Source organism: Peromyscus eremicus, chromosome 5, assembly GCF_949786415.1.
Source record: "Peromyscus eremicus chromosome 5, PerEre_H2_v1, whole genome shotgun sequence".
Lineage (NCBI taxonomy): Eukaryota > Metazoa > Chordata > Mammalia > Rodentia > Cricetidae > Peromyscus > Peromyscus eremicus.
In genome coordinates, this window is record NC_081420.1 from 123,652,013 (window position 1) to 123,793,703 (window position 141,691).

General features: G+C 44.0%; 6 protein-coding genes, 1 long non-coding RNA gene, 1 other non-coding gene and 1 pseudogene across 13 annotated transcripts; 6 read left to right on the forward strand and 3 right to left on the reverse strand.

The window, feature by feature from the left end:
- Nucleotides 1-14,212: 14,212 nt before the first annotated feature.
- On the reverse strand, nt 14,213-16,300 carry LOC131910772 (uncharacterized). The gene is made up of 2 exons (XR_009379219.1): nt 16,198-16,300; nt 14,213-14,379 (listed from the first exon to the last, which is right to left on the reverse strand). It is a non-coding gene; the product is annotated as an uncharacterized LOC131910772 (long non-coding RNA).
- Nucleotides 16,301-22,392: 6,092 nt separating this feature from the next.
- LOC131911924 (deoxyhypusine synthase-like) lies at nt 22,393-42,708 on the forward strand. 3 transcript variants are annotated; one of them, XM_059264344.1, is made up of 11 exons: nt 24,659-24,685; nt 25,664-25,775; nt 28,905-29,007; nt 38,981-39,145; nt 39,613-39,734; nt 39,814-39,910; nt 39,997-40,083; nt 40,550-40,655; nt 40,733-40,836; nt 42,285-42,410; nt 42,484-42,708. In XM_059264344.1, the coding sequence occupies exons 4-11, from the start codon at nt 39,143-39,145 to the stop codon at nt 42,577-42,579; spliced, it is 741 nt and encodes a 246-aa protein (XP_059120327.1). In that variant the 5' UTR covers nt 24,659-24,685; nt 25,664-25,775; nt 28,905-29,007; nt 38,981-39,142; the 3' UTR covers nt 42,580-42,708. The 3 variants fall into 3 exon arrangements, with proteins under 3 accessions (XP_059120326.1, XP_059120327.1, XP_059120328.1); XM_059264343.1 differs by lacking the exons at nt 25,664-25,775; nt 28,905-29,007 and adding an exon at nt 22,393-22,430; XM_059264345.1 differs by lacking the exons at nt 25,664-25,775; nt 28,905-29,007 and adding an exon at nt 30,899-30,973 and having other exon boundaries at nt 24,671-24,685.
- On the reverse strand, nt 30,574-38,716 carry LOC131911146 (pre-mRNA-splicing regulator WTAP-like; annotated as a pseudogene).
- On the reverse strand, nt 42,662-50,366 carry LOC131911923 (WD repeat domain-containing protein 83). The gene is made up of 9 exons (XM_059264342.1): nt 49,585-50,366; nt 49,385-49,505; nt 49,196-49,301; nt 48,868-48,916; nt 48,659-48,785; nt 44,940-45,007; nt 44,740-44,848; nt 44,535-44,649; nt 42,662-42,905 (listed from the first exon to the last, which is right to left on the reverse strand). The coding sequence occupies exons 1-9, from the start codon at nt 49,685-49,687 to the stop codon at nt 42,756-42,758; spliced, it is 948 nt and encodes a 315-aa protein (XP_059120325.1). The 5' UTR covers nt 49,688-50,366; the 3' UTR covers nt 42,662-42,755.
- LOC131911925 (PAT complex subunit Asterix-like) lies at nt 49,739-51,354 on the forward strand. Its single transcript, XM_059264346.1, has 4 exons — nt 49,739-50,124; nt 50,236-50,341; nt 50,811-50,908; nt 50,980-51,354. Exons 1-4 carry the CDS (start codon nt 50,075-50,077, stop codon nt 51,044-51,046), a joined length of 321 nt encoding a protein of 106 aa, XP_059120329.1. The 5' UTR covers nt 49,739-50,074; the 3' UTR covers nt 51,047-51,354.
- A 1,016-nt stretch (nt 51,355-52,370) lies between these two features.
- On the forward strand, nt 52,371-70,893 carry LOC131911926 (lysosomal alpha-mannosidase-like). 4 transcript variants are annotated; one of them, XM_059264350.1, is made up of 24 exons: nt 52,371-52,563; nt 53,505-53,607; nt 53,744-53,917; nt 54,398-54,591; nt 55,587-55,719; nt 55,950-56,095; nt 57,524-57,640; nt 60,123-60,205; nt 60,289-60,409; nt 60,478-60,556; nt 61,076-61,185; nt 61,428-61,535; nt 61,773-61,889; nt 62,572-62,757; nt 65,842-65,939; nt 66,037-66,154; nt 68,314-68,432; nt 68,515-68,616; nt 68,750-68,837; nt 68,942-69,022; nt 69,463-69,690; nt 69,947-70,102; nt 70,197-70,299; nt 70,707-70,893. In XM_059264350.1, exons 1-24 carry the CDS (start codon nt 52,405-52,407, stop codon nt 70,832-70,834), a joined length of 3,051 nt encoding a protein of 1,016 aa, XP_059120333.1. In that variant the 5' UTR covers nt 52,371-52,404; the 3' UTR covers nt 70,835-70,893. The 4 variants fall into 4 exon arrangements, with proteins under 4 accessions (XP_059120333.1, XP_059120331.1, XP_059120330.1 ...); XM_059264348.1 differs by lacking the exon at nt 70,707-70,893 and having other exon boundaries at nt 52,491-52,563; nt 53,039-53,607; nt 70,197-70,399; XM_059264347.1 differs by lacking the exons at nt 52,371-52,563; nt 70,707-70,893 and having other exon boundaries at nt 52,677-53,607; nt 70,197-70,399.
- A 3,373-nt stretch (nt 70,894-74,266) lies between these two features.
- LOC131912191 (U6 spliceosomal RNA) lies at nt 74,267-74,373 on the forward strand. The gene has a single exon (XR_009379587.1). It is a non-coding gene; the product is annotated as a U6 spliceosomal RNA (small nuclear RNA).
- Nucleotides 74,374-78,757: 4,384 nt separating this feature from the next.
- On the forward strand, nt 78,758-97,318 carry LOC131911147 (transmembrane protein 184C-like). The gene is given in 9 exon segments (XM_059263086.1): nt 78,758-78,871; nt 78,958-79,155; nt 87,803-87,933; nt 88,022-88,058; nt 89,850-90,055; nt 91,123-91,197; nt 91,940-92,033; nt 94,307-94,419; nt 97,069-97,318. Coding segments are annotated over 9 exon segments (1,164 nt in total). The 3' UTR covers nt 97,265-97,318.
- Nucleotides 97,319-97,591: 273 nt separating this feature from the next.
- On the forward strand, nt 97,592-99,388 carry LOC131911930 (transmembrane protein 184C-like). The gene is made up of 3 exons (XM_059264354.1): nt 97,592-97,757; nt 98,238-98,357; nt 98,743-99,388. The coding sequence occupies exons 1-3, from the start codon at nt 97,607-97,609 to the stop codon at nt 99,051-99,053; spliced, it is 582 nt and encodes a 193-aa protein (XP_059120337.1). The 5' UTR covers nt 97,592-97,606; the 3' UTR covers nt 99,054-99,388.
- The last annotated feature ends 42,303 nt before the right edge of the window (nt 99,389-141,691 follow it).

Consider the following 141,691-nt stretch of genomic DNA (forward strand, 5'->3'; position numbering starts at 1 on the left):
GCTTTTTCAGATCATGGGTTTCATGTGACTGATGTGTTTTCTTTATTCTGGATGGTTTGTTGGACAGGATTTGATTATGTGGGACTGATGGGTAAGATTGTGTGGCTAGCACATCTGAAGATTGCAGAATACCTAGCCAAGGTGGTATGACTTGCTTCTCTGAATTGGATGAACTGATTTGACTAGCTAACTTACAGGCATGGGTGATTTTATGTGTTTTTTTAAGGTTGTGTTTCTTATACGACTCTTCTAAGTAAGGTGATTTATGTAATCTTTGGGGACTTGATGACTTGGTTGGCCTTTTCAAATCTAATTGCCCTTTTGACTTTTTTTACAGTGCATGGTATGGATGACTTATCTGTACTTGAGTATCTCATTGGTCTTTGTGCATTGGATGGTATGACTGATTTTTCTAGACTTGAAGGCTGAATTTATTTTATTGCACTGCTTGTTATACATAGTTTTCCTTGGCATGAGGGCCCGTGTAACTAGAGTTTTCCTGCCTGGCCCACAGTCAGGACAAATCTCTTTCACCTGCCAGTCCCCCAGCCACTCAGACCCAACCAAGTAAACACAGAGACTTACATTACTTTCAAACTTATGGCCGTGGCAGGCTTCTTGCTAACTGTTCTTACAGCTTAAATTAATCCATTTCCATTAATCTATGCCTTGCCACATGGCTCATGGCTTACCAGCATCTTCATATGCTGTTTGTCATCGTGGCGGCTGGCAGTGTCTCTCTAACTCAGCCTTCCACTTCCCAGCTTTATTCTCCTCCTTGCCTCGCCTATACTTCCTGCCTAGCCAACGGCCAATCAGTGTTTTATTGATTAATCAGCAACACATTTGCCATACATCCCACAGCACTTCCCCCCCCCTTTTTTTTTTTCAAAAAGGAAGGTTTTAACCTTAACAAAGTAAAATTACATATAATTTGGGAATTTGGGCGTAGCTTCTCTTACTACTTCCTGCTGGAGGGGGGCGCTGTATCTTATGGGGACACAAAGAAAATTTTAGGATTATGAAATAGTCCATGAGGCTGTATTGTCTGAGCCAGTTGCCTTCAAACCATTCTGGATGTTGGATCATCTGGGCCATGATGTCATCAGAGACCTTTCAGGGGGTCTTGGCTGGTCAAACCTGATGTATCTTAATCTTGAACAAATCCATAGCCTTTGGCTTTCTGTGGGAACAAAAGCAGAGTCTCCTTTCCAAAGTAACATATCCTTACATCCAAATTTTGAAGTCAAGGTATCTTTAAAATATACATTTTGGCATAACTCAACAGCTTTTACAATCAAATGTTTTTCTGCAGTTAAAAATTCCAAAGACAACACAATCCAGATTCTCTGTGTAATATTCCTCTTCATGTGGCTTATTTTTTATATTAATTTTACTGTCTCTTTAAAGACTTTATTTTTTAAAACTATGTATTTGTTTCTATAACTCTATATATCACCTTTTTTTGTCTCTTTCAAGCCTACGTATCTTTTACACACATTTTAAACTATTACATCTGAATCTGTCTTATTGTGAATCTATTGCCTTAAACTGCAGCAGCTGTGGCTGCTGGCTCCGCCCACCTCAGCTTCCCAACATGGCCGTGGTACTTTACCACGGGCTCTGGGAGCTATCGTGGGTCTATGCTTTTATCCAAGCAGCGTGCAGCCCAGAAACCTCTTTTTTTGTTTTGTACTAGCAAAGGCTAAATCCACCATGCAGCTTAATGTGCCACTTGCAGTGGCCTCATTCCCGCCAAACTGCAGTTTTCAAGCAGGCTAGGAACCCACCAATAGCTCAAACCGGCAGCTGCCGCTCATTTGAGAGAGATAATTAGGAAGCTGTTTTTAGCTCCGTTTTAGAATCTTTTTTTTTTTCCTCAGTTTTTAGGTGGAAACTCTTGCCACCACGTTGGACGCCATTTGTAGCTTGAGTTTTCCTATCTGGCCCACAGTCAGGACAAATCTCTCTCACCTGCCAGTCCCATAGCTCTCAGACCCAACCAAGTAAACACAGAGACTTATATTGGTTACAAACTGTATGGCCGTGGCAGGCTTCTTGCTAACTGTTCTTACAGCTTAAATTAATCCATTTCTATTAATCTATACCTTGCCACATGGCTCGTGGCTTACTGGCATCTTCACATGCTGTTTCTCATCATGGCGGCTGGCAGTGTCTCTCTAACTCAGCCTTCCACTTCCCAGCTTTATTCTCCTCCTTGCCTCGCCTATACTTCCTGCCTAGCCAACGGCCAATCAGTGTTTTATTGATTAATCAGCAACACATTTGCCATACATCCCACAGCAGGCCTGGATGCTAATTTACATTTAACGGTAAAAGCTGGGTTTCTAGATGATCTTCAGTTGTTATATCGAGTTGACAAGCTGATACATTGGATGATATAGCTGCCATATTTTCTTTGTTGAGCCTGAAATGCAGAAAACTTGGGGTGTCATAATTTAAAACAAAAGCACTATTGCTATCATCAGAAAATACAATGCTAGCTTAGAGTATGGATATTTTTTCCACAGCAAAGGTAAACACAGTAACTATTAGAGTATGCTGACACCTGTAACTTGTGTTACACATATGAATTCATGAATAATTTTCCTTCAAGAATATGTTTACTATTTCAAAGGCATCAGATAACTTATAGTCCATGTATGGGATGACACAAAGTTGTGAATAATAATAATAATGTAGTACACATGTATAACAGAATATTACCTAGACATAAAAAACGAAATTTGCAGGGGAAATGGATGGAGTTGTACATGAGTAACCCAATATAAAAAGGACAAATTCCGCTAGTTCTCTCTCATGTGAGGATCCTAGCTTTAGTACATTACATCTAGTGGAGTACCTATGCAGACCAGGAAACAAAAAAGCAAATGTGATGTGTGCAGGGAGTTTGTGTGCCTTAGGGAGGGAGGGGAGTAGAACAGAGATATAAAGAAAGAGGGACTCTGAATGGAAATGTTTCGATAGAGAGAGGGGGAATTGGGGAGATGAAAGTGTAGGATGGAGGAGGATTAACTGGTGTAAAGGGAGTATAAAGAACCTGGAAAGCTAGATATACCCACCTATGCAATAACAGCTTGACCGTTAGAGTAGCAGGGGCTAACTAACTGCTCTATGAATGGGTTCTAGATTCTCTGTATGGGGAATAGGAAGGGGACCAGTAAGCTGGGCTAACCATTCAAGTAGAGGAGGTAGTAAGCCCACAGGAGGAATGTACTTCTGATGGTTAACTAAACTGATAGAGCAGCAAACTGCTTTCCAAACACCTATGTGTTTATACTCACAGACAAAAGCAGCTTCAGACTTAATCAAAGAAGCCTCTCCTTGCAATGAACAGTGAAGAATGTAGAAAATAAGTCATGAATGTGAATCTAGCCCCAGACAAGTCACTTACACCACCACTTCTTAGAATCAGGGAACCTTGTGGAAGAGGTGGCCAGAAGTATTTAAGAGCTGGAAGGTAAGGTGAAGGGCTAAGATGAAAGGCCATTCCCTACACTCGATGATGCAACTACTGTAATTCTTAACTCACGTAACTATAGTTACCTGCACTAAGACCATGCCAAACACCACCGTCTCATTGTCCATCCACACTCAGGTGATTCTGCAACAATCTATCTCCATCGATATATCTGGGCCCTCTTGATTGATCTCCAGTGCATGAAATTCAGTAAGAGTGGGGACCCTCAACCCTTATGTACCCTTAATTTCATCCAAAAGTGCACAGAGTGACTTGATGTCTGTCTTCTAAATGAGTTTAGGGTCTCAACTCTTAAGGGGAAAATGTTAGGTAGTTAAACAGATACTAGTTTTGGAGGCCATTGAAAAGGACCCTTCCCTTCCATCATCCTCCTCTTCCAAAGTTTACTATACTGAAGACTTCCCCATGTCCCCCCTGAGGAGGATACAGATCCTGTCCAACAAAAGATACAAAAATGACAACTATTCCCTGTTTTCCCCCTGTATAATCAAAACAAAAGTCAGGAAATATTATTCATAGTCATGACATGCTTCTCTAGATTCCTGCCTTCCTTTCTCTATCAACCTCCAGTAAGGGAGCAGCCATGAAAAGATGTTTATTAATCACCTAAGATCCTTTAACTAGCTCACTAGCTACCCTGGGCAAGGACCAACTGTAAGCCATAAAAGGAATTTATTTGTTGATTTTTTGTTGTTGTTGTTGTTTTGAGACAAGTTTCTATGTGTGTATCTCTAACTGTCCTGGATCTCACAGAGATCTGCCTGCCTCTGCCTCCCAAGTACTGGGATTAAAGGTGTGCACCACTATCACCCTGCTGATTTCTTTTTTTCTTTTTTCTTTTTAGACAAGGTCACATTTTTTAGCCTTGGCTGGCCTGGAGCTCACTATGTAGATCAGGCCACCACCCTCCCAATTTTCTGTCCCATAACTACCCCAGATTGTAATCAGACAGTGAGCTCTTACTCCTTTAATTAAAAAAATTAATTTTATGTATATGGGTATTTTGCTTGCATGTATGTCTTTGTACCATGTAAGTGCTTGGTGCCTGTAGGGACCAGATGACAGTGGGTCCCCTAGACCTGGAGTTACACATGGTTGTGAGCTGCTGTGTAGGTGCTGAGAATCAAACAAACAGCCAGTGCTCTTAACTGCTAAGCCGTCTCTCCTTACAACAGAGACTTCTTCTGAAGAACTTCCTTTCCCCCAAATAAAAGCCTGTACTATTGAGGCTGGAGACATGGCTTAGAGATTAAGAGTACTTGCTGTTCTTGCATAGAACCTGGTTTTAGTTAACAGCACCCACACTGTGGCTCACAACAAGCCTTAACTCCATTTCCAAGGTATTTGATGCCTTCTTTTGGCCCTTGTGGGTCCTGCATGCACATGATGCACATTTGCATATATAGACAAATACCCACACATATAGAAGTAAATAGTTTTGAAAAGCTTGGATTAATTTTGAGTTGCTTGTCCCCTTGTATGTCTTTCTTTCTCATGGATCTTTACTTAAAACCCATGTAAAAAGCTGTGTATATTAGCACATGTCTGTGTCCCACGTGTGAGGGAGAGGTAGAGACAGGAAGATTGCTGGGACTTCCTGCCTGTGAACCTACATTTAGGTTTAGTGATACACCCTGTATCAGTGCTATAAGGCAGAAAATGATAGAGCAGGACACACCTGACATCCTCTTTTTGTTTCTGCATGGGTACACACACCTGTGTACAAATACCTCATGCACACACACACCCACATACATACGCACACACTTTTCATTCTTTAATGTGTGAAACTTACCCTCTTGGTGACAGGTCCTTCTTACAAATAGCGTGAAAAACCATAATGCAAAAAACAATTAAATTCGGTACTCCAACCAAAACTCTAAATATGATATCAAATGGGTGCTTCTTAATGTCATCCAGTTTTGATTGTGCCGAAGCACTACTGTCTTCTGCAAAAAGATTATACCATCAGGAAATGTTAGGTAACCCAATTTTCTCCTACTTTGAGAGTTGTTTGCACTGTACATTGAAGTCAAATGTCTTTCTCAATGATTTTTTGAAAAATGTATTTATTTTATGTCTGTGAATTTGCCTATTTGTTTGAGTGTTTGCTTGGATGCATTTGTGTACCCCATATGCATGCACGCCTGGAACCTGGCAGAGGTTAGAAGAGAGTGTCAGATAATCTGAAACTGTTGTTGCAAATGCTTGTAAACCACCATATGAGTGCCAGGAACTGAAATGAATCCTCCGTGAGAGAAGCAAGTGCTCTTAACAAGATGGCAAGAGCCATCTCCCTATCCTTCAGTGAGTTTTTTTTTTGAAGTTTAAGAAAGTTTCCATTATAATTTTCATGTGTGTGTGTGTGTGTGTGTGTGTGTGTGTGTGTGTGTGTGCAATTGTGTATAAATGGTTTTGTCTGTGTATGGAGAAGTGTATATTTCTTTCTTTTTTTTTTTTTTTTTTTTTTTTGGTTTTTCGAGACAAGGTTTCCCTGTGTAGCTTTGCGCCTTTCCTGGGACTCACTTGGTAGCCCAGGCTGGCCTCGAACTCACAAAGATCCGCCTGGCTCTGCCTCCCAAGTGCTGGGATTAAAGGCGTGCGCCACCACCGCCCGGCTGAAGTGTATATTTCAATGCACATGTGGAGGTCAGAGGACAATCTTGAGTGTCATCCCCTGTCTTCCACCTTGCTTGAGACAGGGTCTCTTCTGTTGTTTATTACTGCACTGAAAGCCAGGCTAGCTGATTAATAAGTCTGTGAGGATTCTCCTGTATGCCTCCTATCTCACTGTAAGGAACACTGGGATTATAGATAACTTGTCATTTTGCTCAGCTTTATGTGGGTTCTGGAGCTCTGAATTTAAGTCATTACACTTGTCCAGCAATTGCCTTACCCACTGAGCCCTCTAATGTAATTTTCTTTCCTTGAGCATATCCTGGCTATGAATGTCAAATGTGAGTAGTATCTCTAGTTAATCTGTGTCATTATCAGCATTACCTCTGAATCACAGGTGGTTATTGCGGTAACTAAGATTTCAAGTGTATGCTGCGCATTTGAGTGTTACTGTGTGAATGGATGTGATAGGAAACAGGACAGGATAACAACACATCATGGTCATACTCAATGGTATATTAGGAACAGCCACTTCAGAGGCTAAGAATGAAGGGTCATTTCAGGCCAGGTACTTGAAATGAGCCTGAACAATACAGGAAGAACCTGACTCCAACAACCAAACCCGAATCAAAACAAACCCCTGATACTTAAGTCCCAAGGTAAATTTACTCACATGAGGTTGTCTAGTTTGGTTGGCAGACTGGGTGTTAAAGGGAAGTCAGAGAGAACTGTATTCTTTAGATTTAGAATTTTTACATAGATCTTAAAATATCAGCTATTGTACTCAGAATTCTTAAAGACCTCATAATAGTAACACCATTATAACAGCATATTTATTAATCTAGCATTCCTAATAACACAATAAATAATATAATAGATAGTACATTTTAAACATTAAGCTTAGGCACATACCTATAGTAGTGTTGGTAGATGAGTTATTAATTAGATTTCTATTTAGACAATTGATTGTCCAAATGGACAAGAAAAGGATGTAAATAAAAAACTCCATGGCCATAGTGTGGCCAGAATGTTTCTTTGGCTAAGGTTACTGCTGTATCTTATTTGGTTCAGGCGGGCCTTGGGGTTTGGACATCACTGTCATTTTGCATCAGGCTCTGACAACATAATCTCACTGTGGAAAAGCAGCAAATGTTGTGTTCAGATCTTATCAAGTGACTTTTAAAAGTTTATATTTGTATTTTATGTCCATGAATGTTTTGTTCTACGTGTGTCTGTGCACCATATTTGCATAGTACACACAGGACAAGAAGACAGTGCTCAATCCCCTGGAACTGGAGTGACATCAGATCTCCCAGAACTTGAGTGACAGTTGTTAGCTGCAATGTTGGTACTGCAAATTGAATACAGATCCCCTCCAAAAGCAGCCAGTGCTTTTAACCTTTGGAGTCATCGCTCCAGCCCCTCAACTGACTTTTAGTCATTTTTCAATCAAATCTAATTGAAACAAGATTAAAGGATTTCTTTTTTTTGAGACAGGGTTTCCCTGTGTAGCCCTGGCTGCCCTGGAACTCAGAGATCCACCTGCCTCTGCCTCCTGAATGCTGGGATTAAAGGCATGTGTCACCACAGTCCAGCAGATTAAAGGATTGTTAATCACAGATACTGTTAGGGTTTGAATGAGAATGACTACCATCGGCTTATATATTTAAATACTTGGGCTCCAGCTGGTGGAACTGTTTGGGAATGATTAAGAGCTAGGCCTTGTTGGAGGAGTTGTGTAGCTGGGTGGGCTTTGCGATTTCACTCATTCCCAGTGAGTTAACTTGCTCTCTCTGTCTGCCTTGGCTTGTGGATCCATTGTGAGCTCTCAGCCACTGCCTGTTTGTTATGCCTGCTGGCCTGTGCCTTGCCCTCTGCCATGGTAGTCATGGACTCTAACCTTTTGGAACTATGAGCCCCAAACTGAATGCTTTCTTTTCTTGTTGCCTTGGTCATGGTGTTTTGTCATGGTAATAGAAAAGTAACTAAGACAGGTGTTGTGATGATTAGTGTTAATTGTCAACAAGTTCTAGAATCATCTGGGAGATGGGCATGTCCATGAGAGGTAATACCTTGGTTATGTAAATTGATGTTGGAAGATACATTAATTGTGGTCAAGGCATTCCTTGGGCAAACGATCCTGGACTATATAAAGAGGAAGTGTACAGAGTACTAACATGCATGCATTTATCACTGTTTCCTGCCTGTAGATGTGGTGTGATCTCCTGCTTCAGATTCCTGCTGCTTTGACTTCCCTGCCATGATGGACTGTAACCTTGAACTGTGAGCCAAAATGAGCTCTTTCTCCCTTCTATTGATTTTGTTAGAACATTTTATCACAGTAACAGGCAAAAGAAACTAAGACATTTATAAGTAAACTGCAAAAACTCTGGGTTTGGTGTCCCAAATTTTTAGCACCAAATGTTAGCAAACTTCAAAAACTCTGGGTTTGGTGTCCCGGGTTTTGGCACCAAAATGTTAGTAAACTGCAAAAACTCTGGGTTTGGTGTCCTGGGTTTTGGCACCAAATGTAAGTAAATTGATGGCTGAAACTGCGAGGAGACAGTTCAGCCCTAGAGGGCGAGGTATCCCGGACACCTCAGAGCTACTCAGGACAAGAGCTCTGCCCTGAAGGTGTCCCGGACACCTGGAGCTGTTTAGCACAGCTGTGATGGCTGAACTGGAGACAGTTCAGCCCTAGAGGACGAGGTATCCCGGACACCTCAGAGCTGCTTAGGACAACAGCTTTGCCCCGAAGGTGTCCCGGACACCTGGAGCTGTTTAGCACAGCTGTGATGGCTGAACTGGAGACAGTTCAGCCCTAGAGGACGAGGTATCCCGGACACCTCAGAGCTACTTAGGACAAGAGCTCTGCCCCGAAGGTGTCCCGGACACCTGGAGCTGTTTATTTAGCACAGCTCTGATGGCTGAGACTGCAAAGAAACAGCCCAAACTTGGAAAGGAATGTTTTCTGACTTCTTGGGAGAGTCAGGCCTGGAACTGCTTCAGCAAGGAAGGGTATCCTGACTCTTTGGGAAGGTCAGGATATACCTGGTATGATGGTATGATGGAGGATGCTTTCCCCACAGGACACAGCAATCCTGCTCCTTTCCTGGAGAGCCACAATCTCTGGCTCAGTGTTACGAGCTCTTTCTCGCTCAGTTCTGTTCAGCTCCCCCTTGCTCAGTCCACTATGGGACATCCCAGCAAGGTTCTTCTGTTCAGCTCCCCCTTGCTCAGTCCACTATGGGACGTCCCAGCAAAGTTCTTCTGTTCAGCTGTCAATGAAGGTCTTCACCCAATACTCTTTTGAGAAAGAGGTTTATTTGGGAAGGAGGAGTCCAGGAGAGTAGCTGCCTCTACCAGGGTGGAGAGAACAGCTCACAACTGACCGGGCAGGGTGGTTTATATAGGATGTCTAGGGGGTGGAGTCAACTGTGATTGGTTAGTTTATTTCCTGCCCAGGGACTGACCAGTTTTGTGAGCAAGGGGCAGAGATGGCCCTGATTTCAGGGCCAAACTGTGTTTCTTTCACTGGCCTTTATTGGCTTTCTGTCACTACCTCTAAGGCCAGTGAAAGAATTAAACATGAGAAAGAGGAACGAGTACCAGCCTCAGGCCCCCAAACCAGGTCCCCAAACCATTATCCTCAGCAGAAATATTCTTGTCATATTTCTTGTGGCATCAGCAGAATAACCTTGTGACAGTGTCTGGGTCTAGCAGAAGATCCTGTGGCTATTCTAGGAAGAAAAGCAGCCCCCATGGAAAGTCCCCATAGCTGTACTACCCCTCCCCGGTGCTGATTTTTAAACTAGCCAATTATGTATTTCCCCAAATGCTATGCTAATATTATGGTTTTCACCTTTAAAAGATGCCTGCCATTATTGTTCGGGGCTCCTCTCACTGAATTGTGTAGTGGGGTCCGTTTGCACAAACGATTAAAATAAAGCCTCATGTGATTGCATCAACTGGTCTGTAATCCGGGTTTCTGGGGCGCCCACCTGAGAGGATAGTGCCCTGAGTCTGGGGTCTATCAGTCAGGGCACATTTCTTTCACTGACTCTGATTCTAGGGGCCAAGACGGTTATTTTGGTACTAGTCTCAGAGTCAGGGCATATTTCTTGGGTTCTGGGTTTGGGGATAAAGTGTTCACTTCTCTGGCTCAGGTCCCAAACACAGGCTGTGTTTCTTTCCCTGGTCCTGGGCCTGAGGGCCAGGATTCTACTGTCCTGCTCTGTGACTGGTTGATTTCACAAGTCAGTTGGACAGGGGCAGAGATGGCTCTGATCTGAGCTTAACTGTGTTTCTCTCACTGGCCTTACTTAGCTTTCTGTCACTACCTCTAAGGCCAGGGCACATTTCATTCACTGACTCTGATTCTAGGGGCCAAGAGTGTTTCTTTGGTACTGGTTTCAGAGTCAGGGCATGTTTCCTTGATTCATTTCTCTGGCCCAGATCCCAAACACAGGCTGTGTTTCTTTCCCTGGTTCTGAGCCCTAGGGCCAGGATTCTGCTGTCCTGCTCTGTGATTGGTTGGTTTCACAAGTCAGTTGGCCAGGGGCAGAGATGGCTCTGATCTGAGCTAAACTGTGTTTCTCCCACTGGCCTTATCTGAGCCATCCTTCCCTATTTCTGGACTCCAGGGTCATGGTGGGTTTCTCTAGCCAGCCCCTTTTCCCTACTACATTTGTGAAACAGAATTTTGTTTGTTTGTTTGAGACAAGGTCTGTAGCTAGAAGTTTTCCTGTGTGCCGCCTGGTCCCACAGCTGCTTGGTCCCAAGTAAACACACAGAGGCTTATATTAATTATAAACTGTATGGCCTATGGCTCAGGCTCATTATTTACTAGCTCTTATAACTTAATTCAACCCATTTCTATTAATCTATGTTTTGCCGTGTGGCTTCATGTTCTCTCACATCTTGCTTCTCCTGGTGCTGGCTCACAGCTTCTGCTGTGACTCCACTCTTCTTCACCCCCATCTTCAGTTTGAATGTACCGCCTAACTTTAATCTGTCTTGCCATTGGCCAAACAGCTTTATTTATCAACCAATGAGAGCAACACATATTCATAGTGTACAGAAAGAAAAATGGATGAATTTGAGAAATGTTGAAGACTCTTGTTTTCCCTCTGACTACTATGGATGATGTAAAGGAGGAGTTGGAAGAGCTCAGGATTTGGATGTAGATAATTAGGTGATTATTAACCCCTCTTATGAAATAGAAGACACAGGAGAATGAGATTTGGAAGAAGCGCTAAGCTCAATCTAGAGTTTTGTTGGAGATTCCCATGAGATACCAAATACAGAAGTCCATGAGTCAGGTCATCAGCCTTTGGAAAAGGACTTCCCAATACTCTTTATACTATTGGAAGGGTGGGAAGCCTATGGCCTTTTCTCAGCTTAGTATTTTTAAATGGATCAAGTGAAATGTGAAATGAATCAGATTACAAAGAAAAGAAATTATACTGAGATACAATTATCAAATAGAGATATTATGATGTAAGAATATATGTAATTACTAATTTATTAAATGATCTGATGGTAAATCTAATAATGCCTATAAGCTGAAATAATGATAATTATCAATAATATTTTGATGTATCAGCAACAACCATGATACATGAAAATATTTGTGATTTCTATCAATGACAAAGTCATATATATTGGCTTGTTATCTATATTAATAATTGGAAGAAATATTAAATGTGCAATAGAGATTACTAAATATGTAAAGTTAACATTTTCAGCCTGGAGAGAGATGTCTCAATAAAGGGCTTGCAGCATAAGCATGAAGACCTCCCTTAGATCCCTAGCACCCCAGTAAGCAAAACCTGGAAATGGTGGATTTACAATCCCAATGTTGAAGAAGTGGGGACAAGTGGATCTCAGAGACTCACCGTCTAGCCAGTCTAGCCTAATTGGTGAGCTACAGGCCAATGAGAGACCCTGTTTCAACAAGCCAGGTAGATAGCACTTGAAGAAAGACAGCCGAGGTTTACCTATGGTCTCCACATAAATGCTTATAATGTGCTCCTACCAACATGTACCTGTATACATACAAACACAGTCACAAAAATTATGGGTTTTGTTTGTTTGTTTTGGGTATTTCAAAATAGGGTTTCTATGTGTAGCCATGGCCATCCTGGAACTTGCTCTGTAGACCAGGGTGGCTTTGAACTCAGAGATCCAACTGCCTCTGCCTCTTGAGTGCTGGGATTAGAGGCATGCACCACCACTGACTAGCCAAAATTTATGTTTTTATCTACTTTTTGTTTGTTTGTTTTATTTTTTGTTTTTTGAGACAAGGTTTCTCTGTGTAGCCCTGGCTGTCCTTGAACCTGCTCTATAGATCGGGCTGACCTCTAACTCACAGAGATCCACTTGCCTCTGCTTCTTGAGTGATAGGATTAAAGGCGTGCACCACCACCTTTTTTAAAAAATCTACTTTTATTTACATCCAAATTCTATTCATGGTTCTGTTTCAAAAACCCAATCTAAATGTTAATTCTAGTTAGTAGAAGCAGATATGAACAACCTAGGGAGAGAAGGTTAAGAAGAATGCCCAAGTATAGTAGAATATTATTTTAAGGTGTGTTACTTTTGTTTATGTTGCATTTGTTTAATTCTGTGAAGCTGTGTTATTGTGCCTGTGTAAAACACCTGATGGTTTAATAAAGAACTGGCCAATAGCAAGGCAGGAGAAAGGATAGGCGGGGCTGGCAGGCAGAGAGTATATGTAGAAGGAGAAAACTGGGAGGAGAGATCCAAATCTAGAAGGGGAAGCCAGAGAAAGAAGAGGACATCAGGGGCCAGCCACCCAGCTACACAGCAAGCCATGGAGTAAGAGTAAAATTTATAGAAGTAAGAGAACAGGAAAAGCCCAGAGGCAAAAGATAGGATAAGTTAAGAAAAGCTTGCAAGAAACAAGCTAAGCTAAGGCTGGGTATTCATAATAAGAATAAGCCTCCATGTGTGATTTATTTGGGAGCTGGGTGGTGGGCCCACAAAAAACAGCAAAAACCTCCAACAATACCCAAGACCAAGTTCAGAGGGATTCATATGTTTAGAATTTGGGTAAAAGTGGCTGATCCAGCAAAGCAAATGAAAGATGTTCAGTGGAACAATGGAGGCAGAAATCAGATCTCAATGGGTTGTGGAGTAATCAAGAGCTGATAAAGAGATATTAGCTTGTTTGTTACTTTTCTATCGCTGTGACAAAATGCCACAGCCAAAAGCAACTTATAGATGAATTTATTTTCAGTTCCAGTTCCAGAAGGAGAGGCCATAATGGCAGGGGGAAGCATGGAAGTAGGCAGCCGAAACAGGAATCTGAGAGACACATTTTAACTGCAAACATAAAGCAAAGAGAACAAACTGGAAGTAGGGCATGGTTATAAACTCTCGAACCCCACCTCTAACTGATGTACTTCCTCCAGAAAAACTTCACCCCATAAGGGTTCTGTAATATCATCCAAAAGGCACCATCCACTGGGGACCAAATGCTCTAATACCTTAGCCTGTGGAAGACATTTCTCATTTAAATCACTGTTGGTATGCACCTATGTTTCCTAGTGGCTTTACCCAGCAGGACTGCATAAGAGGATGATTGAACCATGAGCCCGAGTACCAGGTGTTTGTAAGGGTCTACACTTGGCTGTATCTAGCAAGGGGGAGGTCCTTTTCCCCTCCCCTTGGCATTGCTATAAAAAGCCCTTTGAAATAAAGTTCTGGGCTGGTGGATAAGGATCCATGCCCACCCGAGGCTATCCTGCATTTCTGTTTCTCTCCCCTCTTTACTTCTACCTAAGTCTCTTATCCCTCATTCCTCAAGAGTCCCTGGGGTAAGTAAATGTGGGAGCTGGTCGCCCACAAATCATCACAGCTGATATGTATCATTGCTTTCAAGTTTGACTGTAATCAGTGGCAAGATCAAATTGCTAGTTTGGACAGGGGCTGTCTTGATTGGTTTGAAATGCTGTGCCAAGGGGAAAGCACAGTCGGGCTTCCTAACTAGCAGAAGTTTAGTGCTCAGCTATGGAGATTGGTTTCTAGTTTGCTTCTCTATTGCTGTGATAAAATACTGATCAGAAGAAATTCAGGGGAGGAAACGGTTTATTTGAGCTTAACAAGTTACACTCCGACAAAGCCAAGGCAGGAACTCAAGGTGGGAAACTAGAGGCAGGAACTGAAGCAAAGACCATGGAGGAATACTGCTTACTTGCTTGCTATCCATGGCTCATGAGCTTGCTCTTTCATATGACCTAAGACAGCAAGTGCAAGAAAGGCCATTATCATGTAAGCAGATAATGTACTCAGAAGATATAACCCTCCCACCCCCTAGCTATACTACTGCTAGATATTTACTTGAAGGATCCCAAAGTCAACATATTGCAGAGATATTTTCACAAAAATGTTTATTGCAGCACTCTTCACAGTAACTGTGTAATGGAACCAACCTTGGGATCCAACAACAGAGAAATGGACAAAGAAAATGTTATATATGCACACAGTGGAATTGTGCAATGGAAAAAGTACAAATCATTTTTAAAGGAGGTAGGGCAGAGATCTGAGGACAGTGAGGAAGGCTGGGAACAGATGCTGTAGGGAATGGATAGACTAAAGAATCTATCAGATGTGATAGCAGTTGGGAATTGTGCCTTTATCTGGATAATGAGAAAAATTATTTTCTTTAATGATAAAGCTATTTTATGGTAGGCAATAAGTTCATTAAGTTAAGAAATTAATCATCATAATTAATCCTACTTGGGAAATAGATGTTAATTAGAATTGCTATATAAAAGAGCATTCAATTTACTGAGGAGTTTTTCCTGACAACCACATTCGGTCAGTATATATGGACCAGCATATACTATTCAAAGAGTTGACTCATCTCAGGGCTCTGAGCCTAGGCTCCTAAAACAGAGACACCAGGAGATGCCTTGTTTAAGCACATGTCCTGGTCTCTCTTTGTTTAGTCTATTTTTGCCTGTCCTGGCTTCTTTATCAGCATTCAGACAAGGGAGGTCTATATGTAAGACATTTCTCCTGGAGAGGTGTATATGCATTACAGACATGTGACAATGGGAAAAGCATACTACATTCCTGTAAACGAATTTGCTCTTGTAGTTTTGTGTTGTATCACCAAGAATTGGCAGAATTCAATTCGAAAGTGGGGCGGCTTCTGTGTTATGGAGGCTTCAATGGTAGAAAGAATTGTGTGTGTGTGTGTGTGTGTGTGTGTGTGTGTGTGAAACATTAAAGAAAAGTACTTGTGTGCAAGTAGAACTGAGAATAACAGATTTGATTTCATTAAGGAGGTCTAGGGCCAGTTACATTGTAGGAACTGTACTGGAGCTGAGTTCTGGAAAACAAATAGACTCTGAAGAAGTGAAAGAGAAGTGTGTCTTAGTGAAGGAGGCAAGCACATGCGCACAAGCGTGTGGTGGAGGAGGCAGTGGCACATTGGAAGAACCAAAGAATACATGTGCTTAAAAGAGAGAATGTGAGCTGCTTCTTCCTACTTCATAGGCCTGGCTCTTTCCTTCTTCATGCTGCCAAATAGACCTTATCCCGCCTTACCTCATAGGTAGCTGGAGTCCTCTGAGACTTCCCTTCCCTACCCATCAGGTAGCCTATGCTCCTTTACTTTCCACGCCATAGGCCATCTGGTGTTTTTTTTGTTTTTCTTGTCTTCTGTGACCTCACTTCCCTGAGATACTAGGTGGACATTCCTCTGTCTCACTCTGTAGGCCTCCCAGCTTCTCTGGGATTTTGCTTCCACGTGTGGCCAAGCTGCTAGGCTCCTCTGGGATCTTTCATCTCTATACCTTAGACTAGATCTACTCCTTTCTATCCTACAAACTGCTTACTCCTCTGGTTTCTTACTTCCTAGTGTTCCCAGGTAGGCCTTGACCCTCCCAACACATTAGGCCTCCCTACTACACACCCATCTTCCCAAGATATATCCCTAATGACTAATTGGCTAGAACTTGCTAAGTACATTATTGTTTGTCTATCGCTGTGATAAAACACCATGGATCAAGGTAACATATAGAAGGAAAAGTTTAGTTAGAGCTTACATTTCCAGAGGGTAGGAATCTATCACCATCATTTGTGGGGAACCTGGCAGCAGGCAGGCAGTGCACTTAAGCAGAATCTTCTGAGAGCTCACATCCTGATCCACAAAGAGAAAACAGAGAGTTCACTGGGGATGGCAGGAAGCATTTGAAGCATTTAAAGACCACCTCTGTGACATACGTCCTCCAACAGGCCATACCTTCTAATTTTTTCCCAAACAGTTCCACCAACTGATGACCAAGTATTTGAACATAAGAGAGCCATTCTCTTCAGTCCACCACATCAAAGTAGGACAACCAAATGTGGAGAGCCACACCAGAAATCAGCTTAGGAGAGGAACGGCAAGAGGTATGCTGATTTTGGACAGTGTCTCTTCCCATGAACCATAGCAGACTCCTAAAGACGACAAGGGATATAACCTGCAACTCTCATTACCAGTTCCACAAAGGAAAACAATATCTCAGCCATCTTAGAACTTAATCTCTCATGAACATTGTACATAACTACACTTAAGAAAAGTGATTTACAGTCAGGTGTAGTGGCTCATGCCTTTACTCCCAATGAGAATTATCTAGAAGATCTTCTAAACAAAGAATTCAAAAGAACAATTATACCTGTATTCAGATAATTCAAAGAAGATACAAACAAAAACGAAGAGGTGAGTAAAATGGGGACATAAATGCAAAGTATTAGATATAATTTAACAAAAAGAATTGATGAAGAAAATCCAAATTGAAATGATGCTGGAAATGAAAAACTTGATGAACCAGATAAAAAAGCAATGAAAATCATCTCAACAGAATGGATCATGGAGAAGACCGAGTGTGAGGGACAGAAGAGTAGATGGACCGGATCACTCAGCAAAAGTCGTCACTGTTTCTTGTGACTTTTCTTGGGCCCTTTCCCTTCTGTTTATTTGTTTTGCCCTACTCTAATATGATACTTTTTGTTTAATCTTACTATACATTTTGTTTTATTATTATCCCTTAGATGCCTGTGTGTTTTCTAATGAAAAATAGAAAGGGGGTGGATTCAGATGGGAGATAAGCTGGCAACGAACTAGGAAGAGTAGAGGGAGGGAAAACCATAATCAGGATATATTATGTGAGGAAAAAAATCTATTTTCAATAAAAGGAAAAAAAGATTGAAGGAGAAATAGAAACTTTCTATTAAAAGACCATCTAAGATTTGAACAACAACTTTCCGTAATAAAAGAAGATTAAAGGAATTCACGATTGCTAAGCCAGCTTTGGCTGGACTGGGATTAGATATGTAGACCAGGCTGGCTTTGAACTCACAGAGATTCCCCTGCCTCTGCCTCCCAAGTGGTGGGATTAAAGGCATGTGTCACCATGACCAAATGTGTGTGTGTGTGTGTGTGTGTGTGTGTGTGTGTGTGTGTGTGTGTGTGTTATTGGCCAGAGAGGCCCTAGAGGTGCCCAGTACAATACAGGCTATTGGCATTGCTTTAGATTGTTCATCAGAAGAACTAGATGGTAAGACCCCACTGATGAAGACACCATACATTTTGGTTGAAGAACACAGAAAAATCTTAAATTGATCAGGAAACTCCCTGGTGATTAGCTTTCATTGTGTTTGAACATACTTTGCAGGCTGCTGGGGAAAAAACAGTATCAGTAGTCTTATTCAATGCTGGACCCTGTGTGCTACGATATTGACCTTCTAGGCATGATGTGCCTACTGGTGCAATAGTGGCAAGACTTTATTGGGGTATCCTATAACTCTCTTAATTTGATTTCAGGTCTGTTCTATAGGAGGGATTCATGCTTGGTACTATAAACATGGTCAAAATACATGGCTAAGGAAGTCATAGGCCCTAGGCGAGAGCCTGTTGATGGTTTCCTAAATGGTCATATTATTAAACTGCCTTTTAGATATTTATGTTGATACCTATACATTAGGCTGCTCCAAACTTTAATCATAGGAGATTGCTATTGCAGTGGTGTTGTGTAGCAGTTTCCTTGGAGATTAAAACAGTCTATCCTGCAGGGATGCTCCTAGGAGGTGGTCAACTCAAAATAGCTCAGGAAGTCCCTAAAACTGACCAGAATTACTAGGCCCTGCCCTTTCAAGAGTAAACAATTAAGAGGGCTAAGAATTACTTTTAGATAAGCCAAGCTACAAAGACCCCAAGACCAGACCAGCTAGCTGCCTGGAAGAGGTTTAGACTATCTGAGTCACTTGGAAAGGACACTCTCCAACGTGTTGAGCTGCCTGCAGCCTGTGCTGTGTGCTCCAGGTTCCCAGCTTTGTGCTGGGGTGGATTTTGGTGATGCAACTGTCTTTGATTCATTTCTGTTCTTGTATGTAACTCCTCTTCCATATTCCTGTCAGTAACCCAAGTAAAATTCATTGGTTCACCAAATTGGACTTTGGTGGTATCTGTACTTTGGTCTTTGTGTGATCCCCATCTGGGATGAGTACACATGTATGTTGCATCTCCTCAGGAAATTTTTGTCACACAAGTGTGTACTAGTTAATGCAGAGACAATACTATTCAAAGTGCTGAGAATAAGTGGCTTTGAGTGCTCAGTCATAGATAACACTAACTCCCCTTCAATACCTAGGGAACATTGCAGAAGAAGAGATGGAAAAAAATGTAAGAGCCCCAAGATGAGGAGGAGTGCTGTGAAATCCTGACCTTTGGACATTACATGGCTGTTGTGCACATTAACTCAGAGCATCATTAGTTATCAGTGCAAGAGATAGCTAGTTAAAAATTCCACCATGTTGCAAAAAGACACTTTCAAGGCCCACCCCTAGCTGAATGTGGCTGCTTAGGGAAGTGAGAGTCATTTTTGGGGGGAGGGGGTTGGCCACTGGAAGTTTGTTCATGCCCCGATGGATGACCCCACACTTATGTAGATTAGCAGTACTAATTGGATTCAGTGGGCTAAAATAAATGAATAAGTAATGAAGGACATGAAGTTGAGAAAGAGATGGTTTGGAGGTCATGGGGCAATTGGAGAGGGTATTAAGATATGGATATGATCAAGATACATTGTATATGTATATAAAATTTTCAAATTAATAAAAATTTTTAAAAATAATTAGGAAATGATGAATGAGCATGTCAAATGAATATAGGATACAAGTGGTATCCTATATTATCCACTTAGGGCCATTAGAACACAACAAAACTAAATATCCAGTGAAAATTGGACCCACTTTTATCTTGAAGCTTCAAACAATCCTTTTCCACAAATAACTTGTAAGTAAAAGTAGTAATTTTATTTTTGAATAAATTTGTCTTTTTTACAATTATTTTATTGTGTGTGTGTGTGTGTGTGTGTTGGGGGAGGTATGCATGCCATGAAGTATGGGTCAGAAATTGGTTCTCATCTTCTATCATATAGATTCAGGGATTAAGTTCTCAGGCTTGGCAGTTAGTACCTTGCTGAACCATCTTGCTGGCTTTCTAACCTACTTTTTCAACTTTACTGGTGACTGTAGAATGAAAGAATGTACCTGTTACCTGTTAATTAATTAATTCATATATTGAGACAGAGTCTCACTGTGTAGCCCTGGCTGATCTGGAACTGACTATGTAGACCAGGCTGACCTTGAAATCATAAAGATCTGCTTGCTTCTACTTTCTGAGTGCTGGGTTTAAAGCTGTGTACCACCATGCTCAGTTCTTTTTTTTTTTTAATATTAAAGACAGTCTTTCAGAAATAACTTGGAATCTGGGCAGTGGTGGCACATGCTTTAATCCCAGCACTCAGGGAGGCAGAGGCAGGCGGATCTCTGTGAGTTCCAGGACAGCCAAAGCTACACAGAGAAACCCTGTCTCAAAAAAAGAAAGGAAGTAAGTAAGGAAGTAAGTAAGGAAGGAAGGAAGAAAGGAAGGAAGGAAGGAAGGAAGGAAGGAAGGAAGGAAGGAAGGAAGGAAGGAAGGAAGAAAACTTCTAAATTAATTGGTACCCAAATATTTCACATTCACAAGGGATACAGAAACCATTTACTTTTTTACTTTAACATAGATTTATATTTCATCTGCAGGTTCACATAACTAGTTTTTAAAAATCACTCATTTCATACTCAGAAATTCTGGGATAAAGTTAAAAATTTTGATTAAACTTATGTATAAGTTTTTTTACATGCATAAGATGTATTTTATCTATGTTTTAGGGTTCTTTCCATTCTTTTTGAGAGATGTTATGATTCTGCAGCACAAGCTGGCCTGGAAATCACTTTGTAGTCCAGGCTGGCCTCAAATTCATGGTGATCCTCCTGTTTCAACCTCTTGAATGCTGGGATTACTTGCATGAGCCACCACATCTGTTAACAGATATATTTTATAACTCCAGGTTTTGCTTTATATTGTCTGTTGTTATTTTATTATTAACAGGGTTAGGGTTAGGCTCAGTGAGATGCTTTACTATAGCACAAAATTTAAGGAGTGGCCTACAAACTGGTTTATCAAGACAAATGATGTTTTAATACAACGCTGTAAAATGAAAATTAGTGCAAAAATTCCAGGAATATCAAAAAGTAAATAATAAATGCGTGCGTGTGTGTGTGTGTGTGTGTGTGTGTGTGTGTGTGTGTGTGTGCGTGAGGCCAGAAGAGGGCATAGGACCCCCTGGGGTTTGAGTTACAGGCAATTGTGAGCCACCGTATTGGTGCTGGGAACCAGACTTTGATTCTCTGGAAGAGCAGCAAGCACTCTTAACTGCTGAGCCATTTCTCCAGCACCATATCACACATTTTAAAGATGGACCCAAACTTGCACTTACCCTATCCCAGCCATACATCTTCAGTCTGCAGGGTATTTTTACTATAACAAGTAAAGGGACAGAGTTCAATGACCCAGCTGGGTGTTTCTGAAAAGGCCCATGGCCCCCAGACACCTAGGAATCTTTCAAGGTCATCTGGCCCAGAGCACTGCTCTTGGGTCACCGTTGTATGAATTTCAGCAAGGAATGCTGGCACAGATTTCTCTCCCTTGGCTCTTCAGAGTTGAGCATTTGCTGATATTCTGATTTCCTCTGTTATATCTGATGGTCTTGTTCTCAGTGTCTTGCCAGTACCTTTAGCCTGAAAATAATAGTACCTCTACCCTGAAAATTGATAATAATAATAATGTTAGTTTAAAAAGAGTTTTGATGAAAAAAATAAAACAAGGAAGTGTCACATAGCTAGAACACATGAGTTTCTATTAAGGAGCCTTAATAGAAATAGACTGTGGCTTAGGATAATGATTAAGAAAAACAATTGAGTCCAAGTAGCTCAGCTAGTTTAAATTCTTTTAATCTTAGTGTTGGGAGATGTGTTCACACGTTTCTGGATACATCATGTCTGAAACAAGCTTTGAAAATAACCAAAGTTAGACTAAGATGTTTTGTCAAATAGCTTTGAGGTGAAAAACTCAAGAAGACAATCTAAAGTTTGAGAAAGGTGCAGAGCTGAGTGAGGAACTCCTTCAGATAAGGGAACAAACAGAAAGCAGCCCAATTATTACCAGCTGATGCAATTTTCTTGCTAGGATTGGTTGGTGACCAAAGGTGGTGATTAATTCCTTATACTCATTTCTACCCTCAATCTCCTGATATGGAAAACCATTGATGAGTGGGTATGCACCCTAAAGGTTTAAAGTAGAGCTGGCTGATTCTGTTTCATCCATAAAAGTTTAGGTTTATGATTACTTTAAGATTCTTTATAAGATTACCTTTCAAGATAAGTAATAAAGTAATTGGCCCTTTCTTTGTAACTGCAAAATGCAGCCTGCCAGTAAAAGTCCTGACTGAGAAGAATATCTTGCTTGCCCACATGGCTAGTCTATAACAGGTTGCTTGGGTATGAATGTATGTGGATTCTTGGGATAATTTGTTTTTCACCTGTAATACGTAAAATGTTTAATCATATAAGGGATATGGAAAACTTGCTACTTTTTACTTGTATTCATTGTAATCACTCACTTGAGAAACAGAATGTAACCACTGTGTAATTTTTATATTGCCTGAAAGATTTTGCTGGGGTATATAAGCTGTAAGGGAAAGAATACAGATAGAGTTAAAATGGGTTAGAAGGAAAACATCAAGAATGAGAGAGAAGGAAAATATCAGAGAGTCAGGAGAACATCCAGAGAGTAGAAGGAGAAGGAAAATATTCAGAGAGACAAAACAGCCATTTCTGCATAGTGATAAGAAAAGAGAATATAGAACACAGAAGGAAGAACACAGAAGAATAAAGGAAACCATCAAGAGAGAGTGTGAGTGTCTTTTTCCCTAACCCCCTCAGATAGAAAACTCTACCACTCACTGACTGTGGATTTCCCTTTGAGCCCTGTGTTGCTGGAGGCTGGTCCCCCAAGGCAGTGATGCCTATGTAGCCCAGGGTAGTCTCTTTCAATTTGCTTCCTACAGATTCCTTAGTATTGTGATTACAGGCATGAGTCACATAGTCATTTCCAATTTCCTGTGTCCCCTGTGTTCTTCTGACATTTTGAAAATTTCTTTAAGTATGTTTTACTCTCAGTCTACCAGATGCCAGAAGTCTTCATTATTATTTTTCATTGCATTTGAAAATTATGTAAGATATATATCAATCTATTCTTTTTCTGGAAAAATACAATAGTGTAGTAATAACAAAATTTATAGACTCATTTCTACCACACTCTATTCTCATTCTAGAGATAACTTAAATGTTTGATGTACATCTCTTAGGTCACCTTTTAAAGATATTTATTTTGAATTATATGTATGAGTGTGTGGGGGTATGTGCATGTGAGTGCAGGTGCCTGTGGAGGTCAGAGATATCAGATCCCTTGGAGCTGGAGTTACAAGTGGTTGTGAGCCACCCAGTACAGCTGCTGGGAAACAAACTCAGGACATTTGGAAGAGAAGCATGTGCTCTTAACATCTGTGCCAGTCCCCTCAAATCACTTTTGGCACTCTAACTAGCACATCTATGTACATGATGAGCACACACGTGCTACACATAAATGGGTTATCTGTGCAGTATTATTTTCAGTATAGTTTTTACTGACAACTACTCATACTCTGATGGTCATAGCAGTATTTCTCATAACAGCCAAAAGGTTCAAAAACTCAAGTAAGTGTTCATCAGTGGTGAGATGAATAAATGAAATAGGTTACATTCATTCAATAGAACATTATCCAACCTTCAAGAGGAATGGAATTTCAATATACTTTATTTATGTTAATGAACCTTAAAGACATTATGCTAACAGAAAAGTAATATGCTGTAATTTCACTTATATCATATTCTTACAGTGGTTAAATTCACAGGGGCAGAAAGCAGAATGCTAGTAGCTAGGGACTTGGTAGTGTGAAGAACAGGAAATTATTTTTGAATGAGGACAGCATTTTACTTTGAGATCATAGAAATTTTCTGAAGATGGATATTGTGATGACATATGACAACATTTATGAGCTAGGTGACTTTTGGGGAAGTTGATGTTTCTGTATTTTATGTTGTCATATTTAAAGGTGGAAAAATAATAGAAGCTTCTACATGAAAACATAAGACTAAATTAAATAATTCATGTATGGCATTTAGCAAGATGCCATCACATAAGAAATGATGAAGAAACATTAGCTTTGGGGCTGGGGATGTGGGTTAGACAGAGCATTTGGCTAGTACGCACAAGACCATATAGATCACAAAAATAACTATTGTTGTTGGGTGTAGTGCTCATCTTAGAAAATCAGTGACATACTCCAGACTTTCTGGAGCTATCACATTAGAAAGGACAACAGGATGATGGGATGATTAAGTAGGCCTTCAGGTATCTATTTATGATCTTTATATAAGGAAATATAGCCACCAAACACCATCTATGACAACAAAAGCAGGAATCAGGGACTGAAAAGAACTTGAGGATGGGAGCCAGAAAAGATGACAAAAGAACCCAAGAAATAAAGTCAATGGTGGCCAATCAATTCTAGTATTAACCTTTATGAAACAAAAAGTTGAGCAATAGGAACCTAGAGATGCACAGCTGTAGGGAGCGAGTGAAGCCCTGAGTGAATGTATGTTGTTGACATGGGCATGGCCCATGTGATTTTTCCTTTCCATGGAACCATGTCTGTTGGTGTCCTACGACTAACATTATACAAACTAAGCAGATTGTATTGATATATATTTATATAATATGTGTACACACACACACACACACACACACACACACACACACACACACATAACAACAAGTAAAGACAAAGACCATGAATTTGAGAGAGACAAACATGGGTTGTACATGGATTGGAGGGAGGAAAGGGAAAGGGGAAATGATAGAATTATACTTAATTTCCAAAAGTATTTCAAAAGGTGTACAAAACAAGCTAAGTGATACAGTAAGTAGTATAAACACAGATGTTTACTATATGTCACACACTAAGGGCTTCATATGTATTAACTCAGTGCCCCTATGAGGTGTAAAGATTTTTCTTACTCCTATTTCCTTTTCTTGTACAGAGGTGTTCAAGCAACCTGGCCACATAGGTATGTAATGGCAAAACTTGGATTTTCATCCAGGTGTCCTGGCTCTGAGAACTCTATGTACTAACCACTCTCATATATTGACTCCAAAGTCATAATTTCTGAAAAAAAAATACATGCCAGAACATGACTGCTAAATTAATACAAGATTTTAGCAGTGAACATTTATTTTGAAAGTATAATGTTTAAAACAGTGACACCTAAAGCAGACTACGTAAGAATAATCTGTTTTTGCCTATCATGGTTCTAGCAAGAAAGGTCTCTGAAAAAGTGACTATGGAGGATGATGCTAAGGCATTGGTATAGAAATGGATGAACATTTAAGTTGACTTTTGTATAGTCTGTTTGATTTAGCCAAATGTTCTGAATTAGAATGACAAAGGGCATTATAGTCTACACTTGAAAAGTTTTAAAAATATGTATTTTATTATTTTTAATTATGTGTGTGTTTGTGAGTACAGGTACCTGAGGAGGCCAGCAGAGAGCATGAGGTCACCTAGGCTTGAATTACAAGCAGTTTTGAACTGCTTGATGTATGTTCTGTGAACCTAGCTTGGGTCCTCTGCTCCTTTGCAAAAGTAGTATGTGATCTTAACCACTGAGGTTGAAAACAGAATCAAATAAAGAAACATGGTTAGACATGGTGGCACACACCTTTAATCCCAGCTCTTGGGCAGCAGAGGCAGGCAGATCTCTGTGAGTTTGAGGCCAGCCTGGTCTACAACAGAGAGAATTTCAGTCCTGCCAGGACTACATAGTGAGACCCTGTCTCATAAAAACAAAACCAAAAGAAAGAAAAAAATCAGTTTAGACCTGGAAAATTGTATATTATTTCCACATTAGTATGCTACACATTTTTACTGTAAGTTAAAACATACTTAGAACAAGAAAAAATCAGTCAGCAGAAAAACCTATTTATTTATTTATTTATTTATTTAGTTAGTTAGTTAGTTAGTTAGTTAGTTAGTTAGTTAGTTATAGGCAGGGTTTCACTGTGTAACTCTGGCAGGCATGGAACTTGCTATGCAGATCAGACTGTTCCTGAACTTAACAGAAATCTGTATATTTCTACCCTCCAATGCTGGGATGAAAGGTGAGCACAAAAACTCTGGGCAAACGTGTTTCTAATTTTAGAATTCTGTACGATTGGGACTCCTGGGTATCAGATAACAATGGCAGTCATGTGGGTCTACAAAATCTTCCAATATTCCCTCCAAAACTAATGCAGAGCAACCAGAAGAGAAAAATAAAACTACAGAAAGTCATGCCCTTACAATAATTTGAAGAGAGAGAATAGCCCAACTTCAAAATAAATCTGAGTAAAAGGAGAAATAAATACCAAATTTAACGTGTTATTGCTCATATTCCTCCATTCCTCTCACTTGCCTTTTTACAAGGCTTTGTGGGGAAGGGAAAACAGAAGAGAAATAATAAACATCTAATGGACCCATTACTAGAAAGTTATAAAGCTCATCCTAATTTTAAAAAATCTAAATGGGGTTGGGGATTTAGCTCAGTGGTAGAGCGCTTGCCTAGCAAGTGCAAGGCCCTGGGTTTGGTCCTCAGCTCTGGAAAAAAAAAATCTAAATGGATCTGTGCGTGCGTGCGTGCGTGCGTGCGTGCGTGCGTGCGTGCGTGTGTGTGTGTGTGTGTGTGTGTGTGTGTGTGTATGTAGATGGACTTTCTTTTCTGCCACTAGCCCCAAATAATGACACAGAGACTTCTTATTAATTATGAAAGCTCAGCCTATAGTTCAAGCTTGTTCCTAACTAGCTCTTATAGCTTAAATTAACCCATTTCTATTAATCTACATTCTATCACATGGTGTTACCTCTCTTCTATCTTGCAGCTCCTCTTTCTCTCTTTCTACTGACATTTCCTGTGTGCCTAGATTCTCCTCCTCTTCCTTTCTCTCTCTGGAAATCCTGCATATACCTCCTGTCTAGCTATTGGCTGCTTTTTATTACACCATTCATAGCAAATACATCTTCACACAGTGTATAGATATCCCACATTTTTTGTGTGTGTGTATGAAAGAGATTTAAAAGCACATGTAATTTGAAGGTGCAATGTTTGAAATAGATAGTTTATGAGAAAGAAAAAGTAAAATCAATGGAGAAGCTGTTTTGGCAAATCAGTGTTGGTTGTGGGGAGCCAAAATTTGTGTCCAAATCGAGAAAAGAGATATGGACACATGGTTTGGGGATCTGGCTCAGTGACAGAGCAGTTCCCTAGTGTGTGTGAATCTGGATTAAACCCTCAGTGCTTTGGGGAGAGAGGAAAGGAAAGAGGAACACAATACAAAAGAACACACAGACTTAAGAAAAGCAAAAAATAAGACAAACAGGAAGAGAAAGAAGTAATTAAGAGCCAAAAAAACTTACATTTTTGGTTGTGAGCCTTTAATGGTTGAGCCATCCCTCATCAGGGAGATGCAAATCAAAACGACTCTGAGATACTATCTTACAGATACTGATACATCTGTCAGAATGGCTAAGATCAAAAACACTGAAGACAGCTTATGCTGGAGAACATGTGGAGCACAGGAACACTCCTCCACTGTTGGTGGGAGTGTAAACTTGTACAGTCACTTTGGAAATCAATATGGCGCTTTCTTAGAAAATTGGGAATCAACCTTCCTCAAGACCCAGCTATACCACTCTTGGGCATATACCCAAGGAATGCTCAATCATACCACAGGGACACATGCTCAACTATGTTCATAGCAGCATTATTTGTAATAGCCAGAACATGGAAACAACCTAGATGCCCTTCAACTGAAGAATGGATAAAGAAAATGTGGTACATATACACAATGGAGTACTACTCAGCAGAGAAAAACAATGACATCATGAGGTTTGCAGGCAAATGGATGGAACTAGAAAATATCATCCTGAGTGAGATAACCAAGACTCAGAAAGACAAACATGGTACGTACCCACTTATAAGTGGACACTAGATGTAAAGCAAAGGATAACCAGACTACAACTCACAACTGCAGGGAGGCTACCTAGTAAAGAGGATCCTAAGAAAGACACACAGATTGCCCAGCGACAGAGAAATGGATGAGATCTACATGAGCAAACTGGGGGTAAGGGGGCGGGTAATGGAGGGCAAGGGTCGGGGGAAAGAAAGCCTAGGGGAGCGGGAGATCCCAGCTGGATCAGGAACAGAGTGGGAGAACAAGGAAAGAGATACCATGATGAATGAAGACCCCATGGGAATAGGAAGAAGCAGAGTGCTAGGGAGGTCCCCAGAAATCTACAAAGATACCTCCACAATAGACTACTGGCAATGGTCGAGAGAGTGTCTGAGCTGACCTACTCTAGTGATCAGATGGCTGAACACCCTAACTGTCATGATAGAACTCTCATTCAGTGACTGATGGAAGCAGATGCAGAGATCCATGGCCAAGCCCCAGGTGGAGCTCCAGGAGTGCAATCGGCGAGAGAGAGGAGGGATTATATGAGCAAGAGATACTGAGACCATGATGGAAAAAGCACAGGGACAAATAGCCAAACTAGTGGAAACACATGAACTGTGAACCAGTAGCTGAGGAGCTCCCATGGAACTGGGCTAGGTCCTCTGGATAAGTGAGACAGTTGATAACTTGAACTGTTTCGGAGGACCCCAGGGACCTGTCCTTGGTGTATGAGCTGGCTTTTTGGAACCTAGGGCCTATGCTGAGACACTTTGTTCAGCCTTGGTGTAGGGAGGAGGGGACTGGACCTGCCTCAACTGAATCTACCAGGCTGGGCTGACTCCCCAGGGGAGACCTTGCCATGGAGGAGGTGGGAATGGGGGTGGTTTAGAGGGGAAAGCTGGGGGGTGGGAGGAGGGAGGACAGGGGAATCTGTGGCTGATATATAAAATTAAATTAATTATAAAATAAAAATATTTTAAAAAGAGCCGAAGAACAATTGATAAAATGAAACAAAAATTAGTATGTATGTTGAAAATATTAATAAAACTTATTAACTTCTGGCTAAAAAACAGAGGAGACTAGGTATCTGGACTTGACTGTACTGACAGAGGAGGGAGCCATTAAAGTAGGAATCTTGAAGAGTAACATTACCACAAAATGAACAACAAAAATGACTATCAGACTCATATAGAATATTGCTGAGAGGGAACTGTTGTAGCACCAGATACTTAAAATAGAAAAGAGGAAAGAACTCAATGGTTTGATTGGCTCAGAAAATGAAACACTGTCCTTTAACAGATAGGAACGAAGCAACAAAGTGATATTCTGCTCTACTCATAGCTCAGCCATCGCTGGAGAAGCCTCCTCCTACAACAGATGGGGATGAATACAGCTGGACAAGGTGCAGGGTGTGAGAGACTTTGTAACAGCTGGTCCTAAATGGAATGCCTCTATCAATTTCTTCCCCGCAAGGCTCAGGGAACCCTATGGAAGAAGAGGCAGAAAAATTGTAAGAGCCAGAGGGGATGGAGGACACCAAGGAAACAAGGCAGGATTGATGCGTGTGTGAACTCAGAGTGTGTGGCAGAAGGCACAGGATCTGCTCAGGTCTTCACCTGGTGGGTCGCAACTCTGAGAGGGGAAATAGGCACAAGCCCCCATCCCTAACCCAGACTCTATCTCCAACCAATAACTGCTCACAAATCAAAATTTAGTTTTCTCCAAGGGAGTCTCACTGGGGAAACAAACCACTCTTAAGGGGAGGTCCCATGTCCAACACAAAACAAACTTAATTGTATTTTTTCTTACCCTACAGGTCTTTTGCTTATATATTATTGTTTCTGATTTTGTGTTTTTAGGGGATTTCTGTGTGTGCCAATGTGTGTGTATCTGTGTTTCTTGTACTTTTTCTTTGGCTCTTTGTTTTTCTGTTCATTTATTTGTTTTGTCCTGTTCAGGTTTATTTGTTTTTATTTAATCTTATTTTATTTCCTCCCTCCCTCCCTCTCTCCCTCTCCTCTTTCTTTCTTTCTTTCTTTCTTTCTTTCTTTCTTTCTTTCTTTCTTTCTTTCTTTCTTTCTTTCAGATGCTTGTTTGTTTTCTAATGAGGGAGAGCAAGAAAGAATGTAGATTTGGAGAGGTGGGGAGGATCTGGAAAGAGTTGGAAGAGGGCGACCATAATCAGAATATATTGTATGAAAGAAAATCTGCTTTCAATAAAAAAAAAAAAGTTAAAAAACCCCAACTATTTCAAGGCACATTTAATTTAATTTCAATAGATCAATATGAAAGCTACTCCCCATGGAACACCAAAGACAATGCTGTTTACCATGTGCCTACTGAATGAGATGGTTTATTGAATAATGGAATGAGTCTCATCACAACCAATACCTTACGCAATCTAGTTGTTAAATGGATGCTTAAAATGCTCTAAACAGTTTAAACCTGAAGTTTAAGACCACACCTTCACATTATCACATTCCTCAGTTACAGTTATTTACAGTTTCCACAAGCATTCAAAGAACAAAATGATTTATATGAACCCCATGGATTTAAGGCTCCATTATGTAATATAGAGCTCAGAGCTAATTGCAGAAATAGATCTGCTACTTGTACTACTGGTAGCTATAACTTGATTGTCTCATGACTATTAGAAGCTGGTTGTAAATGTACATGTAAACCCTTTAAAAGCAAAATTCACCTCATTTGAGTTTTGACCCAGTAGTCAACAGTCAGTCCACAGTCTTATTGGCATAACTGATGTGCACTATCTCCAAGTCACTATGCTCAAGGTTAAGAGCAGTGAATTTTCCATTTTTACGTTTTACTGGAATTTTACATGCTTAATTCATGATTTAACATCTCTAGATTTTCAATCCTCCAAACTGAAGACACAGTGTGCCATACATGTAAGAATTCTGTTTCTCCCTCTGTTATCTTCAGAAACATTTCTCAAGGAGGGATTTTTTCAAAGGTGGACTCTTCTCCATCTGAAACAGGGGGAAGAGAAAGAAGCTGAAATGTAAGGTTAATCTGGGAAGTTTTACATTAGCCAATATAATCTGGCAGTATAAGAATGTGGCTTTTTTAGCTCTAAAAGTCTGAGTCTTGGTGTTGAAATGAGTCTTTGGCTGTCCCACCACAGCTTTCTCCATGTGGGATTTTCAGGGCAGCCAAGGCTGGGAGTATGATTCGCTTACCTATCAGGTAGAAACAAACTTTCAGGCACTCAGGTCATTTTAGGCTTCTTCGAGTTTGTCTTTAGCCTGTTGCACTTGACCTTTTATTTTTAGGAAAAACAAGCTGATCACTGGGCATACCATCTGTGATTTCGGTGGGGCCACACTTGGCTGCTGGATTTGCTTGAGGTACTAGATTTGAGAGGTACACTCCTATGCCTCCCCTTCCTTGGTTGCTAGTCACACAATAAGAATGTTTTCCCTGTGTAAGACTCCTGCTGTTGCTGTTTTGGTTTTTCTTCAGATTCCTTTAAGCCAGTCACATCATTTGAGTGGACATCATTTCATGATGTTTCCATCTTAGAATTAACTCATCTCATGCCATAACTTTGAACTCTGTTTCACTTAGATGGACCTTTTTGGGAAGTTCTTCATTGGTCACCTTGAATTCTTTCCAGCCCAGGATTGCTTGGGGACTGTCAGTCACATAGGTGGAGGACACTCAGCCACTGGCCCTCCCTCTCTCCTGCCACAGCGGCCATGGTGCTGGTCTCTACTTGCAGGTCTTACAGACATACCTAGAGCCACACAATTTTAAGGATGAGGTTTTTGAATTTGTTTGATTTCTTCAATTGGCTCTCTAGCCTCAGTAGATCTAAAGATGCTGGGACTGGAGGAAGGACTTAGTGATAAAATGCCAGCTTAGTAGATATGAGACTCTTCATTTTATCTTGTAATATCATCACCAAAAAAAACAAACAACAAAGCTAAACAAAAACACCAAAAAAAGGCCAGGCGGTGGTGGCACACGCCTTTAATCCCAGCACTTGGGAGGCAGAGGCAGGCGGATCTCTGTGAGTTCGAGGCCAGCCTGGGCTACCAAGTGAGTTCCAGGAAAGGCGCAAAGCTACACAGAGAAATCCTGTCTCAAAAAAATAAACAAACAAAAATGCACAAAATGACAGAACTATTAGCCGGGCGGTGGTGGCGCACGCCTTTAATCCCAGCACTCGGGAGGCAGAGCCAGGCGGATCTCTGTGAGTTCAAGGCCAGCCTGGGCTACCAAGTGAGTTCCAGGAAAGGCGCAAAGCTACACAGAGAAACCCTGTCTCAAAAAACCAAAAAAAAAACAAAAAACAAAAAACCACCAAAAAAATCCATTTATTAAAAAGCAAAGATATCTTCACATGGTGGTGCACACCTGTAGTCCTAGTACTCAGGAAACTGAGGCAGGAAGGATAGGGTTTAGCTAAAGCCCAGCATCGACTACATGGTAAGTTCCAGGCCACACAGGTCTACATAGAGGGATCTCATCTCAAAAAAGCCAACAATCAATAGGAAAGGAAGAAAGAAGTTAATCAGGTATGAAGACGTTTTTTGAACATTTTTGGAAATTTAATGATTATATCGATTATATATTATAATGATTATATTATATATTTAAATTTTCCTAGACAAAATGGTGAAAAGTAACAAAACCTCAGGGGCTTGGGTTCTTAGCTGAAGTATCAATAATAACCTAAAAGCTTCTGTGTGCCCTGAAGAAGAGCCTTATACCCAATAGTCCCTCAATGACTCAACTTTTTCCCAATAGACTCCCCCTCTTAAAGGTTCTGTGAACTCCAAATAGTGTCATAGCCTGAAGATCAAACCTTCTGAACAAGGTTCTTTAGAGCACATTCCAGATCAAAGCCATAATGCTCCCTAAAAGAAGAAAAAGTCAGTTTTCCTCCCAGGATCCCAAGTGACCTATTCTCTTCCATAGCCATCAGACCTATGCACTAACCGTTTCTAGTTCTCCACCTGCAGACACATGTCAAGGTAGAGTCCCCTCCCCCTCTTTTAAAAAAATTTTTCTGGGATCACGTGACTATGTCTGATCAATGAGCTTTCAGTGGAAATGAATTCTATGATGTAATGGCCAGTGCAGATGTCTCTAATGCCGCACTGCCCAGACAGTGACCACTGGCTATATGAGGTTATTAGTCTTACATGTATTTTAACACTTGGGCTCTAGAGATAAGTCAGTTGGTAAAGTAACTTGTCTTGTGAGTACAAGGACCTGAGTTCAATTCCCACAGCAGCGCTCACCTGTAATCCCAGCTGAGAGTTGTGGTGGGGGAGGGGAGTTGGGGGGTGGGGGCCCATGTTTGCAGACAGGCAGGTTCCCAGGGCTCAATGACCACTCAGTCTTGTCTACTCAGGGAGTTCCAGGCCAGTGAGAGACTATGTCTCAAAGAAATGAAGTAAATGGTAACTGAGGAACAGCACCCAAGGCTGCCCTCCACATGCATGCTTACACATGTGGATATACTCATGTGAACACACATGTCTTAGTTAGGGTGACTGTTGCAGTGAGGAAACACCATGACTAAAGCAACTTGGGGGAGGAAAGGGCTTATTTGGCTTATGCTTCCACATCACTGTTCATCATCAAAGGAAGTCAGGACCGGAACTCAAACAGGGCAGGAACCTGGAGGCAGGAGCTGATGCAGAGGCCATGGAGGGGTACTGCTTACTGGTTTGTTCATCATGGCTTACTCAGCCTGTTTTCTTATAGAACCCAGGACTACCAGCCCAGGGATGGCGCCACCCACGATGGACTGGGCCCTCCCCCATCAATCACTAATTAAGAAAATGTTCTACAGGCTTGTGTGTGGTCTGATCTTAAGGAGACATTTCCTTAACTGAGGTTCCCTCCTCTCAGATGACTTTAGCTTATGTCAATTTGACATAAAATTTAGCCAGGACACTCACATATGCATTCACATGCATACAAACAAAAATAAACCAAATTTAAAATGTGAGTTTTATTGTTTTATTTTGTTTTGGCTTTTGTTTGTTTGTTTATATTTGCGGCAGGATCTCACTATGTAACCCTGATGAGCCTGAAACTCACTGTGTAGACCAGGCCAGCCTAGAACTCACAGAGGTCTGCCTGCATCTGCCTCCCAAGTGCTGGGGTTAAAGGCATGTACCACCATGCCTGGCTTAAAATGTGTTGTTAGTTTAAAAAAAAATACATTTGTCCGGGCAACACCAATAGCCATGTTGGTGTGGAAGGGGAAGTTCATGAGGCCTTAACCCTAGACAAAGAACTACAGACTGCTTAGGAATACTGAGAGCAGGAAAAACAGTCTCCCCAAGGGAAGAGAACACAATTTGTTATCCATTCCCAAGTGGTCAGCCCTGAAACTTATACATACAAGAGATATTACACAGACTGAACAGGTTGTGTTTACATATGTAGATATATTTAGGAACACATATGTATATATACACACATATATATGTAACAACAATTAAAGAAAAAGAGGCCATCTATTTGAAAGAGAGTAAAGAGGGGTACATGGGAAGATTTGAATGGAGGAAAGGGAAGGGAGAAATGATGTAATTATAGTATAATCTCAAAAAATGTTTAAGAAAAGAAAAAGCAAAATGACTGACATTTATTTTTTATCTTTTTTTACTTTTTTAATTAAGAAAATATTTTTATTCATTTTATACACCAATCAAAGATTACCCTCTTCCCTCCTCCTGCTCTCCCAGGCTCCCCCTCCCAATCCACCCCTTACTCCCCCCCAACTCACCTACTCCCCCCTCACAAGAAGGCAAGGCCTCCCATGGGGAGGCACATCCAGTAGAGGCAAGTCCAAGCCCCTCCCCCTGCCTCAAGGCTGCAGGAGTTGTCCCATCATAGGTAGTAGGCTCCAAAAAGTCCACTCATGCACCAGAGATGGATCCTGATCCTACCGGTGGGGGGGGGGGGGGAAGCAAATCAAGCTACACAGTTGTCTCGCCATGCAGAGGGCCTAGTCTAGTTCCGTGCAGGCTCCACAGCCATTGATCCAACTTTCATGAGTTTCCACTAGTTTGGTTTAGTCGTCTCTGCAGGTTTCCCCATCATAATCCTGATGCACTTGCTCATAGAATCCCTCCTCTCTCTATTTGACTGGACTCCTGGAGCTCTGCCTGGTGATTGGCTGTGGATCTATGCATCTGCTTCCATCAGTCACTGGAGAAAAGTTCTGTGATGACAGTTAGGGTATTCACTGATCTGATCACTGGGGTAAGCCAGTTCAGTTCAGGCACCCTCTCCACTATTGCTAGTAGTCCAAGCTGGTGGGTCATCCTTGGGGATTCCTGGCAACTTACCTAGCAACGGGTTTCTCTCTATCCCCATGATGCCTCCCACTATCATGGTATCTCTTTCATTGTTTTCCCACTCCACCCCTGTTCCAGCTTGACCATCCCATTCCCTTACCTACCCTTACCCCTATCCCCTACCCTCTATTGCCCACCCAACCTACAGAATGGGAAAAGATCTTCACCAACCCCACATCTGACAAAGGCCTGATCTCCAAAATATATAAAGAACTCAAGAAACTAGACATCAAAATAATGAACAATCCAATTAAAAAAAATGGGCTACAGAGATAAACAGAGAATTCTCAAAGGAAGAATTTAAAATGGCCAAAAGACATTTAAGGAATGTCTTAGCATCCTTAGTCATCAGGGAGATGCAAATCAAATGACTTTGAGATACCATCTTATACCTGTCAGAATGGCTAAGATCAAAAACACTGAAGACAGCTTATGTTGGAGAGAATGTGGAACAAGGGGAACACTCCTACACTGTTGGTGGGAGTGCAAACTTGTACAGTCACTTTGGAAATCATTGTGGCAGTTTCTCAGAAAATTGGGACTCAATCTTCCTCAAGACCCAGCTATACCATTCTTGGTCACATACCAAAGGAATACTCAATCATACCACAGGGACACATGTTCAACTATGTTCATAGCAGCACTATTTGTAATAGCCAGAACATGGAAACAACCTAGATGCCCTTCAACTGAAGAGTGGATAAAGAAAATGTGGTACATATACACAGTAGGATCAGGTCCCTGGCAAATGAGACAGCTTTTGGAACCTATTCCCTATGCTGAGATGCCTTGCCCAACCCTGGTACAGGGCCAGGAGCTTGATCCTGCCTCAACTTGATGTGCCATACTTTGTTGACTCCCATGGGAGGCCTGCCACTTTCTGAACAGAGGAGGAATGGATTGGGGGTGTTGACAGGAGGTGGTGGAGGGAACAAGAAGAGAGGAGAGAGAGGAAACTGTGGTTGGCATGTAAAACAAATGAAAAATTTTAATAAAAAAAAGAAGAAAAGGAGTTGTCATGGTCATAGTGTCTCTTCACAATAATATAAACTCTAACTAAGACCTGTCTATCAGAGAAAGTAGGGTATTGAAATCACTAATGGTTTGGTGCTAATCTGTGTCTTCAATTCCAGTAGTGCAATTTTTATGAAATTCAATGTGTTAGGTCCAAAGTGGGCCCACTCCAAACCCCCCAAATGACAGTGCTGGTGGCAATGTCATCAGTTGCAGTCTGGGCTCAGCTCAGGCTGGATTTTGACAGGTAAACAGAAGGACTGATATTAAAATCAGAATTCCTCAGAAACCTTATAAAGTGGGTTTCTGTTTACCAGGAAAAGCCATTCCTTTATTTGCCTCATGCAGCCTCCTACCCCCAGAAAGGTCATCTACCTCTCTATTAACTCAAACAACTCACCAACAGATCAAAGCCCCACATTAGTTCCCAGACTGTTCCACCTAACCTGACTACCTCCTGCCACAACACAACCCCTTATAACTGGCAAGATTCTTCCGCCATTTTTGCCATCCTCTCTGACCCCCAAGAGAAAGCCTTGACAATTTGAGTAAACTTTTCTCTTTCACCCATGGAGTGTCCTAATTCAGTGGTGCCCTCCCTTACAGGGTGCTCTAGAGTTTGGTGTAGATATGTTTAGCGAGTAATGTCTTCTGATTGAATTGTTTTTGTTTTTTTATTAGAATGAGGTGTCTCTCTTTATCTCTTCTAATTAGTTTCATTTGAATCAGTTTTGCCAGGTATTAGGATAAGAATAAACAATGCTTGCTTCTTGGTCCCCTTTGACTGCAGTAGTTTTTCCATCCTTTCCCTGTAAGATGTGCTTCTTGTAGACAACAGAATGATGGATTTTGTGTCTTAATTCATTCAGCTCTCCTGTGCCTTTTGATTAGAGGATTGAGGTTTGTGTGGATTGCAGTCGTTGCATTGTTTATTTTGGGGGTTGTGTTCTCAGAGTTACTTGATGTTCAGCAATGATAGCTTTTACTTTCTATAGTTTCTTGTCTCTGCTCATTCCTCTCTCCAGCCCCAAACACTGCTTCCTGTGTTATCTTTAGGGCTAGTCTGTGGGTTATAAATGTTTAAGCTGTTTACATCATGTAAAGTTTCTTTCTCCTTTAACAATGACAGTTTGTCTGGGTACATTAGTCTAGGTTGGCTGTTGTGGTCTTTTGGGACCTGGAGTGCATTGCTCTAGGCAATTCTGGCTTTCAAAGTTTCCACTGAGAAGTCAATTTATTCTGGTAGGTTTTTCTTTATGTGTTACTTGTGTTTTTTCTAGTGCAGCTTTCCATACTCTTTTTGTGTTCTGTTTATTTAGTGTCTTAAAGGTATGCTGAAGGAGGTTTCTCTTCTGATCTTGTAAGGGTATGTCTGTCATTGACCTCATCCCTTCCTATAAATCCAAAGTTTGGTATTTTCATGGTGTTCCACATTTTCTACACGTGCCTTTCCCGAGAGTTTTTTTTCATATTATTTTTTCTTATTTCTTCTATCCTCTATCTTCAAATCCTAATAGTCTAGCTTCAGCTTGGTTCATTCTACTTATAAGACTTTCCCTTGAGTTTTCTCTTTGGGTTATTGAGTTTTCAATATTGTCTTCATTTCAGCTTAAGTTCTCTTTATTGAATTTGATTTTCAAATCCTGAGTTGTCTTCATCAGTTCATTCATCCTTATGTTTGTGTTTTCATGGACATCACTGCAGCATTTTAAGCTCACTGGGCTGTTGCTTTTGTCTGCTTTAAATTCCTTTAATTCTTTGATGAAGCTTATGATTGTTCTTTTAAATTATGTGTCCCGGGTTTCAACTAGGTAATTGTCATTGGTGAACACTTCTATAGGACTGGTGAATGGGGGAAGGGGAGCATGCTATTCTGTGACTTTTCATCTTATTTGCGTTTTTGCAAAGAGAACTGGGCATGTGTATTTGTTTTGTTGAGTCGTGACTGAGGAGTCTATCTCAGCCTATCTATCCTCCAGGTCCATCCTAGACCACACATCCTATGTTCTGGCATTACCTGGTGAGTTTGATCCCTTATCTCTCTCCTACCTGTGTCTCTATGAGTCACAACACGGGTGTGTGGGTTCACGAGGGTCCCGTGGAAAAAAGACTCAGAAGCATCTTAAGAATGAATGTAGTCTTTCATGCCTGCAGGGGGGTCTAGCCTCGAAGGACTGAAGCACTACCCCTTCACCTAGGGCATTTTTATTTCTCTCTAATCACAGTTTAGCCAGTTAATTTCCATACTTTCAAAGCAACTTAAATGAGCTCCCAGAGATAAAATAACAAGTGCCAATTACTTGATTTCTCAGGTACCACCATTTTCCAGGTTTCCTGATCCAAGTTTTACATAGGCCTTTGATCCTTGGGAGAATCTCTGATCCTTGACTCTCAGACAAGATTCACATAGGTCGATAAGAGAAAGGAAGGCAAGAGAAAGAAAAGATGTGGTTAAACAAAAGAAGGATTAGGACTAGGTGCTACTCTCTGAAACCAGGCCATGAGCTCAGCAGGAATGTACTACAAACCTCTATACACCTCAAGCATCAGGTGGAGCCAGGCCCCACATCCAGTCTGAGAAGCCACACCTGTACCACCCCCTACGTCCAGGTTTTGACCAGGAGAGAACAAGGTCTGAAAGACAGAGGAAGCAAAGCAGGAACAGGATATATGTCCCTAAGAAAGAGAAAAGAGGAGGCCATGATGGTACCCTGAGATCCTGGGTTCACTCCTGGCTTCAATGTCTCTGGCCATTTTCCGGAAAGAAACAAACTTGGGTTCACTTTTCCCAGTGGAAGGAGACTTGAAGACGCTATGTGGTTGGTTCCTAAAAGGGAACAAATCCTAAGTGACAGACCTGAACCGGGAAAGGGAGGCTAGGACCTGAACAGGGGTTGTGCTTTGTTTTTGAAGTAGACCTGTATCCCTGAGTACAATCAGACTCTGGAATCCAATCCGTCTGGGGTTCCTCGACTGAGGTTTGGAGTCAGTGTGACTTTCCTGTGCCCTCATGCGCAGATTGAGAAGAAGCTGGAGCCGCTAGCACCAGATGAAGACCATCATGAAGACCTGACGCAGAGCCGCCGCCCACTCACAGGCTGCACCATTTTCTTAGGCTACACATCCAACCTAATCAGTTCGGGCATCCGTGAGACCATTCGCTATCTCGTGCAGCACAACATGGTGGGTCCACATTACGTCTGGCTTCCACCCCCTTGGGCTAGTGGATGGTAAAGCCACTCTTCATTTAAGAGAAATGAAGAGGGGTCTGAAGAGGCTTAGAGGTTAAGAGTATTTGTTGCTCTTGTGGAAGACCTGGGTTTGGTTCCCAGCACCCATGTGGTGCCTTACAAATGTCTGTAACTCCATTTCCAGGGATGTAGGCAAAACACCGGTACACATTAAAAAAAAAAAAGTAATTTTAGAAAAGGATGTGAGGAGATGGATTTTTGTTTTTGGACATGCCTTATGCCTTAGCCTCCTGAATGCTGAGATCACAGGAGTGTGCACTTTTTCTGGCTACGGGTCTGCTTTAAGCAGAGGAACAGGCTTGAGTTAGTTTTGTTGCATGCTTTGGGTCTAAATGAGCTCAGGCTGATGTTAGGAGTGCTGCTTAGAATGAGGGTTAGTGTTGCTGCCTGTGATTACAGGTGGATGTACTGGTGACTACTGCTGGAGGCGTGGAAGAAGACCTCATCAAGTGTCTGGCACCCACATATCTTGGCGAGTTCAGCCTCAGTGGGAAGGAGCTCCGAGAGAATGGGATCAACAGGTGGGGCCCTGAGCAGTGGGGGCAGGGGAGCTGGGCTGAGAGTCTTGGTGACTGATGCCCAGGAGCCTCCCATCTCCAGGATTGGGAACCTGCTGGTTCCGAACGATAATTACTGCAAGTTTGAGGACTGGCTCATGCCCATTTTGGACCAGATGGTGCTGGAGCAGAACACAGAGGTAGGGCTGGAAGGGTTCTGGAGGACCTGCACAGTGGCTGGAGTCAGAAGACATACAGGCTAATGCTGATGTTCTCTTCCTTGTAGGGTGTGAAGTGGACACCTTCCAAGATGATCTCCCGGCTCGGCAAGGAGATTAACAACCCAGAGTCTGTGTATTATTGGGCCCATAAGGTGGGTTGGTGGGGACGACGTTCTTAGGCTTTGGCATGTGCTGACTTGTTTTGTCTTTGCAGCCACCTGGGAGTCTCTATAATTATTCTTAGTCTTCCTAGACTTAGATGAGGAGTGTCAAACACAGAGAGGGTAGGCAATCTATCTGTTGAATGAAGGGCTCTAATATCCTAGCTATGCCCCTACACTATTGGGACCACTTAGGTATAGTGCTTAAGAACCCCTTGGGGCCTGACCCAGGGTATCATGCTCCCAGAGACAGTGGAGTGTGAGTCTGGGAAATAATGAGCTCAGTGTGCCAGACACCTTCTTAGAGGTGTGTATGGTTCTCCTCTCATCAGCTTCATGTCCACAAGAGAAATAAGCAGCCTGTTCAGGTAGAGAGGGAGGGATATCACTGGGTTGGGAATCAGAGTTTTTCTGGGCTATGAGCTGTAGCTGCTAACTGGTCCTGTCTCCACACCAGAACCACATTCCTGTGCTGAGCCCTGCACTCACAGATGGCTCACTGGGTGACATGATCTTCTTCCATTCCTACAAAAACCCAGGCTTAGTTCTGGACATTGTTGAAGGTGAGGTGCTAAGACCTTGGGAGAAGAGGGAGAAGGGCCCACTGAGACCAGTGCCTGACCTCAGCCCTCTCTCTCAGACCTGAGACTCATCAACATGCAGGCCATTTTTGCCAAGCGCTCTGGCATGATCATCCTGGGTGGAAGTATGGTCAAGCACCACATCGCCAACGCTAACCTTATGGTGAGTGGGGTGGCCCCTGGCAAGTGTCTCCATTGCAGACATGGCATGCTAGGCATGGACTACAGCAGTGGACTAGATGGGCCAGAATCTGTCCTCTTTGGAGTGACGTTGGTGTGAGGCGGTCAGCCAGCAGTGACATGCACGCTGTGTGGCAGTGACTCTAAGGACATAAGTAAGTCATGTCAGTCAGGCAGGGGACTATAGTCCCAGCTACTTGGGAGACTGAGGCAGGAGGATGGCTTGTACATAGCTCAAGGCCAATCTGGAATGCTATAATGTGAAAGGAATGCTGTTGAATAAAGGGAGTGTTGGAAAAAGCTTCTGAGAAATGTGACCTTGCACAGACATTTTCAAGAGGTTCCTCCCACAGGCCTTATGGTTATGTTATGGGAAGAGCCTTCCCAGTGAGTGAACAGCCAGTACAGAGGCCCCGAGGCACCTGAAGTAGCCAAGGAACAGTGTGGAGTGGAGTGAAGTCCCAGAGGTTAGGCTGCAGAGCTAGCTGGGCCTGTGGAACAGAAGAAAGTGAGGACAGGACTCTGAGGGCTTGCAGAGGCCTCTGCTGGCTGTGGGTGCGAGTGACGGGGCCCTGGGAACAGGAGGTTTGCTCTGCAGATGGTTGGTTGCAGCCACTGTTGAGCACAGGGTGTTGACTATAGCTCAGCTACCCTTTTTCATGTGAGACTGGCCTCTTTGTTGCGCAGGCTGGTCTTGACTCCCTTGGATCAAGGATCTTCTTGCCTTGCCGTGCCCAGTAGCTGGAACCACAAGCCTGTGTCAGCACAGCTGGCTCAAATGTCCCTTAACCAAAATGCTTGGTAACATCAGTGTATTGGATTGGTGTTTTGTTGTTTTATATTTAAAATTTTAGATTTACATACACATTTTGGGTCAGAAACCTAGAAGGAAAAACATGTCCAGGATTTAAATGTGAATGGCATATGGCTTGAAGGTAATTTCATACACTTTTTTAAAATTTTATTTTTAATTATGAGTATATCTGTGTGCCTGTGTGCACTTGTGAGTGAAGTACAGGTGTCCATGAGAGTCCAAAAGAGGACATTGGATCATCTGGAGCTGGAGTTACACATGATTGTGAGCCACTTGACGTGAATGTGGGAATTGAATTCAGGTCCTCTGTCAGAGCATGAAATACTCCAACAGGAGAGCCGTCTCTTCAGCCCTATATACACTATTCTCACTTTGCCTGTGGTTTAACTGACTTGTCACACGGGTGCTTAGAAGGTGGTACACTTTGGCTTATGGAGGGATAATTTGTACCCAGAGGTGGTTGTGTTGGAAACATGGACCATCTCACCTGCCCACTAACTTCAGGCACTGATGGGCCCTTCCTAGAAGCTCTCACGGCCTTCCACTGTGTCATACCCCAGGTTCCTTGGCTCTGGTATCTGTCTATGGCTTCTGACCAGGCTCTCCTCTGTCCACAGCGGAATGGGGCTGACTACGCTGTCTATATCAACACAGCCCAGGAGTTTGATGGTTCAGACTCAGGAGCCCGGCCAGATGAGGCTGTCTCTTGGGGCAAGATCCAGATGGATGCACAGCCAGTAAAGGTAGAAGCTGCTGCCTAGGGTGAGTCCATGGGCTGTGGCCGTGGGTCCCATCGCTCACCCAGGTTCTCTACAGGTCTATGCTGATGCTTCTCTGGTCTTCCCCCTGCTGGTGGCTAAGACATTCGCCCAAAAGGCAGATGCCTTCACAGTTGAGAAGAATGAGGACTAGACTAGAAGATTGGTAAAGACTGGGGTTCTTGCCATGCCTTTATTTATTAACTTTACACACCAGCCCCTCCTTGGGCCCGCCCACTCCTTAGTCAGCAGTGTCTCTAGAATAAACGGTCTTTGTTGGGTCTTCTGAGTTGGTCTGGGTCCTTTAGCTTGGTGTCAGATCCCTAAGCCTCAGCTTGCCCCACCCTCTGCCTCATAGGTCTCTTCTCGCCAGTACTGGATGCTGCCCCCCATGGCTGTCAGCAGGCAGGGTTCCGTGGGATGGTAAGCCAGTGACTGTACCACACTAGAACCCACGGGCAGGGCCAGTGCCAGGGCACCCTAAGGAATGAATAGTGGGGAGCAATTACTAGTGATCAGGCTGTCTCCTTGAGATCCAGCCTGAAGTCCTCAGTCACCTCTTTTCTGACTTCTTTTGGTGGTGCTGAGAATGTTAGGCAAATCTTGCCACTGAGCCACACCCTCAGCCCAAAGACTCCCAGCGTTGGACATAGAAAGGCCCTGGCCAAGCCAGGCAGTGGTGGCAAACATCCTTAATCCCAGCACTCCGGAGGCAGAGCCAGATGGATCTCTGTGAGTTCAAGGCCAGCCTGGTCTATAGAGTGAGCTCTAGGACAGGCACCAAAACTACACAGAGAAACCCTGTCTCGAAAACGAAAACAAAAAAAGAGAAAAAAGGCCCTGGCCCAGTCTTCCTTGTGACCCCACCTGAATGTTTCCTTTTTGGGGGTACTAGGGATGGAACTCCAGGCTCTTACATGCTAGGCAAGTGTTTAACACTGTTCCATTACTGGCCCGTAATGGCTTCTAAGACACTACAGATATCACCTGGCCAGACTGCACCCCTCTGGAGCTCTACTTCCAGGCGCTAAGAATCTTGGGAGTTTCTTATACCTCCCTCTTTTTTACAAAGGGCTCTGTAGTCCAGGCTGGCCTTGAACTCACAGAGATCATCTGCCTCTGCTTCCCAAGTGCTGGGATTAAAGGTGTGCGCCACCACTGCCTGGCTCAGCAAATCCTTCTTTATTTGCAATATAGTGTTGGGATTACAGGCTGGCTTGGAATTAGTGTCTTCCTCCATAGCCTCCCCAGTTGCCGGGACTACATGCATGTACTACATGCCTAACCTTCACTGCTCTCGGGACCCCGACACTGTCTTTAGACTCTAGAGGCACCTGCTCCAGACACGTCTCATTCCAAGTTTCACTGTTCCTGACATTCTGAGCACTACTTGTCAGCCCACAGTTACGACACTATAGTTCCTAACCTAGTTCTTTGTACTCAGCAATATCCTTTCGTGTGCTCTTCAAGGTGAATTTAGTCAGGAGCCTCAGAAGTTGACAGACCATTCCTGCTACCTTAGTTCCCAAAGCAAGAGCTGGTCTCCAGGGTCCCCTAGTTTCCCCAATCCTCTTACCAAGCTTAATTCTGCTGACTAGGCTCCAGCACTGATGTCTCCTTCCTGGAGGCCCTAGAACCCTGACCTCACTAAGCCAGTGGTCTGTCTCTCACCTGGGGCATGTCAGGATCTGGGGGTTAAAGCCATATGAAACCTACATGCAGATCAGATTTCCTCAGTGATGCAGGCTTGGTAGCTGGCACTGGCTCCTCTCACTCGGGTTTGTTTCAGTAGCTCAGTCTGGCATTTACAGCCCTGTCTGACTCGGAACCAGCTTCAGCCACCACCTTCTCCAAGTCCTTTAGCATATGCTGTGTCCTTTCTTGAAATACCCTTCCCGCTTTCCTTCCTTCCTTCCTCCTTCAGCTTTCGAGGCTGAGGCAGGAGGAATTCACCCCTACCCCTACCCTTACACCCCCCACCCCCACCCCCCACCCCCCGCCAGAGGTCCCAGCTCAAATACCCAACACCACTGCTCTTTTCAGACCTAGGAGTGGCTGAGGTGAACACATAGCTGATGCCCTGGCAAGGAGTGAAAGGTGAAGACTCACCTCTACCAGGTCCCAGAAGAACACCTTCCCATCCTCAGAGCAGCTGACCACGTGTGTGTCACGCTCACTCAGGCAGCAGTCCAGCTTGTACTTCTGGTTCTTATGGCCAACATACCTAGCAGTGGGGGTGGGTAGAATCAGGGGGGCTTGTTCCTCCTAGCCTCAGAAGTGGGGTGAGGGGGAAAGGCCAACTATGGAGACTCACTCGCCCAGCAGCTCCCCTGTGTCTTTATCTAGAAGCCTCAGAGTTGAGTCCAGGCTGGATATCAGCGTGCACTGCCCATCCCGGCTGAAGCAGGTGCAGGTGATGGGGCCTGGGAGAGAGCACAGCAGGCAGGCAGGTGAATCTCTTGCCTGCCTCATCACCTGCCTTGACTGTCTCGCTGGGCCTGGGGCCACACTCACTGCCCACGTAGTCGGAGAAGACCTGCCCCATCCTTAGGTCATAGCGCCTCACGCGGCCGTCCACAGAGCTGCAAGAAAGAGGAGATCCAGCCTAAAGCATTGCAACCTTTTGCTCCAGGGACAGCCTGTGTCCCTATGCAATCCTGGTCATCTAGAAAAGTGAGCAAGGAAAAGATGCTCTTCTGCTTTGTGACTCAGGTCCAGGGGACACCTTGGTCCCACTCAAAGACCATGCCCTCTTTTCCAAACCCCCAGAGCTCTTTACATCCTGACTGGCACAATAGTCAACCCTGTCTCTGGGTTCTGTATCTGCACATTTGACCAACTCCAGCTCATGAATATATTTTAAGGTTATTATTATCTGTATCTATGTATGTATGTATGTATGTATGTATGTATCTATCTATCTATCTATTTATTTATTTATTTATCTTTCAAGACAGGGTTCTCTGTACAGTCCTGGGTGTCCTGGAACTCGCTCTGTAGACCATGCTGGCCTGTTAGCATACCCAAGGCCCTGAGTTCTATCCTTAGCACAGCAAGCAAACCAAAACCATGTATCAGAATAGTACAGGTTCTATGCAAGCTATTTTATAGAGGACTGGAGCAGCCTAAAATGTGCTCTCCCTGGTCGGCCCTGAAAGCAGCCTACTACAGATACCAAAGCAGCGGTGTTCTCGGGCTGTGACTCCTTCCCCACCCCCAGCACCACTACCATCTTATATCTGTGAGGGTTTTGCCTGTGACCTCCAATCCTTAACGCCCAAGCCCACCAACAGCTTCCACCCTTTTTTGAGACAGGATCTCCTGGAGTCCTGGCTGGTCTCCTTTTACTATGTGACTCCTCTCATGTGCTGGGATTACCAGTGTACTCTCACACCTGACTCACCAGGAAACTTTCAGAGCACAACCACTCCATGCCAGTCTTTCCCTCAAAGAAATGCAGCTTTTCACTGCTCTCCGAAAAAGACATGTTCAAATGCCTCCTGCAGCCCTTTGGACGCTGTTCCTGCCATCCCTTCAGCCTCTCTCCCCTGGTCTGCTCGCTCTCCAGCTCGCCAGTGGGTGGCTCTTCTCCACCAAGGTTGTTACCTCACCTGGCCTCTCACTGCCAACAACCCTATCGTGTCTGCCACCTAAAGCTATTGTCTTGTTCCTGCTGCCATCAGATGAGTTACACTTCTACTTTCATTGACTTGTTTGTTTAAGAGGGCACCAGATCTCATTACAGATGGTTGTGAGCCACCATGTGGTTGCTGGGATTGAACTCAGGACCTCTGGAAGAGCAGTCAGTGCTCTTAACCGCTGAGCCATCTCTCCAGCCCCTATTTATTTAGTTTTTTAAGACAGGGTTTCTCTGTGCAGCCCTGGCTGTCCTGGAATTTGCTCTGTAGACCAGGCTGGTGTCAGAGGTCAGCCTGCCTCTTCCACCTGAGTGCTGAAGTCAGAGGTGTGTACCACCACTGCCCAGCTCTAGACAGGCTGGCCTTTAACTCTTGGTCCCCTGCCCTGCTTTCTCGATGCTGGGGAGGTGTGTGTTACCACGCTTACCATAGTTGGCACTTAGTAATTTTTTGAGACAGGGTCTCTCTATGAAGCCCTGGCTGGTATGTAGAACAGACTGGCCTGGAACTCAAGAGATCTCCATCTCTGCCTCCCAAGCACTGGGGTTAAAGGCGTGTGCCACCATGTCTGGCTCATGGTTGCATTTATTTATATAAAGTTTTATTAATTTTTTGGATTTATTTTTATCTCATATATGACTATTTTGTCTGCGTTATGTATGTATGTGCACCATGTGTGTGTCTGGTTCCCTGGGGAGGCTGGGGACCTCCAAAAGAGGATGTTGGATTCCTTAGAACTGGAGTTAGAGATGATTGTGAGCCACTATGTAGATACTGGGAATTAACCCCCCCCCCCCCCACGTTCTCTGCAAGAGCAACAAGTGCTCTAAACCACTGAACAATGTTTCCAGCCCTGTGGTACATTTAGTACTGTCCTGTGAGACAGGACTGGGAACTGCAGCTCTTTCCGTGGAAGAGCCTGCACAGCTACCATTGAGGGAGGAGCCTGTGCTGAGCAAGGGAGATCCAGAGAGGTCCAAGTAGGCAACATCAGAAGAGGGACCTGAAGATGAGAGAAGGCAACCAGGTGTAGGCCAAGGAGAGGTGTAAAGTGTGGACTGGCACAGGAGGCCATTTCTTTGCCTAAGTTCTTGAGCTGGGCCACAACATGGAGTCAACCACAATAAAGGTCCCTATCACCAAACTGAAATTAAGTGCTATCTTTAGGTCAGAGAGACGGCTCATCAGGGGACAGAGCAAGACTGATGATCCAGGTTTGACCTCTGGAGCCCACATAATAACTGTATGAAGGAGCAGGCATCTAAAATTCCAGCACTCCTATTGGGGAAATGGGGGGTGGAGACAAGAATTTCTTGGAAAGTTAAGGGCCGGCTAGGCTGGAGTATATAGCATGGAGAAACAGCAAGAAAGACCTGCCTCAACATACTAAAGGAGAGAACTGACTCTGTCCTTTGATCTCTACACATATGCCTGCACACACACAATATTAAGTAAAATTAAAAAACAAAACAGGCAGTAGTGGTACACGCCTTTAATCCCAGTACTTGGGAGGCAAGAGGTCAGCTTGGTTTACCGAGTGAATTCCAGGGCAGCCAGGGCTACACAGAAACCCTGTCTTGAAAGATCAAAAACCAAACCAAACCAACAACAGCAACAAAAGAAACCCCCCAAAAGCTGGGCACATCAGGTAGCTCACAACTACCTGTAACTCCAGCTCTAGGGGACCCTTGACCTCTGTTGATATTCCGCCCACCCCCATGCAGATACACATACCCTATTTATTTTTCAAATGTCTTCTGTGTACTTGTGTTTTGCCTGCATGTATGTTTGCGTACCATGTGCATGCCTGGTGCCTACAGAGGCTAGGAATGGGTCATCAGATCTCTGGAACTGAACTTACAGACAACTTAAGTCATCATATAGGTGCTGGGAATTGAACCTTGGTTTCTTTGGAAGAGCAGCCAGTACTTTTAACCACTGACCAATTTCTCCATCCCCCATAGTTAACAAAAATAAATCTTAAAAAGCAAAACAAAACTAACCTCTGTGCTCGGCTTTTTGGGATATTTATTTTGACTTTCAGAATGAAATGTTGCCTAATTATCTGAGCTGGGCCAGGCTTTGAGGTGCAGCACTCCGGAGGCAGAGCTGGGAGCATTGCACAAGGCCAGCCTGTTCTGTATAGTGAGTTCCAGGACAGAGTGAGTCCCTGTGTCAAAAACAAAAGAGATCTAGGCTAGGGTTCAGCATAGTGGTGGTGGTGGTGGTGGTGGTGGTGGTGCTGCTGCTGCTGCTGCTGCTTCTTCTTTTCTTCTTTGTTCTTCTTTCTTTTTTTAAAGACAAGGTTTCCCTACATAGCCTTGGGCATCCTAGAACTCAACTATGTAGACCAGGCTGGCCTCAAACTCAGAGATCCAAATGCCTCTGCCTCCTGAGTGCAGGGATTAAAGATGTGCACCATGAATGTCATGGTTCACTATTAAAATTTCAGCACTTGGGAGCTAAAGGCAAGACGGTTAGGAATTGAAGGCCACCCTGGGTTACATAAGTTCCTGTCTCAAAAAAACAAACCATGGCCACTATGATCTCTAGTGGTACCAACCAGGACAGGAGTAAGCGTCTGGACCTACTCACCCTGCCAGGATCTCATCGTCTGACACCTTTACACTGGATATGCCATCCCTGGCTTCATCTAGCGTCTGCACGGGCTCAGGCTTCCGAGAACGGCAGTCCCAGCATCGGATACTGGAATCGATAGAACCTGTAAGGCCAACAGGAAGGTGAGGCCAGGTTTGGGTCTCTGGGCACCAACCAGTTTCTCGCTGTCCAGGCCTTAGACTCACCAGACAGGATGATTGTGGCCTCTTCGTTAAATTGAACGGTGTTCACCTTCTGAGAAACGGGAATTACTAATTTAGAGGAGGGGAGTTTTGGAAGATTGGGATAAAGGAGAGACTTCTAGTGCAAGTTAAAAGCAAGAGCACAAGTATGTAGGGTAGGGAAGGTGGAAGGTTCTGGAGAAACTGGAAGACAGTGCTTGGTGACTGCCTGGGTGTAAGAGATGGGCTCAGGCGGAAGACTGCAATGGAAGGATCTTCCTCGTACCACCTACGCACTAATATGGATCTCCATAATGCACGCGTTAATGAGAATCATCTGGACTGTACTCACTCCAGCGTGGCCCCGAAATTTGCGCACGACCTGCCCAGTTGCCACATCCCACAGCACCACCGTTTTGTCCCCACCACCAGAGCAGAGATGGCTGTTGTCAAAGGAGCTGGCGGGCAGGAAAGGGAAGGTCAATATCAATGCATGATCCAAGCCTCTGCGCTCCTTACCCCATCCTGGCCCCCGGCTCACCCGGCTGCATCCAGCACTTCGTAGCCGTGGCCACTGTACGTCCGCAGCAGCGTCCCACGCAACGGGTTCCACAGTTTTAGGGTTTTATCGCTGCCACACGTCAGACAGTAGTTGCCATCCACTGGGGAAGAGCAGGTGGGGGTTAGGGGACCTCCGGCCTCAGGAGGCGGGAGGCCCGGGATGAAGACGAGGACGCTTACCATTAAATCGCACGGCTCGCACCGCGCCCTGGCCGCAGTCCACCGTCTTCAACCGTTTCTGCGGCAGCTCCGGGGCCCGCGGTTTTGGCTCAGGAAAAGCCATATTTCAAAAGTATTAGTCCGCTACCCGCAATGCTGACCTCTGTATCGACTGCCTTGCTTCCAGGGTTTCAAAACCTTTGCTCGGGTGTAACCTTATTATTGTCCCCCAGGATTTATTTCCTGCTTGGCACTTCCGTGTTCAAATTTTCATCGCGTTAATGACAGTGTTAGAAATACTAAAGGTCCCTTTCAGTTTTTTCCACATTGCCTACTTTCTAGGAGCTATTCTGGCCTTTTCTTATTCTCCATTCTTTGGCTGAGAGCAGTCCTAGTCCCGGAAGCAAAAGCCCTAGACTGCTCGTGTTACTCTTAAAAGCCACCCTTCATTCCCACAACGGAAGCTGCTGTTCTAGCAGTGAAAGAGGTCCGGCGTGGTCTTTGGTTCGTTATGTCCACCAACAATATGTCCGACCCACGGAGACCCAACAAAGTGCTGAGGTGAGCAGTCCAGCAAGTCATGGCAAGGCGTCTCTGGTCGTGGCCGTGGTCCACGCCAAGTTGTCAGCCCAGGTGGGACTTGATCGCTTCTGACCCTTGAACATGTCGCAGGTATAAGCCTCCGCCGAGCGAGTGCAACCCAGCTTTGGACGACCCGACTCCGGACTACATGAATCTTCTCGGCATGATCTTCAGCATGTGCGGGCTCATGCTTAAGGTGGGCGGGGTTGAATTTCCCTAGGCTTCTGTGGCTCCTCCTGAGAATGAGGCCTGGGGGCGGGTTCAGAAAGAGGCGAGTCCTCTGGCTGTGCTGAAGGTGGGGAAGGGGGTTGAGGTCAGCGGGGAGCCGAGCTATGGTGAGGTTTCCAATTTAGGGGAAGTTGGGATTGCAGTTGATGAGCACATAACTGAGCGGGTCTGAGGGTAGGGCCTGACTTTGAAGCAATTTACAGACGACTCTTGGAAGAAGGGCAGGGTCCTTAGCGTTTGGGAATGTGGTGGGGTCAGAGATACAAGATACACACACATCGGGATCAGAAGCTTGGAGTAGGCTTGGTACTGAAGGGTTGGTACTTCCTGGGCCAAGGTCCAAGCTGCAGGTGGAACCTGATATCTGAGGATCTGGGTTGTGGGGACTTCCTGGCATACTTCTCACTGATCCAATCTTCCCACCCACCTTTCTTCAGCTGAAGTGGTGTGCTTGGGTTGCCGACTACTGTTCCTTTATCAGCTTTGCCAATTCCCGGAGCTCGGAGGACACTAAGCAGATGATGAGTAGCTTCATGTGAGGATCCTGAGTAAGGGGATGGGGTCCCATGCCTGCTCTCTAGGACTGACACCTCTTTTCTGTCTCAGGCTCTCAATCTCTGCCGTGGTGATGTCCTATCTGCAGAATCCTCAGCCCATGACGCCCCCGTGGTGATGTCTACTAGAAGGCTTGGATCCTGGACTCCTGTCCACCTTCTCTCTGGCCTAGCCTTTGACTGCCTCCAACCTGCCCTTGGCTGCTGTCTGTAAACTCACCTGAGTGTTGTCTCTGGTCTCCCAGCTGAATAGAGGGGAGGATGGCCCTTTCTTTGGGGTCCTGCTTCTGCTTTGACAAAGGGGTAAACCCGCAGACTTCCCTTTTATCTCCCTCCCCTGGCTACTGTTATGAGAAACACTGTTCATGTTTCTAAGTATTCGCTTGTTTTCTTGTTGAAACCAGTTGATAAAAAATTTTCCACTCTGGATGGCATGTATCACTTTTCTTTTGTTCATGGAGTGCTCTGCCCAGTGAAGACCGGCCTGTGTGCCCCTCCCCCCCTTGAGCTTTTTTTTTTTTTTAACGAGTTAATGTTCATATTTCTTAAGGCTCATGTCTTACATCAGGGGTGAGACAGTTATTTCCACACTTGGAAGACTGTTGTCCCAACCAACCTGACTAATCTTGGCTTTGGTTTTCTTTTTTGTTTGTTTGTTTATTTATTAACCTACTTGTTTATTTTGAGGTGGTGGGTATGAAATTCAGGGCTTTATACATTTTACACAGGTGCAATACTGTAGAGCTATATTTCTAGGTTTTATTTATTTGTGTATTCCTATAAAGCTCTAGCAGGCCTGGTAATCAATCATATATCCTAGGATGGCGATATTCGTGCCCCAGCCTTCAGCACGCTGAGATTACACCTATACACCCACACACCAAACTCTGGCCCTGGGTTTTCTTATTAGAGCAACAGATTAGTGAATAGACTGGTTGGGGTTGGGAAGGGTATGGAAGATTCAGGGTTCTTCCTCCCCTACAAGGCCCTTTCAGCTCATAAGAGAATCAGCTTCTGTCCAGACCCGGCTACGTGCCTCATCTCTGGCAGTTTGTTAAAGTCCCAATCCCCACACGGCAAACCAGAACTGTTTTCTACTCCAGCTTCCAGCCAAGCTAGGCCCTTACAGGACCCAGCCCTAAAGAGAGTGTGATATCCTAGAATCCCATCTACGCTTTCCACTCCTTAGGAAACACTGCTGTCTACTGGAAAAGTTGAATCCTTTGTTCACACTCATTATCAAAGCCTTACAGCTAAAGTCTTCAGCCAAAAGAGCCCTAAGTGGAATGGGGGTGGGATTCAGACCCAGTCCTTCCCTGTGCTCCAATTCCTCAGTACAAAACTCCACAGCCTCTGTTTGTAGATGGCCGAGGCCCTGCCCCCTTCCGCGCTGATTGGCTGGCTCGGGTTCTGGGGGCGGAGCGTTCGCGGTTACTTAGCTAGGCTAGGGAAGCCCGCGGAAGCGGCCGCCGGAACTATGGGCGTACCAAGGCTGGCCTCTGGTGTCTGTGCTGGTGGCTGGAGTGCTGGGTGGCTCTGGATGGGCTCCTGCACCCTCGGTTCGCCTGGCCTGCCTGTTTCCTTTCTCTTTTGGTTGTTATTGGCCACACCTGGCGCTTGGGCCGCAGGCTACGAGGTGAGCTGGGGCCTGAGGGCGGAAATGTCCTTGGGCTAGAGTTGAAGCAGAGGTGTGGGTAGCACTGATCTATGGTGACTGCTGCTGATCTGATGGTGTGGTCTAAGTGCGTGCATTGGGTCTCTGGAAAGGTCTGGCGTGCGTCTGAGAACAGGGCTGCATGTGATTGTATCCACTTCCTGTGACTCCAGCTGGCGTGCTAGGACTTTGCATGCACTTAAATGTGGTTAATCTGGCGACGGATGAGCAGTCACTTGAGACAGGGCTCTAAGCTTTGCACAGGTTGTGCTTGCTATGGTTCCACTTGCATGGACTCGCTTTTTTGTGACAGTACATTCCCCAAAGCCGGCTTGGGGCAGCTCTGCTGGAAAGCCTGCCTTGCAAATCCTACTATATCACCTGGAAGCGCTTCCCCTCTTCCCTTTCTAGAGTTATGTGAGCGGGGCCGCTCATCCCCAGCTTCATCTCCCTTCAGGTTGCCTGGAGTCCCAGTTTGGCCTCTCAGCTTCCTGGCTCCGGGTTCAAGTCACCTCTCTACACCATGCCTCGGTGTGGTGTGCCAGTCTGTCAACTAGAGCTAATATTGCCCCACATCTCAGGCTGGTTGCCTGATGTCTGGAATGCTTAGCTCACCTCAGCTACTACTAAAGTTGTTACTTTATGAAATCTGCTCTATGGGGTTTGTGCAAAGTGGGAATTGTGTCTATGAGCACAATACTCTGTGTGTCCTACCTGAGGCAGCCTGGGACAGATTATGCTCTTTGACCTCTCTCTCTGTCACTCCAGACTCAAGACCTCCCTGCCTGCTTTGTAATGGTGGCCGTCAAGACTACTGTCTTGAACATGCTAGGCAAAGATTCTACCTTAGAGCCCCCAACCTGCTGGCTTCTCAACTCTCGGTTACTGACAGGGAATGTGTATGTTCTGGGGTCTCTGTGCAGACATGTCCCACAGTGAAGCCAGGCATGCTCAACGTGCACCTGTTGCCTCATACACATGATGATGTAGGCTGGCTGAAGACAGTGGACCAGTACTATTATGGCAGTGAGTACAGAGTCGGGGGCCCCTTCTCAGTTTTTCAGGGACCTGGACATTGGGGTGAGAACCATGAGTCATCTGGACTTTTGTATCAAGGTATGTCTCCTAGTGGTTCCTCACTGCTTGACCTTCATGTCCACAGGCCTAAATGATATTCAGCATGCATCTGTTCAGTATATCCTAGACTCGGTAATCCCCTCTCTACTGGAGGATCCCACCCGACGCTTCATCTACGTGGAGATGGCTTTCTTTTCCCGTTGGTGGAAGCAGCAGACAAATGCAAAACAGGATATCGTACGGAAATTGGTGCGCCAGGGTGAGCATACCTCAAGAAGTGAAAGGAGGAAGCTCAGTCCAGCTTGATCTCTGAGATTATTTATTTATTTACTACTATTATTTATTGGGACAGTGTCTTATTACATAGCCCTTCCTGGCCTGGAACTTGATGTGTACATCAGGCTGGCCTTTGAACTTGTGGAAATTCTCCTGCTTCCCTAATGCTGGAATGGAAGGCCTGGGCAACCAAGCATCTCTGGGATTTTTGTCATATCATAGTGTGTTCACACTGTACCTATAGTTCTACCTGCTTAGAATCTCTCTTCATGTGGAGACCTGTATCTCACAAGGCCCCATCTACAGTGGCTTCCCAGGAAGCCAGTCATGCAGATCTAAGCAGACTGGCTTGGAAACTCCCCTCCTCTCCAGCTTCAGTAACAGTATGGTCTGTTTTCCTAGACTTGCCCATGATGGCCCTGTTCCTAACAGATACCCTTCCCCCCTTGCATTCCTTTCACAGGGCGTCTGGAGTTTGTCAATGGTGGCTGGGTGATGAATGATGAGGGAGCCACCCACTATGGTGCTATTGTGGACCAGATGACACTTGGGCTACGCTTCCTGCAAGACACGTTCGGTAGCAATGGCCGTCCACGTGTAGCCTGGCATATTGACCCTTTCGGCCACTCTCGAGAACAGGCCTCTCTGTTTGCCCAGGTGCCAGCCACCCTATTTTCTTTTGGACCTGCCCCTTAGCTTAACTTCAACTGTTCAATTAGCTGCTCAAGCCCTGCCCTTCTCTAGCAATTTCAGGGACTAGACCCCACCTGGCTTGCTGAGACCCCACCTCGTGGGTGAATTTGACTCCTGTGAGTTGAGTGGTCTGTGTCCTGCTTTGCCTCTCTCCAGCTGGTTTGGTCCCTTCCCTTGAGCCTGCTAGGGTTGAGGCCACCACTGAACAGTGACCAGTGTCGCCACCCTGCTTTAAAACCAGCTTCATGTCTGTGCTGACCTATTCTCACCTCAGACTGCAGAGTGGAAAAGCCTCCTTTGTGCCTTGACATAACCAGGGAGGTGGAAGAGGGTTTGGTTTTAAAGCTGCCTCTTCTTTGCTGACCCTTCTCAAGCTTAGAAGAACACATCCAGGCTTTGTGGGACCCATGCCTGCAATGTCAGCACTTGGGGGGCTGGTACAGGAGGACTGTGAGCCTGAGGTCAGCATGGCCTCAGACTGAGACCCTGTCTCAAAGAAAATCTAGCTTTATTAATTTATTTATTAGTTTTATTATTTAATATATGGGTGTTTTGACATGCCATGTATAATTTTATACACACACACACACACATATATATGGGTGTTTTGACGTGCCATGTATAATTTAATATATATATAATATATATATATTATATATATATATGAGTGTTTTGCCTGCATGCATGTCTGTGCACCATGTGTGTGCAGTGCCTATAGAGGAGGGTTGGAGGGTTGTAGGATCTCCTGGAACTAGAGTAATGGATGGTTGTGAGCCAACATATAGATGCTGTGGTATTGAACCCTGGTCTTCTGGAAGAGCGGATAGAACTCTTAACCACTGAGTCATCTTTCCAGCCCCGGCAAAACCTAGTTTTAGTTGAGCACTTCCTCTGTGCTCTTTCCCAACTGGGCAAGAAGGACTGCACTCATTCACTCCATCCCCTGTTCTGCACTCCAGATGGGTTTTGATGGCTTCTTCCTTGGGCGCATTGACTATCAAGATAAATTTTTTCGGAAGAAGGAACTGAAGATGGAGGAGGTGTGGAGGGCCAGTGCCAGCTTGAAGCCCCCAATTGCTGACCTCTTTACTGGTGAGGATGTGGGAGGGTAGGGGAGTCACACAAGACGTCAAGCTAGAAGGGTCCAGGTGTGATTTTGTGATAAGCTGTGATTACCCTAGAATTTTTATTGATTTTTTGAGCTGGGCTCTGTGTGTTCTTTTGGTACTAGCCCTTTCTAATTCAGAACTCTATTCTGGGTAGGACATGGCAGGCTCTGACCCCAGGGCAGGTCTGGGTGCTGAGTCCAATTTGGTTTACAGGTGTGCTCCCCAATAATTACGACCCTCCGAAGAACCTGTGCTGGGATGTGCTATGTGAAGACAATCCCATAGTGGAGGATCCTGAAAGTCCTGAGTACAATGCAGTTGCTTTGGTCAGTGACTTCCTGCAGCTGGCCTCTTTACAGGTAACACAGGTATCTAGACCATGGGCCATAGCATGCAGGCACAGGCACCTAACCTTTCCCAAAGTCCAGGGGAATGCCTTCAAGGGATTTCCCTTTGGGATTTATTCTTCCTTAGAAGGATACACAAGAAGCTGGAGAGATAGCTCTGCACTTAAGTTCACTTGCTGCTCAATTATGAGGACCAGAGTTCAGATCCCAGCACCCACATTATAAGCTAGTCATCCTGACTGCAAATTCCTGTATGGGAGTTATTTGGAGCCCTAGCTCCAAGGGGTGTAGAGACAGAAGGCTCACTGGGGCTTCTGAATTTCACCTAGCGAAGAAAATGCAAGTTCCAGGTTCAGGGAGAGACTCTGCCTCAAAGGAGTAGGTGGAGAAGGGTAGGGGGACATCTGACACTCTCTTCTGATTTGTGCAGGTGTGTGGAGGCAAATGCATCCTTCACCAACATGTGTAAACACACACACACACACACACACACACACACACACACACCCCTTATTTAAAAAAGAAAACCAGATGTGGGCCAGCTGTGGTGGTGCACACCTTAATCCCAGTACTGGGGGTAGGCAGAGGCAGTCAGATCTCTGTGAGCTCGAAGCCAGCCTAGGACTACACGGGGAGACCCTGTCTCCAGACAAAACAAGTAAATGAACCGAAGAAGTGGAGCAGTGAGAATGCTCAGTGGATAAAGGTGCTTGCTGCCGAGCTTGACACCCTGAGTTCATTTCCAGAACCCACTTGGTGGAAGGAGGGAAGTGACTCCTGTACATTGTTCTTCAGTCTCCAAGCTGGTGCTGTAACATGCATACCATAGTATGTGTCCCTCACTCCATAAATAAACATGAAGTAGGAAGAGGAGGAGGAGGAACAGGAGGAGGAGGAGGAGGAGGAGGAGGAGGAGGAGGAGGAGGAGGATGCATGAGAGAGTATGGCTCAGTGCCCTGTAGCCTCATCTGAGTAGTGGACCCTAGAGTCCCTCACAACTACTGGCTGTTTTTGTTGTTATTTTCAGATACGGTCTCCTGTAGCCCAAGCTGGCCTTGAACTTGCTATGTAGGTGAGGCTGGCTTTGAGCTTCTGATCCTCCTGCCACCATTTCCTGGGTGCTGAGAACATAGATGTGCACCACCATGTCTGATTTCTGCAGTGCTGGAGATTCAACACTCTACAGACTGAGCCACATCCCCAGCCCCTCACTGGTTATTTTTGTGTTTCCCTCTGCTTCTACATGCCATAGTCCCCATGTATTCTTGAGTGTGGGTTTTGTTTTGTTTTGGTACTGGGGATCCAACCTGGGTCTTGAGCATGCTAGGCTAGTACTTTCACACTGAACTACACCCCTAGGCCCCCAGGTGTTCTTTTGGACACTTAGGTATAGGGACAGTCCAGGACACCCTGGCCTGAGGATTGCTTTGTCACCTATAGCAACAGTATTACCGAACCAACCACACTGTGATGACCATGGGTTCAGACTTCCACTATGAGAATGCCAACATGTGGTTCAAGAACATGGACAAGCTTATCCGCCTGGTCAACGAGCAGGTCAGTGTGCCTCTGTGTGAGTGTGTTATCCAGCTTTCTTTCACGCTAATCAAACGCCTGAAATAGTCAAGTGATAAAGGAAAAAGAGCCAGGCATAGTGGTACACCCCAGTACTAGGGCCACTGAGGAGTGCTTAGAGTTGGAGGCCAGCTTGGGACACACACACACACACACAACACACACACACACACACACACACACACACAGACCCTGTTTCAAAAACAAAATCATACACAAAACTAAAATAGAGAAAGTTACTTTAGCTTTAGTTTTCCTTTTTCTTTGAGACAAGTTTTCCAGTGTAGCCCTGGCTGTACTGGAACTCACTCTGTACACCAGGCTGGCCTCGAACTCACAGTTATCTGCCTGCCTCTGGCTCTTGAGTGCTGGGACTAAAGGCATGCTCCACCCACTCAGCATAGTTTTAGTTTTGTAAAATTGTGTGTGTGCAGGTGCACATGACCATGTTTGTTCTTGGAAGCCAGAGGAAGATGTTTAGTGTCCTGCTTTAATAGTGTCTGTCTCATCCCCTGGGAATTGAACCTGGAGCTAGGCTGGCAGTCAGCCAACCTGTACTGTACTTGTATCTGGGCCGCATCTAGTGCTGGAGTCCAGGCTCATAGGTGGCTGTTCCTAGTTTTGTCTGTGAGTTCTGCAGATTGAACTCAGGCCATCACACTTATATGCAGGCGTTCTTACCTGCTGAGTCATTTCCCAGCCACTTGAGGTTTTTTGAGAGAAACTTTCCTGTAGATTTGGTTGGGCCTCAAACTCATTGTATAGCTGAGGATAACCTTGAACTCCTGATCTTCCTGCCTCTACCTCCCAAGTGCTGGGATTAAAGGTGCATGCCACCATGATCAGTCTCTTTATTTCTGCTTCTCTGTTCCTAGTTTTTTTTTTCTCCTCTTCCTGTCCAACCCCGCCCGCTTCTCTTCTACATGGTCCTTTTTCTGTTCCTCCTCTTTCTTCTTTTAAGAAAGTTTAGTTATTTTATGTGTATGGTATTTTGTGTGCATATGTATCTGTATACCTTGTACATGTCTGGTACAGAGTCCAGAAGAGGCCATTGGATTCCCTGACCTGGAGTTCCAGATAATTGTAAGCTGCCGTGTGCTATTGGAAATTGAATTTCCTTAACCACTGAACCACTTCTTCTTCTCTGTTAAGAGACAGAAAGAATCTCACTATATATCCCTGGTTGGTCTTGAAGTCACAGAGATCCACCTGCCTGTACCCTTGAGTGCTGGAGTTAAAGTCCCACCTCCTCTTCCTTCTCCTCCTCTTCCTCTTCCTTCTCCTCCTCCTCCTCTTGTTCCTGTTGGGATTCATGTATGAGTTTCATATATGCTTGGCAAGGGCTTGACACTCTAGCTCCCTCTTCCAGTTTTAAAGACCCTTGTGATTATTGTGGGCATCCCAGGTAATCTCTAGTTTAAGGTTAGCTGACAGAAATTCCAATTCCCTTAAAATTTAAAAAAAAAATTTATTTTATATCCAGGCATGGTGGCGCATGCTTTTCATTTTAGCACTTGGGAGCAGAGACAAGTGGATATGTCTTTTGGTAGTCTGACAGTGCTAAACAAATAAACAAACAAACAAACAAACAAAAAACAACAAACCATGATTTCTACCTATAATGGCATACTTAATTTTCCCATAATTAATTAGTTAATTAATTAATTGTTTTTGAGACAGGATCTCCTGCAGCCCAGGCTGGCCTCTGCTTGCTGTGTAGCTAAGAATGACTTTGAACTTTTGCTAGGCCTGTCCCTCTGGAGGGTTAGGGTTACAGGTGTCCTGGAGGTTAAACTTGGCTTTGTAGGAGCTAGGCAAGCACCGTACCAACTGAGCTGCACATGCCCAACCTCTCCCTGTTTTAAATAATTCCCTGTTGGAATTATTTAAAAAGTTTTGTAAACCAGCTAGGTGCAGCTGCCCATGCTTGTTGTCCCAGCTACCAGGGAGGCTGAGGCAGGAGGGTCACTTGAACTCAAAAATTCTAGGTTAGCCAGGGCAGCTGGATAACATGGGGAGATTGCCTTAAACAAAACAAATAAAAAAGAAAAGAAAAATTGTGTAAAATTATAGGATTATCCCTGAAATCTTTTAAGAGTGACGGACAGTGTTTGGTCTTGGCCAAGACATATGCCCACATTTGACTACCGTTTTGTACTCAGAAAGGGTGTTTAGGGGCTGGAGAGATGGCTCAGAGGCTAAGAGCATTGGCTGCCCTTCCAGAGGACCCATATAGTGGCTCATAGCCATCTGCAATTCCAGCCCCAGGGAATTTCAGACTTTCAAGGGCACCAGGCAGGCAGGTGGTGCATGGACACTCATGCAGGCAAAACATTAAATATAAACATTAAATAGAGAAATAAAAAGAACAACAACAAAAAATGTGGAGAACTCAACCTATTGGATGCCTGTGGGGCCCGGGAAGGTACAGATCCTGAGGCTCACACATGCCTTTCCCCAGCAGCAGGCAGAGGGGAGCAAGGTCCATGTTCTCTACTCCACCCCTACGTGTTACCTCTGGGAGCTGAACAAGGCCAATCTAACCTGGTATTTGGGGCAGGGGACTGGGGAGCTTGGGGCGGGGTTGGCGTGCTCCGTGGGCTGTGATTGCTCTCAATGCCCTTGTGCAGGTCTGTGAAGGAAGATGACTTCTTTCCTTATGCTGACGGCCCCCACATGTTCTGGACCGGCTATTTTTCTAGCAGACCGGCCCTCAAACGCTATGAGCGCCTCAGCTACAACTTCCTTCAGGTGAGTGAGCATGTGGGGATCCAGGAGGCCCAGAGAAGCTGCTGCCTAATATAGCCCTTTCTCCTCAGGTGTGCAACCAGCTGGAGGCACTGGCCGGTCCCGCAGCCAACGTGGGACCCTATGGCACAGGAGACAGTGCACCCCTTAGTGAGTGTCATCTGTGGACCGTGGAATTGAGTGGGGTGACAGAGAAGGGTTGAAGCTAGAAACCAAAACCATCCCTAGGGCACTTTACTTTTGGTGGTGCTGGGGATCGAACCCTGGACCTCTTGAATGCCAGACAGCACTGTTTCACCGAGCACTGAGCTACATCCCTAGACTTCGAGATTCTTTCTTTTAAATTTATTTTTATGTGTTTTTCCTGCATGTGTATTAGTGTACCACATGCATATCTGGTGACTTTGTAGGCCGAAAGGAGTGTCACATTCCCTAGAGCTGAAGTTATAGACATATAGACACATATGATACTGGGAGCCAAACCCCGGTCCTTTGAAAGGTCAGTCAGTGCTCTTAGCCAGTGGGCCATCGATGGCTCCAGCCTTCCAGACCATTCTTAAATCTCCTAAGAACCCTGTTAACCTGCACCCGAGCTTTTGTGTGTGTGTACTTGGTGGTGGGGCTCAGAGTTCTGTGGGAGATGGCATCCGACTGATGTTCTGTTGGCAGAGGAGGCAATGGCTGTGCTCCAGCACCACGATGCGGTCACTGGTACTGCAAGGCAGAACGTTGTAAATGACTATGCAAGGCAGCTGGCAGCAGGCTGGAGACCCTGTGAGGTGTGAGGGGCAGGACCTTGAAGGAACTAAGAAGGGCATGATCCTGGGTGATGGGCGGGCCCTAGAGTACTCTTAGGGGTGGGGTTTTGGGAGGAGGAGGGATTTGTGCTTGGGAGAGAAGGGGTGGAGCTTACAGGAAATGGGGCTGGGTCTAGGTAGGAGAGACTGGGTCTTGGTAAGGGCACGACCAGGCTTCCTGGGGTGCAGACCTTGGGTGCAGGTCTTTTGGTGATCCTCACCAGGTTTTGGTGAGCAACGCTCTGGCGCGGCTCAGCTTCTACAAACAGAACTTCTCATTCTGCCGCGAGCTCAACATCAGCATCTGCCCAGTCAGCCAGAACTCTGACCAAGTGAGTAGGGCGGGGAGGCAGGTGGGACAGAGAGGGCTCCAGAAGGTGAAGCCTGCAGTGAAGGGGATGGAGCGCTTACATAAGTTATGTTTGGAGGGCCATTTTGGGTACAGGGAAACTGGGACAGCATAGTTCATCACAAGGGACATGGCTTGTCCCGGAGGCCAGGACTGTGTGGGAAGATGCTCCACTAGATGGGTTTGGAGGCCTGTTGTGACTCTGCCCTTCCTGCCATAGTTCCAGATAACTGTTTACAACCCCCTGGGCCGGAAGGTGCATCAGATGGTCCGACTGCCAGTCAGTGAAGGCATCTTCTTTGTGGAGGACCCTAATGGAAAGACTGTGCCCAGTAATGTGAGCCTGTACAATGAGAGCCCCCCAACCCTAACACCCCCCACCCCCTGCTTTCCCAATGCATTTCCCCCAGATCTTGTAATATCTCCGTGAGTTTCTTCCTCTTCTGTGTGTCTCTACATCATGAACAACTCCCTCCCACAAGTGACAGCCCTTCTAAATGTCCCCCTTGGAATTTGCCCTCCCTTTCTGACCCCCTCCTCTTTCTTCCTTCCAACAGGCGTTCACTGTGTAGCCCAGGCTAGCCTCCAACTTGTGATCTTCCTGCCTTAAGCTCTTAGATGTTAGGACTGAGGGTTTTGGTCACCTCACTGTTTCCTCAGCAGATTTTCTGTTTATGGACAGCCTCTTCACTCCAGGAGGTCTCCTTTCCTGAACCTCTCAGCCCCCTCCTGTCTCTCTCTGCTTCCTATTTCCTCCCAGACTCCTAGTCTCTCTCTCTGTATATACCTCCACCCTCCTCCCCTTCTCTCTTCCCTCCTTCCTCTTCTCCCTTTCCTTCCTATTTCTTCTGCAGTGAACTAGGTATAGAATGTGCTAGGCAAATGCTCTTCTTCCTCTCCCAGTCACACCTAGGTTTCTTCTTCTGTCTATTCCTTACCCTCTGAGGTTGATGCTTGCACCCATGACTGGCTTTAGAAGTGTCTTCTTGACTCTTGACTAGCTTCCTCTCTCACTCAAGGTGGTGATGCTTCCCAGCTCCTACAGTAAGAAGTACCGATGGGAGCTGGTGTTCTCAGCCTCAGTGCCTGCCCTGGGCTTCAGCATCTACTCTGTGGTCAAGGTGACTGTCCATAACTCCCAGGCCCAGAGCCTTCAGGCCAGCCCCAGGAGACCCAGGTCCTATGTCTTGGCCATTGAAAATGAGGTGAGACTCTATTTGAATGTCCTTCCTTGCCTCTGTGACAAATTTAAAGAGTTATAAAAACTGCTTGGATTCTGGGTCCTTGGGTTCTGGGTCAGTCTTTGGTTTACACTCATCTCTCCTGATTGTGTGTTCTTTAGTGAGGAAAGTGCCCTTTGAGCCTCACTTTCCTTTCTGGAGCAGTTGTGTAAACCTAGTGTAACCATGAGATTGCTATAGCTGTGTCAGGGCCCATGGCAGGTAGGTGTTCAGGGGACATGGAAGGTGATGTGTGAGATTTTGTGTTCTGACAAATAAGCTTGCCTGGAGATCAGAGGGTGGAGCTAGCCATTGTTTAACCATAGAGACCAGGTGGTAATGGCACACACTTATCCCAGCACTCTGGAGGAGGAAGCAAGAAGACCAGGAGTTCAAGGCCACCCTGAGCTACACAAGGTTGAATCAGTCTAAAGAGAAACAGAGCCAGGCATCGGTGGTGCAAGTTTTTAATCCCAGCACTAGAGGGGTGGAGACAGGAATATAAGGTGGGTGGAGACAGCATCTTGCCCCCATTCAGTCTGAGGATTTGCAGAGGTAAGAAGTTTGTGGTGGCTAGCTGCTCTGCTTCTCTGATATTTTAGCTTTCACCCTCAATATCTGACTCCAGGTTTTTGTTATAATTAGGATCATGCTTCAGGAAGGCTTCTTTGATAAGGAGACAGCTGAAGGCTCAGACTGTACCTCAGTGACAGACACTTGCCTAGCATCTGTGAAGCCCTGGGCTCCATCCCCAGCACCTCAGAAATAGTTATAAATGAAGAGCTAGTATCTTAGAGTTTTTACTGCTGTGATAAAATACCATGACCAAATCCAGTTGGGAGGAAAGGGTTTATTTTGCTTACACTTCCAGGTAACAGTCCATCACTGAAGGAAGTCAGGACAGGAACTCAAGCAGGGCAGGAACCTGGAGGCAGGAGCTGATGCAGAGGCCATGGAGGGTGCTGCCTACTGGCTTACTCTTCATGGCTTGCTCAGCCTGCTTTCTTATAGCATCCAGGACCGCAAGCCCAGAAGTTTCTCCACCTACCACGGGCTGGGCCTTGTCCCATCATTCACTAATTTAGAAAATGTTCTACAGGCTTGCTGTTATATCTTATAGAGGTATTTTCTCAATTGAGGTTCCCTCTTCTCAGATGACCCAAGGTTTGTGTCAGGTTGACATAAAAGCACCCAGCACAGCTGGAGAAATGGCTCAGCAGGTTAAGAGCATGCACTGTTCTTGCAGAGAATCCAAGTTTGGTTCCCAGTACCCAAGTCTAGCAGCTCATAACCAACTGCCTGTAAGTCCAGGTCTAGGGGGACACAATGCCTCTGGCCTTGTAGGCATCTGCAACCATGTCCACACACCCACCTATACACATTATTGAAAAAAATAATCATAATAATAATTACTGTAACTTCAGGTCTAGGGGGACACAATTCCTCTGGCCTCATAGGCACCTGCAATCATGTCCATATACCCACCTATATACATAATTAAAATAATAATTAATCTTTAAAAAAAATGTCCTGGGCAGGTGTAGTGGTTAATGCCTTTAATCTTAGCACTTGAGGGGCAGAGGCAGGTGGATCTCTGTGAGTTCAAGGTCAATCTGGTCTACAGTTCCAGGACAGCCAGAGCCACATCGTGCAACCCTGTCTCAAAACCAAAACCAAAACCAAAACCAACTAACCAAACAACAACAAAAAAACTCCAACCCAACCCCCCAAAAAACCCAAAAACCTAAAACACAGGTTAGTGGAATAAAGAAAAGCAGATTGTCCCCTGACCTGGCATATTTGCTTCTTGGGCTCCGTCTTTCATAAAACATACTAAAAGTTGTATCAGGATGGTGTGGACCATGGTGTGGTGCGGTGTGTCTGTAGTCCTGACACTTTGTGGGCACAGTTAGGATTGGTGGGGCTTGCTGGCCAGCCAGTGTTGTTGAGTTGGTGAACTCTAGGTTTAGTGAGAAACTCTGTCTCAAAAAACAAGGTGAACAGCCTAGTCTACGTAGTGAGTTGAGGCTAGCCAGAGGCACATAGTGAAAACCTCGTTCAAACAATAAAAATAAAAGGGGCTGGAGAGATGGCTCAGTGGTCAAGAGCACCAGCTGCTCTTCCAGAGGACCTGGGTTCAGTTCCCAGCACCCACCTGGCAGCTCACAACTGTCTGTAATTCCAGTTCCAGGGAATCTGACACCCTCACACCAGTGCACATAAAATAAAAATAAATAGATCATTGAAAAAGATTAAAAAATAAAAATTATGGTAGAGAACCATTGACACCCAGCCAGCTTTAGCTCCTTGCCTTCCTATGCATCACATGAATGTACACACACAAACATGTACACAGGCAGACATGCCACACAAAAAGTTATAGGATGATACTTCTGTGAAGATAAGTAATGTCCATGCAAGTCTCATTATGATATGTTCATTGTTACTATTCAACATTTCTTTAGATTTTAAAGGAAATGGAAATGTTCTTCAATTTTTGAGGACAGGGTTTCATAGATCCCAGACGGGCCTTGAACTTGATACATAGCTCAAAATGACATTGAACTCCTAATCTTCCGCCTCCACCTCCTGAGTCCTGGATTATAGGCATGTACCACATGTCATATTTATATGGTGCCGAGGGCAAGCACTCTGCCAACTGAGCTATGATCACTATTACAATATAAAAATATTTCTGTGAGTCACTGAAAGCCTTATGGGTTCTGGCATTCAGCTCATGGGTTGGATGATACACTGGTCAAGGTCTGGAGCAGGTGAGGACTGGGGTCACTTTAGGCTACCATAGTTGGCTCTGCTGCTGTGGGGTGTACAGACTGGATCAGTATAGAATTGAGGGTCTCTGCAAAGGGCTGAGTTAGTCCTAGAGGACCATGGTGTGTAGAGAAGTGGCCAGAGGTTAAAGTTGACGGGCACAGTGGTTACAATAGTGTTTTCTTATTGGATCAGGCACAACAGTGGGCGAGATGAAGGAAGTGATTCCAGGGAGGGCTGGAGCTTTCGCTGCCGAGGAGAACCTTGTTCACATGTGTGCTCCATTTCCTCACCCAGTACATCCGGGCTACATTTGACTCTGAAACAGGGTTATTGATGAAGATTGAAAACATGGAACAGAACCTCTCACTCCCTGTGAGCCAAGGCTTCTTTTGGTGAGGAAGGGCTGCTATGTCAGGGCTGGTTGGTGCACAGAGCTGGGGCGGGTGAGAGCTGAGGCCCCTTCCTGATGCTCATTTACTCTGGTCCCAGGTACAAAGCCAGCACTGGTGATGAGGAGAGCACTCAGGCCTCTGGTGCCTACATCTTCAGACCCAGCCATCCTAAACCACTGCCTGTAAGCCGCTGGGCTCGGATCCATCAGGTGAAGGTCTGTAGCCAGAAACTATGAGTGGGTTTGAGGGGTAGGGGTGGGAATGTGGAATGTGGGAACAGGATGTGCCACATGTAGGGTGTTGGTGGGAACTATTTCATCTTCTTTATTTTATTATTATTTTAAATATTATTATTGTGTGTGTGTGTGTGTGTGTGTGTGTGTGTGTGTGTTTCTGTGTGCACATGTGTTAGAGGACAATTTGTGGGAGTCTACCACATGGGTCCCTAGGATAGAATGTGGTTCATCGGCTTGGCAGCAAGCATCTGTACCTGCTGAACCATCTCTCTGCTCCGCAAGAAAGGTTTTCCTGTGTAGCCCAGCCTGGCCTCAAAGCTCTTGATCTTGTCTCAGCCTCTGGCGTGCTAGGATTGTGGAAGTGAGTCACCATGCCTGGCTTTACTTCTCCTTTACATATGGAGTAAAGACCCAGGCTTCACTGCTGATGGAGAAAACCTGCTTCTATAAAGATCTGTCAACATGTTCACGTCCATTCCTCGCTTTGGAAATTGGAGGTGAAGGGGGTGGCAGCATATAATTGCTTAGAGTTCACCAAGGTCTATAAAGTGAGTTTATGTCTTGGAATGTAGTTTAGATCACTTGCATATGAGTAAAGGCCTGAGTTCTAGCTCCATACCACCATGACAGGGAGGGGCTGTGATAAGAGCACAGGGGTGGCTGAGGCAGGAGAGTTGCAGGTTCAAGGCCAGCCTAGGCTATGTAGTGGGACTCTCTCTCTCTCTCTCTCTCTCTCTACACACACACACCCCACACACACACAAGCTTGCAACAATAACATGTTTGCAACAAAAACATTTATATGTGGGTATATATTTGATAATTCACTCTTAATTTTTCTTCACAGTCTCAAGTGGCCCCTAATGATTTTCTGATGTTTCCTTCTGGGGTGGGAAAGGAGTAGATGCAGGCTTCTTAGGCTCATATTTGATGTGATTCCCCCTTAAGCAAATGTCTACATACCTATATTAAAATATGGTTTAGAGGCCAGGTGGTGGTGGCGCGTACCTTTAATCCCAGCGCTCGGGAGGCAGAGGCAGAGGCAGGCAGGTCTCCAAATTTGAGGACAGCCTGGTCTCTAGAGTGAGCCCAAGGATCGCAAGGGATACACAGAGAAACCCTGTCTCAAAAAACAAACAAACAAAAAGGTTCTTTCCTTCTGGGCATGCATGGTGGTGCACGCCTTTGATCCCAGCACTGAGAGGCAGAAGTAGGTGGATCTCTGTGAGTTTGAGGTCAGCCTGGTCTGCATAGTGAGGCCCTATCTCAAAACAACAACAACAATAGAAACATTCTTCTAACAGAATGTCTGGCTGGACATCCAGGGAGGTGGAGGTCTCACATTTGCCAACATTTCTTCTGTCTGGTTCTTGTCCCTCAAACTTCTTTAATGTTCAACTTCCCCTCATGGTCCAAACAGACACTCAGGCTCTGGCTACCACGTCTGTATTTGAGCCAGAGAGAGGGAAAGGGTCATTCACTGTTCGTACTACCTTGATCATTTTCCGTGGGGCAGATTGTGGCCACACAGGTCCTGATAGCACACAGATGACTAGACATGCAAAGCTGGAATCCTGTTCTAAGGAGGGAAGATGGGGCAATAGTGGATAGCAAGTATATGTGGATTCCGTCAAGGGCTGTGTGGCCTGTTGGGCGTGGTAACACACACCTGTAATGCCAGCACTGGGGAGACAGAGGCAGCAGGATCGGGAGTTCAGGGCCAGTTTTCAGTTTTGACTCCTGCAGAGTTTGAGGTTAGCCTGAAGTACTTGAGACTCTGTGTCAGAACGAAAAAAAGAGGTGAGCTGGCCATGGCCAGTCTCTGGATTCCATCAGCAAGGGGTAGAGGTGGGGAGTGGGGGTGGGAGGGTGGAGCTGGTGAGAAGGTTCAGAGGGTACAGGTGCTTTCCACCAAGCCTACCTGTGTTCAGTCCCTGAAACCCACATGGTGGAAAGGGAGAACCTGTTCCTGTAAGTTATGCTTTGATCTCCACATGTATCTTCCACACAATAAAACCAAAGAAGCAGTGAGAACATCATACTGAGTTAGTCTGTGAGGTGGATATTAATGAGATACCCTTTTGGGGATTCTTAGCGATTTGAATGTGGCTCACACCAGCTCTCCAATGTGCCTGTAGACAGCCTTGGTGCAGGAGGTACACCAGAATTTTTCAGCCTGGTGTTCTCAAGTGGTTCGCCTGTACCCAGGACAGCGTCACTTGGAGCTGGAGTGGACGGTGGGACCAATCCCAGTGAGGTAAGTGGCATATTTTCTGGAGTGGGGAGCAGACACAGTGGTGTGTAGGAGACTCACAAGGGTCCTTTTCCATTGAGCACAGAGATAACTTGGGGAAGGAGGTCATCAGCCGCTTTAACACCCCGATGAAAACAAATGGACAGTTCTACACAGACAGCAACGGCAGGGAAATCCTGAAGAGGAGGTGGGGAAGGGTATCATGGGAGAGTCTGTGGTATGTTGGATTTCAGGGCCATGGGGATTTGGTGATGATATGAGGGTGGGACAATGAAGAGGAAGCAGGACTCTAAATCTGATCATATCACACCTCTTCCCAGACGTGATCATCGACCCACTTGGAGATTAAATCAGACTGAACCGGTAGCTGGAAATTACTATCCTGTCAACACTCGAATCTACATCTCGGTACCTGTCCTGCCACTGCCTCAGACATGGAAGCACCTCCCAGATACCTGGGGCAGGGTGGGCTCCCACCAGGGACCCACATGCTCAGTCACCCTTACACCTAGGATGGGCACATGCAGCTGACCGTGGTGACCGACCGCTCCCAGGGGGGCAGCAGTCTGAAGGATGGCTCACTGGAGCTCATGGTGAGAGGGGAGCCCCATCCAATCTGGGTCTCTCCCATGAGGCCCACCCAGACCCAGCCAAGCGTGGAGGCTGTTGTTGGTACCCATGTCCTGCCTGTGGCCCTGGTTCCATCCTCTTCCCACTTCTCCCTTTCTTGCGCTGGGATGACAGGCCTGCATCACTGTGCCTGGCTTTGGAATTGTATTTCTAAGTTCCACTTTCCCTCCTCTTATCCAGTCCCTGCTCAGGCCTTGACTTGTCCTGTGATGATCCTCTTGTTAAGCACTTACTTTCTTTGTCCTGGACTCTTGTTAGTTGGGTCTCACTTCTGCTGGGGTCCCCTACCAGCAGACTCCCATCTTGGTCTTTAGTTTCTGTTGGAATTCCTGCAAGGCTGTACCCAGTTTCTGAACTGGGATCACTTGCTATTTCCTCACTCTTTCCTGGCCACTCCTCGCAGGTGCACAGAAGGCTGTTGGTAGATGATCAGCGTGGACTCCTGGAGCCCCTCATGGACTCAGGGACCGGGAAAATTGTGAGAGGGCGCCACCTTGTGCTTTTGAGTTCTGTTACTGATGCAGCTGAAAGGCACCGCCTGCTGGTGGAGAAGGAGGTCCTGTCCCCTCAGGTGGTGCTGGCTCAGGGTGATGGCAGTCCCTATTACTCCAGGGCAGCACCAAAGATGCAGGTGAGGGACAGCGAGAAGAGCAGAAAGGCAGATCCCGAATGATGCCTTCTAAGCCCCTCTTTTGAGGACTGAGTTCACCCTCAGTTTAAGTCTGACCCCTTAGGAGTGAGCTCCTCCCTGTTGTAAGCAATATCCTTCAGTATTGAGTTCGGCCTCATCAATGCCCCTTCCCATTCATCTTCGTTTCCTGCAAGTCAGTGCTGATTTCCAGCCAGGCTCCGACCAATCCCCTTAGACTTAGCCCTTCTTTCTGCAGTTCTCGGGACTTCGCCAGGACCTACCTCCCCAGGTACATCTGCTTACACTGGCTCGCTGGGGACCAAAGATGGTGCTGTTACGCTTGGAGCACCAGTTCGCTGTGAAAGAAGATTCACGAGGCAACCTGAGCTCCCCTGTAACCTTGAACTTTCAGGTGAGGAGGGTTGAGCTGAGAAGGAGACAGGATGAGAGAGAGACAGGCAAAAACTGGGCTTTGGGGCTCACCTGGACCCATCTATTCCCTGCAGAACCTGTTCCAGGCCTTCACTATCACTGACCTGCAGGAGACCACATTGGCAGCCAACCAGCCCCTGTCCAGGGCTTCCAGGCTGAAGTGGATAACAAATACTGGTGAAGACCTGGCAGGATTCCTGCCTGGGGCTGGCAGCTGAGGGTGGAGTGTGTGGGTTGTTGGCTAGGAGCCAATGTAGAGCTTGAGGACAGGGCCTTAAGAGTGAGCAGTTAAAAAAAAAAAAAAAAAAAGTGAGCAGTTCAGCAAACCAGCAATGCGCCTGGAGTTTAGAGTATGGAATTTTAACCCAAGGATGTGTTGATCTCCGTCAGTGTCTAATTCTAGGATGGTGTCTGTCACCTTTGGGATATGAACACTATGGAGTTGGAGGATTTGGGGAATCTTGAGGTGGTGTTCAGGTATAGGGAAGTGGTTTAAAGGTCTGGATGTGAGGCCCTGGGGCAGAGTTGAGAGGTGGGTGTGTATGGCTGTGTCCAGGCCTGAGTTCTCTTCTGCTGATCACCAGGTCCCATCTCCTACCCTGCTCCTTCCAAGTTGGATCCTACCTCAGTCACACTGCAGCCTATGGAAATACGTACCTTCGTGGCCAGGGTTCAATGGCAAGAACTCAGGCCTGCCAGGAGGAGGGGCTGATCTCTCCCCTTCTCTTGCTGTAACCACTCACAGACATCATTAAAAGGCTTCTACTAAGACTCAGGTCACCCAGCGACTGTGCATTATTTTTGAGGAGGGACTTAGAGTGTCAGATCTAGGGAGATCAGCTGACTCTCACTCAGCCCTGACCCCAGGCCGTCTGGAGGTTACCTCCCCATTGGAATCGCCACACCAGCATGTTCTCTCCCCATCTCACTCATCATTTTTTCCCTCTCCTCCCACTTCGATCCTTTGTCCACACAGGTCCCCACACAGCTGTCTCAACAAACACTGAGGATAGGCCTGTGCAGGACACAGCATCAGTTTCCCTTCCTTCTACTCCTGCTATTAATGCCATCCCCATCCCTTCTCCTATAGATCCATTCCTCCATATTCCTTCAGAAAAGAGCAGGCCTCCCAGGCATATCCATATGGCATAACAAGTTACAAGAAGACTAGTCACAAACCTTCATATCAAGGCTGGGTGAGGCAACCCAGTAGGAAGAAAAGGGTCCCAAGGGCAGGTGAAAGAGTGAGAGACACCCCCACTCCCACTGTTGGGGGGTCCCACAAAACACCAAGCTAACACCGTAACATATATGCAGAGGACTAGCACAGAGATGTTGTAGCTGGTGTGTAATCCGTACCTAGGAGACTTAAGCAGTAGGTTCTAGTTCTAGGTCACGGTTAGTGAGAGCCTCTCTCTCTCAAACAAACAAACAAATATATAAATAAAAATAAATAATGACTTAGCGTTGTGGCTCAAGCCTGTAATTCCAACATGAGGGAGGTTGAGTAGGATCAGTGTATTAGGGTGTATAATCTAATATAGTGTTCTCTGGAGGAACAGAAGTTACAGAAGTATATACACACACACATATATATTTATATCAACTTTTTTAATGTTGCAACGCTTTAATGCAGTTCCTCATGTTGTGATCCCAACCATAAAATTATTTTCATTGCTATTTCATAACTGTAATTTTGCTACTGTTATGAATCATTGTGGGGTCTCCATTTTTCTCATGGTCCATTGGCCACCAGTCTGCGAGGACAGAGGGAGCAGAGGTGTCCTGCAGGGCTTCGTGTGGCCTGTGAGTGTGACGGAGTCAGCTCCCGGGACTCAGCTTCAGCTCAACTTTATTTCAGGGTGAGGGGAATGTGTAGGATGGGGACAGCAGCTGGGGCATCACCTAATTTGTGTTTGGCAGCAGGGTCCTATCATACAGCTGGAGCACAACACCTAGTTTTCATATGGGGGGCAGGGGGAGAGCATTTGCAGGGAACTGTGTCAAAGGTCACACTTAAGTCAGGCATCCAAGCTCAGGGACAGCTTCCAAATAAGTCAGGCACCCATGCCTAGAGACACTATCCAAATGATGTAGAGAGGGAGTCCTGCTGCAAAGGGAGTCCTCCATATTGCGCCGAGCTCAGAGAGCTATCCGGACATGGTAAACTGCAACCCTAAATGCAGGGTTCTCCAACAAATTGTAATATAAATATCTGATATGCAGGATATCTTATGTGACCCCTGTGAAAAGGTTGTTCAATCCCCCAAAGGGATCATGACCCACAGGTTGACAACCACTGCCTCAAAGGCTGGTGGAGGGTGGAACATCCAAGCCCCTTTGTAGCCTGGCAATTTGCAGTCACCCACCAAAAGTGGGCTTGACAGGGATCTAATGGGTTAGGGAGGAGGAGCTTGTGGGGTGCTGTTTCTGGGTGTGCCTTTTGGACAGAATTCCAAAATCTAGGAAGGCCACCAGGACACAGGCCTACACAGGGGCTGTTCCTTATCTTTCTGATGACAAGGACTGGACCTGAGTGGACAGGAAGGCCAGGGGTTGGTAAATCCATGTTGGCCTTGTAATGTTTCCAACACTGAAATGGGCAGTTTAATACTAGAGTTAGGTAGAAGGAAACACCGTGGATTCTGCTGTGAGTCATGACACAAAACATGCCTCCATTTTTCTAAGTCTCTCTCTTGAAGGAATAGGCCAGATCTGCTAGGAGGCCCAAGTAGGGCTCCCTGTACTTAACCATCAGATCAGGCCTGACATCCCTATTCTATCCCTATTATTCTTAGGTTTGGTCTTTTCATGGTGTCCCAAATTTCTTGGACGTTTTGTGTTACGACTTTTTTGGTTTTAGTGTTTTCTTTGACTGACACATCTGTTTTCTCTATTGTGTCTTCAGTGTCAGAGATTCTCTTTTCCATCTCTTGCATTCAGTTGGTTATGCTTGTTTCTGTAGTTCCTGTTCATTTAGTCAGGATTTCTATTTCCAGCATTCCCTCAGTTTGTGTTTTCTTTATTGTCTCAATTTCATTTTTCAGATCTTGGATTGTTTCCTTCATCTGTTTAATTACTTTTTCTTGGCTCTCTTTGATTTCTTCCAATTTTTTGTTTGTTTTTTCTTCCATTTCTTTAAGGGAATTTTTATTTCCTCTTTAAGGGAGTTTTTCATTTCCTCTTTAAGGGAATTTTTTATTTCCTCTTTAAGGGAATTTTTTATTTCTTCTTTAAGGGCCTCTATCATCTTAAAGTCATTTTTAGGAGAGATTTCTTCTGTTTCTTCTGCCTTGGTATGTTCAGGTCTTGCAGGTGTAGAATCACTAGGTTCTGATGGTGTCATATAGGTCTTTATGTTGTTGCCTGTATTTTTGCACTGGCGTCTACTCATCTCTCAGGCAGTGTCTGTGTCTGAAGGTGCCTCTCTTGTTCTAATTGTTAGTCTTGGTTCACTAGGAGTTCTTGGTTAAATTGGTGCTGTTGGGCTCTGTTTCTTCAGGAGCAGCTTAGCAGTGTTAGTGGGTTCTGTCTCTGGGAGCAGTTGTTCCCAGCTGGTGTAGGGTGTGCTTATGGTTTCAGTGGTTGTTAGGTTTGGAGGTGTTAGGTTTTTTTTGTTTTTTTTTTTTGTTTTTTTTTTTTTTGCAGGGGGGGTTGGTGGGAGAGCAGGGAAAGGTAACTGTCTGGTCTCTGGGACTCCGATGGGTAGGGCCTAGGGGCTACAGACCTGATCTGTAGGTCTGGAGATGGGAGCTTACCTGTTCTCAGTTGGTGAAGTGCATACATAGGATTCTGGTGATCTGGTTGGGTGGCTGGGCGGGGCCTTCTTTTGTGTGCTCATTCATCAACTCCCCAGCTGATCTTGTTTCCTCAGACTTCAAACTGTAGGATTCTGAATCCTCTCCCAGATGGATTTCAGCTGAGCAGGGTAGTCTCACCAACACCTCCAAGTTGTTGGGTTTCGCAGGATCAGCAGCTGGGCCCTGGGTTGGCCTCAGACAGTGTTCAGATCCGTTCTGGTCTCGTCCCACAAAGCCGGCTCCTTCCTCAGGTGTTGGGATTAAAGGTGTCCCTGTTCCAAGCTCTTGATTAAGAGCTTGTTTTCACTAACTCTTCTTGCTTGTGTTTTTAAGAGCACGTTCTGGTGTTCGCTTCAGCAGCACATATACTACAACTGGAATGATACAGAGAAGATTAGCATGGCCCCTCGACAAGGATAACACACAAATTCATGAAGCGTTCCATATTAAAATAAAAAAGAATGCTTCCTGGTCCTGCCGGGATTGTCTAATTGCTGCTTGTTTTATAATGGAATGTTGGTGAGTGTGCCCAGTTTTACCGTTTAGTGACAATATCTGGTTTTGATGGTGGTTCAGGCTGCCTAGTCACTTACTGTCCCCAGGTGTGACGTTTCACTTCTATCAGGACCCAGCAGTGAGCTAAGAGCAGCTTTTCAAATGAGGAATAGCGACAGTGTGGGCTTCTTCCACAGCCAACAGTGCTTTCTCTGCAGTTTGGCAGTCTCCAAGCAACACCTTTGCTGCTTATGCACGTCCAGTGATGTTGGACGGGCTGGCCCAGATGCGTGGTTTGTCCTCATCCAGGGGTTCACTTCAAGCAGGAGTATTATGGGTTGTCATAGCTTGGTGCAATGGGCCCAAATGTGGTCTATGTTCTCATCAGAACCCAAGGAGGCTTGTCACATGCTGTATTTCTCTGTGGAGTATTGTGGGAGATGCTACGACCTGCTCTCCATAGAAAGGATTTCCGGGGCTAGAGAGATGGCTCAGAGGTTAAGAGCACCAACTGCTCTTCCAGGGGTCCTGAGTTCAATTCCTAGCAACCACATGGTGGCTCACAACCATCTGTAATGAGATCTGGCGCCCTCCTCTGTGTACATAATAAATAAAAAAAAAATCTTAAAAAAAAAAAAAAAGAAAGAAAGAAAAGAAAGGATTTCTGACTGTGCCTCAGGCCCCTGGACTCCTTGAAACATCAAAGAGGTAGGGCCCTGAACTTTCATAGGATTTATTTCCTATCCTTTTTAATTTTATTATTATTATTCTAATTTTGTTTGTGTGTGAAAACGAGGGCAGTTGCTCACAGAGTCCAGAAGTGAGAGTTGGATTCTCCATAGCTGGAATTACAGGCAGTTGTGAGCTACCTGACATCAGTGCTGGAAGCTGAAATTCATCCTCTGCAAAAGTATGCACTCTTTTTTTTTTAATTTATTTGCACTGGTGTCTTGTCTGCATGTATGTCTGTGTGAGGGTGTCGGGTCCCCTGGAACTGGAGCTACAGACAGTTGTGTGAGCTGCCATGTGGGTGCTGGGAATTGAACCTGGGACCTCTGGAAGAACGGTCAGTGCTTTTAACCACTGAGCCATCTCTCCAGCATTCACTCTTAGCCATTGAGTCATCTGCCAGGCCCGTCAGTCTTTTACTGGCCAAACAGGACGTTCCAAGCAGATACAGACATTACTACCCTACCTGTTTGCTGTCCAAACTAAACTGCTCAAGGTGTGATTCATAGGCACTGCTTATATTAGCAGTAACAGTGAAAGTGGGCATTCTACTCCTTCCCCAAGCTACTCTCAGCAAGGATGCATGGTGGGTTTTGTGGCCTTTGGGCTGGCCGATGTCAAACCCATGCATCTTCCTGTGCTGGTGGTCTAGGCTGCTGGTGCACTTGGGATCAAGAGTTCTACCTTTATGGTCTCTATCAATGAGGAGAAGCTCTGAGTCTCTACCAGGAATCTTCAACCCAGCGAGAATTCCAGCCACTCAGGCTTGCTGTATGCCCACCTTTAGGATTAGCAGTTTACAGTCACATGGTGCACTTCCTTATGGGACTTGTCTTGGTGTGGCCATCTTTTCCAGTCTCACACTTTATCTGCCTGGGTGGAGTGAGAGCCCTGAAGAGTACAGAGAGGCATCAGCAGAGGACTCTAAGAAGAAAGCACATCTCATCAGACTGCTTCCTTCTCCATAGTTCCTGGATTTTCTTGTTTGTACCCATGTTGGCTTATCTCATAGCCACGACCAAACAGAAGGAAGGAGCCCTTCCCCACAGCCTCTTATGGGTTATGTTGCTTATGATTTACTAGCATAATATGTCATGTGGAAGGAGGGTTCCCCCCACCCCGGAGCTGAGGACCGAACCCAGGGCCTTGAGCTTGCTAGGCAAGCTCTCTACCACTGAGCTAAATCCCCAACCCTGTTTTTTTTTTAAGATTTATTTATTATGTACACAGTAATCTGCCTGCATGTATGCCTGCACACCAGCAGAGGGCATCATATCTCATTATAGATGGTTGTAAGCCATCATGAGGGTTCTGGGATTGAATTCAGGACCTCTGGAAGAGCACCCAGTGCTCTTAACCTCTGAGCCATCTCTCTAGCCCTCTGGAATGAGTTTTAAAGGCCACAGGACATGGTTATTCCTTTCATAATAACCCTCCCTCCACAAGCAGGAAATCAGACTGATATACTACTGGTTAGCTGCAGGTGCATTTATGTATACACACATGTGTATACATACATGTGTGTCTGAAGTGTGTGCACATGTGTATGTGTGCAGGGCTCCTCAGCAGTATATCTGGCCTTCACCTGTCTGTACATGTGCTTAGTTCTTAGCTATTGCAAGGCAGATCTCAAGCTATTCCTTCTCCTATGAAAGGTGGATACTCATTGGGCCAGCCATTGATTGTACTTCATAGCCAATGAGATGTTACCATTCTTTCTCTGTACCACATGAGTTGCTATATTCTTCCATCTAGGGAGAAGAAAGAAAACTCTACTCATCCCCTTCCCTTTAACTGTGTCCCTCCTCTTATCCTGTATGCTATAAAAGAGTTGTCTTTAGACACTTCTCTTCTTGGCTGTGAGCCTAGCCTTTAATGGCTGAGCCATCTCTCCAGCCCCAGACACTTTCCAGTGAATGCACAAGGCACAAAGCCTGGATAATGATGCATTACATATACAGCTGAGTGCTGACAGAGGGGTGGAAGTGGAAGACTGTTTCCAAGTGACATCATTTTGAATGTCACTAGGTGTGTTAGACTGAACAATGAATCTCCAAAGATTTCTGCACATGTGACTATGTTATCTTTCAGGACAAAAAGGATTTTGCAGGTTGATTAGGAACCTCAAGATATGAAGCCAGGACATGGTTCCCAGGATAAAGACACTTGCCACCAAGCTTCAGTCTGATCCTTGGGACCCACATAGCAGAAGGAGAGACCCAATCTCCCCCCCCCCCAAGTTGTCCTCTGGCTTCCACCAATGCACTGTGGTACATGGACATAATACACACAAATAAAACAAACAAATAAATAAATAAAATGCCAGACGTGGTGGCACACACTTTTAATCTCAGCACTCGGGAGGCTGAGGCAGGCAGATCTCCATGAGCTCAAGGACAGTCTGGTCTATGTGGTGAGCTCCAGTATATCTAGGACCCACATAATGAGAACCTGTCTCAAAAATAAAAACAAAAGAGTGTAAGATGGAGGAATAAGTATCTCCTGTTGCTGGCTTCAAAGTTGGAGGAGACAGATCAATAGCAAGTGTCCTGCCCACATCATGAGCCCCCCAGAGACCACCAGGAGTCTGAGTTCATATACAAAAGCAAAGAGCCTTTATTGCAAGCTTGAGCTTGGACTCTCTGTCTGTTCCAACACAGCGGCTGGATCAGGAAAAGCCCTGAGCTCAGTTATGGCAGGGTTTTTAAAAAGTAAAGGATTGTGGGGGTAGGGGAATTCCAGATTCAGATGGGGTTTGAACTCCTGACTGGGTAGGAGTGGGGCACAGAAGTCTTGTCAAACAAGGATTGATACTGGCATTGCTGCAAGGAAATTAGCAACTGATATACAAGTGATGTAAGCTGTCCTTAATGTTCTGGAGCATCTAGTACTTGTTTGTCTCAATTCTGATTGGTCCCCCACAGGGTACAGTTTGTGGCTTTTCCTGGTTATTGTAATGGTGAGGCCTAGTCCCAGTATTGTTAGTCTGCAGCTTATTATGGCTGCACTCATGTTAAGTTAGACCTCTTCACAAGGAGTGTGTACATTCTCTGAAAACTTTGAACTGTCGGCAGCTGTTGTCCAGAAAGGAAGGAACAGGGTTCTGACAATGACTCCAGTGAACAAGAAGAGGAAATCTCCCCTAGAGCATCCAGAAAATAACACAGTGCTGTCAACCTCTTGTTTTCAGCCCTCTGAGACCCATTGCCCCAGATTCTGACTTCTGCAACAAAGAAATAAAATGAACAAACATTTAAGCCACTAAGTCAGTGGTTTTTATTATGACAGCAGAAAAAATTACAAGCAAGCAAGATACCGTGTCCCTCAAGTCTTTCTTCCTGGGGACAACTCTGAGAATGTGGGAGCACTGAAAGCTCTGACTGATTTTTATCCTGACCTAGAGATGGTTCCAGGAAATGACCAAGTTGGAAAGGAAAACACAAGCCAGTGTTCCCCTCTTTTCCTCTTTTTCCAGGAGAGGAACATGGGAAGTACACAGCAGAACATATACTATACAATATATTAGTTGTTTCTCCATGACTGCAGCAAAATCCTGATGCAGAAAGACTTACCATGAAAAAAGCTTTTGGCTCACAGTTTCTGAGGGTTCCATGGCTGCCGGACTCCATGAACTCGGGAAGAACATCAAGAAGCAGAGGGAGGAGACACAAACTGAGAAGAAGTGTAACCTTCAAGGCATGTCCCCAAGCACCCTACTTCTGCCAGCCAGGTTCTACTTCCAAAAGTTCCACAGCTTCCCACAGTAGCACTGCCAATAAGGGAAGTGCTTATTCACTCACATTTCCTATAGAAAGAAGAACAAGTAGACTCAAAGAGAAAGCCTGTCTCAAAAACCAAGAAGAAGGAGGAAGAAGAGGAAGAGGAGGAGGAGGAAGAGGAGGAGGAGGAGGAAGAGAAGGAGGAAGAGGAAGAGAAGAAGGAGGAGGAAGAGGAGGAGGAGGAGTCAACTCCAACCCTTATCTACAGAGGGAAGATGTTACATAAACAGGTATTGTTTGCACTAGCTAAGCCTGGTGGACTCCATTCACAGCACGGAACACACAGAGCACTCACTTCCAAATGCAGGACACATGTGCACACACTCATGTGACGTAAATGAGACCCATTCAGGATGTATGCTTATGTGTTTACTTACACAAGGGCACTCAGCAGCCCAACATATGTGAGAAAAGTAAAGGCAAAACTTTCCACCTCCAAAGGGCATTCTCCTCATAGTTGAAGACAAAACTCACTCTTCACATTAGCACAAAACCCTCCCTCTAATCTTTTGTGAGAGCCAAAGTCACATTTCAGTTTTTGTTTTGTTTTGTTTTGTTTTGTTGCTTGGTTGGTTTTTGAGACAGTGTTTCTTTGTGTAGTTTTTTTGGTGCCTGTCCTGGATCTCACTCTGTAGACCAGGCTGCCCTTGAACTCACAGAGATCTGCCTGGCTCTGCCTCCTGAGTGCTGGGATTAAATTCCCCTAAACAAGTTTGGTTGACCTAACTGCACTGGATGTGCTTGATCATGTGGGCAAGAGGCATGCAGACAGGAAGTGCATCAGGATGTATGCTTGCCCTGATTGGACATAGGCAAGAGGTACACAGGGAGGAAGTAGTATGCCAAGCTATATGCTTGCCACTGACTGGACCTGATGGGAAATACTGTGGCCTTATGGGTTTGTCTTTTTAAGCCTCTGCAAAATGTGACTCCGGGCCATTTTCTGGAAATCCAGGAATGGACCTGGCCAGAGTCCATTGTCCTAGTCAGTGTCTAATTAAAGCTTGCTTCAAATTTGGCTCAAAATTGTGGTAGTGGTCTTATTCTCCTCCGGCAGGATTAACATCTCCCCTTGCTTGTACAAGTCAAAGATTTCTTTGGGGGTCACCGTGTAATGCACAAATAACATTTCATTTTTATTTAAAATCATAAAAATTTTCAGTATAACTTTTTCATTTCTCATGTTTTTTTTATAATATACGGAATCATCATCCTTGCCACAAAAACTTTTCCTCTCAACTTTTCTAGGTAACACAATTTCTGCTAAGTTAATAGGATTTTTCCCAAATCAGATGTGATGGCTCAAATCTGCAATTCCAGCCCTTGGGAGGCTAATGCAGGAGAATTACAACGCTTGGGACCAGCCTGAGATACAGAATGAGACCCTGTCTCAAGACACACACACAGGGTCAGGGGTTTCATTTTCATTTCTTTTAGCTTGCACCTTGATGCTTGACAAGTGTCACTTAAATTGGTCTGAAAACAAAACGCTGGTGGAAATAAATAAGAGCTGGGCTGTAGTTAGTGCTCAGTCGGTAAAGCAGTTGTCCAGCACACGTGAAGCACCAGGTGCAATCCCAGCACTGCATGAACTGCCCTTGGAACTGCGGCCCTGTAACCCCAGGACTTGGGAGATAGAGAAGGATCAGAAGTTCAAGGATCTTGGATATGTAGCAAGTTTGAGGTCAGCCTGGGATACAAGAGAGCCAGAAAGAGAGAGAGAGAGGAGGGAAGGGGAGAGGAGAGGACAGGAGCAGAAAGGAAGGGAAGGAAGGAAGAAGGCTGGAAAGCCGTCTAGAGAGTACTAATTTTTACACGAGGTAATTTATTACTACAGTAGGTTGTTTACACCTTCACAGTATCCCATCCTCAGCTAATCACCTTCATTACAGAAATCTACCGGGCAGGAGAAGGCACTTTGTCAGTTTTGTTGTGAGGAAACTAGAGAAGCCGATAGTCATGGATCCAGTATCTCTAGTAGCACACCTTGAGGTTAAGGGCAAGGGAAATTCAAATATTCATTTAAATATTTATCTCAGAGGTTTAACCAAGGAACAAACAAAACCCAGGGTAAAAGTGCGTGTGCCGGGGAAGTGAACCAGAGGAAAAACTGGAAAAGTAAAGCTTGTAAAGCATAGGAAGCCATCAGAAACTGTTCAGATAAGTTCTGCGAATGTGGGGATGGTGTCTGGAATGAAGAAATCAAGACCAAGGAGAAGCATAAATCCAGGTCAGAAACACAGGCGACTGACCTAGGATTACAGCTCCCAGTGTGTGTGCCGACAGAACACAGGCTGCTGGAGCTCACAGAAGTGTCTGAGATACTTTAATCTGTATCTTAAATTTTGGAAAACAGATACAGCTGTCACAGAATACACAAATGTCTACAATTAAACTGTGTGGGCATGCATACTTTTTCCTTCCTTTTTCTTCTGAGGGCTGAAATACCTAAGAAATAGAATAGTTAGGTATCTTTGCTATCACTGCTGGGTGTAATTACACACCTCTAATCCCAGCACTTGGATGGCAGAGGCAGGCAGATCTCTGAGTTCAAGGCCAGCCTGGTCTACAGAGCAAGCTCTAGGACAGCTAGGGCTATATACAGACTCTCTCTCTCTCTCTCTCTCTCTCTCTCTCTCTCTCTCTCTCTCTCTCTCTCTCTCTCTCTGTGTGTGTGTGTGTGTGTGTGTGTGTATATGTGTGTGTGTGTGTTTCTATTTCTCTCTCTCTCTAGTATAATATTATATTAATGTAATATTATATATATAATATTTCTTTGCTGAGGATATGGGGGGATCAGAACTTCTACATTAGAAACATGCTAGGCAAGGGCAAAGATGCAGCTACTCAGGCGAGAATTAGAAGATTTCACGGGAAACCAGAGTAGAACAAAAGCAAGGGGCCAGGGCCTCCAGCCTCTATGTACCGAGTGACACAGCTGAGGCCTTTATTCTCAGCCCTGGCTTTACAGGCCCTTGTTCTCTCTCTCTCTGAATTCATCACAGAGCCCTGTAAAGTCAGCAGATCTTGCTTTAAAATCAGTGACTATCAACTGTGGGGCATGGTGGCACACACTTTTAATCCTAGCCCTGAGGAAGCAGAAACAGGTGGGTGTCTGTGAGTTCCAGGACAGTCTGGACTACACAGAGAGACTGTCAGGAATGAAAGGGAAAAATAAAGAAAAGGAAGGAAGGAAGAGAAGAAGGAAGGGAGGGAGGGAGGGAGGAAAGAGGGAGAGAGGGAGGGAGGGAGGGAAGGAAGGAAGGGCGAGGGAAAGAAGGAAGGAAGAAGGAAGGAAGGACATCTTCAAAATAAAGCAGAGCCTTTATGAGTGAACATATTTAAATGAAAAACTCACTATTTCTGATTTCTCTGTTGCTGTCTAGATGTTTCATCAAAAATGAATTCCAGCTCAAAAACACATGCAGAGTCACGTCTGCATCTGACACCTTTGTCTCTTCATTGCCTTGGTTTTTAATAATGGCTCTTAATAATTCAAGAATTTTAGCTTTTTCTGAGAAACTCACAGTCTAAGAAAAACAGACAAACATTTAATGGCGGTAACAAAACATGAAGGATGGTGCTAGAGCATTTGAGACAGCTTTCAGAAATTATGTTAAAAATGGTCTTCCAGGAGAAAGAACGGGGAAGATGACTGCAGGCAGCAATGAGTGTGTGTGGCTGAACATACAGAAACAGCCCCTGCTAGACTGTCATTTCCAAGAAGTAAATAGTAATGACATTTGGTTACAGAGCAAGAGTTTCTCTTATTTTCTGAACTTTAACAATACACAAGGTATTCACTAAAGATTAGGAATTCCACCTAACCAGGTGTTTTAGTTTCGACCACACAAAATTTGTAGTGCCCCTTTAAGGAAAAGTTGCAAAATAGAGATCATGGAGGAATAGGGGAAAAGACTGTGGAAGTCAGTCTCCAGGCACTGGGTCACAGTGTGACAAGAATACACTATTCCATCTGTATCTCTGGGAGACTTGGGGCCACAGCATTTTGCCCACGTGGCCAAAAGGCAGAATTTCCCTGGTTGCAGATGATGACAAACCAAATATTTAAACATCAAGCAGACTCCAAGGTCAGAGAAAACAGCTAATGTTTGGGCAAATCAATCACTTGAAACTTCTCATCTGTGAAACAGAAAACTGCCTGTCTCTCGGTACTTTTGTGCAGATCAACTCATATTGTTGCTACATGACCACACATGTTCAGTAACCAAGCAAGAGGCTTAGTCATCCCTTATGTCCTATATAATCCCTGAGCTGCATGGTGGTGTAATTTACACAGTGTGATCACACAGTCTATGTGCACGCATGGCAGAGCTCCTAAGGCCAAATGTTCACGTGCAGGGGCATCCATAAAAAGCAGGTCACAGACTCCTCCCCTCTTCTTCTCCTTCTTCCTCTCTCTCCATGCATAACCTTCCATAGGCCTAAAGCACATTCCCCTCTGTTCCTTCTCCTAATAAACTCCTACAGTGGGTTGTAGCTAGAGTTTTCCTGCTTGCCCACAGTCAGGACAAATCTCTCTCACCCGCCAGTCCCACAGCCTCTCAGACACGACCAAGTAAACACAGAGACTTATATTGGTTACAAACTGTATGACCGTGGCAGGCTTCTTGCTAACTGTTCTTACAGCTTAAATTAATCCATTTCCATTAATCTATACCTTGCCACATGGCTCGTGGCTTACCAGCATCTTCACATGCTGTTTGTCATCGTGGTGGCTGGCAGTGTCTCTCTGACTCAGCCTTCCACTTCCCAGCTTTATTCTCCTCCTTGTCCCACCTACACTTCCTGCCTAGCCAATGGCCAATCAGTGTTTTATTTATTGACTAATTAGCAACACACTTGACAAACAGACCATCCCACAGCAGTGGGTTTTGTCATACCTCCTGGCTTTTCTCTCACAGTAAACAGTGCCACTTAATGAATAATACAGCACCACATAAAACTAACACTTGTAGGTAAAGAATGTAGGATAGTGTTGATGACGATATAGGCCATATATATTCACAAGTCTAATTGAGACACAGATGTTTGCTTGCTCCCTTGATTTAGAGAGACCGTACGATCCCGTTTGCCATTTGTTTGCTCTGCAAACCTATACAACTAAAAGCTTTGAGTGCACAGAATGTGGTGTCAGAATTCCAACTTTTTGAATTCTAAATGAGTAGGACTTTTTAACACACGTTCCAAATGTGAACATTTCATATTGGCAGTTACTTCCAAATAAGCTATTTTTTAGAATGATTCTTCTACTTGGTTCAGAAGTTATGCAGAGAAATCCCTCCTTAGGGCTCTAAACTTTAGCAACTGACTGAAATCTAAGCAAAGGTTTCCTATTCTGTGTTTTTCCAGCCAGTTTCTAATTCCATCCCTAAAGACAACCAGGGAGCCTTCTCAGAAAACAAGCCTGTCTCAAGTTCCGCTCTGTCCCACACTAAGGCTTTCCTTTAGATGGAACAAAGTCTGAGTAATACAGCACGTGTTTCTGAAACGTCCCCAGTCCCTACAGCTTCCGGAATCCTCCTCAGGATCCACTAAGACCAGCCAAGTTAGCGAAGCCAACAGTCCTCCACTACCCTCCTCGGCATCCCTCCCACCACACCCTTCGGTAACCTTGGTTACAGTCACGCCCTCCTCCGTAGCTGCCCAATCATAAAGGTCTGAGGTCTGACTTCACAGAAAACAGCTAAAGAAGTGAAAGTGCCAAAATCTTGATTTGGTTCATTTTCTTGGCTGTTCAGTGCTTTTTCACTGATGAAAATGGCCTGTGCGTGCAATAGGAAAAACTGGAGGCGATGGATCCGACCCCTGGTCATACTCATTTATGTTGTAAGCATGCTGATCTTTGTTACCTTTGGTGTTTCGAAGTTTCACCAACAGGAGAAGGTAAGAGAGTCCAGCACCTCTACCCTTTCTTAGTCTGTTTAACAGAATCCCTTTGTCAGCCTTTAATGCTTGGGGGTCAGAAAAACATTTCATCTCTGAACATTAAACAGACCCGTCTGATCTCACTTTGCCGCTACAAGTGGAGGTGGAACCGGGTGGAGAAAAATAGTTAATGTTGCTGCTTAGAATGCTTCGCCGGTACCCATCAGTTCCCAGAAAACTACTCTTGAAATCATATCTGCTGTGCAGATATAGGGCTTGACCAGATCAGATAAACTACCTTGAAAGCTACGTTCTGGATTTTATAAGCTTTTAGCCTGCTTCCTGGAACGAAAGGATTCCCGTTAGTTGGACTTTGCTAATTGTTTTTACGTTTGAAGTTCCATCTTTTATTTGTTTCTTTAATGAGATAAAGTCTCATGTAGACCGGCTGTTTTGGGACTTGCTTTGTAGCCTAGGATGGTCCTCCAACGTCCACATTCTCAGTGCTTCTGTTTATTCAACGCTGGGGATGGAACCCAGGGCTTTCTTCATTTGAGGCAAGCAAGCATTCTACCAACTGAGTTATGCTGGCGACTTGAAGTTACTCCTCAGTCAAAGCAAAAGTTTTACAAAAGTTCCTCGTGTATTTGTTTCTTTTTTTTTTTTATGTATTTGTTGTTGGTGTATTCATGGGATGGCCCACTTGTGGAGGTCAGAGGACGGACCAGTTGGGGGAGTTGTTCTTTCCTTCAGCATGAGTGCTGAGTGAGGACTGAGCTCAAGAGATCAGTGCAGTGTTGGAGGCAAGCCCCTTACCTGACTCATCTCTCCGGCAGCCTTTTGTTACTTGTTGATGTCACAACATGACATCATGTTGTGACATTACTAAAGTATTACAAGCTGAATACCTAACATATCCGTAATATATGTATAAAATGAACTTAGAATTATTAATAATAACCAGAAAGTACTTTATTATTTTAGAAGAGTTATGACATACCATGCACATGACCCCCCGCTTTTGAGTGTGGAAAATATTTTAGTTAAATAATGTGTCCAAACGTGTCTGGAGGGTTATTTTGTTCACTAAACTTTTGTTGGCTTTTCTTATTATAGTTCATATAGTTATTTAAGACTCTTATGATATGACATTAAGTATTTCTCATTTGTTCAGTTTTTTGTTATTTAAAATATGTCCACCTAAATTTAGGTATAGCAATCATAATATAAATATAAATATAATTTCCTCACTTAGTGTTCCTTGGAGTACTTAATTCACTTAGTATTCTCTTAGCTGTGAGCTTCAAGCGTAGTTTGAAAGTGCCATGAACCTTTAAGACCAATTCTAATCTGCAGTGTAAACTGCTAACACCCCAAGTTGAGTCCCTCAAGTTCTGACAGGGATGTTTAATGGAGGACGTGCGGGTGAGCCTGTCAAATAATGCACTTGGATATGCAAGTCTGGACCTCAGAACAGTTTCAACTGCAGGTACACGTCTTGTTTAATCTACTCTCTGCCATAATAAAGGCCGTAAACTGGGCTGTGGAAGACGGCCCAGCAGGTGGAGCAATAACCAGGAAACCCGACCGACCACCTGAGTTCCCTCTCTGTAACCCACCTGAATGGCATCTATGGCAAGATGGGAGGTGGACACAGAATTGCCTGGAAGCTTGCCAGCCAGCTAGCCTCCACTGTGCAGCACAGCAGCAGAAACAAGAGACCCTGGTTCCTAAGTTGGAAGGAGAGCTGACTTTCCAGAGCTGACCTCTGACCTCCACACATGCACACCTGCACTCACACACACAGAAGCACATGTGTATACCATGAACTGAGTGCCTTCAAGAGGAATTTGTTTTGTCACAGTCTTGAAAATGATTTTGGAGTCAGATATCCTGGGGGCCAGAAGGTTGCTGTCTAGGGAGGGTACTCTCAGGTTGCAGATGGCCACACTCTTACTGAATCCTCAGGTGGTTGAACGATCTCATTTTGAGATTGCCAGCCCTATGAGACTATGACCTCATTTCACCTAAGTCTCCATCAGCTTTATCTCCAAATATGGCTGTTTGCATTAGGGGTTAAGTTCCGACCTCTGAAAGGGGAACACACCTAGGTACTAATGGTCAGACTTTAGACAGTGTCTGCAGTTAAAGAATGCTTGAGATCAAGGACACAGAGAAGGAACAGCAAAGACCTGGCACCGACATTTCCCAGGAATTCACAAGGAACCAATGAAGTGAATGCCTGGGAGGAGGGTTTCAAGGGGACATTCTGAATACTGTCCACTCTTGCCAACCTGCCTGTCACTCTTCACAAGTAGAAAGGTCAGTGGGAGCTTAGTGATCACTGAAGCTGGAAGGACCAAACCCAGAACAGAATTGTTGAAGTACGAATGTGTGGTGGAAACTTAGAATCCGGAGAATATATGAGTTTTGAAGATTTTGACTCCGAAGGAGCCTGAGAAATGATAGCACAATAGGTGGAGGGGACTGAGAAGTTTAAAGGAAGGTTTTGTTTTTGTGTTCAAGGTTAGAGGCTTAACTGGAGCATTTCCTCAAGATAGCTCATAAACAGCAAACAAGAATCAGATACAGAAAGCAAATAACACACTAGGAATGGGCAAAATATCATGTAAATGTTCTTTTTTTTTTTTTTTTTTTTGAGGAAGAGGAGGAGGAGGGTTCTTTTGTCAGGCTGTCCTGGAGCTCACAGAGACCTTCTGCCTCCCAAGTTACTGGGACTAAAGGTGTGTGCTACCACACTCTGTAACACCCTCTTCTGACCTCAGCAGGTACCCACACTCACACATGCACATATTCACACAGACACATACATAGAATTTACTAAAAAGTAAATCTTTTTTTAATTGCTACTAATTATTTGGGAAATACAAAGCAGTATTAGTAATCTAATGAAATTTAAGACAAAAATATTGATCTTTATAGTTTTAATATCAGAATCTAAACCAATGTGTTCTTTTGTTTTTCAAGGTTGGAATACACACTAAAGCATGGTTTATTGCTGGTATCTTCATGCTGGTGACGGTACAAGTGTCCTTCTGGGGGATTCTGCAACACTTGGTGCATTTCACACAACCCAAACTTCAAAAACCTATTATGAGGTCAAATCTTAATGTATTTGCTATTACTACTATTGACTGACTTAAATCATAAACATATTAAGTGTTTTTTATGTTTTACTTTCTGTAGGATTCTTTGGATGGTCCCAGTATACAGTTTATGTAGTGTAAGTATGTTTCATTGTATTGCATTAAGAATTCTTGGGCTGGAGAGATGGCTCATTGGTAAAGAGTACTTTGCTCTTCTAGAGGACCCAGGTTCAATTCCCAGCACCCACATGGCAGCTCACAACTATAATTCCAGTCCCAGGGAACCCAATTTCTGATCTCTGTAGGCACTAGGCATGAACATAGCACATATGCATACATGTAGGCAAAATACTCATGCACATAAAATAATAAAGTAAATAAATCTTTTTAAAAAGTCTTTTATGACACCTTTTTTTCTGGTTTTTTGAAACAGGATTTTTCCATGTAGCCCTGGCTGTCCTGGAACTCATACTGTAGACCAGGCTGGCCTCATACTCAGAGACCCACGTGCCTCTGTCTCCCCAGTGAGTGCTGGGATCAAAGGCGAGCGCCACTACCGCCTTGCTTCTCTTCTGACACTTAACTATGCTTACTAAAGAATGCTTAATAGCCAGGCAGCGGTGGCACATGCCTTTAATCCCAGCACTCGGGAGGCAAAGCCAGGCAGATCTCTGTGAGTTCGAGGCCAGCCTGGTCTACAGAGCAAGATCCAGGACAGGCACCAAAACTACACAGAGAAAGCCTGTCTCAAAAAAACCAAAAAAAAATGCTTAATAAAGTAATAAACACAAAATATTGACTTTTAAAAAGAGATTGATAGTGAAATTTTTCATGGTTTTTTGTGTGTTTTTGTTTTTGTTTTAGGTTTTTTTGTTTTGTTTTGTTTTGTTTTTTTTTTTGAGACAGGGTTTCTCTGTGTAGCCCTGGCTGTCCTGGAACTAACCCTGGAGACCAGGCTGGACTCAAACTCAGAGATCCTCCTGCCTCTGCCACCTGAGTGCTAGGCTCAAAGGTATGCACTACCGCAACCCAGATTTTTCTTTCTTTATGTTTTTACTTATTATTTGTTTTTATATTTTTGAGACAGGGTCTCACTATGTAGTTCTGGCTGTCCTGGAACTCACTATGTAGAGCAGGTTGGGCCCGAACTCACAGAGAGCCCCCTGCCTCTGTCTCCCAAGTGCTGGGATTAAAGCCATGCACCACTGCAACTGGCCAAGTTCACTTATTTTAGTGTTGGTAAGGAAGATATTATAATGAAAAATGCAGATATTTCAAATATTTTTAATATGTAGCTGTTTTCCTTGCTCGCTTGCTTAAAGCCACAAGAGAATACTTTCCACTCCAGGAATCAAAATGTGCTGATGCTCAGTTCCCTTATATAAAATGGTTAGCATCAGCATAGTGTGTCCCCCTGTCCTTATGGTCAGCTCTAGATGGTTTATGACACCTGATAGAATATCAGTGCCATAGACAGGTAAGAGGACCTCCATGAGTTTGAGGCCAGAGTGCAGACCTGGGGTCAGGGGCTGTTACAAATATTTCTGCTCCAGGGTTGGCTGAACCCATAGATGTAGACTCTCATAAGGATGCTGATTGTTCACTATCATGCTTTTTAGTTACTAAGTCTTTTATTTGTACCCCACCCCACCCCAAGAAAGAAAATAAAAGGAAAAATCACTTTCCACAGTAGACACAACTAAAGAAAATGGCTTTAGCCAGATGTGGTGTTGCATCCCTTTAATCCCATCACTCAGGTGGAACTCTTAAGTTGGAGGCCAGCCTGGTCTACATAGTGAGTTCCAGAACACCCAGGTTACATAGACCCTATCTGGGAAAAAAAAAAGAAAAGAAAAAAGAAACAAATGCCTTCAGTTGCATTTTCTGAATCAGTAGCATTTCTCTTTAACATCTGTGCTTTTCCACAGTGGTTGGCCTTAAAATTCCCCAAAGTTGGAATATATGCCGATACCTGTAGAGACTGATATGAAGCTTACACCATTTATAACTTTATGATCTTCCTTACAAATAATTTAATAATTCGGATCCCGAATATAATGTTATACCTGAAAGCAAAGGATCAGCAACAGCATCCCATTCCACTCTGCTGGTGTCCACCATTGGCAATGGGAGAGTAAGTGTGTTTGGTTTTAACGGGCCTCTGTGTGGGTCTGAAATATCAGTCAGCTCTCTGCAAGGGGTGGGGACAGTAGGTAGAGCCCTTACACTATGTAGCACGTAATACAGTTTGAAAGATAATAAAATACATTTTTACAATGTACATGTTGAGAAGTTTTTTTTATTTATTTTTACATTGCTTACCCCAATAGAAAAGTTCATCAATGTAATGAGGGAGAAAACCTTAGAAAATGTTTAATCAGCATCATTTATACAGTTGGGAATTGGAGCCTAAATGATCATGCACGTGATCACGCAGCTAATTGTCTTGTACTTGTCTCCCTGCTGAGACAAAGTCACTGACAAAAGCAACTTAGGAACACAGTTGAGGGTACAGTCCCTTATGGTGGGAAAGGCACGTGGCAGGTGCATGACGTCATACTGCATCTGCTGTCAGGAAGCAGAGAGGAAAGCCGGAACTCCGCTCACTGCCTCGTGTGCAGTCCAGGGCCCCAGCCTGAGGATGGCCACCCACCCTCAGGGTGGTTTGCCTTGTCCCAGGAAATCTTTCTGTAAACACATTCACCAGGAAGCTGCATCCTAAATGTCAATGCTTTATACACATGCATGTGCACAAGCTCACTGTTCATTTGTGCCTCCGTTTTTCTCCTGTGTTAGTTAGAGCCATCACTATCAATTCTATCAGCAAAGTTCCTGAGACAATCAGTTATTTGACTCACAGACTCAGGTCATTTGGTCCTGTTGATTTGCAGTGTATCATGGCAAGAGTGGGAAACAGGAAAAGACCAAGGTCCCAGCACCTTCTTCTGTTCCTTCTGTTCTGGGTTGCACTATAGTGGAGCTGAAGGGAGGCTTTAGGAGATAAAGTTATTAAATATTTTCAAAATGGTCTTCAGATTTCCATGTTGCCACCACATTCTTACCCTACTATCATTTAGGAGAACGAAATTGGCAGGATTCAATATAATTAGTGTCAGCTGTCAGCGTGATTTTAATTTGGAGGCTTTGCCATGTTCTGATGCCACTGAATAGTTGAGATGTTATGTTCTCTTTCTTCTGCAGAACGCTGCTCTTTCGATGCAAATTGGGAGTCCTGCAGTACACTGTGATCAGACTAATTACCACTCTTACAGCATTGTAAGTATGGCCTTCCCTTAGCTTTTTTTCTTTTATCTTCATGATACATGACTGGGAATATAGCTCAGTTGATAAGAGTGTTTGCCTTGTATGCACAAAGCCCTGGGTTAATTCTCAACAAGACAGAAAACAAGTGTAGTGATTCATGGCAAATAATCCTAGCACTTGAAGGTAGAGGCAGAAGAATTGAGAGTTTAATGCCAGACTAGGCCCTATCTTAAAAACTAATCTCTATTCTTAAATGGAAAAAACAAATAGAAAAACAATGTTGATTAATAGTGTAAATACGTATATAAAAGCTGGATTCCATTACAATGAACAATGCAAAGGATTGCCACGATTTTCACATTCTTTGAGAGCAGACTGTACAACACATCAGAAAAACCAAAATTAGGCTTACTAAAGTAAACAGACTTACTGAAGTAAACAGACTTTACTAAAGTAAACAGACTCTAAATTTTAAGTGTTGCTACCACTACACCTTAAGAATGTGTTCAGGGCTGGAGAGCACTCAGTGGAGCATTCAGTGTTAACAGCACTTGGTACTCTAGCAGAGGTTTAGTAAAATCTAGTTCCAGAGTATCCAGTGCCCTTTTCTGGTCTCCAAGGGCATTGCATGCACATTCTGCACAGGTATACATGCAGGTAAAACATTCATATGCATAAAATAAGTCTCTAAAGTGTACATATTAAGATAAGGTTTACTTGGTCAGTCATAAAGTTTATTTTTGCCATTTTTAAGGATATGTGAAATGGTTGGTGTCTACAATGAAGGGAAATTTGGTTTCTCCAATGCAAGGACTTACTTGGTTATAATAAATAATTTGTCAGAAGTGGTAAGTAAATCATCATTCTTCTTAATTGTACTAAATTTGTTTCTATTGCTAAATATTATCAGGCACTATTTCTTGAGGAAAAATTACCTTTTAATTTGTACATGGAACTTGAAACAGCTTTAATGTATACCTTTATACAATGTAGAAGTACAGTAATATGTTCATGAATGATTTGGTGACTTACATGCAGAGCTAGTTGCTCTTGTGACCCCACAGCCTTGTGGGGATAAGCATGATGTGCCTTCTAAATAAACAAAACATAATGCAATAGACCTATTCATTAAGAGGGAAAAGTCTAATTGGCATGAGAGGAGAGAGTTTAAATAAAAATGGAAGAGTTCACCAGGTGGTGGTGGCTCACACCTTAATTGGGAGGCAGAGGCTGGCAGATCTCTTAGTTCGAGGCCAACTGGTCTACATACAGATTGAGTTCCAGCATAGCCATGGCTACACAGAGAAACCCTGTCTCAAAAAACCAAATAAATAAGCAAACAAAACAGCAAAAATTTAAATCTCTGATCTATATTTAAAATTAAAGGAAAATTAAAAATGACTTTTTTAAAAAAAAATGAGTGCTGTTCTAGGAACTGAAAGGCTCTCTTAAGCTGAAGTGTATTTCATCTAAAGTCTTTGGATAGTGCTTTTTACAGTACAGTAACAAACACTTCTAATACATAAATTATTAGAAGTTTATGATGGAGCCGAGCATGGCATTGCATGCCTTTAATCCCAGAATTTGGGAGGCAGAGGCAGGCAGATCTCTGAGTTTGAGGCCAGCCTGATCTACAAAGTGAGTTTCAGGACAGCCAGGGCTACACAGAGAAACCCTTTCTCAAAACACCAAAAAAAAAAAAAAAAAAGAAAAAAAAAAAAAAGAAAGGAAAGAAGGAAGGAAGGAAGGAAGTCTATAATGGAAATAAATGGTGTGTATCTCCAGAGCTTTCTCTCATGCTCATCTCCATGACCAGCAGTCTTTTTTCTGGGAATGTACTCTAAAGAAATGGTAGAAGTGTTCTTGCCTTCTGGGATGTAATGCCCATTATAAGAAAGGACTGGAAACACTCTAAACCCGGTGGACATAGTTTGGTCTTCCCATTGGCATTTAGACAGATACTAAAAGTAAAACTTATGAAACATACACAAAAGTTAGCTACTTTCAGTTGAAAAAGATATTGAGGAACAAAATTTCATTTTAGTTCATGACAGATGTTAGAAAATTGGGTTATGACTGTGGAATGTGCCTGGAGTGTTTGCCTATCACACAGCCCTGGGTCAGATCCCAGCATGAGGGTCACAGTTCCTATGTACAGAGAAACGGCTCAGTGTTAAGAGTCTGTTTTTAATGGTACTAGAGCTAGAACCCAGGGCCCGGGAGTGTGTGACATGCACCCTGGGTGGTCCTGCTCCAGTGCAAGGGTCTGAGCTTGGTTCTTGCTTTACTGCTCTCATATCCTGAAGTATTTTAAATGAGCATAAAGTATCTCCTGGTTTTATTGGGGAAAGTAAGCTTCCAGAAATGCTTCTTGCTGTTGAAATGCTGGTTGGTTATTATAACTGACTCTAAAGATGTGGGCACTTATTTTAAGAAGTAAGGCCAGCTGGACTTACACACTGCTCTCAAGGAAATTGGTTTGTGTGATGTAGATTTCATGATCACAGTTTTGCTGAAACTGTACTTATTTAACGTGTTGCCTTATAAACTGTGTGTGTTGTGTAAATGTTACACGAGAGACTAGCTAATAATAATAATCAAGTTTTTATAAAAGTGGTGGTAATTTGTGTTGCCTTTTTTTTGACTGAAGGAAACCTTTCGTTCATATCATTTGTTTATTGCTTTGAGTTCCAGTATGTGAACACTTAGAAACATATTCAGGAAAAATGTTACATACCTCTCTTGAGAAATCTCACATATATGCATCTTCAGCAACATATTAAAAGCACTAGCCGGGTGGCGGTGGTGCACGCCTTTAATCCCAGCACTCAGGTAGCCTGGGCTACCAAGTGAGTTCCAGGAAAGGAGCAAAGCTACACAGACAAAGCCTGTCTCGAAAAACCAAAAAAAAAAAAAAAAAAAGCACTAAAACGTCAGTAGACTCTGATTTTGGCCTTAAGGAAAGGTTCTGTCACTGTCTTCCTCACAACCTTCTGTAATTTCAGATCCAAGTGGTTCTAATGGCCTCTTTTAGTATCTGCAGATATTGCACATGTATCATATACATACATGCAGGCAAAATGCATGTATGCAGAATGTTGAATGTTGCTTTTGTTTCTAGATTGCCATATGCTGCCTCCTGCTGCTTTACAACATGCTGAAGGAAGAGCTCAGCCCTATAAAACCCGTTGGCAAATTTCTTTGTGTCAAACTGGTAGCCTTTGTCTTGTTTTGGTAAGTACTGCTTGCTCTTAAATATTCTCATTTTATAAATGCCAATAAAACTGTTGGTTAAGGAAGTTTTTTAAATAATGTGAATACAATGCCAGGCTCAGTGGTGCCTGTCTGTAATCCCAGCTCTTGGAAGACTGAGGCAGGACTACCATTCAGGGCCAACCTGAACTAGGAAGATGCCTTTGGGGCTGGAGAGAGGCTCAGCAGTTAAGAGAGTGTGCTGCATATCCAGAGGACCGCAGTTTGGTTCCCAGCACCCATGTCTGGCGGCTCACAACCTCATGTAACTCTAGCTCCAAGGGGTCTGAAGTCCTCTTCTGGCCTCTGTGAGCATATGCACATACTTGCAGTCAGACACACACAAGGACATCTTTTTAAAAAGCCATCCCTTCAGCTTTTGTAAGATTTACAAAAACAGGGATGGTGAGATGGCTCAGCAGACAAGAGCGCTTTGCTGCTCTTGCTCAGGACCCAACGCTAACAAGATTAGTGGCTCACAACCTTCTGTAACTTCAGATCCAGGTGGTTCTAATGCCCTCTTCTAGTATCTGCAGGTACTGCACATGCATCATATACATACATGCAGGCAAAACGCATGCACATTAAAATAAATATTAAATAGTTTTAAAAAGATAAAAAAACAAATAATCTTAGTCATGTATGGTGGTACATACCTGTAATCCCAGTATTCAGGGCGAGGCAAGAGAATCTCACATTGTGAGTTTGAGGACAGCCTGCTCTATAAAGCAAGTTGTGGAGCAGCCTATGCCACATTGTGTTATCTTGTATCTGAACAATCAAAGAAGTAGTCAGATGGCCACTGTGACATTTAAAAGATGAAGATAATTTGAGATAGCCTAAATATCTTGATGCTGGGTGTGGTGGTGTGTACCTTTAATCCCAGCACTCCCCGGGGAGGCAGAAGCAGGTGACTCTCTATGAGTTCAAGGCTAGCAGGGTCTACATAGCAAGTTTGAGGCCAGTCAGCTACATAGTGAGACCCTGTCTCAAAATGAATAAATTACCTAAAATCTGTCATAAATAAAACAATATCAACTGGGGAGAAAATATTTAATGACAGGGAAATGTTTATCAGTGAGTGTCCTTTAAAACACAAGGTAGGGCTGGAGATCCATCAGAGTGTCTGCCTGGTGTATCTACTGCCCTACTGTCTGTCCTCAATGTCACAAAGCAAACAGCAAACTAGTCATGTTGTTAGGACAGGATAGGTACTAAGAGTTATAGAAACAGTCAGATCCAGTTTAGCAGTTCAGTAGGGCAAAGGAGAAGGAATTCATGAAATTGCACTGCCAGAAGTAATCATTAGCAGTTGAAGGCATACATCATATGCTATAGAGACTTCTGGGACTCGATGGTATTATAATGCAGATATGCTGTGGGCTGGCAGGCTAGCTTTCTGGGGAAAGGCACTTGCTATGCATGCCTAATGAACTTAGTTTACTCCCCAGGACCCCTGTATAGGTAGAAGTAGAGAACCAACTCCACAAACCTGTCCTCTGGCACCCTGCCACACCAATCATAAGAAGTAAGCCTTAAAAAGGAAGATAAAACAAAACTGAAATTAATAGGGCCAGTGAAATGGATCAGCAGGAAAAGATGCTTGCCATCACCAACCTGACAGTTGGAGTTCCATCAAAGAGCCCACGAGGTAGATGGAAAGAAATGACTCCTGCAGGTTGTCCTCTGACCTCCACACACACACAACATGTTACATGTGTGCGCACACACACACAGCCAGCAATAAATATTATTTTTTTATCCTAGTCATTATCCAGGCATGGTGGCACATACCTTTAATCTCAGCATTTGGGAGGCAGAGGCTGCCAGATCTCTGAGTTCAAGCACAGGTTGGTCAGCATAACAAGTCCTAGGACAACGAGGGTTCCATTGGTAGACCCTGTACCTAAATGAATGAATGAATAATACAATCAAATTCTAGTCATGAATACACATGTAAATACACTTGAGTATCAGCCTTTACTTACAAGCTGTTAGAACTTAGAATCTAATTGTTTGTACATAGTTTCAAAGCAAAAATGATATATGAGCCAAATGATGAAGTTCTGACAATACATAATGAAATTCATCTTATGAAACTAGTAGAATAAATTTGTAATGCTGGGTGAGTATATTTAATATAAGCAGAACTTGTTTTGAAATATGCCCTGAAGGCAGAACAGTGGGAAGCCCTGGGGTACATTGAGGACTTCACTGTTTTTAGGTGCACATTTTAATCTCTTTGTGTATATGATATGTATGTGTTTATTGTGTGAGTAGCGACATGTCCACGCCATGTGTGCATGTGGAAATGAGGACAGCTTTGGGTATCGGTCCTCGCCTTTCATTTGAGATGGGGTCTCTTAACTGTTACTCTGCACACATCAGGATCACCAGCCTGCAGTTTTCCCAGGGTTCTCTTAACCCACCTCTCAGCTCACTGCAGGAGCACAGGGTTTACAGATGTGCACCACCATGCCAGCCTTCCCTGGCTTCTGTGACTTTAACTCAGGTCCTCACACTTGTGCAGCAAGTGCTTTATACACCGAGCCCCCTCCCGAGCCCCTAATTCCATAAACAGTTGGTCATTTCATGATCTAGATTTGACATTTACCTTTTCTTGACATACAGGCAAGCAGGCCTTATAGCACTGTTGGTGAAGGTTGGCGTTATTTCTGAAAAGCGTACCTGGGAATGGCAGAGTGCGGAAGCTGTGACCACGGGCCTGCAAGTAAGTAGTGCTGTCAGTGAACTCAAGAGGTTTTACTGTTTAAGCTGTTTGACACAGTGTTGCCCCAAATATCCAAACAGTGAGCAAGACTGTTAGCTTGCTCTATGGTGAGGAGTGGGAGCCCTAGAGAAATGGCCCATAGGTCCTGATTGGTAATGGTTTTATTCCTGGTCTACATATATCTGCATGTTTCCTTTCAGTCCTTGGGGAACAGATTAAGAAATACTTGACTGAGGGAGGGCAAAAGAGATGTAAACCTTGGTTTTGTCATGTTTTGAAGTGGAAAAAATGTTGAAATATGAATATAATCTGGATTATATTTTAAAAGTTGACACCCTATATAACTTTGAAAATGTTAGCATTTTGAAAAACTAGATTTAAAGCCAAAGATGATAAATATTTTTGTGGCTGTTGTAGGATTTTATAATATGCCTGGAAATGCTTCTCGTGGCCATTGCCCATTACCATGTATTCTCCTACAAACCCTACGTGCAAGAGGCAGAGGAAGGCTCTTGCTTTGGCTGTTTCCTGGCCATGTGGGATGTATCCGATGTCAGAGATGATATTTCACAACAAGTAAGACGCCTGGGTAAGTAACAGCTGTTTAACTTCTGTTAGTGTGAGTGTGTATATGGGGAGGGGGAGCGTCTGCATGTGCAGGAAAGGTCAGAGGTGAACCTCGGGTGTGGCCCCTCAGGAGCTGTTCAGTTTGGGTTTTGGAACAGGGTCTCTCACTGTCCTGAGGCTCACAGATTGAGCTAGGATCGCTGTCCAGAGGGCCCCAGGGATCCAACTCTGTCTCACTAGCACAGGACTGCAAGCATGCCCAGCTTTGGACCTCTGCTGAGGACTGAACTCAGGTCCTCATTTTTGTGTGGCAAGCACTTTGCAGATTGAGGTATCACCCCAACCCAAAGACATAAGATTTACTCTAGTAATTTAAGAAATAAGAACATACCTAAAGCAGTACCATGATACAGGCTCTTCAAATTTGGGGAGGACAAAGAGCAGAACTATTTTTAGAATGGTAAAAATAACTTTTGGCTAATAAATTTATATTGTCTTAAAGGGAGAACAATGAGAGGGCATCAGAAAAAAAAATGTCTTCCTGAAGACCCGGAGCATACCGAACACACAGGTCTGTTCAGTGATGATGTTCCCTCATCATCACAAGATGCAGTTTCTGCAGGTTCAAAGCCATCCTCATACCTGGGCCAATATCAGGCCTTTGCACACTCAAATACTTCACAGAATGCAGCCGCTGCATCCAAGTCATGTGTAGACATTGTGATTGATATCCCAGAAGAACAGGAACCTCCTGATAAAGGCCAACATCAAGACTTATAAGACACAGATACTTCACAGGATGCACTTTCTGAGGCCAAGCTATGTGAAGATGTAATGATTAATATCCCAGAAGAGCAGAAGGAGCCCCCTGACTAATAAATTTATATATTATTTTAAAGGGAGAACAATGAAATGTTATCCAGAAAAAAAAAGTTTTCCTGAAGACTCGGAACATTCTGAACACACAAGTTTGCTTTCCTGATCATCACAAGATGCAGTATCTGCAGGTTCAAAGCCATCCTCACTTGCCCCAGGACCAGTATCAGGGCTTTGGACACACGATACTTCACAGAATGCAGCTGCTGCATCCAAGTCATGTGAAGACATTGTGATGGATGTCCCAGAAGAGCAGGAACCTTCTGATACAGCCCAATATCAAGACTTGGAAGACACAGTTCCTTCACAGGATACGCTTTCTGAGGCCAAGCTATGTGAAGATGTCATTATTGATATCCCAGAAAAGCAGAAGGAACCCCCAACCCATCAATGGACTCTTAAAGCTACCATAATCCTCTTTGTGTGTAGGCTCAAGATCTGAACAGTTCAAAATGTTGGAAAAATTCAAAGACAGGCAAAAAACAGATATAACTACTATATATAATAAACATACATATAATGCCAATACACACATGTTAATATATATATTCGTGTGTTTTGTATATCACAAATAACATTTAAATTTCCTAGGATTTGGCTTTCTTAAACTGTTAGGTTATCATATATTCAAACAGTAAATAACAACTTCAGCTGAACTCTCTTGCATTTCTCAAGAGGATGGACATTTGAAAAAAAAATCATTGCTTCTTGCCACTGCATGAATGTAATGATCTGGACTGAAAATGTAAATACAAAATTAAGATAAATTTAATTTAATTTAATCATCATGTGCCATTTAAGTTTACATGATTATAGTTCAACTACATGTCTTTCAATAAATGCCATACCATTTTCTGAAACTCTTACGTATCTTACTCTTTTACTCTTTTTTGTTGTTTGTTTTATTTTTGAGATAGGGTTTCTTTGTATATCCCCTGGCTGTCCTGGAATTACCTCTGTAGACCAGGCTGGCCTTGACTCACAGAGAGCAGCCTGCCTGTGCCATCAGAGTAAAAGCATGCACCACCACCAACCTGGCTGTGTCTTACTCTTTAAACATAAATTCTTAATGTTTTAACAAAAATTGCTTGATTAGAAGTCTATATTTTTTTTTAATTTTTGAGCTAGACTTAGTGGTGTGCACCTATAAACCCAGCACTCAGGAAGCAGAGGCAGGTGGGACTTGGGGAGTTCCCGGCCAGTCTGGTCTAGGCCAAAAACAAAAACAAAACACTGGTCAAAGAAACAGAAGATGAAGCTAAATGGAATGATACCCTGTGACTCAGAATAAAGCTTATCAGAATGTCCACACTACCAACAGGAACATATAGATCCAATGTAACTGCCATCAGAATCCTAGTGGCATATTTCAGGCAAAGAACAGTCCTAAAATTCATATAGAAATATTTTTTAAAAGGCCAGACCACTTCTGAGGAAAATTGGACACATGGCATTTCCTGATTTGAAATATAAACTGGGTGTCATGGTTCATGGCCCTGTCATCCCAGCATAGGATGTTTGAGATTATCCTGAGCAACACAATACACACACATACCCCATGTCTTTTTTTTTAAGAAACTTTTTATTCATTTTACATACCAACCACAGATCGCCCTCTCTCCCTCCTCCCGCTCTGCCCCCTAGCTTTTCCCTCCCACCCCCATTCCCTCCTCCAAAAGGGTAAGGGCTCTCAAGGGGAGTCAGCAAAGCCTGGTACATTCAGTTAAGACAGGACCAGGCCCCTCCCCCCTGCATCAAGGCTGAGCAAGGCATCCCACCATAGGGAATGGACTCCAGAAAGCCAGCTCATGCACCAGGGATAGATCTTGATCCCACTGCCAGGGGCCCCTCAAACAGACCATGCTACATAACTGTCTCCTGTATGCAGAGGGCCGAGTCCAGTCCCATGCAGGTTCCACAGCTGGCCAGACATTTCTTACAGTGCTGTTATTGCATAAAAGTATCTGATTGTCTAGACAGATCTCATGTAGTGAAAGCATAGAATTAAATTTTAAAAATCTTTGCTAGTTTTAGGTATACAGTAGTACCTTGGGTTGATTTCATTTTTATTTCCTTAATAGATTGAAAGGTGGCATACCATGTGATTTAGCTTTCAATTCTATTGTTTTGTTCCAATATGCCAAATTGTGAATTACTTCCTGCTGATAGTTTCTTATTTTCAGTCTCAAATAGTTTCTCTAAACATAAACCTTTGGTTTTCTCTCATACCATAGTAGTTACTTTCTTTTACTCCAAGGGTAAAATATATATACCTGTCTTTTGAAAATTAGCAAACATGTCTTCTCATGGAAATTCTAATCTTGACTTAATAACCTGTGAAATCTTAAACAAGTTATTTAATGTCTCCAAACCTTGATTTTCAAATCTATAAGATAAGAAACAAAATAATGTATACCTCTTAGGGATAGAGTGACAATTAAATTAAAAATACATACAGATTTTTTTCATTTTTATTTTATTTTTTTCTATTATCAGCTTGATAGAGTACAAATTCTTATACTAATAGTGAAATGTTTCACTGAGGCTTGCCCAGTGATTGAGTAAAGCCAAAACTTATTATAAGCCACAGTCATCCTAGGGTCCCCCCTGCTATATAGCCTCCCTGCGTCTGTGGGTTGCAGTCTGATTGTTCTTTGCTTGATATCTAGTATCCACTTATGAGTGAGTACATACCATGTTTGTCCTTCTGGGTTTGGGCTACCTCACTCAGGATGATATTTTCTAGTTCCATCTATTTGCCTGCAAATTTCATGCTGTCATTGTTTCTCTCTGCTGAGTAGTACTCCATTATGTATATGTACCATATTTTCTTAATCCATTATTCAGTTGAAGGGCATCTAGGTTGTTTCCAGGTTCTGGCTATTACAAATAGTGCTGCTATGAACATAGTTGAGCATGTATCTTTGTGGTATGATTGAGCATTCCTTGGGTATATGCCCAAGAGTGGTATGGCTGGGTCTTGAGGTAGATCGATTCCCAGTTTTCTAAGAAACCACCATACTGATTTCCACAGTGGCTGTACAAGTTTGCATTCCCACCAACAGTGGAGGAGTGTTCCCTTTGCTCCACATCCTCTCCAACACTGACTGTCATTAGTATTTTTGATCTTAGCCATTCTGACGGGTGTAAAGTGATATCTCAGAGTTGTTTTGATTTGCATTTCTCTGATGATTAAGGATGTTGAGCATTTCTTTCAATGTCTTTCAGCCATTTGAGATTCTTCTTTTGAGAATTCTCTGTTTAGCTCTTTAGCCCATTTTTTAACTGGAGTGTTCAGTATTTTGATGTCTAGTTTCTTGAGTTCTTTATATACTTTGGAGATCAGTCCTCTGTCAGTCGTGGGGTTGGTGAAGGTCTTTTCCCATTCTGTAGGCTGTCTTTTTGTCTTATTGACCGTGTCTTTTGCCCTACAAAAGCTTCTCAGTTTCAAGAGGTCCCATTTATTAACTGTTGTGCACAGTGTCTGTGCTGCTGGTGTTATATTTAGGAAGTGATCTCCTGTGCCAATGCGTTCAAGGGTACTTCCTACTTTCTCTTCTATCAAGTGCAGTGTAACTGGATTTATGTTGAGGTCTTTGATCCATTTGGACTTGAGTTTTTGCATGGTGACACATATGGATCTATTTGTAAACTTTTACATATTGATATCCAGTTATGCCAGCACCATTTGTTGAAGATACTTTCTTTTTTCCATTGTATAGTTTTGGCTTCTTTGTCGAAAATCAATACCCCATGTCTTAAGAAAAAATTGTTACAAAGCTACAATGGTCAACAGGGTGGTGGGCTGGAGAGTTTGCTCAGTGGTCAAGAACACTGGCTGCTCTCCCACAGGACCCAGGATTGATTTCTAGCACCAACATGGTAACTTGAAACCATCTGTAACTGTAGTTCTGGGAAATTTAGTGCCCTCTTCTGACCAGCTCACGCACAGGCATGCACACTGGTGCACAGGCATGTATACAGGCCAAACACCCAAACACATAAATAAAAATGTTTAAAGGAAAAAAAGTATGACGCTAACAAAAACCAGACAAGTAGAACAAAATGGAAAGTCAGAATAATTGCTGACAAGAGCACCTAGTGGGCACACTAAGAAAAAATAGCTTCCAACCAGGGATTGTCGCAAGAAGTCTGGATTCCACATCCCAGAGAATGAAATTAAACCCTTATTTTACACCAGGCACCAAAATCGACTCACTGTGCAAGGCACACAAATGTGAGACCTGTAACAAAACTAAGGGAAGCCCCTGAACCATTGGCTTTGCCAGTGACTTTCAGAACACCACACCAGAAGGTACCATGCAAGCTTCCAAAGTCCTACCCAGCTATGGCAGAACCACGTCGACAACCCGCATGCCATGACGACCCTAAGGCGCAACAGCAGCATGCACACCTTGGCGGTAACCAACAGCCTAACTGGACTGAAGATCTGCTTGACAAGAGGAAACCTGCCTGGGACTGGAAACCTGGCTAACGACTTAGTGCCAGTGATTACTGTAGGAGAATCTACAACCACTAATTTACTTAAACCAGCATAATCCCTAACAACAACCCATAAACATCTGTCCTTATACCCACAGATAAGTGTAGTTTTTATCCCTCATCAAGGAAACTGCTTGGCCTGTAGGATTATGTGGCATACCTGTAATATGCTTTATATTGTAATAAGCAAAAAAAAAAAATTTCATTTTACCAGAGACATATGCTGGAGCATTGTCAGTTTTAATTTGTGCAGGTATACCTATGATGACCATAACTTCTATCAAATGTGTGATTACAGAATCAGCTTTTTCAGAACTCAGAGCAGTTGCCCATTGAAATCCTGAGTAAGTATCAATGATGTAGTGTACATATTTCAATTTTCCAAATCTTGTATAATATTAGAGAGAGCAGCCTTAAAATTATACAACCCAGGGGCTCAGGAGAGAGAACTACTAATGGCGAGGACTATTTTTGAGAAATAGAATCTCAACACACTGAGCTCTTTAGTCCACTTGCTTTAATTTCTCTGGCATAACATCTTATATACACAGCTTCAGTTCTGTTTTCATGTCTAGCTCCTTTCTTGCCTGATTTCTCTCTATATCTATCTACTGCTCCCTCTAAGTTTTATCTTAATTCTCTCATCTTAATTCTGCCTCATCTAGGTCCTTTTCACCTTATTCTTACCCAGTTAGGACTTCCCCATCTGACTCTTCCTCATCTTCCATCTCGTCCACACGTACTCTCTGGTCAAAATCCTCCTTGTCCCTCTCCATTCTCCATCTTGCCATTCCCCCTCAGTCTCTCCTGAGTCCAATTATAAACCCAAGTAATAGCAACCCCCTGGTCAAGCAAGGTCATGAGGCTTGAACTTCTGTGTGGTCCTAAAGGCAGGTAAGAGTTTCCTCAGGCAGTGATTGTCAGGCTTCCAGGTTCAAAAGGAGGGGTGGGGGTTGGGGATTTAGCTCAGTGGTAGAGTGCTTTCCTAGCAAGCGCAAGGCCCTGGGTTCAGTCCTCAGCTCCAGAGAAAACAAAAAACAAAACAAAACAAAAAAACAAAAAACAGAGGGGTGATAAGAATCACATAGAGGGGCAGTAATTGTTAATTATCATTTGCAACTCAAAGGGGAAGTGACTAATGAATTAACTAAAGGCTAAATTTGGGTAATATCTAAGAAGAGGGATCTTAAACGTGACTGGTAGAAAATGTTAAGAATCTATAAGTTGCTAGGTCAATGGGAGAAAATAAAACTGTCTTCATTTTTCCTGTGGCTCCTATCTGTCCAAGCTATCTGCCATTTTTCTGCAGGGTGGGGGAAAGTGTGCTCAGTCGCTAGGCAACCTGTGTACAGCTATATGCCTTTGGTGATAGTTAAAGGGAGATCTGGAACTAGAGGTAAGATTTGGAAAAGGAGGAAGTTAAGCTTAATTGGCACGTCTGCCAGGCCTTCTCAAACGGGTAGCCTGGATGCTTAAGTCTGTTCTTAGAGAGTACAGAGGTATCTCTGATAAGGTACTTTCCTCCATCTGGGGATGGACCTGGCCAGATGCTGCCAATGATGATAATTACAGGGAGGCTTGAACTGGGGTTCGGGCTGAGCATAGCTGTTAGTGCAGAAGGTTATCTAAATATTCCTAGAAGTGGTTAGGTAAGGAGTTAAAGGTCTATAAAGTTAGTAAGGCTGTAAGAAAGGAGGGTTCGAGCTAAACTGTGTAAAGCTATTACTTAATGTCCACCTGACTTAGGTGGTGTCTCCTTGTGGAATTTACCTTAAATCAGGAGACTTGCATGTGGACTGTTATTACTGTTAGTCCTTGAAAGTGGCTAAGGGAAATATCTGATTCCAGATGAAGCCTTTCCTGAGGCTGTTCTCCAAATACCTTGAATGTGTATGTCCAGAGAGTGACCAGTGCACACTGTTAGCCCTTCTTAGGGAAAAATCAATTGGGAAAACTATGAAGGCACACATGATTTTCATAACAGAAGACACCTGATATATAACAAGCCAAGTAACACCAAAAGCTCCTTGGAATTTAGCTTCCTCTGAAGGAAATCCTTGATCCCTTGCAGTAATGACTTTGCCATAACCAGCTGAGTTCTTATGATATATTCCTGTGGCCCGCAGCATCCAAATTCTGCAAAGTGAAACACATCCATCTGCCAGATTTCATTCCTCTTAGTACTCTTTGAGTTACATTCTGCTGTTAGTGGAGTCTGATTGTAAAAAGAACAAGTAGGACATTTCCTTATAATTTTCTTGGCTTGTTTCCAGGTTATGGAAAAATCCTTTTTTAAACCTTTTCTATTGACATGATTTTTTTAATGAAATTCTGAGGCCTCCAGCACATTTCCTATCAATAGTTTATCAATCTTATCATTACCTTGTGCTAGAGGGCCTGGCAGACCAGTATGGGATTGGATGTGAGTTATATATAAGGGATACTTCCTATTCCTGATTATATCTTGTAACTGAATAAATAACAAAATTAATTCTGACTCATCAGGGATAAATTCTGCAGTCTCAATATGTAAGACCACTCTTTTAGCATACTGAGAGTCAGTAACTATGTTGAGAGGTTCCGAAAAATCCATTAATACCAACAGAATAGCATATAATTCTTTTGTTTGTTTGTTTGTTTTTTTGTTTTTCGAGACAGTTTCTCTGTGTAGCTTTGCGCCTTTCCTGGAACTCACTTGGCAGCCCAGGCTGGCCTTGAACTAACAAAGATCCGTCTGCCTCTGCCTCCTGAGTGCTGGGATTAAAGGCGAGCACCACCACCGCCCGGCAGAATAGCATATAATTCTGATTTTTTAATTGATTGTAAGGACTTTGAACCACTTTACTTAAATTTTCCGATTTGTAACCTGCCTTTCCTTGTTAGTTTCCGTCTGTATAAAATGTAGGTGCTCCAGATATGGGTGTTTCCCATACAATGCAAGACAGAATCCAATCAGCTCTCTTTATAAGTTGAATTCTATCACTTTTGGGATATTTGTAGTTAATCTCTCCCAAAAAAATACTACAAGCTCTTTGTCAAGGTTCATTTTCTGCCCATAATTTGTCAATGTCATCCTTAGTTAAAGGTACAACAATTTCTGCTGGGTCTATTCCTGCTAATTAACAAAGTCTCAATTTTCCTTTTAAAGTCAAGTCAAAGATCTTTTACACATAAGTTTTTAATTTTTTACTCTGTTTATTTTGTAGAAATATCCATTCCAATATAATATTTTCCATCTGCATTAAAATTCCTGTAGGTGAATGCTTAGAGGGTAAAATAACCAAAATGCAATCCAGCTTTGGATCCACATGTCCTTCCTGTACTTTCTTTTCTACCAAGGCCAATTCTTTCTCAGCTTCAGCTGATAATTCTCTTGAGCTATTTAAGTCCTTGTCATCTTCTAAGGTTTTCAACAGATTATTCAGTTCATAATTTTTTACCCCATCAATAGTCCGTAGATGGGAAATGTCTCTGAATAATCTTTGAAAGTCATTAAGAGTCTGTAATTGACCTTTCCTAATTTGCACCTTTTGGGGTCTAATTTTTTTGTAGACCTATTTTATATCCTAAATAGTTAATAGAATCTCCTATTTGTATCTTTTCAAGAGCAATTTGTAACCCAACAAGGCAAAATTTTCTTTACTTTTCTAAGGTATCTGCATTTGAATCAGCTGGTAAAACATCATTCATGTAATGATAAATTATATATTTAGGAAATTGTTTATGTATTACTTCTAATGGCTACTGTAGAAAATATTGGCACAGGGTTGGGCTATTTAACATTCCCTGTGGGAGAATCCTCCATTGATATCTCTTAACTGGCTGAGAATTATTATAAGTGGGCACCATGAAGGCAAAATGTCTTTTTCTTGTAGGGGTATTGAGAAGAAACAGTTTTTTAAATTGATAACTATAAGAGGCCATCCTTTAGCTAACAGAGTAGGCAAAGGAATTCCAGATTGTAGAGAGCCCATTGGCTGAATTACCTTGTTAATTGCTCCTAGGTCTGTTACTATTCTCCATTTACCAGATTTCTTTTTAAAAACAAATACAGAATTCTAAGAGCTGGTTGATTGCCCCGCCTGCAGGGCTTCAACGGGTTCTCGACCACCCTAAGGACGGAATGATAGGGACAGGAGATACAAGGAAATACACCAAGTCTAGATTCTGATCAAGGTGTAACTTTATTTTTCTCCAAGAGGGTTTATATAGTTCCTGCAGGGTGGGGGGAGCAAGAAGCTGTCATCTGCATAAGGTGGGGCAAGCTATCAGGATGTTTGTATAGGATGTTTACAGGGTAAAAGGGTCAAGGGCTCTGCCTCAATGTCCTGTTGCTAGGCAACCTGACTGTAAGATGATCTAGTTGTCTGTCCTTAGAGATTCTGTCCTTGTCCCTGACATCTCCCCCTTCTTAGTAATAAATCTAAGGGCCAACATTAACCAGGTTCGAATGGTCTAAAAGGAGGGCTCTGAAAGAGGCTTTGCATGGAGGATTACAGAGGCCCTATCCCTCTAAAGATTGTGAAAAAAGGGTCCGAGAGGGAATGTCTCTCCAGACTCAAGCACCACAGGCGTCCCCATAGTGCAAGAATCAATGGACCGTGCAGTTTTTTGAGGGAGCGGAAATGGGTAAGCGCAAGGCTGCTACTGCACAACCGCTATGCAACAGGGCATATAATCCAGGCTCTCGGGATTTGGGGGTACCATGGTCCCCAGCCTGTGCAGTCCCAGCTGCACTCCAATCATGCCTTGAGTGAGCCTTTTTCCCACACACAGGTGCAGCCTCCCCCGAGTGAAGGGGTCTGTGTGGGGCATCTCTCATCAGGGGAAATTTCAACCCTGGAGTCCTGCATGTCAAAGCAGTGATAATGAACCTGGATCTGCCTGGCTGGCAGGTCTGTTATTTGGCTTCAGATGAACCGAGTGAGCCAGGAAAGTGCCCATGGCCCAAAGGCAAGGATCAGGAGCAGGCCTACAACAGGTCCTAGGAGGGAGGGAAGAAGGGTTGTTAGCTAAGGGAAGTTGGAAAACCAATTCTAGAACCACCCAAGCTCTTGTTCTCCTTTTCTTTTTTTCTTTTTCTAGTCCTTTTTAACCTTCCATACTGACTACCCCGGTGTGGTCTGTAAAGAAGCAACATTCCTCTTTGAGCCCAGTACAAAGGCCACCCTGTTGTAGAAAGAGGAGATCCAGGCCTCTCCTGTTCTGTAAAACTACCTCAGCTAGGGAGGAAAGGGATGACTCGAGGGCAGAAATTCCCTCTTCAAATTGAGCAATATCCTCATCTATGGACAGTCAAAGCTCAGAGTAATGTTGGTTGGACAGGACCAGAGAGGCAATTCTTGTGCCTGTTCCCATTGCTCCAACCCCCAGAAGGACTGCTAAGGGGATAGCAGTAACAGGCTCCCGTCAAGGCAGTCGTCTCAGCGTGGCTTCTCTTCCTAGAGATCTAGGAATTGATCTGAGGAATAATAGGTTAGTCTAGGTGGAAGGGACCTAAGTGCCCTGAGTGGCATCTCTGGTGCTACCCTGTTTGCTGTGCTACCTACCAGCCACAGGCTGTGTCAAGCTGGCCCAACATGGCTATGACCGCCTGTGACACCAAGGCCAGCAGGTCCGACAAGTCTTTCTGACATCTTGGATGAAAATTCAGCACTGCCCTTGGAAACATGACCCCTGCTGTCAGACTGGATTTGTGACAAGCAGTGTCACAGCCCAGAACGTGATTGACTATGGGACTTGTATACTGTGTGAAAGGTCTCAAACACAGTTTGCTGTAAAGTTCCCACTGTCCTCCACAGGAACTCTGAGCAGAGTGATAACAGAGCTAAAGGGCTGGTGGGGGTTGCTGTGGGTGAGGACAACAGCCTGGAGGACTTGCGGGAGGGACAGCATTTGAAACAGAAGAAGTTTCCTCAGGAGAGGGGCTATCTCTCCTGGGCAGATCAGGTATATTTACAGCTCTAACCAGGCGTTCTGGTAACCATCTGGGAGCAGAGTGTATCTGGTCAAGAATGCAGGCCGAACCTCATCCCCAAATAAGGACCAGGTCGGGGCCCTTCCAACGCCCCGTGAGGGGATCTCACCACATGGCTAGTGGCCGGGTGGCATCTGGAGAAGGGTGCCAGTGCCTGTCAGCGGCAGAGTGTCCTGCAGCATCTAAGGTGAGGAAGTTGAGAACAAACAGAGCATGGCTCAATTGATCTCTGGGGGAGGTAAAATGAAGGTTAGAAGACTTGAGGTGAGCCAACCAGGTCTTTAGGGTCTGGTGGGCTCGTTCTATTATACCCTGTCCCTGGGGATTGTAAGGTATCCCTGTGGTATGAATAATTTGTAGACTATCACAAAATTTTTTGAAGCCTGTGCTGGTATAAGCAGGGCCATTGTCTGTCTTTATCTTAGCTGGTTTTCCCAAGGCAGAAAAGGCAAGAATCAGGTGAGAAAGAACATCCTTTGTGGCTTCCCCAGCATGAGGAGAGGCAAAGATAAAGCCACTAAAGGTATCTATAGAGACATGGATAAATTTTTGTCTGCCAAATTCGGGGCAATGAGTAACATCTGTCTGCCAGATTTGGTTGGGAAGGAGGCCTCCAGGGTTGACTCCCAAGTGTGGGGCAGGGTGAGAAACAACACAAGAGGGACATTGTTTGACAGTTTCTCGGGCCTGTTGTTTAGAGATCTTAAAAAGAAGACGGAGGGTCTGAGAATTTAAATGGTGGATCTTATGGGCAGTTTGGGCCTGTAGGACTGAGCCAACCATGACAGGGAAAGTTAGCCTGGTGGCGGCATCTGCCTGTGCATTGCCATCGGTTAACGGTCCAAGAAGATCACTATGGGCTCTAATATGGCCTATAAAAAATGGGTGTTGGTGAGTCAGGACAAGCTGTTGAATCTGGGAGAAAAGTGGGGTGGCATTGGAGGTAGGCCTTATGGCTGGAGAGGTTTCTAACAAGGGGATGGAAAAGGCAATATAGGCACTATCTGTGTAGATATTAATAGGTTGATCAGAATAGGTCTGAAAAACCTTTAAAATTGCTGAAAGTTCAACCAACTGCGCTGACCGGAAAGGCGTTAGGAAGGAGGTAGGGCGGCCTTGGGCCACAAAGGCTGCAACACCATTAACAGAACCATCGGTAAAGACTGTAAGTGCACGAGAAATGGGACCGATTTTTGTAATTTTTGGAAAGATGAAGGGATGTAGCCGGGCAAAATGGAGCAAGGGGTCATCTGGGAGGTGATTATCCAAGGTCCCCATAAACCCTGCCAAGGCAACCCCCCACTTATCTAAGGTTTGGAACAAAAACTGGGTTTGATCCTTGGAATAGGGTGTGAGTATGATATCAGGGTCCTTACCAAAATATTGGCGAGAGGTCTGTCGTCCTTTCATGATGAGTGAGGCCACCTGTTCAGGGTAGACGGAAATGACTCTCGAAAGAGCAGCGGGCATGTGGACCCAGAGGAGTATCTTGCCTTTAAGTTTTGGTTAATGAGCATGTTGCCAAAAGACTCCTGTGGGTGTGTGTGGTGTGGGCAGAACTATAAAATATAGAGGTATGGCATAGGAAATCTGAAAACAAGACTGTTGGTTAATGGCAATGGCTATCTGAATCAAAGCCTCGTTGGCTGCAGGGGAAAGCACACGGGGTGATGTGGGGTCAGGGTCACCCCGGAGGATCTCGAAGAGGGGAAGGAGAGAATCCGTAGGAAGTTTAAGATAAGGCCTAAGCCATTGGATATGGCCGAGCAATTGTTGGAAATCATTTAGGGTATGGAGATGGTCAGTGCGTAACTGGATGCGAGGAACGAGGACCTGGTTTCAATGGAGTTCCAACCCCAGGTAATTGAAAGGGTCCTTGGTTTGGACCTTATCTGGAGCAATCTGTAGTCCCAATCGCTCAAGGGAGATGGGGTCAGGTGCAGCAAGGAGAAGGTCATCCATGTAATGTAAAATATATATCTGGGGCCAATTAAGTCTGACAGGGTCCACAGCCTGAGCCACGAATTTCCGGCAGAGAGTAGGACTGTTGACCATGCCCTGGGGTAATACCTTCCATTGGTAGCGAAGCATGGGTCCCTGAAAATTGGGGCAGGGAAGGCTGAATGCAAAATAGGCTCTGTCCTCGGGGTGCAAGGGAATAGTAAAGAAACAATCTTTAAGATCAATGACCATCTTGTAAAATTTAGCAGGAATAGCCACAGGCGAAGGCAATCCAGGCTGAAGTGCCCCCATAGGCCTCATTACTTTATTTACTGCTTTAAGTCTTGAAGAAGCCACCATTTTCCTGACTTCTTTTTGATAACAAATATAGGTGTATTCCAAGGGGAGTTGGAAGGCTCAATGTGGCCAGCCATAAGCTGCTCCTGTACAAGCATAGTGGCGGCCTGTAGCTTTTCTTGAGTAAGGGGCCACTGATCCACCCAGACAGGGGTCTGGGTCATCCAGGTAATTTTGTCTGCATGGGGTACAGGAAGGTCAGTGGCCGCTACTAAAAACCCGAATATCCCAGCCCATGTCTATCCTCCTTGGGAACGGGCTGAATTGGTTGGACTCTCCCCTGAGCTGCCTTGCCCAAGCCTGTGCCAGGGATATAATTCATCCGTAGCATTTGTTGTGTGACTGTAGAGTTTGGGCTATATAAGATTACTTGCATTTGTGAAAGTATGTCCCTTCCCCAAAGATTAACAGGCAGGCCCGGAACCATAAAAGGAATGACAGTCCCCTGGTTTCCTTCCTCGTCCTTCCAGGAAAGTGTCCTTGAACTAATTAAAGGATTATTAGACTGACCGATTCCTTTTAAATCGGTGAGGGATGGAACCAGTGGCCAAGCAGATGGCCAGTGAGACTGTGAAATGACTGTGGTGTCTGCCCCTATATCCAAGATACCCTGAAACTTCTTTCCCTCTATAGTAAGGGTGAGAGTAGGGCGATCCTGAGTAACAGGCTGGACCCAGTAGGCATCCGAGGAGCCCAATCCAGCTGACCCCCGAGGGGTGTTTGTAATTGAGGGATTATCACAGACAGAGGAGGGTAGAGGAACTAGCTGTGCCAGGCGCGTACCTTGAGGAATCGTGACCATGCCATTTACAGCAGTGGCCAGAATCTTAATTTCACCTGTGAAATCACTATCTATTATGCCAGGGTAGACCTGGACCCCTCGGAGGGCCGCAGAAGCACGGCCAAGGACAAGTGCACAAACATTAGGAGGTAAGGGCCCTGTCACCCCTGTAGGGATGACCTGAGCCCCTTCAAGAGAGTTTAATACTGTTTGGGCGGCAGCACACAAGTCCAATCCAGCACTGCCTAAAGTTGCTCTCTGGAGGGAGGAGAATGGAACTGGGGCAGCAGAATTTGTTGAGGCTGGGGAGGCAGGAGGTGAGCGGACCTCAAGGCCCCAGGGTGCACTCTTGGAGGCATTGGGCCCAGGGGCTGGCCCCTTTGGAAGTTTCCCAGCACCCACGGAGGAAGGGGCTGACCGAGATAATTGACTTTTGACCTGTATTCTGTAGCCCAATGATGGCCCTTGTTGCAGCCTGGGCAGAGAGTGGAAGGCAGGGGCCTCATAAAAGGTGGCCTCCTGAGCCAGCTGGGCTAAGGGCGGGAGGCTGTGACCTTTCTGGGGACATTCCCTAGCAAAATGTCTGGGTTGTTTACAGAAATAACAGGTGCGGGCTCCAGGCTGTTGTGAAGCCCTGAGGGCAGCACCTATAGCTGATCCCATGGCATGGGCGGCGCCAACACCTGAACAGAGTCTCACATATTCAGACAGGTCCCCTCTGTTTTTATGAGGGCGGAGGGCTTCTTGGCAGGCAGGGTTTGCATTTTCAAAGGCCAAGTGTTTAACAAAGGTGCTTTCGTGTTTGTTCGGCCCAAAAAGTCTCTCAGCTGCATCATTTAAGCGAGAGACAAATTCACTAAAAGGTTCATCAGGGCCCTGACGAATCTTTGCTAATGAGGTGGTACCTGAACCCTTTGGGGGCAGGCGTTTCCAGGCCCGGACCCCCGCGTTTTGAATCTGGGCCAGGAGGCCAGGAGGGAATTTTGCCTGTGCTGTATTTGTATCGTAAGGGGGGTTGCCAAGGAGTTTCTTTAGTGTCCAAGTTTTTGAGGACGGCTGTTCAGTATTTTTTTGAGCAACTTCTCGACAATTTTCTGTAAATTCTGTTTTCCAGAGGACAAAGTCACCCCCAGAAAGAGCTGTGCGTGCGGGCAAGAAAATGCCAGTCATTGGGGTCAACCAATGTTCGCTCTGGTTTTCCACCAAGGCTAACGTAAAAGGAGCCATAGGACCATACTGAGCACAGGCAGATTTCAGCTTTTCAACTAGGCGGAAATTTAATTTGTGATAAGTCTGTCCTGGCGGGGGTCCTCTGGTGACGGCTCCTCCTGCTCCTCCCCCTCTTCCCCCTCCTCATTTTGATCTTCCAAACCCCCTGAGGGACCGCTCTGGGCAGCCACCTGGGATGAGTCCCCAGAGGTCTGGCTCCTGGTAACAGGAAATGACAGGACAGGCTGAGGCTTACTCTTCGATTTACTAGATTTTTTAGGTGGTTTTAGCGGACCGGGAGCCACCACTTCAAGGGCAAGATCTTTAAGTTCTTTGTCAAGAGTTTTCAATTCCCTTAAAAGCTCAACATGTTCCCTGCAAGCCTGGAGGGCCCGTCGCAGTGAACCAAGATCTGGGACAGGGGGAGCCAACTCATCAAGAATAGGCCCACAAAAATGGGAAGACAGAGAAACATAGGGAGGGGACATTGCGGAAGGGGGAACTGCCGGAGATTTTTGAGGTGGTATAAAAGGGCCCAAGGACTCCTGTGTTAAGGGGAGATTTTTGCAGGGGGGCCAGTCTGGATTATGGTAACGGGCCGCCCCTTTCTCTAGGGAAGCCTCCTCGGTGGGGTTTAGAGGGGAGTTAGAGGTCAAATTATTAACAGAGGGATGAGGATGGGCAAAAGTGGACTCCTGAGGATTCCTAGGTTTAAAAGTTGTGAGCATCCCCTCTTCCATAGAGCACAGGTCGTGAACCGAGGGACAGACTGAAGGCAGACCAGAAAGCGCTCGGGGCGGGGGGGGGGGGGTGTCTTAGGGTAGGTAGAGGAGGAGCGAAAGGCTTCTTTGAAGATTTTTCTCCTATATTAATAAGCTCTTGTATTTCAGGGGAATATTTATAGACCCTAAGAATGTCATTAATAAGCTTCCAGTAAGAAAATGTGGTGACGGGAACCTTCTCTAGTCCAAAAGTCCTATAGTAATCATCTAAACAGTCCCCGAGACGTGCCCAGCTTTTTTCATCTATGGTTCCTTCTTGGGGGAACCAAGGACATGTGTCTATAATATAATCAAAAAAGGCTTTAAGATCTTTTTTCTTTACCCTAGTTCCTCGTATCTTGAGGGCCTCTTTTAGGCCAGAAAGGAATAAATCTTGTGACGATGTTGCCTGTCCCATGGCTCGTCACTTTCTTACCTGTGTCGTCTCCGCCCTCCTCCGGGATCGCGTCCTGAACCAGGCGATTTCAAGGGGATCCAACAACTTCACCAAGGCCTTGTTCTTCCTCCGGGAGACGACGTTCCGAATCCTCAAGAGGTGGTTTCAATCCACGTTGGGCGCCAGTTTGCCCCGCCTGCAGGGCTTCAATGGATTCTCGACCACCCTAAGGACGGAATGATAGGGACAGGAGATACAAGGAAATACACCAAGTCTAGATTCTGATCAAGGTGCAACTTTATTTTTCTCCAAGAGGGTTTATATAGTTCCTGCAGGGTGGGGGGAGCAAGAAGCTGTCATCTGCATAAGATGGGGCAAGCTATCAGGATGTTTGTATAGGATGTTTACAGGGTGAAAGGGTCAAGGGCTCTGCCTTAATGTCCTGTTGCTAGGCAACCTGACTGTAAGATGATCTAGTTCCCTGTCCTTAGAGATTCTGTCCTTGTCCCTGACACTTACCCATTGTGAAGCCACATTATCCCCACAAACAAACAACCATCCATGTCATTTATGGTAAGAGTTTGCCTTACAGTTCCTGATAGACCCACAACACAGCCCCACGGTTGTGCATGTTTTGCGGACCTAGACACTTCCGCCTAGTCAGTTCCGGGTCAAAATAGCCTATTCCAGGCCAAGGCGTCTCGCGTAACCAGGACCCCTAACCAGGTCCCTGTGGCTTTGCATGGTTGAGTAAGAGTGCGCAACACAACCATGTGATCTGTGCATTCGTGGCCCAGTCTTTATAAGCCGGCGCCATATTCCTGGCTTCCTTCTTTTTCTCCACACACATGTCTCTTCCACAGGCCTGAGCACTCGTCTGTGTCTCTCATCTTAATAAAACTCTTGTTAGTGGATTCTGTTGTGTTTTGTGACATTTCCTCGCAGGGTAAGAGTGCTGCTAAATAACTAACAGTTCCCCCATCCTCAAAGATTCAAGTTTGACAAAGGCATCTCCTACTGTGGCCTGACATATGAACTAGACAACCCCAGGTTGGGTAGAGGTTTCTTTGTCTGTTTGAGGCAACAGAGAAAGTTTTTTTTCTTTCTTCAAGACAGGGTTTCTCTGTGTAGTTTTGCGCCTTTCCTGGAACTCACTTTGTAGACCAGGCTGGCCTCGAACTCATAGAGATCCGCTTGGCTCTGCCTCTCGAGTGCTGGGATCAAAGGCGTGCGCCACCACTGCCAGGCTTCAGAGAAAGTTTTGACACTACAAGTGAATACATTTAACCTTCAAAGACTGAGAGAGCCCACTATTAGTATGAGCTACTTGAATTATGCCAAGACTCTATGCTTCTAAGGTTAAGGCTTTTTTCTCTCTCTCATATATTTCAGACATAATCTGACACTGTAGCTCAGGTTGGCTTGGCTTGGAACTCCTATCTAGTTCTGGCTGGCATTGACCTTATGGCAATTGTCCTGCTTCAGCCTCCTGATTGCTGAGATTACAAGCATGGGCAATGTTGTAGCTAGAGTTTTCCTGCCTGGCCCACAGCCAGGACAAATCTCTCTCACCTGCCAGTCTCACAGCCGCTCAAACCTGAAACACAGAGACTTACATTGGTTAGAAACTGTATGGCCGTGGCAGGCTTCTTGCTAACTGTTCTTACAGCTTAAATTAATCCATTTCCATTAATCTATACCTTGCCACATGGCTCGTGGCTTACTGGCATCTTTACGTGCTGTTTGTCATCATGGCGGCTGGCAGTGTCTCGCTGACTCAGCCTTTCACTTCCCAGCTTTATTCTCCTCCTTGTCCCTCCTACACTTCCTGCCTAGCCAATGGCCAATCAGTGTTTTATTTATTGACTAATCAGCAACACATTTGCCATACAGAACATCCCACAGCACAATGTGATTGCTATTCTTGGTTGTCAACTTGAATACACCTGGAATCAACTAAAACCAAAATGGCTTGGTACACCTGTGAGGGTTTTTTTTTCTTAATAAAAATCATTTGAAGTGGGCAAACCTACTTCTAATCTAGATCTCTGAGGTTGGAAGAGCCATCTCTGATCTAGATCACACCTTCTACTGGCAGCTTATATAAAGGACATGGAAGGACACTTGCTCTCTCTGCCTATTTCTTCAGGATTCTGGCAAATACTGAAGACCAGCTGAGACATCTACCCTCATGGATGAACAACACTGGGTTCCTGGACCTTCCATACATAGGCAGCCATTATTGGATTAGCTGGACCACAGCATGCAAGCCATTCTAACAAAATTCCTTTCTCTCTCTGTATATATGGAGAAATTCATTCTATAAGTTCTGTTGCTCTAGAGAACTCTGACTGATACAGGCACTCTGGTTTGGCTTCAAATTTACTTTCAAGATAGGAAGAGTAATTAGGATGGGGTAGTTAAATGCAGTGCTAATTATTAGGAAATCTCATCACCTCTATAGCAATATGCAAGTGTAGGTTATTGAAATATTAAGGAAAAATTAAAATTTACTTGCTATTTACTAAGTATATCAAATGGAAAGGGAAAGTGACTGTTATCATGGACATAAGGGACTTTGTGTATCATTAAAACAAAAATAGAAAATTCTGGGTGAGAATAAAGATAGTGGTACTTACTAGTTATCTTGGCAATGCTGGGATCCATGGAGAACACACACACACACACACACACACACACACACACACACACAGAACCAAAAGTTTTCCTGTCACCTTTTCCTCCCTTCAACTCTCCATGTTTGAGGATGTCAGATACATATTTCTGAAACAAGAAAACTAAAGGGTTATTGGGAAGTAGAGTTGTGTGGCTGAGGAGTGCACATGGCTCAAATACGAGGTTGCGTTCTAACAAGCAAGCCTAGAGAAACTGTGCCCTGGATGGGGGAGTATTAGAAAAACGAGGTGGCTAATAAGGTCCTTGAGTGAGTGTGTGTTGTGAGGATGTGTAGGGGGCTGTGAAGCAAGATTTTGTCTCCTGGACAAGCAGTATGACCACAGCTAGTGTTTGGAGGCAGGATGGCCAGCCTCTGATGACCATGTCTAGCTGTTTGGAGAACAATGGGCTGTATGTGTGCTCCATGCTTTTGGCAGTCTATTGTAAAAGCTTATAGTTGGTTATCATGTAGAAAGAGATAGAAGGGCTTGTGTAGGTCTGGAACTGCAGGTGTAGAGGACTGAGGGAGGGAGGGAAGGAGGGAGGGAGGGAGAGAGAGAGAGAGAGAGAGAGAGAGAGAGAGAGAGAGAGAGAGAGAGTCTGTGCTGGGATTTTATCTGGTTTGAAACTGCAGGTCTTGTGCATGCTGTCATGGTCTCTGTCAGTTCATATGTGTCTTGTATAATATTAGAGGGACCAGCCTTAATATTATACATCCTAGGGGCTCAGGAGAGAGAACTACTAATGGTGAGGACTATTTTCGGGAAATAGAATCTCAGCACACTGAGATCTATAGTCCATTTGCTTTAATTCCTCTGGCATAACATCCTTTATACACAGCTTCAGTTCTGTTCTCATATCTAGCTCCTTTCTTGCCTGATTTTTCTATATTTATCTACTGTCTCCTCTAGGTTCTATCCTAATTCCTTCATCTAGTTCTGTCCCTTCTAGGTTCTCATCTATCTAGTTCTTTCTCTTATCAGCTCTTCTCCCATCTCCTTCTCTCTCATCTGGCTCTTCCTCATCTTGTTCTTCCCCATCTGGTTCTTCCTCATCTTTCATCTCCTTCCTCTAGTCCTCTCTTCTAGCCCTTCAACCTAGTTCTACCCCATCTCAGTTTGTTCCTCTCAAGTTCTTACCCATCTAGTTCTTTCATTCTCTTTTCTCTTTTTCCCCTGTGCCCTGGAAGTCCCAGTATATAAAGGGAGGGTCCAAGCTAAATTGTGTAAAGCTATTACTTAACGTCCACCTCTCCTAGGCAGTGTCTCCTTGTGGAATTTACCTTAGGTCAGGAGACTTGCCTGTGGGCTGCTATCATTGTTAGTCCTTGGAAGTTGGGCGCCCACCTGGGTGGTGTTTCCTGTAGTCCTTGAAAGTGGCTAAGGGAGATAATCTGATTTCAGAGAAAGCCTTTCCTGAGGCTGTTCTCCAAATTCCTGGAATGTATATGTCCAAAGAGTGATCAGTCCACACTGTTAGCCCTTCTTAGGGAAAAGTCAATTGGGAAAACTATGAAGGCACACATGATTTTCACAACAGAATACAGCTGATATATAACAAGTCAAGAAACACCAAAAACTCCTTGGAATTTGGCTTCCTCTGGAGGAATTCCCTGATTTCTCCAGGTAGTGACTTTGCCATAACCAGCTGAGTTCTTATGATATATTCCTGCGGCCTGCAGCAATATGTGCATCAGCCCTGTGGTGTCTGGAAGATTCTGTTTCCTTCTATCATCCATTACTTCGGGTCTTACAACATTCTCACTCCTCTTCCACATAGAACCTGAGCCTTGCAGAGAGGGCTTTGATAAAGACGTCCTATTTAGGGCTGAGTGCTCCAAGTCTCTCACTCTCTGCATGTTGTCCATTTGTGGGTCTCTGTGTTAATTACCATCTACTGCAAGAAGCTTCTCTGATACTTATTGAGTGATGTACTGATGAGCCAAGTGCAGCAGCTTAATAGCAAATAAAATTAAATAAAGGACACATTAAGTCTCATCTCATAGGATGAATATTAATATTTGGAGGTAATTACTAATGTTCTAACTTTGTGACCACTAGATCTCTCACATTTTCATATCTATTATTACTGTAAATGATGTGTATGTAGGTATTCATGTCATGGTCTGTGTGGAGGTTGAAGGTAACTCTGTGGAAATGATTTTTTCTTTTACCTTTATTTGGGTTCTGGTGATTGAACTCATGTAGCTTAAGTTTTCCTGCCTGGCCCACACCACAGTCAGGGCAAATCTCTTTCACCTGCCAGTCCCACAGCCTCTCAGACCCGACCAAGTAAACACAGAGACTTATGTTGCTTTCAAACTGTATGGCCGTGGCAGGCTTCTTGCTAACTGTTCCTATAGCTTAAATTAATCCATTTCCATTAATCTATGCCTTGCCACATGGCTCGTGGCTTACCGGCATCTTCACAAGCTGTTCCTCATCGTGGTGGCTGGCAGTGTCTCTCTGACTCAGCCTTCCACTTCCCAGCTTTATTCTCTTCCTTGCCCCGCCTATACTTCCTGCCTAGCCAACAGCCAATCAGTGTTTTATTGATTAATTAGCAACACATTTGCCATACATCCCACAGCACTTCCCCCTTTTTATTTTTTTTTCAAAAAGGAAGGTTTTAACCTTAACAAAGTAAAATTACATATAATTTGGGAATTTGGGCGTAGCTTCTCTTACTACTTCCTGCTGGAGGGGGGCGCTGTATCTTATGGGGATACAAAGAAAATTTTAGAATTATGGAATAGTCCATGAAGCTGTATCGTCTGAGCCAGATGCCTTCAAACCGTTCTGGATGTTGGATCATCTGGGCCATGGTGTCATCAGAGACCTTTCAGGGGGTCTTGGCTGGTCAAACCTGATGTATCTTAATCTGGAACAAATCCATAGCCTTTGGCTTTCTGTGGGAACAAAAGCAGAGACTCCTTTCCAAGGCAACACACGCTTACATACAAATTTTGAAGTCAAGGTATCTTTAAAATATACATTTTGGCATAACTCAACAGCTTTTACAATCAAATGTTTTTCTGCAGTTAAAAATCCCAAAGACAACACAATCCAGATTCTCTGTGTAATATTCATCTTTACATGGCTTATTTTTTATACTACCTTTACTGTCTCTTTAATGACTTTATTTTTTAAAACTATGTATTTGTTTATATAACTATATATCACCATATATCACCTTTTTTGTCTCTTTCAAGCCTACGTATATTTTACACACATTGTAAACTATTACATCTGAATCTGTCTTATTGTGAATCTCTTGCTTTAAACTGCAGCAGCTGTGGCTGCTGGCTCCACCCACCTCAGCTTCCCAACATGGCTACGTTTACCACCAGCTCTGGGAGCTATCATGGGTCTATGCTTTTATCCAAGCAGCATGTAGTCCAGAAACTTCTTTTTTTGTTTTATACTAGCAATGTCTAAATCCACCATGCAGCTTAATGTGCCACTTGCAGAGGCCTCATTCCCGCTATACGGCAGGTCGAGCGCACACGATAGGAACCCACAAGTAGCTCAAACCGGCAGCTGCCGCTCATTTGAGAGAGACAATTAGGAACTGTTTTTAGCTCCGTTTTAGAATCTTTTTACTCAGGTTTTAGGTGGAAACTCTTGCCACCACGTTGGACGCCATTTGTAGCTTAAGTTTTCCTGCCTGGCCCACACCACAGTCAGGGCAAATCTCTTTCACCTGCCAGTCCCACAGCCTCTCAGACCCGACCAAGTAAACACAGAGACTTATGTTGCTTTCAAACTGTATGGCCGTGGCAGGCTTCTTGCTAACTGTTCCTATAGCTTAAATTAATCCATTTCCATTAATCTATGCCTTGCCACATGGCTCGTGGCTTACCGGCATCTTCACAAGCTGTTCCTCATCGTGGTGGCTGGCAGTGTCTCTCTGACTCAGCCTTCCACTTCCCAGCTTTATTCTCTTCCTTGCCCCGCCTATACTTCCTGCCTAGCCAACAGCCAATCAGTGTTTTATTGATTAATTAGCAACACATTTGCCATACATCCCACAGCAAACTCAAGTTGTCAGGCTTGCATCCTCAGACAGAAAACACCTTTACTAGCTGAGCCATTTTGCTAGCACAACACTTTGACCTACTTCATTCCCCCCCACCCACCCCCAACCTGTGCCTTCTGGTTCTTTCTTGCTGGTTACTTCCTCCTGGTGATGTCCCACTTCTAGCTTTCATGTTGCAGCTACCCCAAGTCCAAATTAAACTTTTTTGTTTTTGTTTTTTTGAGACAAGGTTTCTCTGTGTAGCTTTGTGCCTTTCCTGGAACTCACATTGTAGACCGGGCTGGCCTCAAACTCACAGAGATCCACCTGACTCTGCCTCCCAAGTGCTGGGATTAAAGGTGTGTGCCACCACTGCCCAGTTTAAACTTTTATAATTAATATAAAATATCAGAACAGGTGCAATGGATTGTAACAACCATATTCAGAACACTTGACATGTTCTCATTGCTCAAGGTAGAAAAAAATTGAAAACACACACAAGTCATATCATATGTATGCTAATTCTTTCATTCCTTTGAGTATTAGTGGGCATTTTATAATTTCCAACACAGACTGGGTGTCTTAGTTAGGATTTCTATTGCTGCAGTGAAACACTTGGCCATAAAGCAAGTTGGGAAGGAAAGGGTTTATTCAGCTTACACATCCACATTGCTGTTCACTACTGAAGGAAGTTGGGACAGGATCCTGGAGGCAGGAGCTGATGCAGAGGTCATGGAGTGGAGCTGCTTGCATCCCCTGACTTGCTCAGCCTGCTTTCTTATAGAACCCAGGACCACTAGCCTAGGGATGGAACCAACCACCATGAATGAGCTAGGCCCTCCCCATCAATCACTAATTGAGACAATGGTTTATAGCTGGATCCCATCATGGCTTTTCCTCAACTGAGGCTCCTTTCTGATGACTCTAGCTTGTGTCAAGTTGACATGAAACAATCCAGTATACTGGTGAAGCTACTGCTCTGCCTGTTGGAGCCCATTTAGGTTCCTGGTGGCTTTACCCAGCAGGTCTGCATAGAGAGGATGATTGGACCACGGGCCTGAGTACCAGGTGTCTGGGATGGTCTGCACTTGGCTGTGCTGGGGGGAGGTCTTTTGATCCAGCCCTTGGCGTTCCTTTAAAAGCCCTTTGGCAGAGACAGTCAGAGCCCAATGGATTAGGATCCAGGCCCTCCTAGGCTATTCTGTATTTTCGATCTGTTTCTCTCCCCTCTTTATTTCTAATATTTCCTGCTGTTCCTTTTCAAGAGTACTCTGGGGAAAAATGGTGGTGGGATGGCCCCCCACAGATGATGCCAGTGAACAGGGACTAAGACAAAGACAAAAAAGACAAAAAAGTCCAGAGTACTTGGTGAAAGTAGAAGTTAGGTCCTGCCAGGAAGCAATGGGGATGGTCCAGTTTAGTGGTGAGAAAGAGATGTAAAATGAGTCAGGGAGTTTTGTCCTCAGGAGAAAAAGGAAAAAGGGACTGAAAGGATGTCCAAATATAAGGCTGCAGCATAGAATCTTCTCTATCAAGGTTTCTATCTTTCTGTCTATCTTTTAATTTCTATCTTTGAAAAATAAGGAAGGTAGACTGTAGTAATATAGTGTTGAAAAACTTAGAAAAGTAGGATGTAGGAATATAGCATAAAGAAAAAACTTGGGGTAAAGTAGAATATGATAAGCAACTAGGCAGAGAAACTATGTCCTTAATTTTCTAACTATGGGGCTATGAACACAAACTGAGAAAAATTAGAAGAAGAAACAGGGAGAAAAAGTCTCCTGTGGGAAGCTTTTGGTCCCAAGCATCAGGAGAAAGTAATTTTCCCTGAGGCAAAATGTGGGTGTAATAATAATCCAAAGTTTAGAAGTTTGGGGGAAACTTGGTGGTCGTTCTATCTCAAACTAAAAGCTTTCTTGAGAAAAACTTAATCTCTCTATCTAAAAAAACTAAAAGCCTTTCATAACTTTCTCTCTCAGATTCTCTTTCTGTGAGGACAAAAATAAGAATCACCTGGAGATATTAGTATGGGAAATCACCTGTGATTCGCTCTAGGAAAAAACAACAAACCTCTTGGAATAGGGCAAAACTTCTCTGCTAAGTTCTGTCTTTCTTTAAAGCCAGAAAAGTAGCAGTTACTTTGGACCCTATCCAGAAATCCCTCTGCAGCTAGATCCTAGCCATAGACATGGGAAAGTGAGGCAGAGGAAGCAGTAAAGCCCAGCTGCATCTGCAACTGTAATGCAGTGTCTGAGGGAAGATCCAATCCAGGACAGGATGGAGAAGGGACAGATTCTTCCTGGAGAGGTGCAGGACCTGGGGAAAGTTGCTAGAGTCTGAGGCAGATTCAGGGAGAGAAGCCCCTACCTCCAGAAGCAATGAGCAGAGGAACAGAGCTGCAGCCTGAGGCATCTGAAGCTCTGCATCTGAGGGGGAAGGAACAAGCAGGTTGAGAAAAAGATCTATGAGGGCATCTAGGTTATTTCCATGTTCTGGCTATTACAAACAATGCTGATATGAACATAGCTGAACAAGTGCTCTTGTGGTGTGGTTGAGAATTCCTTGGGTATATGCCCAAGAGTGGTATAGCTGGATCTTGGGGGAGATGGATTCCCAATTTTCTAAGAAAGCACCTTATTGATTTCCAAAGTGGTTGTACAAGCTTGCATTCCCACCAGCAGTGGAGGAGAGTTCCCCTAGCTCCACATCCTCTCCAGCATAAGGTGTCTTCAGTGTTTTTGATCTTAGCCATTCTGACAGGCGTAAGGTGGTATCTCAAAGTTGTTTTGATTTGCATTTCCCTGATGATTAGGGATGTTGAGCAATTCCTTAAATGTCTTTCAGCCATTTGAGTTTCCTCTGTTGAGATTGGCTTGATCTGTTTGGGAGGCATCCAGGCAGTGGGACCGGGTCCTGTGCTCATTGCATGAGTTGGCTGTTTGAAACCTGGGGCCTATGCAGGATCGCTTGGCTTGGCCTGGGAGGAGGGGACTGGACCTACCTGGACTGAGTCTACCAGGTTGATCTCAGTCCACGGGGAATGCTTTGGCCTGGAGGAGGCGGGAATGGGGGGTGGGCTGGGGGGAAGGTGAGGGGGACCAGAGGGGGGAGAACAAGGGAATCCTTGGCTGATATGTAGAACTGAATTGTATTGCAAAATAAAAATAAAAAATTAAAAAAAAAGATCTATGAGGGAAAGTCTCTCTGAAGGAGCTGTAGGAAAGCTTTGAGTGCTTTCATTCCTTTTCACTGACTGGCTGGGACAGATGAGCAAGCCTCGAGGGAATTTTGGTATCAGGAGTGCCTGCCTCATTGTGTGCTCATGGGCATACATGACTCTGATCTGGGGCTGGTACCAGATGAAAGAAAAATACCTATTAAGGCCAGCTCAGGGAGAACAGAAATCTTTTGACTCAAGAAACCTGCTGTAGTAAAGAAAAAAGCTTGTTTGCTCTTGATTTTTCAATACAAAAGCAAGTCCAGTAAAAGGGAACCAGAAGTTGGCTCTCAGACCCAAAAGAAATTATGGGAAATGGAGTCTAAAAGTTATCTCATAACAGCAGGCCAATATAGAGAAAGGCTGTCTGGGAAATGTAGATTTGCATCTAAAAATGGCAATACTGTCCAGAAACTGTTTTTTCAGCTCAAAATGAATTTCCTTTCCTAAGCATTGCTAGAAAGCTTAGATTTACTTCCCAAAAAGCTGAGAGAAAATAAACAGCTTGCTTCACAGGAAAGAATTAAAACAAAAAAAGCTTATGAGATTGAGTTGTGTTTAAGATTCCAGAGAAACATTGATATCATTAAAAACTGCTCATGGTAAACTTAAAAAACAGCTTTTAAAAAGTTAAGAAGGAGGAAAATTGTCTGAGAGTTTGTTGAGTGTCAGCCCCAGTGAAAAACTGAAAGGATATGAAACTTTCAGCTGTGATGCTTTTGGCTGTACAGGCTCCTTTGAGAAAATGCCTTATATTGCCTAATAGCTTCACAGAATGTTTTTTTTTTTACGGTAGCTGGATGACAAAGAGCTACCTATCTATAAGAGCAGTGAAGTCACTTAGAAATACATTATGCCCTTAGAAGGTTTTTCTTCTCATTCTCTTTTCTTCCTTTTTGGAAGAACCTTGTTGGGTTTGATAACCAACAGTTTATTCTTATTTCTATTTCCTAAATGAAGTTTGTAGAAAATTATTCTCTGTCTTGTTGGAAGGTGTTAAATCTCTTCTAGGTGTTAAGAAAGCTTTTTTAGGTGTTTGCTAAATTAGATATTTGCTAATGATAGCCCTATAGAGAGTTTGCTAAGAGACTCTTCCTAGTGTAAATTAGTTCTGTTAAGAGTAAGAAGTATCTTTGCTAAGGTAGTCCTATAGAGTTTCCTTAAGAATATAAGCTTGTAAGAAGTATAAATAAGTATATGTTGAACGTGAGTTTGTGAAAAGTGTAAATGTTGGATGTGAGTCTAAATGCTTAATGTGAATACATGTAGTAAAAGGCCATGCTAGTTGTAAATGTAAGTTTAAATAAGAAATGTAAATAAAGTAAATCATAGAAATGTAGATTTACATATTAAGGTGGAATAAGCTTTAGGCATAAAGATATTGTGTAGGCTTAAGAAAGACTTAGGTATAATAAGGTAGGATATAGGCTTTAGGTCTAGGGACATGGTGAAGGTTTAATAGAGGGATTGTGTGGTGGAGGTTTAATAAAAAAGTAATTTACAGTACAGTAGGTTTTTCCCAACCTGGGATGCAGAAACAGCATCCATAGCAGACTGCAAACATGGCAGTTCCAGAAGCAGCCAACAACTGCAAGAAGCAGCTTCAGAAAGCAGCAGCAGAGCATGAGCTGCTGCTACAGCCAGGTGTCTGTGGCTGAGACCCGTGGAGCTGTGGTGATATTTTATTTGTATGTTAATGAATAAAGTTTGCCTGGAGATCAGAGGTCATAGCCAGCCATAAACAGAAGTCAGGCGATGGTAGCACACGCCCTTAATCTGATCACATTGCAGAGTCTCTGTGTGTTCAAGGACACAGACAAACATGGTGACACAAATGGCGCCAGAACGTGGGGCAAGAATTTCCACCTAAAACCTGAGAAAGAAGATCCTAAAACTGAGCTAAAAACAGCTTTCTAGTTGTCTCTCTGAAATTAGCCACAGCCTGCATACTTGAGCTACTCTATGATGGGTTTCTGACAGGAGCTCTTGACCTGTAATGAGGCATCTCCAAGCTGCACATTACGCTGATGCTGTGTGGTGGATTTAGCCTTTGCTAATACATAAAAAAAAGAGGTTTCTGGGCTACACGATGCTTGGATGGAAGCGTAGACCCACTATGGCTGCCAGTGTTGGTAGTGAATTATCTCCACCATGTTGAAAAGCTAAATTGGGTGGAGCTAATAGCCAAGACTTCTGCTTCAGTACTAACTGCTGCAGTCTAAAGCAATAGTTACACAATAAGACAGATTCAGATAGAACAAGACTTTAAATGGTTTACAGTGTGTGTAAAAATGTACATAGGCTTGCAAGAGAAAAGAAAAGGAATATTAAAGATAGTTATATTAAATAAATACAAAGTTTTGAAAAATAAAGTCTTAAAAAGAAAGTAAAAGTAATATAAAAAATAAGTCACATAAAGATGGATTTCACACAGAGAATCTGGATTGTGCTGTCTTTGATATTTTTAACTGCAGAGAGACATTTGATTGTAAAGGCAGTTGAATTAAACCAATATGTATATTTTAAAGGTATCTTGACTTCAAAATTTGGATATAAAGATATGTTGCTTTGGAAAGGAGGCTCTTTTGTTTTTGCTTTTTGTTTCCACAGAAAGCAAGAGGCTATGGATTTGTTCCAGATCAAGATACATCAGATTTGACCAGCCAAGACCCCCTGAAAGGTCTCTGATGACACCATGGCCCAGATGATCCAACATCCAGAATGGTTTCAAGGCAACTGGCTCAGACAATACAGCCTCACAGACTACTCCATAATCCTAAAATTTTCCTTATGTCCCCATAAGAATACAGCACCCTCATCCAGTAGGAAGTAGCCTAGAAAACTATGCCCACATTCCCAAAAATTAGACAAAGATGTTTGTCTTTGTTTAGGTTGTTGGTTACAAATTGTTATTGGTCATAGTCAATCTTTCTAAAAAAAGAAAGGGGGATATAATACAGAAATATCAGATATAGATATGATAGGGTAAAAGGATAGATTGTTAAATCTACTTTTAAAGAGCATCTTGCTTAAAATGTTTTACATTGCTGTAGATTTTTAGTTTATTGATACAAATTTGAAGTTAATTTTGTTATATTGTATATATATTTCTACTCTCTTTGGAGGTATTATGTTTATGTAACTCATTTAAATTGTAATGGGTAATTAAAAATACAGATTAATAATTAGTCTTCTATGATAGTCAGACTTGTAGCCATGTTAGTTTTCTAGGTATACATAGATATATTTCAGATAGATAGGTAATATTCAAACACTTCAAAGACCTACAGAATATGGCATTTAAAATGTTTTAAAAATTTAGACTTTCTGGAGAGTGAGACATGTCTGCTCCTGGCAGCACCGATTTACTTCAGAGAGGAGGATGGGCATCAAAGACACTCTATATGGAGTTTATCTTCTTCTTGGCAAAAATAGCCATTTGGGCAAGAAACTGTTCTTGCCTGGACTGCTTGATCGACTGGACATGCAGGACCCATAGGAAGGTGACTACTGAACTTTGCTTGGCAAAATGGTCCTTCAGGTCCCTGCTTTGCAGAGGAAACTGCCAAACATTCTACAGGACACAGAGAGAAGTGACAGAGAGAATCTAGGCCTATGGGCTGAAGATAGATACCCCAACTTTACAGAAGAACTTTGGATGACTGTCCAGGCTGCCAGCTGTCTCTGTCTACTCTCGCAAGACTCCCAAAAGTTGCTTGCGTCCTTCTCCCATTTCTCAGGTAATATTATATTCTTCTGAGGTCTCTGATGTAGTTGAAGACTAGATCATTGTAATTTCCTCAGTTATGATAAAAGATAAGTTAGATATAAAATCTTAGACTTACTAATATAGGATAGATAGGATATCTTCTTTAATTTTGCCAAATACAAATAGACTAGATGTTATAAATAGACTAGATATTGTAACTGTAACTCTTGCTTGATAATTGTTTTGTTATATGTAATTTTACTATGTGAAAGTTAAAACCTTCCTTTTTGAAAAAAAGAAAAGGGGAAGTGCTGTGGGATGTTCTGTATGCTTTGAAAATGTGTTGCTATGATTGATTGATAAATAAAGTGCTGATTGGCCAGTAGCCAGGCAAGAAGTATAGGTGGGACAAAGAGAGAGGAGAATTCTGGGAAGTGGAAGACTGAGAAAGAGATGCTGCCAGCCACTGCTGTGAGTAGTAACCACGAGTCATGTGGCAAGGTATAGATTAATAGAAATGGGTTAATTTAAGATATAAGAACTAGATAGCAAGAAGCCTGCCACGGCCATACAGTTTATAAGTAATATAAGTCTCTGTGTGTTTACTTGGGTCTGAGGGCCGTGGGATTCGGACAGGAACAGGATAACTTCAGGTACAGATACACACCTTTAATCCCAGTACCAACCATAGAGACCTGGAGGTCTGTATAGACAGGCAGTGATGAGGAAGTAATGTGGCTGTGTAGGGCCCTGGTCTCTTCCCATATTGAGTAAAGCCGTTGCCTGCTTGCTGACCTTGACCAGATGTCCTCCCTATGCTAATTCCTTGCCGGTATCCACCCTCCTGAACACTTAAGGGAAGTTCCTTGTTTGTGTGTCCTGCATATTGGGCGTTAACAGCTTAGATGCAAGAATGTAAACATCAATAGCGAACTTCTGCCTTCTGGGGTTCTCCCCTTGTGCTGTAAGCCTGTATTTAAGGTTTCCTCCCTCTTTCAATAAACGGCATTTGGCATTCGGCATTCTGCTGAGGCAAATGACCCGCTGTCTCTTGTCCCTTATTTTTTAATCCACAGCCCCTCACTCGGACATGGTGAATGGATGGTGGTAGCGCAGGCGTTATCCCTACATGGCTGGGCTTAGAGCCAATGAGAAGGCAGAACAGGAAGGCAATAAAGGCACAGGTTAGATAGGAAGAGGCTCTCTTGGGAAGCTACAGTGACATGGTGAGCTAAGGTTAGTTGGTGGCTATTGCTCTGATCTCTACAGCTTGCATCCCTGTATTTGGCTCTGTGTTTCTTAATAAGACTGATTAGAAATTTGTCTATAATGGAGCTTCATAGCTTCCCAAGCAGCAGATGCCAAGAGCTAGCAAAAGCAGAGCCAGCACTAGTTGCGAGGTTCTGCATGCTTTCTGATGTGAAAGAACCATGGTGGGAGGATGCAGTCAGCCAGCCGGAGAGAGATATAGCTAGAAACTACATTCAACCTTGACAAGCCCAGCGGAGATAGCATGCCAAGAGAAGGGTGAATGGCAAGCAGTAGTGTGCAGCAAAGACTTCAGACTTCAGCTGCTGGAGCAGGTCTGTCTCCCGGAGCTGTAGCCCCTGGTGACTGGAGCCTGAGACACCACAGCAGAGGTGGAGAGCCAAGCAGGTGGCTCAGCGGAGGTGCAGTGGCAGAGGCCGAGAGCACAGCAGTGTTAGCCCTGGATGAGCAGCTGAGACATTCAGAAACTGCTGAGTGCTCCAGGTTGAACAGCCAGACCAGGGCTCTGCAGGAACTGCTGAGATGCAGCTGAGGTCCCAGCAGCAAGGTATGGCTGGAACCATGGAGTTGCCCTGGGGCTACATTTGGTGTTGCAACAGGACAGCATAGGGAGGATTCTGGGACTCATGGTGCTGAGCACTGGATTGTCAGCGAAGTAGGTAATGGGACCCTCCTGGAGACAGGGTTGCTGTGGGAAAGCCACAGCTCAGCTTGTAGCAGCTGGAGTGTGGCATGAGGTGATTGAAAGCTCTCTAGCCTCAGGACACAGGGGTCTGGGAACGGCCTGGTTATAGAAGGCTACAGACTGAAAAGTGCAGCAGTAGCTGAGTGTGAAAGTTTCAGAGAGGCTTGCTTGAACTGAAAAAAAAAGTTTTGGTTATGGGACTCCTCATATTTGGAGCTGTTTGCTATACAAAGACTTAAGGGCAGCTATTTCAAGCACTCAGAGGAACTTTTAGACCTGCTACCAGAATTTATTCTTTTGAAATTTGCAGACTTAAATGAAATGGACAGTAGTGATTTCATTGCAATGGGACTTATGCATATAGGCTCGATCAACATTGATAATTTATGGAACTGTTTATGTAAAAATGGAACTGCTTAAAAATGGAACTGTTTAAATAGAGAAGTTTGTTTTTTTTCTGACTAAGCTGATGTGTTCCAATCCAGCCGATGTGAATACTCCCTGTCTCTTCAGCTGGATCAGCATTTCAGATGCTTCTGATGAGTGCCCCATTGCCTGAATTCCCTCCTTGCCTTTGACTAACATTTCAGACTTCGTGGGCCCTGACAACAACATCCTAGTTTCAGTAGGAAATAATTGCAGAAGAGATTACGCCACCGCCATTGAGAAACCCATGGCTTGGGCTCCCCCTGCTGGAGTCCTTCTTTTTCTCGGCTCTCTGCTTCTATGCCTGCTGGCATCTCATGCTTTCGCTCAAACTGTCTCATTCTTATCTTGTCCCTGTTGCCTGGTTTTCTTCTCCTGCAGCCACTGCTACTATGCCGCAGCCCAGGGGAATTCCTTTCTCCGTTTCCCAGTCTCTATAGCATTGCCTCCAAGCTCCAATGAATTAACTGTAAAAGTTTCTGGGAAAAAATTTTGTCCGTCTTTCTTTTAAAAAGTCTATTTCCTACGTGCAGATGGAAATGTGTGATTGATGTGGCCACATTTATCCTTTAGTTTATATGTACCATATTTGTTCTGTATGTCTTTAAAAATACACGTGACCATGTGATCAGGCACCATTTAAAATAAGGTTAAAGACAGACAGGTCATATGGCCTCACCACCATCTTTACTAAGGGCAGCAGGAAGCCACATCCTGTCTGTGGCTCAAGCATGGGTGGGGAGTCTGAGACCTTGTCGTTGGCCTGCCCCTTCCTGGGCAGGAGGGAGGGGGAGGATGGCAGTGCCAGGCCTGAAGTTCCCTGTGGGTGGGGCAGCATGTTCCTGTGGCCCCAGAAATTTGTTTTATGACTGTTTGGGTCACAAGGACCTGCTCCCATGCAGGTGGGTGGGGCTGGCTCAAAATTGATCTCTGAGCTATGATTACTAGATTCAGGTTAGCACAAGTTCAAATGTATTTTTGATATAATGTTAAAATTGTTTTATGCTGTTCTTCTTTATTGAAACACTGGGTCTAGGGTGGGATTATGGCTCTTCCTTCACAAGACCCAGGTGGACCTTAACAATTTTGCCAGATGATAGCCTCCAGGAACACCAGCCACAGTAAAATGGAACAGGCTGAGATCTAGAAGTCAGACTATATGCTGCCAAGGATGGGATCAAAGGAATGATCCAAGAGGATTATGAAAAAAATCCCAGATAAAAAACTTTACACTTATTATTTACACTAGATTTCTGTTATTTAAGTGCTTCAGGTTACTTTCCCCTACTATATATTAAGATTTTAAAATTTCAGATTTTAACATTAGTAGAATTCTGATACTGTTTGAGTCACAAGCTCAGGATTTTAGATTTTCCTCAGTTGTCTTCTAAATATAAACTTAAACTTCTTATCAGGCCAAAGACAGCTCTGTCCAATCTGTACCTGCCTCTCTCTCAACAAAAATTGTACATATCTTTTAACCAAAATCTGTAATTTTACTAGTACTCAAATGTATAAGCCTCAATACTCATTGTCTGCTTTTCTATGATATGGATTTCAATGCTGATTGGTAATACTAATATATGTAAAACATTTATGTCCTTTTATAAAATAAGAATTCATGTAAGTCTCAAAGGATCAAAAGAAGCCATTGGATCCATGTCACAGAGGTCAGAGGGGTTCCAGGTGGGTACGACATGAGTTTTCTAACTGCCCCCTTCCCAATTACTAAGGCTGTGGGCCTAAAGGCTCCAAATAAGTTCATAAATACTTTTTTAAAAACCTAACACTGGCCAATCAGTGTTTTATTTATTGACCAATCAGAGCAATAGATTTGACATACAGACCATCCCACAGCACTTCCCTTTCTCTTTTTTAAAATAGGAAGGTTTTAACTTTTACACATCTCCAAAGCCAGCTTGGTATATTTGAGAATTTGGGCATAGCTTCTCTTACTACTTCCTGCTGGAGGGGGGTGCTGTATCTTATGGGGACACAAAGAAAGTTTTAGGATTATGGAGTAGTCCGTGAGGGTGTATCATCTGAGCCAGTTGCCTTGAAACCATTCTGGATGTTGGATCATCTGGGCCATGGTGTCATCAGAGACCTTTCAGGGGGTCTTGGCTGGTCAAACCTGATGTATCTTGATCTGGAACAAATCCATAGCCTCTGGCTTTCTGTGGAAATAAAAGCAGAGCCTCCTTTCCAAAGCAACATATCCTTACATCCAAATTTTGAAGTCAAGGTACCTTTAAAATATCCATTTTGGCATAACTCAACAGCTTTTGCAATCAAATGTTTTTCTTCAGTTACGAATATCAAAGAGAACATAATCCAGATTCTCTGTGTGGTAGCCATCTTTACGTGGCTCATTTTTTATATCACCTTGAACCTACTGCTTTAAACTGCAGCATTCCAAGACTGAAACGGCACTGTGGCTGCTGGCTCCGCCCACTTTAGCTTCCCAACATGGTGGTGGTACGTTTTCCGCCAGCTCTGGGAGCCATCAACTCTCAGAAATAGTGGGTCTATGCTTCTATCAAAGCAGCATGTAGCCCAGAAACCTCTTTTTTTGTTTTGTATTAGCAAAGGCTAAATCCACCACGCAGCTTAATGTGCCACTTGCAGAGGCCTCATTCCTGCCATACTGCAGATTGAGCGTGCACGCCAGGAACCCACAAGTAGCTCAAACCGGCAAGCTGCCGCTCATTTGAGAGAGACAATTAGGAAGCTGTTTTTAGCTCCATTTTAGAATCTTTTCTCAGGTTTCAGGTGGAAACTCTTGCCAACTCATTGGGTGCCATTTGTAGCTAGAGTTTTCCTGCCTGGCCCACAGTCAGGACAAATCTCTCTCACCCGCCAGTCCCACAGCCACTCAGACCCAACCAAATAAACACAGAGACTTATATTGCTTACAAACTGTATGGCCATACCAGGCTTCTTGCTAACTGTTCTTATATCTTAAATTAATCCATTTCTATAAATCTATACCTTGCCACGTGGCTCGTGGCTTACCGGCATCTTCACATGCTGTTTGTCATGGCGGCGGCTGGCAGTGTCTCCTTCACTCAGCTTCCTGTTCTCTCAATTCTCCTCTGTTAGTCCTGCCTATACTTCCTGCCTGGCCACTGGCCAATCAGTGTTTTATTTATTGACCAATCAGAGCAACAGATTTGACATACATACCATCCCACAGCACCAAACATTTATTTATTATGTATACAGTGTTCTGCCTGCATGTATGCCTGCAGGCTGGAAGAGGGCACCAGGTCTCATAGATGGTTGTGCCACCATGTGGGTGCTTGGAATTGGACTCAGGTCCTCTGGAAGAACAGCCAGTGCTCTTAACCTCTGAGCCATCTCTCCAGGCTGCCCAAGTTCATAAATATTAACTTTTGTCTCTAGTCTATCTGCTTCAGCAGGTTTCCACTTGGCTGGCAGACACATCCAAGCATCAATTGCTAACTGCAATCTGCTCTAAATGACCATGAGTTCTAGGCTTGCTGAAGGCTAATATGATGTGGACCAGTCCAACCAAACATAATTGTTCCTTGTCTCTATAGCTGGGTCAGATGACCACACACTTCTGATAAATGCCTCATTGCCTGGGTTCCCTCCTTCCCTTTGACTGGCCTTTCAGCCTCCCTGGGCTCTGACCATTTGTACCCCAAGCAGCTATAGAAGAGCATCATCTCTGCCCCCAGAGATAGGTTAAAGGGTTAAGTCAAAGAAAAACTCTCTGGTATAGGGAAGAAAATATCTACCTATAATCCCCATTGATATCCTAAAAAATTGGGTCCAGAGTTGTCAATTAATAGATTTATTAACTAAAATGGTTTTGCAATAAGATAAGATACTTGACCTTCAGCTGGATGGTGGTGGCACACAAGGCAGAGCCAGGCAGATCTCTGTGAGTTGGAGGCCAGCCTGGTTTACAGAGCGAGATCCAGGACAGGCACCAAAACTACACAGAGAAACCCTGTCTCAAAAAACCAAAAAAAAAAAAAACAACCAAAAAACAAAAAAAAAAAAAACCACTTGATCTTCTTTATACAAAACAAAAGAGGTATTATATGACCTTAAGAAATTATTATTTCTATATAAATCATTCAGGATTATAATCTGGCTATACTCAAAGATCAGAACTACAGAGCCTTAAAAAATAACAGTACAAGAATGTATGTCTAGCCTCCTTATCTTTGCTACCATTAGTAAGCTGTAACTGATTGGGAATTGTGTATGTCCAGATTTGACTTATACATGTTCTTGGAGTTAATTTAGATATACCTAATAGATTTTGCTCCCTTGGTCCTCAAACAACTTTAGAGATCTGAGAATATGGCATTTAATATAAAGGCTTTTTATGATAGAGACATGTTAGCTCCTGGCAGCATTCTGTATTTTATTCCAGAAGATGGATAGCCGCAGAAAACTTCCACTTGAAAGCTTATGGAAAGTCTGGCCATGCAGCAAAAAGCTAAGATCCTGTCCAGGCTGTGAATAAGTGGAACAACAGAGGATCAATTGCTCCATGCTGCAAAGTCAAGGTGAGTGAGTCTCCCCAAATTCCTACTCCATACACACACAAAATCTGTCAGATGTTCTGGGCTTAGCAGCTGAACAAATGCTGCCTTTGGGGCTTCTGCCCCCCCCCCAACAACCACAGAGAAACCTGGAATAGCTGTCCTGGATGGCTGGAAAGCTGTCTCACTTCTTCTTAAATTTATCCTTCCCAGATCTGATGGTGTTTGATGACTGGGGTACCAGTTTAAGAGCCCCAGTCCCAAGACAACAAGCACCTTGATAGCTCATTGATATGTTTCCTGTTAATAATACAAACAGGTATGCCTCATTCACAGACTTCATGGTATAGGATAGACTGGTTTCAGATATAACTTCAGAGTTTCAAATTTTTAATATTGATAAATGAAGTTTTGATAAACTAATACTACAAATAGTTCTTTTTTTTTTTTTTTTTTGGTTTTTCGAGACAGGGTTTCTTTGTGTAGTTTTGCGCCTTTCCTTGAACTCACTTGGTAGCCCAGGCTGGCCTCGAACTCACAGAGATCCGCCTGGCTCTGCCTCCCGAGTGCTGGGATTAAAGGCATGCGCCACCACCGCCTGGCAGCTACGAATAGTTCTTAAGAGTCCTTAAATTTCCATGAATTTTTAACCCTTTTGCTATGACACTAAGATGTAAATCTGTTCCAGCAGTCTGACAGATACCTGCAGGCTCCTGGAAAAGTTCTCATACTATATCAAGAAACCTGGTCTGATGAAAACTAACAGTCTCCAGAGCCCATTTTGACCCACTGATTTTTGAGCATATTTTACAGTTTTACTCCTCTTGCTTGGGCCAAGGCCAGTCTACAGAGTGTCCTCCAGGTATGCCAGCCTCTGTATCAGCACTGAAGATACCAGCTGGGTGAATACACCCCCATCTCCTGATAAACAGCAGATGTAATGGCTCATGAACTCCTGAAGCACACATCATCCCTCAATTCACTGCTGGTACCACCTCTCCAGGCTTAAGTGGGCACCTACCCAGCAACCAGAACCTGGTTTTCTAAGATGTCCCAGTAAAGGACATATCTGCTCTCATGTCTCACTCACTCACCCTTGCCTCTTCTGTACACCAGGGCACCTCTCTGTCCCATTCTTTCTGGCAGTTATCACTTTTCCCATGGCTAGCCCCGCTCATGAAGCCAATGATAACAATCTATTTTTCTCCTAGCAACCTGCCTTCTCAGCTACCTCAAGGAACAGACACCTGAGATCTCCACGCCTGAGATCTCCACAATGACAGCCAACAGCATGCTTCTTCACTTACACCTCCCACCATGCATGACCTGACTCCCAGCTTCCCTCTCCCACTTCAGCAGGAAGCAATCTCGAGAATTCAGCGTCCTTGTTCACCCACTTGCTATCCATAACTCACCTTTTTATAATAATCAAAATGGAGGAATGCTGGCATTCTGGTCCACCCCTTGGGGACCCACCCTGTGTCCTGACGTAAAGCCTCCTTTGAGGAAACCTCCTCCTTCCTTCTTCCTCCAACCCTTCCCATGAGTGTACACACCTCTGCTTTCCCTCTTTCCCTCCCTTTCCCATTCTCTCTCTCTCTCTTTCTCTCTCTCTCTCTCTCTCTCTCTCTCTCTCTCTCTCTCTCTCTCTCTCTCTCGATGCCATGCCTTGGGTATGAGTGACTTTCTGCTGTGCTATGCTGACCACCACTGTGTCTGCATGGTGTGTCTCCTTCACTCAATGGGGCACCTTGGCCCAACCCGCCAAGACCTCCTGCTCGAGGTATCATTACACTTACAACATTGGTGTCTTAACTAAATAGTAATTCCTCTCTGGATACCATTAAGCTGATGGTTATTAGATTCCAATATAAGCCCTTTAATCCACAACAAGGATTTGAGATGGAGCCAAACTCAAGGGGAATGAAGGTCTAAATTTCCGCCACTTCACAACGGGATCCAGGTTTCAGTATTTTAAGAGCAAATAAGTTTTTTTTCCAACAAAGGGCCAAGAGCCAACACTGTCCCTGACAGCAGAGAGGAGGAGGACAGCAGGTGTGAGGCCTGAGCCAGCCTCACAGTGTCACAAGACAGTGACTAAAAAAGGACAGTTCCTGTATTCCCCTGAAACAGGCCCAGACTTGCCCCAGTATGCCCAAAGATGGAAAAACTAAAACCTCAGCCAATCAAAAGTATATTAATGTAACTGCTGCTTATTTAACCAGTCATGTTTTAGATGACCTAACTGTTCCTGAAATTCCTCTAGCTGTGCTTAAAAGGGGCCTGCACGCTCTGCTTGGGGCGTCACCATTTTGTACGATGAATGACCCTGAATATGCTGGTAAATGAATGCTCCTTGCTGTTGCATACTATTTGAGTCTGGGGTCTTCCTTCAGCCCCTTCTTGGGACCCTACACAACAAAAAAGAAAACTACAGAGCAATTTTGTTATGACCATAGATGTAAAAACTTTCAACAAAATACCTTCAAACTCAATTCAGGAGCACATTAAGATGGTTATACGTGACAAATGTCTCAGTTACTTTTCTGTTGCTGTGATGAAACACCACAACCAAGCCAACTTTCAGAATGAAAGATTTCTTTGGGGCTTACAGTTTCAGAGGGATAAGAGCCCATCACTATCCCACTGGGGGACGTGTAGTGGCAAGCACAAGACATGGAGACAGGAAGAGCTGAGAATTCACATCTGAACCATAAGCAGGAAGCAGAGAGAGCAAACCCCAAATGGCTCCATGTCTTTGAGCTCCCCAAACCCAACCCTTGTTGGAAGACACACTTCCTTCAGCAAGGCCACACTTTATAAATCTCCCCAAACAGGGCTTTGAACTGAAAAGAATATGAAAGACATCTCATTCAAACCACAACCAAGAGGGTTTCATCCCAGAAAGGCAAGGTTGGTTTACATATGTAAATCAAGAAGTTTAATGTCTGGAGAGATGGCTCCGTGGAGAAGGGCGCTGGAGCTCTTCCAGAGGACCTGGGTTTGATTCCCAGCACCTACATGGTGGCTCACAACTGTCTGTAATTCCATTTCTAGGGGATGTGGTGCCCTCTTCTGGCCTCCCCCAGCACCAAGTATACACATAGTACACAGACATATATGCAGACAAAACACCCATATACATAAAATAAAAATCTCAAAAAAACAAAACAAAACAGCCAAGAGTGGTGCTGTACACCTTTAATCTCAGCACTTGGGAGGCAGAGGCAGGTGGATCTTTGTGAGTTCGAGGCCAGCCTGGACTACAGAGTGAGTTCCATGGCAGCCAGGGCTATGTAGATAAACACTATCTCAAAAGAAAACAGAAATAAAGATACAGAGGTGGGAAGGAAGGAATATGGTGATATTTTATTTGTGCTGAAATGTGATTTTATTTGTATGTTAATAAAGTTGCCTAGGGATCAGAGCTAAGAGCAAGCCATTAAGCAGAAGTCTGGTAGTAAGCTACAAAGCTTAATATGCCTTCATAAAGTCCTGGAGACTTTAGTGATAGATGGAACATATCTCAAAATAATGAAGGCTGTATATAAGAAACCACAGCCAATAATATATTAAATGGAAACAAACAGCATTTCCTCTAAAATCAGGAATGAAGCAAGGATGCCCACTGTTTCCTCTCTGAGTCACTATAGCGGTTGATGTCATAGCTACAGCAATTAGACATGAGAAAAGCACAAAAGGGCCAGAAACAGGTCAGGAAGAGGCCAAACCATCCCTATTTGCAAGTGACAGCATTCTTTACTTAAAAGACCCTATGCAATCTATTAGAAAACCCTTGGATCTAATAAACACATTATAGTTGCAGGATCCAAAATCAGTATTAAAGAAAAAAGCAGACTTCATATATACCAAGAATATACTCTGAGATAAAGAAATTGAGAAAAATATCCCATTCAAGTTAAGTACAAAAATTTATTTAGGAATATATATAACCAAAGAAGAGAAAGTCTCTAAAATGAAAATTTTAAGACATTGAAAAGGGAAATCATAGAAGATGCTCTAAGATGAAAAGCCCTTCCATGGTTGGCAGAACTAATATTGTGAAAATGGCTACATTATCAAAAAAAATTCATTTACAGTTGCATGCAATGTCTATCAAAATTCTGTTATGGCTTATTGGTGGTGGTGCATGCCTTTAATCCCAGCACTGGGAGGCAGAGGTAGGTGGATCTCTGAGTTCCAGGTCAGCCACAGCTACACAGCCGTGTCTGTCTAAGAAAAGACAATACCAAACATTCTATCTATGTCACATGTTCAGTTAAAAAAAATCCAGGAATCCATACGGAATCACAGAAGGCAATGAATTGCCAAGGTGGTCCTAGGAGAAAGAATGCTTGCTGTTAGAGGTCTCACAATTCCAAAACTCAACGACACCACAGAGCTTTAATGATAGACACTCTTCTACTGACACAAACGTAGACAGTCCAGTGAAACCAAACACAGGCTCCCAAAATAAGATGACATAGTTATGCTGCCTTAACTTTTGATAAAGAACACAACATGCATCAAAAAAGATGGCCTGTTCAATAAACGGTGCTCATAAAGCTAACCATCTCCACGTGTGATAACGGAATTGAAATCTTATGTTTCATCTTGTACAAAAATCAGTTCAAAATGGATCACAGACTATAAAACCCAAAACACAGAATCACGTAGAAAAGAACATGGGGAATCTTCTCCAAAGCACTGATATAGGCATGAACTTTCTGAAGAGACTTCCATTTGCAGGAACTAATGTGGTGATATATTGTGTACCCTACTAATATTTGCCTGAAGATCAGAGAACAGAGCAAGCCACTAGATTAAGCATAGATGCCAGGCAGTGGTGGCACACACCTTTTATCCTAGCACTCAGAGGCAGAGATCCATCTGGATATCTGTGAGTTCAAAGCCGCCCTGGACTACACGAGATTGATTCAGTCTAGGAGAGAAACAGAGCCAGGCAGTGGTGGCACACACTTTAATTCCAGTATTTGGGAAGCACACACGCCTTTAATCCCAGCACTAGGAAGGAAGTAAGGCTGGTCGGAGAAAGGTATATAAGGCATGAGGAGACAGGAACCAAAGCCCTTTCATCTGAAGGCTTTTTAGCAGAAGCCCTTTTCAGCTAGATCCCTTTCTGCTGAGAACTCAGAGACATTCAGTCACAGGTTGATTCGTTGCTATAGGAAATACTAAGGACGCTTTACAGTACAAACCATGCCTGGTGCCACCCCTTGCTGGGCTGGGTTCTGGATAGCCCTCCATCACTGCCCCTGGCTCCCAACAGTGGGCCTGAGAAGGAAGCTGATAGGTGGACCCTGGCTCACCAGATTCCCACCATCTGTGAGGGAAAGTAGCAAAATGGGTCTCTTTTTAACGTATACAGTGAGCACACATCTCATCCTCCCACCTGAGTTAATAAAGTTGGGAATCTTGTCAGCAGAGAAACAGGTTAAGATGCTGGCAGGCAGCCTCCAGAAATAGTGGTAAGTACCATAAAGTTAGTAAGAGGAGAGTGGCCCAGTGGTGCAGGGGAAGAAGCTCCTCGAAGCTGCTGCCGGCCTGGGAAAGGATGAAGCGAGGTCTTCCTCTGGCATATCTAGGCTCGCTCATGGAACAGCAAGATGACCAACGTGGCTGGAGCAAGTCCAGAGGGGAACAGGGGGAGAAGGGGAGTTGAGGAAAAGTGGGGAGAGGGGGAGAGGAGGGAGAAAGGAAGGAAGGAGCAAGGGAAGAGGGGAAAAGACAGGGAAAGGGGGAGGGGGAGAGAGGGCAAGAAGGGAAGGACTTGGAAGCATACGGTTAATGGTAAGTTTTAGGCCTCCTGAAGGCCCCTTCGCTGGCATAACAAACCAAATCAGACCAAATGGGAAAGCCCAGGTTTAATGGGTGAAGCACTCCTGGGCGATTCCCCAGCCCCCAGCAGAGAGGAGACAGGGACTGGAGACTGGATTCTGGGATGTGGCTTATAGACCCTGTGGGAGTGGTCTTGAGCCTCTCTGGGGGAGGAGCTGTGTTTGGCAGACTTTGAAGGGGTGGGTTTGGGGAGGAGCTGTGTTTAGCAGACTTTGAAAAGGTGGGTTTGGGGAGGAGCTGTGTTTGGCAGACTTTGAGGGGTGGGTTTGAGAAGGAGCTGTGTTTGGTGGGCTTTGAAGGGGCGGGTTTAGGGAAAGAGATAGTGGAGGGGAGTTGAGGTGGATCTTCCACTAGACTCCTTCCAAACATTCCAGACTCTTTGGGTATAGGGACACTGGTTCAAGTCTGACTACTTCATGCAGGCATGGGACAACATGGGGAAAAGGAGTCGGGAATTGGTGAGCTCACATTCAGTGGGAGGTATGAGTGGAGGAGCATCTGGTTAATTGTCATCCTGGAGACCTCAGGCATCTGTTTCTTGAGGAAGCAAAGAAGGCAAGTTTCTAGGAAAAAATAGATCATTAATATCTGCCCTACTTGTACTGTGAAGATGAATGTACAGAGCAGAAGAGCAGATAGGCCCTTTAAGTGGGACATCTTGGAAAACTGGAAGGTAGAGGGTCCCAGCTACTGGACAAACATGTATCCTGAATAGGTGCCTGCTTGAGCCTGGAGAGATAGTACCATAATGGATGTCCCAGGAGCTTGGCAGC

Coding starts and splice junctions, on each gene's coding strand:
- LOC131911924 (XM_059264343.1), top strand. Junction 39,735..39,813: donor CGAGAGAATGGGATCAACAG/GTGGGGCCCTGA, acceptor TCCCATCTCCAG/GATTGGGAACCTGCTGGTTC. Junction 42,411..42,483: donor TGGATGCACAGCCAGTAAAG/GTAGAAGCTGCT, acceptor GGTTCTCTACAG/GTCTATGCTGATGCTTCTCT.
- LOC131911923 (XM_059264342.1), bottom strand. CDS start 49,687: ATGGCTTTTCCTGAGCCAAAACCGCGGGCCCCGGAGCTGCCGCAGAAA. Junction 49,506..49,584: donor GCGAGCCGTGCGATTTAATG/GTAAGCGTCCTC, acceptor GCTCTTCCCCAG/TGGATGGCAACTACTGTCTG. Junction 45,008..48,658: donor GACGATGAGATCCTGGCAGG/GTGAGTAGGTCC, acceptor TCTTTCTTGCAG/CTCTGTGGACGGCCGCGTGA.
- LOC131911925 (XM_059264346.1), top strand. CDS start 50,075: ATGTCCACCAACAATATGTCCGACCCACGGAGACCCAACAAAGTGCTG. Junction 50,342..50,810: donor TGTGCGGGCTCATGCTTAAG/GTGGGCGGGGTT, acceptor ACCTTTCTTCAG/CTGAAGTGGTGTGCTTGGGT. Junction 50,909..50,979: donor CAGATGATGAGTAGCTTCAT/GTGAGGATCCTG, acceptor TTTCTGTCTCAG/GCTCTCAATCTCTGCCGTGG.
- LOC131911926 (XM_059264348.1), top strand. CDS start 53,175: ATGTCTGGAATGCTTAGCTCACCTCAGCTACTACTAAAGTTGTTACTT. Junction 68,433..68,514: donor GTGGGACCAATCCCAGTGAG/GTAAGTGGCATA, acceptor CATTGAGCACAG/AGATAACTTGGGGAAGGAGG. Junction 69,023..69,462: donor ATGGCTCACTGGAGCTCATG/GTGAGAGGGGAG, acceptor CACTCCTCGCAG/GTGCACAGAAGGCTGTTGGT.
- LOC131911930 (XM_059264354.1), top strand. CDS start 97,607: ATGCTTCTCGTGGCCATTGCCCATTACCATGTATTCTCCTACAAACCC. Junction 97,758..98,237: donor ACAACAAGTAAGACGCCTGG/GTAAGTAACAGC, acceptor ATTGTCTTAAAG/GGAGAACAATGAGAGGGCAT. Junction 98,358..98,742: donor ACAAGATGCAGTTTCTGCAG/GTTCAAAGCCAT, acceptor CAGTATCTGCAG/GTTCAAAGCCATCCTCACTT.